Genomic DNA, 144,179 nt, shown 5'->3' with positions numbered 1-144,179 from the left:
TTAAAAAAAATCAAAAGGTGAGGGGAGGTTTGGATTTAAAATGTGATTCCTTATTGCTACAAGTGCCATTTTATAGAAATGAGTGTTTTTTACAGTTTTTCTTGATTGCTTTGACCTGCTTAAAGAAACTGGGATCCACTCGGTTTTCATCATCACTGTCTCAGCAGAGCAGAACACACCTCTTGCAAATGTGTTAACCCTTTCTCATTGTATTGACACATTTTCCCCACCCTTTTGCAGAACAGTTAACATGGATGTCATTCAAGCAGTCCAAACTCCATTGTTTTAGCTATGGTTACCAAACAGAAAGCATCTGTTCCTAAGTATTAGAAACTACCTACATCAGTATGAAATCACTGAAGCACCTGTTTGACGCTCCTTCACACAAATCTTCAATTAGCAATCAGTCTGCAGGGTTAGGCCATGTGGCCCCACCGTCAAGACAGAAGAGATTTCTTATACTCTACAGTAATAGATGTTTATACTTTACTGTAATAGATTTTATTTTAATTTTCTTAATTTCTTATACTCTAATATATTTTATTTTGGTTTGGTTTACATCTATTTTGTGTAATATTTACAGTATTTCAGTTTTCAGCCACAGTTTGAAAATAAGAATCAATGGAATCAAATCTTTTTGCATCAAAGCATTTCTGATTCTGGATCCAATTCTTTGCAAGAAGGCAAATTTGACAACAAATGTCACTGGCATGAAAGCTACGTACAGTAATAGGCTACAATGACAAGCAATGGTGCACTGATTCGCACTGAGTGCTGTATTTTGCATTTTGTTGTCCACTGTGTAATGGTTGATTGGAAGAGCTCATTCACTTGTTTGCAAGTTGTATTGTTTGAAGGCAAAATTAGCTTTTGTTGCATATTTTAAATGTTTTGGCACGGTTAGAGTCTTTTGCAAACAAAATGTGTCATTTTGACCATGAGTGCCACTGTTTCGGCCTGTGTGTTAACTGTTTTGAAAAATGTGGAGTTTGAGTTGACTGCTGCATCAAAGCAATCAAGAAAAACTGTAAACAGTGGAACAGGTAGAGGAATCAAGTGAGTGCCCCATTCAGAACGCCCTGCCACGCACCAGAGTGCGGATTTCAAGTTGTGGCTTTCGTCGCTGTTTGTGACTTTGCCTAAGATTGAGTGACAATTAGTACTCGCCCTGTTGTTTATTTGGTTGCCATCACTTCGCAAGTGATGACGTCCTGTCGCTGTTCCAGTTGAGGGGAGAGAGAGCGGATGACAGTGCGTTTGAGTTCAGTAGAGCATACGGCTCTGTAGAGTCGTGTAATTATGACTTTATAGCCTATACTACATGTGCATAGCGGAAACCCTGTTGTGCGTCTGTCCTATTTCTGATACTGTGGTGGTAGAAAGCAACATAGAGGAAACACTGGGTAGCTTTTGCGCCTATTGTTATTATTATTATTATTAGGTATAGCTACATGTTGAATCGGCTGCATGGATACTCTGACAGTTTTATATTTTTATAAAGATACCCATTTTATAATAGGCCTACCCATAATACTTTTATAACAATACCCATAATAATTTGGAATATTTTTAGTTTTTTTCTTTCCTTTTATTTTTACTGCACAACCTCCCGGCACACATATTGCAAACACACTTTACGCACACACACTACACTACACTTTTACATCACACACACACACACACACACACACACACACACACACACACAGGGCAGACCTGACACATATAAAATAATGCAGCTTCTGTAATTCCATCTGATGTTAGTGTTTTGTATGACATTGTGCTATGATTGACTAAATGTTCCTGTTGGAAGAGAACATGTGTTACTGTTTTGGAAGAATTATTTGATTTTGACACATGTTTGCATTGTTTTAGTGGACATAGTGTATTGTGTTAGAGAATTATTGTATTTTGAAAATTAGTGTTAGAGTTTAGCTTTCAATGTGTGATTTTGAGAATGAAATTAACTGTTTTGTCAATTGTGTGTTGTAGGTGTGTTGGTGCGTTAAGAGTTTAGGAAAGTTGTTAAAAGTATTGAAAAAAATTGTCATAGCGATCGGAAAAAACTGGAACTACCCAGACATGGTGAGTCTTCACCTGGGTAAAATATAACTAAACATCAAATAGATACATCTTGTGTTATTACAGATTCCCTTCATTCAATCGAGGAAGTAAGGCAGAAACAGCATACTGACACACACACTAGTACAACCACAGTCTGATTTGCAGCTGGCTACTGGGCAAAGTCAGGGTATGGGCTTTTCACCAGAGGGGATGCTCTTTTACTTTCCCCACCCAGACCGAACCCATTTTCTGACCTTCAGTCCACTACTGCCCTGATCTTTTAAAGTAAACATTTTCAGAATTAGCAGTATTGTATTTAGATTTGCTTTGAGTTCCTCAAATACATGAAAAGTAAAGAAATAAAGGTTCTTACGTAAACACAGGCAAGTTATGTGATGCAAATGCATACATTTTTTTTTAAATAAATGAGAGTCAGTGATGACACTCAAACACTTGCAAATCTTGCATATTTATTAATTTAGCATATAGTCACATCATATTGCCTATGTAACTTTTTCAGTAGATTATTAAGTTGCAATCATTCTCAAAACCACATACAGGTTAAGACTATGTCAGGATTTTCATATGTACTGGAACACAAGTCAAACAAGTTAAATTCAAACATGTTTTTTTTTTTTCCTCCTTTAAATGGATGGCTAAATGTATACCTCTTTCTCTCTCATTCAACAGCCAATGTACCAGTCCACCAGCTGTCTGAAGGCCTTGTAAATCAAGGGGTTGAAGGTGCAGACCAGCCCCCCACCACGCCACAGTTGGGCACTCTCCCTGTTCAGATCCCCCAGGCAGGTCACCTGGTCCTCGAAGGCCCGCGACACGCACCACTTTGAGTGGTCGTAGTGGGACTGGAACAGGACTGGGCCGGGAAGCCGAATCCTCTTGATGTTCATGGTGTGTTTGGGCAGGGAGCAGTTGGAGGGCAGCTCATGGCCTTGTCTCTGCCAGGACTCCACCAGCAGGTCGGCATCCAGAGCCTGAGCCACCCAGCCCGTGTAGATGTCTGAATGAATGCCAGTGAGGGGGTTAGTTCAGTTGCATTATGATAAGAAATGACATGAAAAAGCAAATAGTAAATAAAGCTAAGCTGACTTATTATAATGCACTAGGATAGGTTTAATGTTTTAAATAACATTCTTACAGTTTTATGTTGTTTATGTTGCATTGGGGATTAATATTATAAATGAGTTCTATAATGTTTTACAGCCCAATATAGGGATGGGCGGCCTCCATGTTGATTTTGCGATGATATTGTAGGGTTAACAATTGGTGCTTTCACAAAATATTGACACAATGAGATTTTTGATCAATATTCATCAGTAATGTAGATATAATGACTAAGTGGTTAAAGGCAAATAATAGAACAGATAGAACAGTCTGTAAGTTCAGAAAATCATTTTACTGTAATGTAGCTTTTAAAACCAGGAAAAGACCATGCCATATTACGATATCCAAAATCTAAGACAATATCTAATCTCATATCATGATATCAATATAATATCGATATATTGCCCAGCCCTAGAACAAATATAACCTTCATGCTCAGAGCTGACACATTATTTTTTCTTTCTTTTAATATACAAGAAAAAACAAGGGCCTCTAAAAATCCTACAAATGAAACAATCTAATAGGGGAAAATGACTCCTCACAACTGTCCACACTAAGGCCCTAAAATGTGAAAAGGTTCACAAGTAGGGCTCTGCCTCATTGTAGGAGGTTACAAGTAAAAAACATTGGGAGCCGAGTACTTCTGAGGCCTTGGGTGGGGTGTGCTCATACACCTCACGGTTCTAAGATGATAGTGTGTCTGCACCTGATAATGAGTGACTGTGGCAGACAAGTGAAATGTGCAAACAAGACAGGTCACGATGTGTAAAAACTGCAGTTTTGCTGTGAGATTTCAAACAGATATTGAGTAAATGGTCAAGTGCCGAGAGTGGTTGTGGAACTCCATCGTCTCTCCAAAATAGTGCTTTTGTTGCAATATATATTTGTATTGTATTTGTATGTATTTATTTATTTATTTTTACAGCAGCAATGGAGCAAATGTAAAAAAAGAAAATATAAATGACCCACAGTATGCGAGGAATACCTTACCATCCACATAGCGTTCAGATTTCACAAAACTGACAAACTTTTCCCCTTGCATTGAGAAAAGCTGCTCCACTCTCTTATCTGAGGCCAGCGGCGGTTTGAAGCCCTCACATAACTGGGCCAACTGCGGCAGGTCGGCCAAGAATGCAGCAGGTACAGAGCAGTTATAGAAGCGTGGGTAAAGGTACACCATCTGCTTTGCTAGAGAGGAAGGAGAATGCCTCACAAAGAAGAGAGAAAATGAGATGTTAGAAAATTCAAGGGTGCACTATAGGATGCTTCAGACAGTATTCCTAAAAGCCAAGAAAAATAGAGCTAATTAAAAAATGCTCATGTTTTCCCTGAAAGTGTTGAACTGAATTATTGTTTTGCTGATATACTGTACAATATCAAACAAATACCAACTTTAATAAATACTGGTTATATCTAACTGTGTCTATAATATCTAAATATGGACGTTCCTAGTGACAACAAAGCTACATAAAACTTCTCTCTTTTCTTTCCATATTCATTTCATTATGCATGCGTGTTGTAGTGGGCCAACTTAAAGGAATCTTCAGAGGTCTGTGTCATTGATACGTAGTATTAAATAGTAAATCTCATCAACAAGAATCATTTAAATGTTCTCGTCTTGCTGTGTGTGTTTCATGGCAAGCAAGTGGATTTCCCAAAATGTAGCCATGTGTCTTTAAAGAGCTGCTAGCCATTAAAATATGTCTTTAGGGACCGTTCGATATTTATGGAATTGACCACCGGAGGAAAATAAGGGAGGGTCATGTCTTTTTATTCTTTGTTAAGGGGAGGGTCACCCAATGTTTTTTAGTTTCAAATTTCAAAGTGGCTTGTTTGGTGCATATTTTTCCATGTAGCTCTCAGTCTCAGCACCCCATCACTAGCAGATGGTTCCCTCCCTGTTTAGTCAGCCAGACAATTTGAGCTATAGCTTTGTAGAGGCTGTGGGATTTTCCCTAAATATCCTAAATCCCGCCCGCACATAAACACAAAACTGCTCATCTAGCTCCACCGTGTTGTAACTAAGACATCTGCTGAAAAAATAATTGTATTCATTAACATGATTGCCGTACTGTTTAGTTCAAAAACATCCAAAACACCAAAGTACGAAAACATAGCAGACCAGACACCTGCTTTTAGTTGGAAAAGTCGAAGCTCGGGATAGCACCAGCTGGGAGGGCATGAGACGGGAGGTCTCCAGGCTGCAGCTCAAATATCCTTTCGGTCCCGGTGATTGTGAAAAACAACAGCCTTTTCAAGGCATTTGAGAAGGAAGGAGTGGTAGCATGCAAGCTCCCAAATTGACGCTTGTCTGAGAAATGGAGTTTTGCATAATGTTCAGCTTCGGCAACTTTACCTATATGCTAAAATATACAATGACTGAGGAAGCCTAGTAACTGGTCTGTTTTATTGTTTTATTTCATGTGAATACTAGTTTACTAGAGGAGTAACTTAGTATTTGAAGTAATGTAGTAATGCAGGAAGTGTGCCTTTAGTTTCCATGCTTATTGTGTTTCCACAACAATGTTAGTGAGTAAATCTACTGAAATGGCCCCCATAACAGAGGAGTGTGATGTATAAGATGAGAAAGCAGAGGTTAAGTCATGTATATCATGGTTCTAAAAAAAATAGTGGTTATCTGTACATCTTTGCCAAGCGCAAACCAGTACAGAAGGCATCAATAAATTGTTGGGGAGGGTCATGCCTTTTTTCCCAATTACTTTGGGGGGTCATAGAAAAATGTATTGCTGGTGAAGGGAGGGTCAGGTCTATTTTGATTAAAGATCCCAAAACTCCTCCGGTAGCCCCTTAAATAAGTAACGAACAGTCCCTTAGTTTGTAAAACTTAAAAAAATATTGATTCATGTCACAAACTATCACAATACAAAACAAATAGCAACACTGTCAACAACATTTATTAACAGCATTGCTCACAATGCTACTATGTTTCTTATTGGTTTACAATATTAAAACTCAGTTAAAGACCCCCACCAGAAATGTTTTATGACAAATAAAAATACATAATAATTTATGTCTCATACGGTTACTCCACACAAAAAAAAGGTTCAATTAACTTGTTCAAAAATTCTAACTACATTTACACCTTCTCCTTCACTGAAAAATCATGTATTTATGAATTTGCAAATATTTTTCTTTTCAAATGTGTAACTGCTGGACACACGATGTCTCCTACTTTATTGTCTATTTTCAGTGTATGTGCTAGAGGTTTCAAGTTTCTGTATGTAAGTTCCATATTGGATTGCAATATTTGAGTGGAGGGGGACTTACATTTATTTTTCTTAATATATAAGAGTAGACCCTCAAAACATCATTTGACAAACACTTTGCAGGTTTGTGTAAATTTATATAATAAATAATGTAAAGTCATATCTGTATGTATTGAAGGCACTGACATAAGACCGGGTCACTGTGTAAATGTTTTCTTGTTTTTAGCAAATAGAGAATTTTGTAAGTTGAAGTCTGGGATGTGTACAGAGCAGGAGTAAGTGAGGCAATGTTGCTTCATGAGCGTTCACTCACCTATTTGGAGGAATTGTTCATAGTGGTAGGTCACGCAGAGAGCAGTCTGGCCATTGATTTTGCCAGAGGAGGGGTAAAGGTAGCCTCTCTCAGGGAACGAGGGGAAATGGGGAATGCTGTGCGAAAGCCAAAAACCTTGAGAGCGGTCAAAGAGCAGTACCCCTGCAGGATGCAGAAAAACAACATATATACATATACAACGTCTCACACATACATTAAACCAGCATGCATGCTTGCAAACATTTCCATTAAAATAATGTCAGGGCAGGCAATAATCCAGAGTCAACAGCAGTTATCAGTTGGATGCTCTTTGCCCATTTCCTCCCCCTGACACAAAAAAAACATATCGATCTAGGTTTTTTGTGCAAACTCATAGCATTGCAAAGCTTGAATAGCAGTCTGCAAATCTATCTGTTATAAGTTATCATAGACACAAATGTACACAGGTCCCGCAGGCAAAGATTGTTATCTTGTAGTCATGATTCATCCTACTAAAACCAATTAAAATCAAAACAAAACTAGTAAGAACACAGCTGAATTTTCATAATGCATTGTACCTTTAGTGTGTCCGTATCCTTGGATGTAATCTAGGATCGGTGGTCCATCATTGTAGAGTGCATAGACTGAACTGTTAGACTGAAGAAAATACTTGTTTTATGCATACAGTATGTGGAGAAGTACACTTTTGGGGATGTGATCTTTCAGTTATTTTGTATATACAGCCCCTGTTGATTTCTTAAAAGAATAGTTTTGAGACATTTTGAGAAACATTATTTGGTTTCTTGTCGAGAGTTAGATGAGAAGATCCAATCTCATATCTGTCCAGTAAATATAAGGCAACAGCCAGCAGACGGCTAGCTTAGTTTAGCACAGTAAATATGAAGCTACAGCCCAGTCAGAAACTGGTTAGCTTAGCTTAGCTTAGCTTAGCTTAAAGACTGGAAACAGATAGTCTGTCTCTGACCAAAGTTAACAAATTCTTGTAACCAGTCTTCACTGGTTCCCTAATGGCAACAACAAGACATGAAGGAAGTTACTGGTCCTGGTTCCACAACACACAACAACGGCACCGCAACTTGTCATTTATTTATTTTTATAAGGGTTAAACAAAAGATATATCACTAGCTATGTTTCCATCCAGACGTTTTTATCTGAATTAAGTGATATCGAATGAAAAATGCCTTATGGAAACAGTAAAATTCGACTGAATTTCATGAATATCGACTCAAAGGAAATACGTTCGGTCTCATCAGATTTAATCTTGATCGATACGGCTTATCCATAAGCGCTGATGGAAACGTTATTTGCCAAATAAATAATGAATTGCGATTAAGTTTTAGGTCATTTTATGGTTGCAACCCGTCACAAAACGAAGAAGAAGAAGTTTTAGTTAATTTCCGCCCAGTATTTCCGCTCTGTTTGCACATATGGCGGGTGTCAACAAAGACAGATGTAAGTGGACAAACAAGGAGACGCACTACCGGGAGTGCCGAGACAAACGTCCCTTATGATGCAACGATTGTCTACCACAGCCTGTAGTACGATTGATTGCCAGCCCTTTCTATTGACAAAATCCCTGCAGCCTTCAGCAGGGGGTCTAATCGGGACGTGAGTCCCGTCTATTGCGCCATAGACCTGTGGCACAAGGTGCGCTCTGGAGTTACGCAGCGAGATATCATGTGCCTCATCCACTCCAGGTAGGTATATATACCTTTGCATCATCCTCGTATGTATGGCATTGCACACGGCGTAAACACACCGGTGCACGGTGGTTTTACTGACTCCAAACGTTTCGCCTACCACTCTGTACTCTGCGCATGTATCCAGTTTGTAGAGCACAATGGCGATACGCTTCTCGGTTGGAACCGGAGGGCGATAGCTTGCAACATCTGGGGAAAGGGACAGGCCAAAAAAATTACACAACAGGTCAAATGTTGTCTTGGTCATCCGAAAATGCTTCAACCAAAGGGTTCTGTGAAGTGTCTCTGAACCACGATCTCCCAGAACTGTTTGGAGCGCTGTCGTTCCCAGACCACAGGCCGCCTCCGTTGTCGTCGGGTATTTACGTGCATCTGCATCATCATAGCAATGTGTTGATAGCGTCGTTGTTTTCTTATTATAGCTTGATATGTCACTCAGTCACTCATATGTCATCAGCTGGCACATTAGCACTATTACAACTTGTGCAATATTGATCATTAGTTGGTAGATGGCACGATCCATTTTGTCTAGCAAAACTTTGTTCGCAAATGTTTGCTTGAATGTTGTGCGATTCAGTGCAAAAATGAATGGAAACATCTTAAGATGTCTAAAATCAATTTGATATACCAATTTGATTGCAAAACCGCATGTGACGTCATTACGCACAGGTTTTTATTCGCTTTAAAGCCGTTGGACGGAAACACTTTCACCAGCTTTATTCGCATGAGAGTTTTTACCGAACTTTAGATAATTCGATTGACAATTGGATGAAAACTTAGCTATAGTCATTAGTGAGCTTTAAAGGCCCTGGTAGGTGGATTTTGGTACCTTTGAACAGAGCATGGTTAGCTTTTTCCAGTCCTTATGCTAAGCTAAGCTAACCAGCTGCTGACTGGGGCTATTGCTTTATATTTACCGTACAGGCATGATAAGGGAATCAATCTCCTTATCTAAGGAGCATACAGTATTTCCTAAGTTGTCTACCTATCTAGCTTTATCAAAGTAACATTTTTCTTTGTTTCTTTTTCTTTGTATTTATTTTGTCTTGATTACTTTCCTAATGCCGCATGGAGAATGTAAACGGAGTGTAAACACAATGTAAATGGAGTGAGGAAGGACTATTTACTTCATCTGGCTCGGGAAGCTTGTTTAATTTCAGTTTCAGCTCAGTTCCTTATAGGAAACAAAAAAGAGTTTACTCAGCAAGCTCACCAACTTGGTTAAGTGTGATTAAACCACAAGGATCTCTATCTTTCTATACCCAGGAATCAGTGTCTAAAACCCACTTGAAGAACAAGGAGATAATCTCACTTTGTAGGCCTTTCCCATGTAAAGCTGGTTCAGTGTGTTCCCTATGGCTCCTTGACTGGTGTTAACCATGAATTTACTCATCTGCCAGCTCCATACTGAGGAGTCCAGGTACATGTAGTCCACCCCACTGCCGACCTCGCCAATCTTATACCTGGGCAGTTTGTAGATGATAAACCTGCAGTGGAAGGAGAGAGAAACATATTTGGGATTTGATGTCAAAATGAATTAAAACATACAAAACAACAACAATATCTGCTTACCCTCCAAAAGACAGGATATTTCAAGCAGTATAACTAAAAACTTTGTGGTTTAATTCTGCTGCAATGTAGCATTTCAACTCACCAATCAACAGACTCACCAGCTTCATTTCTACAGGAAATGTCAGTACTACACTCTGTGCAACACAAAAACAAGATAATAATCTGTAAACATGAACTGAAGTGTGTGGCCATCTTGAACAACTCCTGCAGCTGAAGTGAAGAAAAAGGGAATTTGTTTTGTGCTTCATGATTGAGTAACTTTGAAAGTGAATACAGTACAGCCCTGTAAATGCAAAACAGGAAGTCATAAGAGCTGGTCATGAGACGGGAAAGACAGAGAGTTAATGTTTGGATGTTATCACTGGCTCATCTGTGTAAAATACCTTGAGTCTACATGCTGTACCTCTACTTATCGAGCGATAGATGAGTGATCTTTTTCAGCATTGTTCTTCACATTCAAAGTGTTGCCCCTGTTCACACCTGGGAGTTTCTCAGTCCAACCCCAGTCATATTTTTTTAGCAACAGGGCAGCTAATCATGGAACTGAAAACCATCTGGTCAAATGACTGTTTCACTTTGTAAGAAAGAAGTGAAATAAAAAAACTTTCATTTAACTTGGGTCTGACATTTAACTTCAATTGTGCAGTTAATATGTCTGTTAGTCTGTTTTAATCTGTAGTTTCACATGGGACAGTGACTACAGTGGTAGTCGTAGTAGTTCATGTCATAGCAGGGCACAGCAGGGCGTTGCAGGATGTAGTGTGGCACAGCAGAGCATGGGTGGACGCAATGGACGCAGAAGGATGCAGCCAGACATTGGAGGGAATCGCAGAGCGTAGCAGGGTGTAGCAGGTCCACAGCGACAGCTGCACCCAAGACCCAGATATTGGTGCCACCCTAATCCAAGGCAATATTCTAGGCGAAGAAGAAACATAAGGACTCCGGGGAGTGAACTCCCCAGAGCTAGGTTAGTAACAAGCTTTTCTGGGACAAGAATGCACACAAAAGGAAATAAATGAAAAGAGAGATGAGAGAGCAGCTCAGTGTGTCAAAGGAAGGAAGGAACTTCCCCAGCAGTCTAGAATTATAATAGCATAACTAAGAGAGGCAGGTTAAGGAGAGAAGCCTGGTTGGGCTAGAACTCTCCCCAACCGGATCGGGCTGTACTGGCCTGCCTCCCTCTACTTTTATTATAATATTATTTATATCGTAGATGATTCTGACAGCTATGAAGAGAAGCAGGTGGGCCGGGTTAGGCGGACGCTGCAACTCCTCACTCCCTAACTATAAGCGGATGGTTTTCAGTTTATTCTTAAATGTGGTGACGGTGTCTGCTCCCCGAACCGAAATTGGGAGCTGGTTCCACAGGAGTGGAGCCTGGTAGCTGAAGGCTCTGGCTCCCATTCTACTTTTAGAGACTCTAGGAACCACAAGTAGCTCTGAGTTCTGGGAGCGACATCCCGAAAAATTCGGGACAGTGCCGAAAAACTCGGGACAGTCCCGAAATCCAAGCAGTTGTACTGAATCCTGCCCTAATTGTCCTGAAAATTAGAGCAGTCTCAAGAGCAGACTCTCGAGTAGAGTATAACTACATGTCCAGGGGCGCATTATAGGGGAGAAAAGTTAGGACAATTCCAAGGGCCCATGACTGACAAGGGCCCCAAAAAATAGGTAAAAACTAATATAAAATTATTAAACCATCATCATTCAGTATATATATATTTCAAATATACACTATAATACAATTAATGATCTCTTTGTTTTTGGCAGGAAAGTGAAATATCCCCATTGACCAAAAAGTAAACATCCATATTGACCGACCACCCCACTGTATCTGCATGAAATGGTTTGGTCCTGCCTTAGCGCACTCTGACAGTGTTTAGTTGCAGTCAGTAGATGCCAGAACTACAGTAACCACAATTTTACCAAGTAACGTTAAATCAAAATCTGGTTTTCAAAAACGGAAAGAGAGGAAAGACAAAGGAAAGGGTGTCAAACTGTAACCCAGTTTTTCACCAAGAAAGGTGGGTAGCCTATAGTCTGTGAGTGGTATTAACCTGTTGGCTTAATGTCCATAGTAAAATAAGCTAGCTAGCTACAGACTAGTGTTAGCCTACATGTAATCACCATTTAATCAGTGCAGGGAAACGTTTAGCAAGATATTCATATTAAATCATTGTCCCTGCCCCTTTTAGCAGACTAACAACAGATGAGTCAGAAGCACCCCAGTCTCCCCCTAACTGTGCCCCTCCCTGTCCCAGTGAAGAAGATGAGCAACATTGTGTTCGATGACATGCCAGTTAGCATCATTGCAGGGAGTCTGTGGGGATTTCTCCGTCTCTCTTGCTCTTTTTACCATTATAAAAAAAGAAAATGAAATATTTATTTATGACAGAAATTCAAACACATTAATAACAATTATTTTCTCACATACTGATCATTATGAAATAAAATATAAAAAAACAACAACCTACTGTCTGTTCTGGATGCTGGACAGTTGGAAACAGTGAGTAGCTTACCTGAGCCTGCATGTAAGATACAGACAATATTAAAATAATCCAGTTTGTTACGTTCATTTAGATTGAATTATGGAATGACATCTATAGATACAGACTTTATTATTCCCATCATGAAGGGCAATTTATTTGAGAAGCTTGCACACACACACACACACACACAAAAAAAAATCTATATATTTAAGTTTGTTTGTTTTTCTTTTTTTAAATCTTTCATTAATAATTATAATAATAATTAATAATAATAATAATAATTTTGTTAAGAGAATTTTCCATTTTGTCAAATTTTACAATAAAAATACATTGAGACTGTAAAAGATGGCCTTCAGCACATTTGTTATGGTTGCTTTTAAACTTGCATCAAATAGTGAACTGCATACTAGACTTGCATGCATGTACAAATCACCAGCAGTAAATATTGTGCTAGTACTAGTATTGAACTACAAGAAGCAAGACAGTTGCAAGCCTTTAATTAGAGTTATGTAAAGCTTTTGATGGGACAGTTAGGTCCTAGAGATGTGGTGACAACAGCTGCGCAGAGGGTACCCAATTAGATTTTTTTGTCATGGGGCCCAAAATTCCTGGTGATGCCCCTGTACATGTCCCTCCAGCCACACAGAAATCTAAACCTGTGTTCAGTACTCTCAGACATGAGAGTACTGAACTTTTCATACTAAATTAAGCCTGTGGTCACAAAGGAATATTGTTTTGAGAGAGAGTGAATAAAATATAAAAAAAACCCTGCCCCAGTTAAAATCAATATAATATATTGATTTTAAGTTTTAAGATTTTAAGGATCGTTTTTTTATACTTATCATTTTTGGTACACACACATGGGTGAGACACATCTGTAGAAACTGTATCAGCAGATTCTGGACTATTATTAGTTATTAACTTAGTGAAATCTATTATAAGCTGGAAGTAGTTTCAGTACATTTCCAGATATATTGGTGCCACTTTCTAAAAAGGCACCATTTATAAAGGGTCAGTCATTAGTTTCAAGTTAAATATTAGGATTCGCACAATAACTACAGAGAAGCAGTCGTCAATATATATCTTTGATCTCAGGCTCCCTCCAACAATGCTAATTAAATATGTAGAAAAATGAATTACACAAGTTAAAAACAAAAGGAGAATCTAGGACATAAAATAGTGCATTAAAATATAGGGATAATATTTAAAATAAATGAAATAGATTTTTGGTAGACAGTAATTGAAAATGAATAAGCTGAATGTAAATAGGAATGTAGTAAATGTATATGCATAATGAGAAGCTTATACAATATATATGTATGTGTGTGTAAAGAGTTTGTAAAACAGTACGTAAAAGTATATAAAGGTAAAGTGAGCTCAGTAGCTCAAGAATAATTCCAATAAGAACTTCTGGGTTGCCAGGTTATGGTTGACTGGTCAACATCCTTCTCAAGCCTGACACTTGCTTTATCTTTTTATCGACCTTTTTTTTATCGTTATGAGCTAATGTTCTTCATTAGATTTAGCTATATAAACAGAGATGCCATCTATAAATGCACATGCTGTGGTCACATGATGATCCCGGTGAAACATAAAACCTCACAGGTAACATACAAATGCATGTTAAGAAAAACAAATGTATAAATATTATACACAGAAATATAGGTAAGAGCCTCACAGCACAAATGAATAACATCAAGCCAGTAGCTGTCATACCTTCTATGTGGCTAGATCTAGATAGATGTAGTTCTATATTTAAAATAGAATGTCCCTAAAACCTATAGGAACAGTAATCTACAATTTCCAGCACACGGATATTCACAAAGGAGAGGAACAACATATACATCTAGAGTCAACCAAGTACACAAATCAGAGTTTCAATCACAGTGAGTAGCCCAGATAACATCAACCAACAACACCATAATGATTTAATCAAGTACCTAGATTGTCTTTGTTGCCCGTTAGATATGAACAACATCACAGGAATGGTCTGAAACTAAAATCCTCATTCAGACCTCTTGATGTGAGACCCAGTGTATTTTTCCAACATAGTTCTCTCCTCAGGAAGAGCATTTATATACTGCTTAAAGCCAAACATGGTAGACAATCCAGCTATCAAGAGAAACAATGCAACCTCATCATGTTCCACTATAAACTCAAAACTATTTCTGCGATTACTGATATGCATCAACATCTGTCAAAAAAGTGTAAACCAAAATAAGCTTGCTTCCATTGTTTTTTTTTAACAACCTGGCAACCCAAAAGATGTTCTTATTACTGACTTACAACTTATCAATGGGAAATACAGCATTTATTGCAGGATGTCTCAGCTATTGAGTCTTAATATAACCTGACTGACTGGAACTATGGAAAGTTTTTCCACACCACAGAGTGGAAGTCCAGTGATAAAACAGGCGGTTTAGAATCCAACACAACAAAAAGACTTGTATTTATTTATTATTCAGACATGTACTTTGGGTTCTCTCTGTGATCCTAAATAAAGCAAGAGTGTGTGTTTGTGTGTACATTTGCATGCCTGAAAGTGTAGTGTCACACACACACACACACACACACACACACACACACACACACACACACACACACACACACACACTGTGACAGGTAAAACGGGTTGAGCTTGGCCAAACATGACTTCCAATAGCAAAATAAAGTTCAAAGGTAGCACCATCCTCTCTACAAAATCCTCCTCAATCAGTAGAGACACCTCTAGCTGGAGGAACAAAGCAGACAGACAGCAGGTAAAGGAAAGGAAGATATCATGGCAACTCCTTCAGATCAGGTAACCATTCATTATGTCATACACACCTCCAGTCAGCGATCAGGAAAAATCATCTTCATCCACCTAGTCTGCTTAATCTGGGTGTGAGATTTGATGTTCACGTTATGACGCTGACTCGATCGTGTTTCTTTCACCTCTTCAAACATAGTTTTAATAATCGTCCTTACACCGTTTACAAACTGTCCACAATGCTGCTGCTAGGCTTTTAACACAATCTGACAGATGGTCACATATTACACATATTTTAACCTCTCTGCACTGGCTTGTTCTTTATTTTAGAATTAATTTAAAAATGTTGGTGCTCAGACACATTTAGGTAGCATATGCTTTAAACTTGTGTCTTATGTCTGTTCTCCTTGTATATTTTGTCAGGTGTTTTACCTTTTATTTATTTATTTGACTATATGTGATTTCATTTGATCATTTTTTTTACTGTGAAGTACTTTGTGACTGGTGTCTATATTAATAATCTGTGCTTGCTTACTTGCACATAACAAAAAGTTCTAAAGCACAAAACAAAACATTTAATTTTTTAACTATAAGAGGATGACTTACTGTAAATGAGTCAGCACTGGATTTATCTCATTTCTGAGGTGAATGACCACGGGGCCAACTGTGGTCTGTCAAACAAACTAGTGGTCATTTCTCATACAAATAAAAAAAAAACATTTCTAAATCATGAACTTTTGTCAAACACTGATGCTGTCAACGTACAGTATAGTATAATGATTCTGTCCATGCAGATTGATTTATTGATTTCAAGTTCCTGTACTTGCGGATAACTAGTTATCACATTAAGACTTCTGTTTTGGATCCTTTTGGAGAAATCTAACAACATACATTTGCATATTTTTCATTTCTCCTGCATCAAACCCTAATTAATTAATTTGTGATATCATATTGCCACCTTACTAATACATTACATGCATTAATAAAGCAACCAATCATGGACCAGTTCCACATTAAATGATGTTAGTACATGTAACACTCATAGACAATTCTGCAAACTCTTAATAGTTATCTGTCAAAGGTAACAGATAACCCTAAATGAAGAAAAGTGCTGAACAAATATCCCAGGGCTCATGCACGCAGGTGACTACAAACAGACCGAAGACCAAACTCTAAAAGGAAAGAAAAAAAAGAGAACGCTAAACAATGCATACATCAAATAAAGTCAATGCGCAGTTTAAAATACCAGCAAAATATATACTTATGGCACAAAACACCTGTTTACGTCAATGGCAACTGCTGAACTGCTACATGTCAGTAATGTGTCCCTTCGTGTGTGCAGAATGTGGAGTTTGTGCGAACAGGCTACGGCAAGAACACAGTGAAGGTGCTGGTGATCAGGAGAGAGGGCAGCCACCATTTCATCATCGAGCTGAAAGCTGACGTGGAAATCACACTTAAATCGCGGAAGGATTATCTAACTGGAGACAACTCAGACATCATCCCCACCGACACTATCAAGAACACCGTCCATGCCCTAGCCAAGCTTAAGGGGGTAGGTCACCATCCTCCACGCTGGACCAGAAGGGTGTTAGTCAGAGACCTGACTGTCGACTAAGTCACCATTATGTTTATTAAAAAAAAAGTAACTGATTCAGGATGTAATGCTAATGAGATAGGAATAGGGTTGACTTGCTGTCATAATTTGGATTTTATATACAATATATCAATAGGCTTTTACAGGCCAACAGTTCCTGAGTTCTCTGACAAGTGGGGAAAAAATCTTAGCAGGGTACATTCATTAAGGTCATGTAACATGTTATATGTTACAAGGACCATTTAGGACCATTAAGTAGAGTGGAAGCCTGTGTAGGGAAACTAAAACTGGAGATATATGGTAAACATTCATGGCCCTTCAGAATCAGTGCTGCAGTGTTTTAAACAAGCTGGAGCATTTAAACCACAGAGAAGGATATTACAGTAGTCAGTAGAGTAATGCTTGTTAAGGCGTTAAGACAGAAATAACTGCGCTGCGACCTTTGTTTCACAGGGCCTAAGATTGGCATATTAGCTTTATTTACATTCAGGGGAAGAAAAGTTCTTCGTCATCCAATTATAGAAGTCTGAGGTGAAGAGAAATTCAACAGCATTCATGAAACCATACAGTTCTTTTATATTCCCTTATTGCGCCTTGTAAAGGTTAATTTTTATATACTTTACAATACTAAAGATTTTTTATTTTTTATTTATGATTAACAGTTTTCAGAAAATGTAAACACACACAACATATCCAACAGAAAAATTAAGCAGTACACATACAACAAAATAGAATGAAAGGAAGACATAGTGCGACCATAGACAAAAACTAAACTATAAATACATTTTAGAAATAAATAAAAAAAAGAAAAGAAAAAGAGACAGTGATGCACAGAGCCCTTGAGTTTACAACCTTGCCTATATGTAGGTACAGTATTTTATCAAAATGTATCCATTAGTCATGTTTTCTAGTTAAATGCTGTGTTTATGAGCCAGAACGCCATTAAATGTCCCAAGTGTACGAGTGATACTTCCCCCATTTCAAGTTGTACTCCTCCACTTTGTCAAGCAACCTATAGGACAGTTGTTCAAGGGCAGCCAGCTGACCCAGAGCGGCGCGCAACAAATCCAGTGCTGGTGCAGAGGGGGCTTTCCATTCTTTGACCAGAAGTTTCCAGCCTAACATGAGGACAGTCTGGGTCCAGTGAGAGACTGGGGGGGTCAGGGCACTTAATGCAGAGGGGTCTCCCAAAATAAACAGATTAGGGGTGAACGGGATATTCTGGTCAACAATTTTCTCTACGATTGTATGTAGGGAAGTGCCAAAATGCCTGAATTTTTGGGCAACTCCAGAGCATGTGTACTAGGGTACCATTTTTGTCCCGACACCTCCAGCATTCTGAGTTATCAACCAAACCAACCTTGCGCTCATGTATACGATACGATTTTTAATATTAAAGGGATCCTCCTTTGTTAAACTGGAAGACTCCTATTATGGTCATTCTTTTACCTCACTATACTGACACCAGTGACCCCTGGCAACCTGCAGCCCAAACACTGATCAAATAAAATCACGGGTTAACAAACCCTATTGAAATGTTTGTCCAGTTAGGACTTGTGTTTAAGTCTGCATTTCCTTTATGTAGAGATTTGTTGGAAATGGTTTTACTTACTCTGCTTTTTATGCTCTACTCATCTGTTCAGGTGAAGACCATCGAGCAGTTTTCTCTCGATATCTGTCTTCATTTCCTGACCTCCTTCAACCATGTGCTGAGGGCCAAAGTTTACATGGAGGAGGCCCCATGGAGAAGGTTGGAGAAGGTAAAACACAGGGTTCAGTGATCAGTTTGCCTTTTTGATGGCAGTCATGTTCCTTGACATACTTTGTCATAAATGGGAAAAGCACAAGTGGAACAAATACTAAAGAGTCTTTTGCCCCCCTTTTTCACACTTGTGCTTTTCCTGCTATGACATGTCAGAAAATCTGTCATGTGTGTCCATCATTGAAACTATCTAAGCAACATGAATTAAGTACCACTTAAATTCCAACATGATTATCACCCAGTTTGTCATTGTCATTTGTTTTCTCAGAATGGTGTAGAGCATGCTCATGCATTTATCTATAGCCCAGAAGCATGTCGCTTCTGTGATGTTGAACAGAATCTCAATGGTAAGCAACACACACACCCACACACACACACACACACACACACAAACACACACACACACACACACACACACACACACACACACACACACACACACACACACACACACACACACACACACACATACACACACACACACACACTACACACACACACACACACACACACACACACACACACACACACACACACACACACACACACACACACACACACACAGAGTTCAAACTTCTTATAGCTCCTCTTTGGTTTGGATGTGGTGTCAATACTATTGACTGAGGGATCTAAAACTATAGCCAAGCCCTTGGCGTTGCTGCATATCACTGATGTTGCTGATGACAGGCTTGTCATGGGCTCATGGGTCACTTTGTACTTCATAGTCTAGTGTGAGGCCTATTGTCACGTGTCTGTTCTGTGCAACGGTACAAATTGTCAATGTTTCTGTTTCTGATTACTGCATACTCACCAACTCTGTGCTCCAGGCATCCCGGTGGTTCACAGTGGAGTGAAGAACATGACTGTGCTAAAAACCACCCAGTCTGGTTTTGAGGGTTTCCACCTAGACCGCTTCACAACTCTGCAAGAGACCAAGGACAGGTGTTTCTGCACCTCTGTCTATGCTAGGTGGCGCTACAACAAGAGTCATGATATTGACTTTGATGCTGCATGGTAATTATCTGTGAAAAGACATTGCGTTCACTTAACATCTTAGTCGTAGGTATCCATGATGGAGTCTATAACGTTATCTTCCAGAGGAGGAAAACGTTTTTTGAGTTCTGAACATAAAAAAAAGAAGGAAAATCTCTGTTCAAATGAATGAGACGTATATTTAAAAAACCCGAAAGTGAAATTACACACTTTCTACATCTAATGATCATCACATCACCGTCCTCATAGGAAGTGTGTGAAGGAGACGATTATTGAGAAGTTTGCTGGCCCCTACGACCGTGGAGAGTTCTCACCCTCTGTGCAGAAGACCCTTTATGAAACACAGGTTCTGGCCCTGGACAGAGTTCCTGAGGTAAATCCACGTTTTAGATCATACGATTTATATCACATCTCCAGGTAAAATCTGTTGCAAGGAAATAAAACTGAAACTAAACATGCTTACAGTACATGCACAAACCAACTTGTCAGCCACACACACGTCTTTACAAATACTGTATGGCTGATTACTTTTGCACACGCGTTTACACGTCAACAAAGTCATTGCATGTTACAGATTAGGGAAAGAATTCTTGAGGTGCATTGTTTGTGTACATCTAAAAAAAACAGTTTGAAGTTAAATATTATGCAACATGTAAATTAAGCTCATTCAGAAATACTCAGGCTGTTAAGTATTGTTTTTGTTCTTTTAGGTTGATGAAATAGAGATAGTCATGCCCAACCAGCATTACATCACCATAGACATGACAAAAATGGGCCTCACCAACAAAGATGAAGTAAGTTCTGTTATTACAACTACCAAGTTTTCTAGTCATGAAATATATTTGGTTACTGACCTGTATTTGTCCACTCACAGGTTCTTCTTGCCTTGGATAACCCTTCGGGCAACATCACAGGGACAGTGCGCAGGAAACAGCAAGCCAAGCTGTGAAGGCACCTACATGTCCAGGAAATGCTGCTGCTGTGATCTACATATCAATCTGAATAAGTTACTTAACAGAAAAGTCAATCTAATAACGCGCCAAAAATCTAGAGAACAAAAATTACCTTTAAATATTTTGTCAGAATTACAACAACTCAAGATTTCCTCAAATATGATTCAAGCTTTTGATGTAAGTAAATACAATGAAATAAAACAAATTCATTAATACACTATTACTTTGTGAGAAAAGAGCACCATTTATTGCAAATCTTTGATTCAGATATTCAAACTCCAGTGTTATGTTGCACATATACATTGGTCATACACACTTCAATACAGTTGTCTGTGCGACAATTCTGAAAGCACCACAGGTAGGAACATAAGAATATATACACATAAATATTTTGATATCAAGAGCCTCTGGCCTAGATAACGTAGGTGTGCAGGGACAATGAGGCTTTCGGTTGGCTCTTTGTGTCTGGGATAACAAAATGCTTCATTGTTACATGCTAAGGACGTTTCAGGGAGTCGGCTGCACAGTTTGGAGCATAAAAACTGATTTTAGGGCAAAGCTGTATGCACCAGAATCATTCATTTTCTGCATGTATCAAAGTGTTCAGGTACGACAACATACACTGTTTTAAACTATATATAATCTTATATACAAATGCTTTTTTTTTTTTTAAACCAACATGGGTTAATTCACTCTGCACAAAAACACACATATACGTACACACTTAAATGTGTACACACGCACGCACAGTATTCGCAGACAAATAAAACACAAAAGTAAAATACATATCTCAAGCATAGCTGAAAGGGTAAACAGCTGAGTGAACTCCATGTGCCACCCATTTTTGGGGTCCACACTTATAAAAATATACAGCATTCAAATCCTGTTAAGGTGCCACTGTGGCCAGAGGAGTCTTTGTGAAGTGGCAGCTAACCTGGGGTCTCCTGACACGATGATTGTCATTGTTTGGGAGGGCCTGCAGTGCTACGAGGCGTTGCTCTTCAGGTGTTGAGTTTGCAGCGGCTTCACGTGATACTCATAGATTTTCAGTGCAGGGCCGAGCTTTATTGACAGCCCTGTCAGGACATCGTTACGGGTCATCAGAAGCAGGGACTTGCCATCGATTTCCTGTCAGGTGGAGAGAGAAATATTTGACTAACATCCTAGTTTGTTTTCATCACGTGATGGGAATTTTGAGCAGGTAGAGCACTCCAACCTGATCCTGGAAAGCTGTGGCTTGCTCCTCGAACCCTGTTGCTTTGAAGTAATTGACGACATCGGCGACCCCCCAGTTGGCAGGGTCCGGCAGCTGGCCGTTCTCCACTGGGCTGTGGGGTCACAGTAAATGCATTCATCTTAATGTGCATGCACACTTAACTTCAACAGTTTCATGTTCTTCCAAATCTTTTAATAAACAATGTCCTTCACTTGTTGTAAACGATACCTTTTGGTGTCAACAGAGCCATTTGCCTTGTCTTCCATGCCGGCTGAAAAAAGAAGAAAAAAAGGAGAATAAATAAAAACAATACTTATTATTAAATCAAATTCCACTCATTCTGGAACAAGCTGACAACTCAGCAAACTCTACCTTTTTATTTATTTTTTTTATCAATTTTTTATTGAGAAAGGCACACGACTAACATTACCTTAGCCTTTTCTTTTCTTCAGCCCCCCTATCCCTTCACACACACACACACACACACACACACACACACACACACACACACACACACACACACACACACAATGTAAGACAATCCAAAACTAAAACCAGAAAGTGTCAAACTAAACTACTATTTCCAACCTTCCACGTTCACTGTATATTCTGCAGCTGCTTGTTATGGTTGTTAATTGAAACTATGACATAATTTGAGTTAAATATTCAAATTCAAGATTGATTAAATAGTTTTCAATGATTTGTGTATCATTTTTTACACATATGTCTGTCTTAAGAAACCTTCAAAGAGATGAAACAATTTGGCAATCAACAGAAAATAGATGACAGATAATCGATTAACGGTTTAAGTCAATTAACAAGCAAACATGCAATATATTGTCTGGTTCCAGCTTCTCAAAAGTGAGGATTTGTGGGTTTTCTCTGTTTAATTTCATTGTAAACTGAATATCTTTGGGTTTTGGTCAGACATAACCTTTCACCTTGGACATTTTACGATATTTTCGAATGTTTAAAAGACGATTAAGCATTTTTTTCTTTTTATTACATTTAACCAATGATAAAAACTATTTCTTAGTTGCTGCCCTATAAAACAGACAATACAACATGTAGCAACAAATGGTCTCAATATTCCACACAAACTGTACATAAAATAACTTCATAGACAGGTAAAACTTGTCTTCCATAGGTTTTACACAAGCACGAAATACACTGTGTATGCTGCAGTTGCGTGCTTTAGCAGTTTGAGTAAAATATTCAAATTCAAGATAATTGTTTTACAACTTAAATACATGTAATTTCAATTTTGTGCATCATTTTACACACATTTAGCTGTAATTCAGACTGGCGTGTTCAGTATCTTTAAAAAGTCTGTGAGTTAATTTAGTTTAGTTTAAACGGTGCCTGGTGTCACAAAACACGAGATCATGATGAAGCTATCAACTGAGGGAATACCTTACAGCAGTAATTTAACTTGTCTTATAAGCTTCTTTATAAAACGAACTGTGGTTTATTTCAAACAGAAGCCATGTTGTGGTTGGACTACTGGTGATTAAGAAAGCCTGTGCTGGCATTGAGCTTTAATGTACAAAGTAATTTAGCCATAGTAGGGTAAGTGAGTCTCTTACGATCTGTAACGTTGCAGTAATTTTTCATCAGATGTCTTCTCTCGGAGAACTTAATGAGTTGGAAGCTCAAACACCATTATTGTTTCTCTTTCGCAGTCTGGCATTCACTGGATGTCTTCACTGCAATAACAGTAAAATAGTATAGTTGTTAGAACAGTAAGAAAAAAAAATGTATAACCAAAACATAACTAAAGACCAGATGCAGCGTGAGAAAATGACGACCCAAAACTCACGTTGTTAACGTTAGCTGGACAAAAAATAGCAAAATAACGTTGTTACATACAACATGAAATTGCCTTAATTGACACATACATAAATAACGTTTAAAAGAGCAATTAAGTACGGCACAATATAGAAATAACGGTGCGCGAAATGATGACAGCTAATATTTAATCGCTCCCTCTTCGTATTTCATATTAAGCTAGCTAACGTTAACAGGGATAGTTACATTTTGTATTAGCAAACCCAGCTAACGTAACAGTTACCTTATTAAAGATCAATTCCTGTTTGACAATCACAGTTCGTCCGAGCTGTACGCGTACTTTGGATAACAAAAAGTGTTCTAATCACTGAGATATATTGCACATTAATAAAAGGCGAAATTCATCTAATAAAATCAATATTTAATCAAGTAAAGGCAACTAGCCCTTCTTCATCGGTTTAGCTTCCTTCGCCCACGGCAGCAAAGAATCATGGGAAGTGCAGTTTTTTTTAGTTTTAACGCCAGGGTTTGTAGTATAGCATGATCAACCACCTGCTAAAGTACACCACTGTAATTACTACACATACAGCAATATTTATCCTCACATTGAATACAACCAATTATAGTTTTTTAATAAAAAGAATTTATTATAGTGACATATCTTTTGTTACATAAAATCTGCTACAGCAAAGTATATTCCCCTTGCAAACACAAGTAAATATGGATGGGAAAAAAACGTGTTAGCCTTCTAAATGATGTGCAAAATATCCCACAAACGAAATACAGACACATTTCAGATAATTGATCCCATACTGGCATGTGTGACTAGCTACGAAGAACTCATAAATTGATTAAAAAAGTGCCATCATTTACATCAAATATGACAAACATTACACACATGGGGGATAAATGACACAAGAAGAGCTGCGGATTTCCTACACATTTTTATGGGAAGATTTACACACAGGCAGTTTGGATTGAAACATGCAAAATTCCCAGGTGTTTTTTTTGTCCAAATTAAAAAAAAGTCATAGATTCTGCAATTACATTCTGTTCAACCTTCAACCTGGGAAAATAATGTTGGATCCCCTTAAAGTTAATTTCTTAAGAAAAGAAATCAAACAAAAAAGGTTAAGAGAAAGAAGAAAATAAGTTAAATAAAATGCCCACAACTTTAAATAGGCATTAATGTGTATTAACTGTTGTAAATATTTTCATTTCTATAAATGTTTTATTTCTCAAAAGGGCAAATGAAGAAAAAAAAACTGGTGCAAATAAATAATCCAATATAGTCACTGTTTAACATTTTTGTGAAAAAAAAAAACAAACAACTGTTGGGGTCTCCTTTATATATATATATATATATATATATATATATATATATATATATATATATATATATATATATATATATATATATATATATATATATATATATATATATATATATATATATATATATATATATATATATATATATATATATATATATGAACTATGCAAGTTTAAACATTTAAAATGTAATTTCATTAGACATCTCTAATATAAATAAAAATTGCATAAAAAACACTTGTGCCGTTTGAAATGAAATCAGGGCTAAATAAAATGTCACATTGTGTGCTCATGAAAAAAAAAAAGTTTAAATTCAGGCATAGCCAATATCAATATAGAGTATCAGTACCTTAAAAAAAAGCATTCAGTCACCAAACCTTTTTCACATTTGGTTGTCTAAGATTGTTGAACTTGATTAAATTGCATTGTTCTCATCTACAAACACTTGAGCACCATGTCAAATAATGATCAAAACTTCAGAAGACTTAAGAGGTGTTAAATTGAAATACTGTCAACAATGCATTATTGTTTCCAACAAGATGTGAAATGTAAAACTTTGATTTCCCCACAACCCTGAGTGTCCGACCTACAAAAATGACCTCAAACTCTGACCTCCCCGTGGACGGCAGAGACAAACTTCCCTCGAGGGAATCAAAGGATCACAGAAGCCATCAGGTCTTTTCTGACATCTGGAAGTTCAACAAGTGGACACCTTGGCCTTGTAGGTATTGAACCTTTGACATACAGATTCTATGATCACCTGTTAAATACACGTCGACCTGTCACGCCGGTGAGGAGTTTGCGGAGGCAGGGACTACATTTCAGCAGCAAGGGCAGGCTATGTGTCGGAATTCAAAGGAAATGAATGGCGCTCAGTATAGAAAATCCCTCATAAAACCTATATTTTTCTTGAGGGGAGAAAATATGTATTAAATATGTGTAGACAATAGCTTAACAGGAGTGATTTACAATGACACAAGGAAAATGTTCCTCAGAAGTCAGACTCTTGACCTTATTCCCTTTGAAAATTTGTAACAAGATGCATTTTTTCCGTTCTCTAACTTACCTGACTCAGCCTGAGCAATGTTGCAAGGAAGAATGAGCAAATATTGCTCCATCACAGTGTACAAATTGATTTAAAAATGATTCAAAGAGACTACAAGCTATAGTTGAGGTATATGTTTCAACCAAGTGGTGACCAAGATGAATGAATACTTTAAGGGTATGATATTTCAATTATCTATCATTTCAATGGTTTAGTTTTGCTTTTGTGGGATTATGCAGAGGAATATGTCACTCAGATACAGATTGCTAATCTAATGCATCAATGTACCAGGCAATGAAACAATTTAAAGGTAACAAAACACAACATAAAAATAGGGTTAACACTTAAGGGCACTATTAGCTTGATGTGACACTGCTGTACAAATGTAACAAACATGCAAAAGTAAAAATGAAAATAAAACAAACATGGCAGTTACACAATGCTTCCGAGTGCTCTGCTAAAGCACAATTTAAAAATAAAATTGAAAAGCAACCCCGAATGGACAAAATATGTCTATGTGACCAACACTGCTCTGCATTCACAAAAACATACTCTCAAGAAGATCTAACAGACTGACCTTTCAGCTATTGAAAAATGCCATGTGAATGCACTTCATACATTCCTGGCCCTACCAAAGACGGATGACCTGTTTTGTGGAGTGATGTTCTCAAACCCCTTCAGTTTTCCTTCCTTTTGAAACATTGTTGTACCTGAAAAAAATATATCATCTCATTCCTTTCATTTAATACCACACCTAGTCTGAGGTGTGACCAGATATGGATAAAACAATGCTACAATTGAATGAATACAGCACTGATTGACAAGTTTCTGCTCCATAATAACACCTGTCACCGTTAATCCATCTCTTCAAAAGCTGAAAGCCTAAAACTCAGAAACTTCAAGAAGTCATCAGTGTTGCTTTCCCTTCACTTAACACCAGTTTCTTTGTTTTCGAATTTTGGTCATGCTTTCACAAAAAGTGAAACAAGCGTTTGAAAATCTAATGTCCCATATACGTATATTTCTATATGCACAAATACACGGTTCTAGGTCTTAAGGACAAAAGATTGATGAATAATGGTTTATCGTAAAGTCTTCATGATTTACGAATAATAAACTGAACCCTAAAACACACTCAGGTATGGGACAGACGACAGATAACTGGCAGAACTTATGTTCATGTCATTTTAGAAAATAACACCAAAAAAAATCCCTTCTATTTTCCCAAAGCTTAAATCACAATATGTGCAATGCCAGCTAATACAATCAATCACTCTTTGTGCCATTCGGAAATGGACATAATATCAGTTGTCATGTTGCTTTTCAAATAATTATTTGAATTGAAATGAGGAGGGAGGCTATTTAAAAGTGGAAAAAATAAAAAACAAGATGAGAACGTGGTCTAGTATTTTTGTGTTGCAGCACTAGGAGTGTCTGCATAATGTGCCTGTGTATAGGTTAGTGCTAACTGCACGCAGGATCATGGCAAGAAGGACCTCATTCAGCTGTGTGGAATGAAGGAACGAGGCGTTTGTTTTGAACACGTGATGGCCTCAGTTCCACCTCAACCCTCAGGAGAGTGCAAATATACCAAAACATGTGAGCCCTGATGGGACTCTGGCCCACTCACTAGAAATCAGCAAACTCTTTTGCACATTTTTCCGTTTGTGAGACGTGAATGTCCTCCTCTTCGTAGTCGTCAAAGTTACTCGTGTCTCCTGGGCCTCTGCACTTTGGCAAGAAGGGGGCTTCGACCTAAGAACGCAGAAGAAAATAAGGAATTGTTTTCTGATGTTTACTTTAAATATGCCAAACAAGGTCTGGTGTTTAAAATACTTGTGCTTATTATTATTAATAACCATTCAATAATTTGATAAATGTCTGCGTTCTTTGAATGCGGCAGATATCTAGGAATGCTCTGATCAATTGGTTGCAAATTGATACTATGTCTTAATTGGTGGTATAATTTACTGGCAATTAGGCAAATAGTGTTTGTCACTGTGCAAGCTATCATCGCTGCTAACAGAGAATGTGTTTGTATGCCTGATGACAAATTTACCAAAAAAGGGGAACCTCTCAACCATCACCTCATGACAGAGTCACCTCATGTCTTCATTATTTTGGTAAATTTACTAAGAACTAAATGTCAGTGTCATTGCATGTTTCCAGATGCAGAATTATGTTATGACACAAAGAATACATACCTTTCTCTCGTAGATGGCAATCCAGTCTGTTGTGGAGAACCACTTGTGATTTTTTATGTCATTCACACCATTCTTCAGGTTACCAAATCTCTTTGTTAGGTCTACCTGGAGCAGGTTTCTCAGCAGATCCTTCAGGTCAGAGCTAAAGTGAGAGGGAAATCGTACCTACAAAAGCGAAAAGGAAACTCTGGATTACCAACATACCTGTGCTGTTCACCCATTTAACATAACATGCTTGCTAACAATACATAAATAGCAACAAGAAACACTGGAGAAACAATGGCAAGTTGATGCTTGTGGTTGAAAGGCAAGCAGAGGCATGACAATTAACTCAAATATTTAAACTCTGAGACTTTGCGTGTGACTTTCTCTTCATACCTTGCCAGACACAATTTTTTCGTAGATCTGGATAGGCTGATCAGCAAAAAAGGGAGGGTAACCAGCAGCCATTTCATAGACGAGAACTCCAAGTGCCCACCAATCCACAGCTTTGTTGTAGCCCTGGAAGAGTCAGAAACAGAATATGTAGGTTGGTTTCTTGGCTCAACCTTAAAGGTGCTGTAGGTAGAATTGTGAAGATCCAGGACTTAGCCAAACATTTTGAACATCAACAACTTCTCCCTCCCCCCTTTCTGCTAAAGCCCAAAACTGTCTCCAAAGCCCCTCCCCCCACAAGGGAGAATGAATGCGTTAGACACCCCCCCTGGCCCTGATTGGTGATTCTGAACAGGGAGCTGAGGATTTTTGCAAATCGCACTACAGGCTGTAGGTGGTGCCTTTTTTTAAATTACCTGCTTCATGTAGTTCTACTGGAACATAGGGTCAAATATGACAGAAAGTTAGTTTTATAAGTCTTACCTACTGCACCTTTAACTATGCAAAACTACCTTGGATAATGACTGGTAATAACAGCCAGACAGTCTTGAGACACACAGAGCAGTCAGATATACATACAAGTGACACATTTATTGTGTTGGCTCTGCACTTAACTCTCATTTGTGGGATTTTACATTTAGGTTGCTTTCACATCTGAGCAGTTTGGTCCATTTTAACCGAACCCTGGAGCCTTTCGTGGGATAGTACAGTTCGATAGGGGTGGAGTGAAAGCTCATTCATACTCTGGTCCGCTTGAAAATGGGGGTCTCGGTTTGCCTCCAAGTGCGCTAGAGTTCAGTTCACTTCAGGTGAGAACGCGTCCCGACTCAAATACAGGAAGTGAACCAAAAAACAGTGCATTTACTAGCCTGCAATTTTAACCTTGCACACAATTTACGGACTTTTACATGATTTAAAGGATAACTTTCAGATCCATAACCAATATGACCATACATTGCTCGTCATTTGTGTGACAACACATCATAATCCCTCTCTCATCAGGGTCCGCCCTCTCCTTCGCTCGCTGTCTTGTCAGCTGCTCATATTGTTGTAAAATTTTAGAAACACTAAAGCAAAACCAGAAAACCCAAGACATGATAAATTTGTTGTTGCTCCATTATTTCTGAGACCAGGAAGTGTCGGCGAGTTTCACTCGGATAATAAACAAGCGACTGTTTCGACCTTATGACATTTGTTTACAATATTTGGTGCGTTTGACAAAGTGCGGTCTGAACGCAAACTGGACCAAATGAAAAATGCAACAATGTTGTAACTTCACCCGCGAATCGCACAGTCTACCAAACTATAGGTGTGAAAGTGCCCTTACATCAGGTGTAGTTATTGTATCCCTTTACCCCCCAGTTTAAGGACAAAAAGTATTTGGACAACTTAGCAAGATCCTTTGCATTCAATGACAGCAGACACTTATCTTCTCTGGTGGCGATCTTTCGGGCCTATACTTCAGCCAGCTTCAATTCTTGCTTGTTTCAAAGATTGGTCTATTTGTGAAGTGAAACCCGTTCAGTTGGACTGAACACAAACTTATTGTTTGTCTCGTCAACTCACCATTTGTCTTGTCTATATGTTAAGGATCATTGTACTGCAGCATTGTCATAAAATTTGGGTTACTGTGCATAAAAACGGCTACAATTCCTAAAATTTTTCTTAAAATATGAATGTGAAGACCCTTTAAAAAGGTGAATGGCCGGGTTGACTCAGTGGGTAGAACAGGCGCACATATACTGAGAGGCTTATGCCTCGATGCAGAGGTCCAGGGTTCGAATCCGACCTGTGACGATTTCCTGCATGTCTTCCCCCTCTCTCTCCCCTTTCTTACCTAGCTGTCCTGTCGAATTAAAGGCGGAAAAGCCCAAAAAATAATCTTAACAAGAAAAGGTGAAAGTCAGCACTTACACCTCATTGTCATTGTTACCTCCGCCAAGGAGGTTATGTTTTCGGCTTGGTTTGTTGGTTTGTGGTTTGTTCGGCTGAGAGCAAGAGAATGGAAAAACTACTGGCTATATTTTCATGAAACTTGGTGGAAGGGTATAGTATGGGCCAAAGAAGAACCCATTACATTTTGGAGCAGATCCAAATCACAGGGTAGATACACAAATTATTTTTCACTTTCGTTAACAACGCAAGATAGGGCTTCTTGTTCTGCATTCATGTGGTGTCGGAATAATTGGAAAAATGAGTTCCGGACTGGGAAAATTCACACTGCATTAACAGTGTGAGATAGGGCATGGTCTTGGCTTAGGTCTGCGCTCTGTCCGAGTGCCCTTCTAGTTTCATCTGAAATCCATTGTGCTTGAGTTACTGTTTTAATACGTTCTAACTGTACTGTAATAACAGTGGGCTGTTGAAGGGATTACCTTGCTGAGGATGATCTCTGGAGCCAGGTACTCAGGAGTTCCACACAATGTCCAGGTCCTGCCTTTTACTCTTTTGGCAAAGCCAAAGTCTGTGACCTGAAGAAAGAACAATAGGAGCATGATAAGAAAAGTAACTACATAAAGGGCAAAGTAAACATGTACTACACTTCAGACCCATGGCTATCAACAGAAGCCTACATCTGTTTATCAGGTTGTTGTTGGTTTTTTACTTGGCTCAAACCGACTAAATGTGTTAATTTGATTTTTTGTATTATCTGTCTTTAGACAGAACTTACTTGATGTCGGATACCTTTCCATTCAGTTTACTTTTCTATTATAAACTTTACATAGATTGTGTACCTGGATATACCCATGTTGATCTATGAGCAGGTTTTCAGGCTTCAGGTCTCTGTAGATGAGGTCTAAAGAGTGAAGGTACTCAAAGGTGAGTACTATCTGAGCTGCATAAAATCTTGCATGATTTTCACTGAAAGAAGGGAGGGTGGACAGTCAGACATTGGTGCAATATATGAACACGCGACTCTTCTGAGTGAAGGCGCAAACTCAATTATTCATTGGATAGCCGCCTCAAAATGCTGTCTGTCTCAAACTATTTTATCCATGACATCGTCGGACAACAGTGAGCAAAGTGAAAACTGTACAGCTATTAGTAGATGATACAGCACTCAAAATAAAATAATAAAAATGTACTCTATACCTGAACCTTCCGATACGTCTGAGGTGCGAGAACATCTCTCCACCGGGCACATACTCCATCACCATGTAGAGGTTTGAGTTGTCCTGTTAATCAAAACAAGAAACCTTTAAGCAGGGGCATAACAACTGATCACAATCGTTAGGCTCGTTCGAGATGAACTGTGCCTCGCCTGTAAAATGGAAGAGAGCAGGCGGCAGCAGCAGGGGGCGGTGACAAAAATCCGCTGTTAAGTCGGACAGTTTACAGCCGTTTCTAGCAGCCGTCAGGCTAAACAGGAAGTCACATAAACACTCACATCCTGTTAGGTCTGATTCCAATTTAATAAAATGTTATCAGACCCATATATCAGCTTGTACACAGTCTCCAGTTGTTTTTATTATGACAGAGTAGCTGTTAAAATGCTCTGCATGAGACCTGTTGCTGATTTTAATTAACAGGCTGTAGATGATCTGTAATCTGTTTAGTCTCTAAAACAGATTTAGTCTCGGACTTCTAAACGTAACTATCAGCCACACAACATGTGTTCTGTACAGAATAAGCCTTTAAATCAGACAAATAGCAGTTAAAATCCCTCCAATTCAAAGTCAATAAAAAGTTCATATAAAACGTCAGCATGTTGAGGCGATTCTGAACCAATCAGCTGTTAGATCAGCTGAGAGGCAGGCATTTCCCAGCATGCCCTGGGTCCTGGGGTCTTGCAGTCGGTGAAAAGCAACTGCGCTGCCTGCGTCTCAAACCTGCGGCCGCCTTGATCTCGCAAGGTTATCGTTGCCCGCGTGTGCGTGACGTCAGAGCACGGGATCAAGTCGGACAAAAATCTAACCAGCATGCATTGGGCGGCGATCGCTGGTGATCGATTCTGCGCAGACCTGGCTCATCTCGAACAAGCCTAAAGATAAGTGCTCTTCAGGCAGTGAAATAAAACATCCCAATCAGATTAAATGATGCTACATTACAGGGGGCGTCTACTCTGTTGCTGTTTTTGTTCATAAACATGTAGTTGGCTGGTTATTTTGAGCTTGAACTGTACCAACGGTAGCACTGTGACCGGTGAACACGAAAGGTTGGTTATGTCAGCATTAGGATTCCTTAGTGAAACATATAAAAACACTGATAATGTGGTAACCATGTAGTTGGTTACCAGCAGTTTGTAGTTGGTGCCAACGTTTACCTTGAAAGCGTACTCCAATCTGACGAGGAAGGGGAAAGAGACCGCCTGTAGTATTCTCTTTTCATTTAGTGTGTGTTCTATCTGCTTCAACTTCACCACCTGAAAAAAAAAACAAGGCACAATATTAGTATACTAACATATATATAACGTATATTTAGCATAGCATGTTCTTGATAATTGAGTATGTGTGCCTGTTAGACAATTTCCAGAATTCAACGTAAAGCAAAGCCACAATACCCAAAGCTTTTTTCATGATTTCTGAGAGCTATGCCTGATTAAAATGTTAATGCACACAGATGTTTTAGCCCAATTATGACTGCTCACAAGCATAGCATTATTTTTTACATCTTGGGTCTGTCCTCCTCTCCATTCAGCTGCTGTCTTCCATTCATTTCAGTAAGGTGTAAAAAAGCAACTCGCACAGACTTAAAGCTTAATCCATCCGATTTAACGTCATGTTCTGTTTTATTTTCGTCGGGTGTAGCATGGTTTAAGTGCAGTTTATTTAAAACGTCTACCAGTCTGATGAATTCATGAGTTAGTGGGAAGCTCGGACATACGAGACTTAAAAGTCAAGCGTTCATCGCCAGCATTGCCTCCACAAGCCATATTGTCAAAAAATCTAAGTCAGAAGACGCAACACTAAGCAAATAGCAGTCATCACGAAAAGAAATGCCCTAATTTGCTAGGTCCTTGGTTTAAAAAGACTGTCAGACATAAACTCAATCCACAGTTTCAACTGCATTACCAAACACCTGGCCATGACAGTTACTGTGATCAATTACCTTCTTCTCGCAAGTCTCTGCAAATGAATTTGCGCACTGTACTGAAATATTTAAATGGAAAACAATGGCTACCTCTAAGGCAGTAAAAACACATTCACAAACCTGTAAATGCATGGCATGCTTTGGGAAATGGTTAACAGCAATGTGAAATGTACATTATTAGAAGTAGCGTGTGGGATACAAAAATTGCAAAAACACAGAAAATCCTTTAAGACCCCTGTGATGAACTAACAAAAGGGCAGCATACAAAGTGTGAAGAAGAAAAGTGAGCAGAGATACATGGTAATAAGTAAAGTCGTTCAGCAGTACAGCTTAAAACTGAAAGTCAGACAGATTTGATCTCTTAAGTCAACTGTGTGAAATTCAAGGGAACAGTGCTACATGAGCAATGCACTGAGGACACGCTAACCTCCTCCTACGACTCTCACATCAGTATTTAAAGATCGAAACTCTCATGTGAAGTGTCTCTGAGGTTTTCAACGATAACATGCTGGCAGCGCACGAGAGGAAGCGTTCCATTTCCTTTTACGAGATGCACAGCATTTATGTAGTTACAGCATTTGTCAAGCATGCAGGAGTTTGCTTTTCACAGACTACCCTGACCTACCATGAGTTCTTATGGAGATGGGTAAACATTTTTTTTTTTTAAAAGCATACACTTACTTTTTGTTTGTCCAAGATCTTCATGGCGTAGAACTGATTCGTTTCTTTATGTTTGACAAGCATAACTCGACCGAATGAGCCAGTGCCCAGAGTCTTGAACCTATCAAAGTCATCCAGGCCAGTTGTGCTCTGAGGAAATATTATCATTGATAGTAAAGACAGCAAACTAATGATTGGAGTGCTTACATTTCTGCTTGTAAGTTTGGTGTAATTGCAGCTCTTATAGATGCAACTGGTATGACATTTGCCTCCATTAAGCTCAGAAAAAACACATAAGCTAGGTAGAGATGTTTTTATAATAAAAGCCTCTTAGTGGCACAGTACAATTACGCAATCAGCTAGCTTTCAGGCCAATCAGATCTGAACCAGGAAGTAGCTAGGCACTATCAAACAAAATGGCTATCTATCATTTTGCCTCTTAAAAGCATGTTAAGGTAAAATTAAAGTTTGAATTCTATTCACAGGGAACGACTTACCTGTGGTGGACACTCCCATTTTCTTAAAAAATCTTCTTTGGCTTTAGCTAAGAACTCTTTCACTATAAAGAGAGACAGAAGTGTGATTTTACAATTAGCAATTTGGTACTACTCACACAAAGGTCAGTTAGCATGTTGAGGGAAATAACAAACTGGCGTAGTTTAACGTGTTTCAGGAAAATAAACAAAGGCTGTTCACATGTTTAAGAATAAAAAATGCATGTTTAAGGTCAGGCAAATGTCAAGTACTGGGGATGCAGGACTACAGTACTTGACAAAACAGCAAAAAAAAAAAAAAAACCTCTTTAACAAAACTCAAAACCACACGTCAAAGCAGGAATTTTTAATTAATAAAGTGATGCAAAGAGCTCATGTGGACTTTACAGAATTGGCCAAATCAAAGACAAGGTATTCTGCATCCCTTTCAGGAGTAGGTGGGAGTAAAGGGGGGAGGCAGTAATACTGGGCAGAGAAGAAAGAGAAAATGCACAACATAACTGAGGAGGCTACAGTGCAGGCATTAGAAAGACAGTGCATTGTGAAAGTCACAGCAGACATGAGATGTCCAAAGTCACAGAGTCGTGGCAGGTAACTAATGTCTAGTTGGTGGTGCACTTGGTATGCTGTCGCTGATTGAAATGCATACCTGGCATTGAAGGACTATGTAGAAACTGTATGTTAACAGACCTATCCTAATTAACCTCAATCTTAGTAATATTTAGATGTCGCATAATACAAGCCTGGTAGGCCTAAACTGAAGAATAAACCTCTCTGTGACTTAGGATTGCTCATGGAAAAATGAGCATACCAAAAGTCTCTACAGTTCACCAAGGGTTTGCAGGAACATTCAGCCACATGGATGGAAATGACGGAGAAGAGAAAGAGAGGAAGAAACATTTATGAAGTGCATAAAACAAGAACATTTTGAGATTCAAGTGGTTTAAATGCAACACATAACAAAATGACACTGAAAAAGACAAGGCGAGGCATCCCTATGATCAAAGTTAAACCTGATTCAAATATTCTACATAGAAACAAGACGATTATTTTGGTTGGAAGACGCATTTCTTTAATTATCTATGAAAACTGTAGGTTAAAGCAACAGTCAAGGGATTTTAGTTCTTTACAATTAAGCAATAAGTTGAAATGGGTTTAATTCTTCACAGTAGGTAGTATTTATCTAAGTCTACTATTTAGGAAGGTTTCACTATCCTATACTGAACAAAATACTGTTAAACTATAAACAACTGTCAAAGTGTCAAAGACTATAAAACAACAGTGGTTGAAAAGGCATTATAAAAAGCACACAGTACACAGAAATGACAGGACAGAGATATTACGATGATGCAAGCACCACAAATGCCCCACTCTACAAAGCTGCTTTTACTGTTGTCTCTGGTGGATCAAGAATGTGTGCAAGTTTTAGAAGACCTGACAAAATAATGAACAACCATGTACGTGAAAAAAAACAAAATATAATCAAACTTAAAGGTTGATTTAACCTATTAAAAGACTTGTATGGCATAATACGCCACTTGGTTCATTTTATAAGCTTCGTCTAAATCAGTTTTCTTACAAACATGACTTACAAAACGCAAGCTGAGACTCGTCCTGCTCGAGCTGCAGATGGTGGCAGACATATTTTAAGTGTAAAAGCAACGCCACACTTACTGAATTTATCCCACATGATGGTGAACTCAGAGATAAGAGGCACCTCACTCTCTTGTCCTCTCTGCTCTTGGCTACTCTTACGACATCTATGGAAAAGGCGGCTGGCGAAGGATTGGTCCTTTCCCTGGGCCATTTTGAGACAAATGTCTTGATGTGCGAGTGAAAAGACTCACAGGCAAACTAACTTTTTTCAGACTGAAGACCAACGAGTGATACGAACTTCCTGTATGCAGCCGGGTTTACTGCAATGCTTGGCTAACCACAAAAAAAAAATAAGCTTCCTGTTCAAGTACTCTGCATCAGTTTAACGGCCAACTGCATGTCTACTTTTTCTATGTGGTGTGGAAAACACATATTAGTCTCCAATACAAATGGTAACGTTGTTTTGACAAAAAGATATACACAGTAGGCAAATACACAAAATGGCCAGCCTCTAAAGGTTATGTCAAAAACATTGCCCAGCTGTAGTGCATTCAGAGTGCTGATAAGGAAACTGTAACGCCCACTGACTGACTAAGAGAAAACTTATCTCCAGGTTATCATGCTCTCTGGTGGTGGAACCATGCAGTTCTTCAACTAGCTTTCCCCTATGCTTAAAATCACTCTAAGGAACTGACCCTCATGCTGCATTTTTTTAATGCCAGTGTACTAGAAATGTGGGTTTGTTTTGGAGGTACAGCAGTTTGGTCCCCTCTGGATAATTAAATATCTAGAATGAAAACAAAATCACCAATAACGTTTCCCTGCAGAAACTACAGGTGGCTTAAGTCACTAGGCTGTGAGACTGTAATGGACTACTGCCAATCAGAAAGCAGGTTGAGATCAGTGCTCTCCAGACAGACAGTTTAGTGGATTATTTTGGTCATTACTGATGAATGCACACTTAACACACGAGAGTGCCCTCTGGCTACTGCTTTCAAGTGATTGATGGAGCACTTCAGATTGCAAAATTGTTTTTAACAAATGCAATTTGATTAGGACAGGAGTTACCTTTCCTTGATTTTATAGCATCAACACTGTAAGTGACTTTAACCTGAGGAATAACATTTTAATTTACAATAAACCTGTTGAGAGGTGACTTGACACATCAATGTTAGCCAGGTTGGATAGAAAATGTTGCAGTCCATTTTGCAGCCCCAGACACCAAGACACTTGTTTATCCTAAGCCTGGTTTAACCAAATCAGCAGCCATGGTCAACTTGTCTGTTTTCATGTACCTGTTGTTGGCAGTGACTAGGCCTTGTACTGCAGCTTTAGTAGAAACCAATGTTTGCTGAGGTTATCTGGCTCCAGACAGCTGATATCAGCTGTTTGGAAATTAAATATGGTGCCTTGATGACTTCAGTTAACGTTACACGTTATAGTGTGTAATAAGAAAATCTTTTTCATTTCGTTGAGTCAAGGATCTCTCTTTGTATTCACTGCTGTGGTAAACCTCCAACAGGATGGTGAGGACCTCTGTCATCTGCACAAATGTCACTTTCAGTAATTAGCTGGCTGCATCATCTGTGGCACGGTTTCCAAGTGAGATAAGCAAACAGACACCATTACGAGGAAGGCAGCACACCTTGTAAACTGCCCTACCAAAGATGGTTCTTCTCTGCAGCCCATATTACTGTACTGTCTGCTAACACTAGACAACAACTGCTAAAGGCTGCTCTCCACAGACGTTATGATAAGCAAGCTCACGCTGTACAATTGCTAACATTAGATGGCTAACAGGCTAACTGGATGGTTTTCAGGAACTTACCGCTTTCTTGCTCATTGCCTTTCTTGGCAGTTGCTGTGTTTCCCATCGTAGGAAGACAGGGCGATGCACAGCTGGCTAGGAGCGATGATGGTGGCGGTTAGCTAACAGGGTCCTCCGTTAGCTAGCTAACAAATTTCAGCTTGTGCTAGCTGGTTGGCTAACAACAACATCAATGTCTTATCTTTGTGTACAGAACCTCGACGTGCTCTGCTAACCGCCCTGTTGATCTTTATTTACAATGTCCTTTGTCGTTCAAGTATGCCTCCGCTGGAATGAAAACATGATCCAGACTTTTCACCTCTGCCTGCTGTCGTTTTGTGCTGCGTTCACGTCATATGGGAATACCCACAAAACAGACTTGATGGGTGAAATGCTGCTTTTAAATGCCGATCGGAAATCGTATTTTTCTCTGGCTTTTTAATTTTAATTATGTTTAACCGATTTTCTTTCCTTTTATTTTATGTAGCCTCTACATGTGTGTATATCATGTGTATGTATAGCCTATACATATATATATATATATAAAATAAAACACACACATATATTTGTGTGTTTTATGCTTGTATACATACTGTATGTTTTCGTCTTTGTGAAGCACTTTGGTTTGCTTTTAAAGGGCTATCTAACTGAAAATGAAATGAAATAGTTTCTCATAGATCACATTTATTTGATTGTATTATGTAAAAGTAGTTTGTTATATACATGCAAGTCATATTTAGCAATTATTTACTTAGACATAGACATCATAACTTTGACCGATGATCACTCTGTGCCTAAAATCTGTCCCTCACAATTATTATTATTATTATTATTATTATTATTATTATTATTATTATTATTATTATTATTATTATTGTTGTGGTTGTTGTTGTTGCCATGGTGAGCCAAAGGTCCTTAATCTCCATAAGGCAACACCTATGGGTTTGTTGACAAGGAAATATTTCTAAAAGGTATGCTACACTTAGGATACATTAATCTAGGTTTTTTTCTATTCACATGCTGTTCAGTCAAATATGATGCTTAGTGATGAAACAAAGAAAATGGTTCATACTATTAGAAAATGTTTAACAACACATTTTATTGAGATCTGAGACCATAGGTAGCCTATAGGTGTAAAAGGTGCATGTCTTGTAGTATTACTAGGCTGTTACTATTACACGTAGAGGCACAAAATGCGAGGGAGTCCCGATTTTCACAATATTTCTCATGCTGTTTGGTCATCCATTATGTTAATTCATTATAAATGTTTTCAGACATGCCATGACTGAGATGGTGAACGCAGCAAAAGTGATATCTTTTAACTTGTTCAGCGTCAAAACACCACCACTATTAAAGTTATGGACTTTGTTCATGAGTATTAATATAACAATAAACACCGCATAATCTGCCATAATGGAAATATCCAGCCAATTCTAAGAGTTAATAATTCGGATCACAAAATGAAGTGATGAAATGTATTAATTTTGCAAGCGTGAATTAAGGTAGCTGTATTTCCTATGAGTTTTGAATGCAGCATATTTGACAGAACAGTTATACACAACTTTACAGACATAAAAAGTGATGTTATCCTTCAAAGTCAAGTGTTTTTGGAAGAAAACATGCAGACCTTTGATCACACGCAGTTCTGTGGTTCGATTTGAGGACATAAAAACTCTGTTAGGTGAATTCTTGTGATGAGAGGCATTAGCAGTCACTTGAACTTTTCAATAATATACGTTTTAGTTGACATAGCCTATATGTTGGTTAAATGAATAAATGTGATCTGATCTCATCTTGTGAACAAAGGTTAACTGAATATAACTGCCAGTTATGTATTTATAATACAAATGAAAAACAAAAGCTCTACTTCTTACCTTTTGAACATTAATTGGGATTTAAGTTGCATCTGCAAGGCTGCAGGTTATTGTGGCTCACAAGGCGTGACTACATGCACTATAAAATGTGAAGAATTAATAATTTCACAAGTTAGTTAAGTCAGAATTCAAATGTCTTAAAATTTGTATAGGCTATTGCATGATTGCTGGCCCCCAAATCCCAACGTAATTGTTTTTTTGTTTGTTTTTAAATCAAGTAGGCCTAATTTAGTTGACAAATTGTTCCAGCACATCCATAAGAGGTGAGGCAGGCTACAGTATGGGCCCACTACTTGTAGCATTTTGCACTCCTTCATTCTTCTAATGTTTTTGCTTTTATGTGAAACCATACAATTATTTGTAGTGGAAAGTGCTAGGCCTATATATTGTGTAACTAGTTTTACCCACCGTCTCAGTTTCAGGTCATGTTAGCAAACATTCCTTAGAAATTGCACACCTGTTCTGATCTCCCTGGGGTGATCTTTTGTAGTTGATGTGAGCTCTGACTTCCAAGGAAAGACAGAACAACAGAATTACCTTGCAAGGATCAGGAGTGTTACATAAGAATACCACAATTTTAACAAAGACATACACCTGAGGGACATTTTGTGGTTAACACTTTGTTTCAAAAGCCAGTTGTTCAGAAGTGCCTGTTAGCCAACTTTAGGACATCATTGTCTTTGAGGTGTTGAAATAAAGCATTAGGCTATAAAATGAAATGGTTGAATAAGTCTGAAAAATAAACACATCTAAACAAACTATTCAAACAAGCGAAAGTACTGTAATCTAAGGGAATGCCTTTGATTGCAAAATATAGTCAAAGAATATGGGTGAGGGACTGGGGGAAAATGAGCCTCAGTAGCCTATATAGGGCCCTCATGTGAGGAGGTCCACAAAGATACTAGAGTGAATAGCCGTAGGTGTGTGAGGGGCCATAGAGAATACCTATGTAGACCTACAGGGTCGAGAATTTTGTGCTATGCTCCTGCAAAGAACCAATCACAAAGTTGAAAGAAATATCATGGTGGGAAAATAAATTGAAAAGAAAATTAAGTAAAGAAAAATTTAAACTAATGCTCTGAACTGGTTTAAAACCTTACTTCTGAGTTGACTGAATGTAAACAACAGAATTATTTGCAAGTCACGTCAAAAAAGGATATTTGAAAAATATAGGTAACGTAACGTTAATTCACTTAATATGAGTAGGAAAGCAAAAGTCTTTGACACCGTTTGATGAATATTTCCACATCATTATATATATATATATATACACTACCAGTCAAAAGTTTGGGGTCACTTAGAAATTTCCATTCCACTCCATTATAGACAGAATACCAGCAGAGATCAGTTGCATTGTTTTTTTTTAATCAGGGCAGCAGTTTTCATATTACATTATGTGCTTACATAATTGCAAAAGGGTTCTCAACTGTTGTAGAAAGAAGTGGATGATCTTTAATGCAATATCTACATTGCCCATTATCAGCAACCATTCATCCAATGGTTCAAAGGCACATTCTGTTTACTAATCTGATATCATTTTAAAAGGCTAACTGAGAAAACATTGGAGAACCCTTTTGCAATTATGTAAGCACATAATGTAATAAGAAAACTGCTGCCCTGGTTAAAAAAAACAATGCAACTGATCTCAGCTGGTATTCTGTCTATAATGGAGTGGAATGGACATTTCTAAGTGACCCCAAACTTTTGACCGGTTGTGTGTTTATATAAATATATGGCACGTTAAGGACCTCGAGCGGGACGCACCGAAAATCGTCAGGCTTGATTTTTAGCACCATGGTCAGCGACACAGTTGCTAGGTAGCCTCCTTTGTTTGTATCAGCGAGTTGTGGAGGAAGAGCTGCACCGAAACCTGACGACCTGATGACCTAAAACGTGTACGAAATATACCTCGCAACTTTGGTACGACTTTTATTGTCACTCACAACAAGTTAAAAAAAAATAATGTGCCGACTGAACATGTACGCCCTACAGTACAACAAACGTCACGTTGGTACCAGAATGTAAACTTCAGCACTTCATTCAGGTCCCCCCTCTCACAGAGCGAATGGTTCAGCCCATGGATTCGCTCCAGCACTCACTGCATACAAGAGGAGGACTACAAGATACAGATTTTTTTGTGTCTGTCAACAAGCGTCAGTTCTCAGTAGTAACGCAGTTACACAACATAAACACTGTTATATTCTTAAAAATACTCTCGGGTGGACTGTTTCTTTAAAGAGACCCCAGTGTCTCATTTAACGGCGGCTTTGTCGGTCGGATGAGACCAGCAAAAGAGCTGCACTGACAGTGCCTGGAATAAATAAGGTAACGTTAACGTGCTAGTGCGCTTTCGCCTCTCCATCCCTTCCAAGGTAACGTTAGTGCGGCTAAGCTAACTTTGGAGTAACCCAGGGTCATTATGTTTCCTTTGAATTGTTAGACGGCATCTCATTCAGGAATTTGGTATTTCATTTTGAAGCCACATTAAATGAAAAGGCCCTCATTCACAGGGCAGTTAAACATTAACGCTGCTGTAACGCCACATTTGATGGTAGCAAGTTAACTGGATAGCCACATTGCCAGATTGTTTCCTTGTATGATCCTTCCACCTGACCTATACAAGTGGCTAGCCACCTAACGTTAGCTACCGCTTCCTAGCAACTTATTTATAGCAATACAACACCTGCTTAGGCTTTGTGACATTTAATTTGTGAGCGTCACCATTTTCCTGAAATAACCTATTATCCAATTTATCGTATGCGAGGTTTAAGAAATCCATCTTGCGCTAATCCTGAAATACAGTCAAGATCTGTTAAAGGGGATGGCCTACTAACGTTATCCTTTCAGTGATCTGGAAGATACCATATTGACTGCTATGCTGTGACAAGCATAGGTCCCCTCGCTGCTCTTAGTAGCATAGCTTCTTAGCTCAGGCTAGCTTTGCATGTACCCTAAAGAAATCTGTCCTGGCATGCAAGACTATTACTGACGTTTAGCTGAGGATGCTCAGAGCCTGGCTAAATACAGGAGGGATGTGTTGTTAAAGAGCCATTTTATGTATTCTTGTTTGTTTATATATAGTTCAGTGTGCTACTTAGAGACCACATGCTGAAAGATCACCCTGGAATGACCATTCCTAAAAGAGCAGATGGATTACATAATAATAACAGCATAACATATGAGTTCTGGATGGATATCCTGCCTTCTGGACTCATTCCAGAGATAAGGCTCATAAGAAGGATATGATATGTATAATCTTTTATTTTCGTGCAGGCTACAGTTGGCATCCTGAAGTTTTTGGATTAATACAGGATATTCATTGCAGCATTGTACCTACAATATCCAAGCAATTAGGCATGGTTGCTATCTGATACAGGTTTACATTTTTACTGTAAATTACATGCCATATGCAGTTCACATATTGTTTGTGTAAGCAGCCTTTTTTCGAACCGTAGACTGACATCTTATCTGGCAATAATCAGAGAGAATTAGGTCTGAATTTAGAGCAATGTTTACAATGTACAATGTAACAGTTAAACCTGTATTCATATGTGGTGATGATACACCTGCATACATGTATACATACATACTTTTTTACAATGCTGCAGTGCTTTTGAACAAACAGGCTATGTGCACATTGTTGCAACCATAAGTTATTTGCTCCACTTTGTCTTACAGAAAATAAGGTCAGGCAAGATTGTAGTTTATAAAGGTTTAATAGCATTTTCGAAGTCACTGTCTGAATTTTACATTTAACCATTTTGCCTGCATCACTCTCATCATCATTCTCTCTGATGAAGTTAGGCTTAGCATTCAGCTGTTTGTTGGTGTATTTCAGTACCCCGTGGGCTGACGGCTCCCACACTTGTTCCTACTCATATCTGGAAGAAGGCACGAAGCCAGAGTTGGGTCACTGGTTCGAGCTAATTTTAGATCCACTGGCAATTCTAAACCAACTACTTTCCTGTGAGAGTAGTCCGCAAACTCAGCTATCATTTTTCATGGGAGAACAATGTGGTGGTAGCGACCAAATGGATAATGATAGAAATAGTTTTTACGAAAGGGATCTTGCAAGCATACTGTATTTTTAGACCTTAAAAATAATTTATACTATTTACTGTAAATGACAACAGGAACATTTTGTACTTGAAAATGATTTTGTTTTCATTTGCTTTTCAGTCAAGGATGTGTAATGTCTCCATTCTTAGCCCTTCTGAATGGTTCTACATACCCTAAGGTCCCTGCACTGCTGTAATGGCAAGACTGGGGCGTACTGCATGTAGAGAAAGAACTTGTGTCAGCAAATTCTGCTGACATAAGGCTAAGTAGTGCTTCCTCAAGCACCTCTATTGATTTTGTATTTGACGACTGCTTACAAGCTGCAGCTTCATGTGAGGCAAGGAGAACATAAAACAAACCCTCCAGGGCAATATTACTGGTTGTTCAAGGGACTTGTGTAATAAGTGTGACATTGCTTGTCATGAATAAAGAGTCTACCGCTTTAGTTCAGCTTTTCCTTTGGTACACTTTTTGTGAAGCTATTTGTGCTGTCCTTTTGAATTTGCTTTTGATATAAAAGGGAGTACCATATTTTTTTGAAGTGCTATTGCCTTATGATAGAGTGATAATATCAGAGTTTTTAAAGATTTTTTTTACTGGGATTTAAGCCTTTATTAGATAGGACAGCTTTTAGACATGAAAGGGGAGAGAGAGGGGAAACGACATGCAGCAAAGGGCCGCAGGTCAGAATTGAACCTGTGACCGCTGCGTCAAGGACTAAGCCTCTGTATATGGGCGCACGTTCTACCATGTGAGCTTCCCAGGCGCCCTATTGGTAGTTTTGAACTAGAATTGCTTTACTTCCTGATATTGTTTCAGTAAATGTTTGTGATGAGCCTAAATGCTGCAGACAAATACACACACACACACACACACACACGCGCGCGCGCACACACACACACACACACACACACACACACACACACACACACACACACACACACACACAAATTCTGCATAACAATGCCCTGAAAGACAGACATGCTTTTGTCATGCATTTAGGGCCCGTGAGACAGAGTGATGCAGATGAGCAGCATGAAGAGCTGACTCTCTACAATGAAGCCTTTCTGTGTTGTGTGTGGCAAAGGGGAAGTGCATGAGATCATCATGCATAGGAGTCCTGCCTGTTCAGCTCTGCTCTGCTGTGGTGGCTCTTTGGCTCACTCTGTTGGAGAAAAAGTGTCATTGCGTCAGAGGATTAACGGTAGATACTCAGTGGAAGGGGTTTAGTGAAGATTTAATGCTTCACTGAAGGATTAATTGTGATGATGCTAGCAGCAGTAAAATGTTTGGCAAGTAATTCTTTCCAAGTCCGAACACATTTTGTGGATGTTGTCTTGTATTCCCCACAATCTTACGAAAAATAACCAGAACTTTAATAGAAACTTCAAAAACAAGGAAAAAAGATACCAGCAGCTCACAGATGCTTTAACATAATACAGTATACTATATAGTTTCAAGTTTTATTTGTCATATGTAGGTTAACACAGGGTCAATGGAAATGTATTTGACGAGAGAATGGATCAGCTCAGCAATAAAAGCACTAGTCGCCACAATAAGAGTCCTACTCATATAAAAGACAAAATAAGATCAAATGACAATAATATGATACAATTACAAAATAAGATAAAATGACAATAAGAGGTAAGATAAGACGGGATGAAATAGAATATAGCACTATAAACATATGAACATGAGGATTGTGTGTAAACTGTGACCTTATATTGTAGTCAGGCAAACAAGCCTGGATAGAACTAATGTTAACATTTTACTCTAAAAGGCTCAAGGAAAGAAATGTAATCACATTATCAGAGAAGATATTACTGAATTTCTATTTGCAAATGTGCTCCTCTTTCAGTTTTTGCGTGGTAGCTTAACTTAAATGTTATAAGCACTATGAATTATTATTATTATAATAAGATCTGAAACAATGAGGTTAACACCATTATTAATTCATAATATTACAGAAATATTAAAACATATGTTCAATTTAGAATGTCTACTGTATTTGATATTCGATGTTGATAACACTGTTTCTTAAATTATGAAGATTCATTATCCTACAATAATATGCGGAATAATTAGGATTAACATCAGAGAGCTTGTCTAGGGATTGTGCGTAATTTTTCAGATTATAGATTTCAAAGATTACTTTGCATTAAGAATATGCCTGTGTGGTGGCCGGGTTAGCTTGGTTGGTATAGCGGGCACACATACAGTGGGGCAAAAAAGTATTTAGTCAGCCACCAATTGTGCAAGTTCTCCCACTTAAAAAGATGAGAGAGGCCTGTAATTTTCATCATAGGTACACTTCAACTATGAGAGACAAAATGAGAATATTTTTTTATTTTTTAGGAATTTATTTGCAAATTATGGTGGAAAATAAGTATATTTGGTCAATAACAAAAGTTCATCTCAATACTTTGTTATATACCCTTTGTTGGCAATGACAGAGGTCAAACGTTTGTCAAAAGTCTTCACAAGGTTTTCACACACTGTTGCTGGTATTTTGGCCCATTCCTCCATGCAGATCTCCTCTAGAGCAGTGATGTTTTGGGGCTGTCGCTGGGCAACACAGACTTTCATCTCCCTCCAAAGATTTTCTATGGGGTTGAGATCTGGAGACTGGCTAGGCCACTCCAGGACCTTGAAATGTTTCTTACGAAGCCACTACTTCGTTGCCCGGGTGGTGTGTTTGGGATCATTGTCATGCTGAAAGACCCAGCCACGTTTCATCTTCAATGCCCTTGCTGATGGAAGGAGGTTTTCACTCAAAATCTCACGATACATGGCCCCATTCATTCTTTCCTTTACACGGATCAGTCGTCCCTGGTCCCTTTGCAGAAAAAAACAGCCCCCAAAGCAAGATGTTTCCACCCCCATGCTTCACAGTAGGTATGGTGTTCTTTGGATGCAACTCAGCATTCTTTCCCCTCCAAACACAACGAGTTGAGTTTTTACCAAAAAGTTCTATTTTGGTTTCATCTGACCATATGACATTCTCCCAGTCCTCTTCTGGATCATCCAAATGCTCTCTAGCAAACTCCAGACGGGCCTGGACATGTACTGGCTTAAGCAGGGGGACACGTCTGGCACTGCAGGATTTGAGTCCCTGGCGGCGTAGTGTGTTACTGATGGTAGCCTTTGTTACTTTGGTCCCAGCTCTCTGCAGGTCATTCACTAGGCCCCCCCGTGTGGTTCTGGGATTTTTGCTCACCATTCTTGTGATCATTTTGACCCCACGGGGTGAGAACTTGCGTGGAGCCCCGGATTGAGGGAGATTATTAGTGGTCTTGTATGTCTTCCATTTTCTTATAATTTCTCCCACAGTTGATTTCTTCACACCAAGCTGCTTACCTATTGCAGATTCAGTCTTCCCAGCCTGGTGCAGGTCTACAATTTTGTTTCTGGTGTCCTTTGACAGGTCTTTGGTCTTGGCCATAGTGGAGTTTGGAGTGTGACTGTTTGAGGTTGTGGACAGGTGTCTTTTATACTGATAACAAGTTCAAACAGGTGCCATTAATACAGGTAACGAGTGGAGGACAGAGGAGCCTCTTAAAGAAGAAGTTACAGGTTTGTGAGAGCCAGAAATCTTGCTTGTTTGTAGGTGACCAAATACTTATTTACCCGAGGAATTTGCAAATAAATTCATTAAAAATCCTACAATGTGATTTTCTGGATTTTCTTTTCTAATTTTTTCTCTCATAGTTGAAGTGTACCTATGATGAAAATTACAGGCCTCTCTCATCTTTTTAAGTGGGAGAACTTGCACAATTGGTGGCTGACTAAATACTTTTTTGCCCCACTGTATGTGGAGGTTTACTCCTCGACGCAGCGGCCACGGGTTCGTCTCCGACCTGCAGCCCTTTGCTGCATGTGATTCCCCCTCTCCTATCCTGTGGAATTAAAGGCCTAAAATGCCCCCAAAAAGAATATGCCTGTGTGTTTTAGTGGTATGTGTTTATTTGCTGGTGTTTAATTGCATACTATGTGCCTGTCAGACCCCCACCCCCCTTGTTCTTGAGGGATTACATGACACCAAGGTCCAGTGCTCCTATAGAGACAGTGTTCCCTGCCTTCTGTACAGAGAGCCAGTACACCTCTGGGAGGTGGGGGCAGGTTGTCAAAAGCACAAGCACAGCTTGCCTTACTTTATCATCCTGACTCTTTGTTGTTGCTCTCCCCCTCTGTGCTGATCTCATTCCAGTCTCTGTCCTCTCCAGAATCAATGTCTTGTGCTTACCACAGGCAGACCAAGAGGCTGACAGTGAAGACCACTGAGTTATCAAGTAATGTGATTGGATTGTTTCTCCCGTTCTAATTTGTCCAGAGGATACTGAATCGATAGGGTTACTTTTCAAGTCAGCGCAAGTGCATATCTTCTGTTGTGCATATGTGTACATGTATTAACTACAGGTGTATCTGTGTGTGTATGGACGGTAAACATTGGTAGATAGGAAATGGGCTTGTCAGTATATTTTCACCACTAGAGGTTGCTGTTGATCTCTGTATGAAATGCAGAAGAGGCACAAAAAGCCAGTGTACTGTAGATGTGGCATAACTGGTGTATATTACCTATGATTTATAGTTTATGTAGTGTTACTATGCTTCATGGACTGATACCCTACATCTTTTTAGTCACATTTTTGATAGCGGCTATTTCACCTATGCAAAATTATAACATCTTGATTAGAACCTGTGATTTTCTTTTCAACCATAGGCAGATGCTGAGTAGGAAACTGCCTTGTATGCATTTGATGCAGAATTGTTAATCATCTCAAGACTTTATCTTGCAGCTCCTTGCTGACCCCTCAATTCATTAGAATTGGATCACTGTCGGCTCAAAATTGAGCAGCTACAAGCACTATATCTTTGACTTGCGAGGATCATGAGCAGCTGGATTTGTCCAAGCATGCTGTAAATTTATGGCTTGCCAGTCCATCACTGGACGGAGTTACACAGATTCATACCCTACAGGCAGTTTGGAGTCTGCAGTCCACCTGAATGCTGCTTTGTCTTTGAAAATGTGAGGAATCTAAAGCACTTGGACATGAGAACCCACAGTGACATAAGGAGAACATGCAAACCCCAAACAAAGAAGACTAAGACTCAAACATAGTCCTCTCTTGCGGTGAGGCAACAGCACTAACCACTGAGTCACTATGCTTCCCCCGCCAGCAAAAAAATAAATGTGTTAGGGCATCTCAGCAATGGTTGATTACCCCCAAAAGTGGTTTGAAGACACACTCTCAGACCACAGCCAAACAATAACAGAATTTGGCTGATAACTGGTGTTAATTTCCCACACCACTTCATAGCCTGAAGCATCCTTTTAACAAACCACTGTAAAGCTGCCATCTGTTTGAATGAAATGACCTCTCAGCCGTACAATGAAACCCAGCTGGCACAAGCATCAGACACAATGAGATTCTGAAAACCCTTTACCTGACAATCACATTAATACTGTATTTCACAATGGTTCCACGGAATACCAATTAGTCCAGCGGACATCACACAGCTTTAGATTATTTCATTAGTAGTACTGCAGTGTCAGAGCTGTACAGAGCTCTCACTGAACTGTTACGCTCGGTGTCAGATTGACTGATGTAGCCTGTGATAAGCCTGTGATAGACCTGTGTGCTGCTGTTGCTACTGCGTTACATCAAAAGCATGTCCAATGCACTCCAGTCCAATGAGAACATACACACAGATCCACAGTGTGCACTGTAGTCACCCTCTGAGCAGTCAGCCTACAACTACGGTTCGTCTGCTGTAAAATAATTTTTTTTCTTCTCTTCTACAGGCATTCCTATCCATCCCTCTATCCACCCCTACCTCCCTCTCTCCTCTTGTGGCTGTAAATAAGCTGGGGCTGTGTAGACCCTTGAGAGGCCCTCCCCCTCCCACTCTTCCCCACCACTGTGCCCCCCTTCTAACTCCCCTGCCCACTCAGACTCTGCTGCTGCTGTTTATGTTGCTGTAAGGCGCCAGGGAGATGCTCAGATGATCCATTGGGCCATCCTGAACCACATCGTCCATACAGCCCAAGGCAGGAAAGAATAACTACTGCGAGTGTGAGAGAGCCCTTGGAGGGTGCTGTGAGTACCCTGTGAGGCCCGCCCTCCCGCCAAGCCTGGCAGAAAGCTTGGCTTGCCCCTTCACTTCTCCAGCCCCTGAGATGCCCTCCCCTCCCAATGAAGGAGGTGAGTAAGAGAGGTCCAACTCTCTCAGAACTGACAGGGGTATTCTGTTAGATGGTTAGTTGGCTTGCATATTCTTTACAGGTACCTGCCTGCCATAATCCATACTATTCTGAAACACATACACACAGACACACACACACGCACATGCATGCACGCACACACACACACACACACACACACTACACATTATGACGGATCATGATGCATGTAGCTATAGCAAACTAGATGCCTAATTCAGTTACCCCCTAGCCCCATAAACAGGCCCCACTAAATTCCCTGCAGATGTGAGTAAAAATATATTACAAAACTCCAGCAACTACTGCTCCCCTCCCAGTCTGGAGCACAAGCTGTGACTGTATCTAGTGTTGTTGTACAGTATGCTGTCTCTTCCTCCAGAGGATCAAGGAGCGTCCCCCGTGAATGGGCCATCTGTGGGCTCGTACCGGAGCAGTGGGAAGAGAAAAGTGCGCACCAAAAAGAAGAAAGGCACTATCACCGCCAATGTCACTGCCACCAAATATGAGATTGGTACGGTAACCTATTTCAAATGATATTAACGCTTTTGAAATCACAGTAACCACAACAAACAATACAATACATCAAAATGTTCAATGAAGATTTTAGAATTAAAACAGGTTTAAAAAAGGAGGCAAAACAGACATGTACACTACAGAAATGACAGTCTACACAGATATATTTTGATCACAGAGTTCGTCTTAAAGGTCCCATGGCATGACAATTTCACTTTATGAGGTTTTTTAACATTAATGTGAGTTCTCCCAGCCTGCTTATGGTCCCCCAGTGGCTAGAAATGGCAATAGATGTAAACCAAGCCCTGGGTATCCTGCTCTGCCTTTGAGAAAATGAAAGCTCAGATAGGCCGATCTGGAATCTGCTCCTTATGATGTCATAAGGAGGAAGGTTACCTCCTCTTTCTCTGCTTTGCCTGCCCAGAGAATTTGGCCCACCCATGAGAAAGAGAGAGACATCATGGCTTGAAAACAAGAGAAGCATGGCAGTTGGTCAAGGCCACACCCCCACTCTCCACCGTGCCCCCCCTCTCTACTCCTCAATAGCATTTAAAGCTACAGACACAGAAATGGCACATCCTAAGTAAAGCTCATTGTGGGACTGGCTCTAGTGTGTGTAATTCTGCACCAAGGCTGAATTTCGGGAAAGAGACTTCAGATACAGTATTAGGGGACCACTAAGGTCTATATAAAAGCATCCAAAAAGCAGCATGTCATAGGACCTTTAATGATGAAGCTAGTGTAGGATTAAAAGAGGCTTTCTTTGAGATGGGTGATGAAACCCTTTCATTGATGTACATTATCCTAGTGTTGATGTTTTCTGTCAGAAAACAAAACGCGTTGCCTAAAATGTCTTAGCAGTTGTGTTTGTGGTTGTAGCTGCAGTTGTAGGATTAGTATAACTTTAGTTATTCTTTTTTCAGGTTATTACTTAGATAGACATGTTGAATATGCTATTAATATTGATGAACACACAGTACATTATTATTTTACTGGTAAGCTAATTTTATGTCAGTTCTAGCTACATTGTGTATACTAAGCCTTTACTACAGAGCCTCAGGTTTCAAGCATCTGAATTTATATTTATATTTTCCTCATTTAAATTTCACGAGGGAGAAAAACCAACATTTGGGTGGTCCTGCAGACAGGATTAATGTACTATGACACAGTGAACTGTATATTAACTTTGGAAACAGCCCTCAGTATGGCTCAGTCAGTCCCTCAAAACAGCAAAATGAAATCACCATGTTTTTGAATGTCTAATACATCTAAAACAATACACTGCAGATTTTACTCCCAACAATAAAATCTAATTTTCTGTGGTGGGAATGTTTGAAGGAGGCCATTGTTATTTAATGTCTTAAATTAAACCTAATAGAGTTGCAGCAACAGTTCACACAGAGACAGCTCAGCCTTACATACATACATAAATCTTTATTGAGGTAATTTAGCTTGGCAGTACGTTTTTTTTTGAGAAGGGCAAACAGAAGCATAGTAAGCACTCCTCACATGGTCAGTATATGCCAGTGTGGCAGCACAGCTCTCAGGGGTGAACTACAACCTATGAAACTAAGGAGTCAGCAGCAGCAAGTAGAAGTTGGGGGCTGCCCGGATCCTGTAGGTAGATGAGATTCTAGCTGTGAGTCAGTTTGCTTGCTGTGACGAGACCCTCACAGTGGCCATTCTGAGAGTAGTGCAGGGCTATTTTGAAGGAAAATTAACACTAAGGGCCAGATGGATGGCTCATTTTTGCTGTTACCTGTCTTTTTTTGTTTTAGAATTGATAGTATTACAGGTAAAGGTTAAAGGTCAGGGAATATGGTGCTGGAAATTTGCTTTACACCCACTGAGAAGGGATTGTACACTCTGGCCCTTAGGATGCCTGTTTCGTGAGATGTGTAAGAAAGGATTGATTATAGTTTTGTACTCAAAAGCCCTACTGGTAGCTGTAAGCATAGGCCTGCTGTGATGTAAACCCTCCCTGTTCCAGTTAGCTAAACACTGTTAGCCTCTACTAACGTTAACAGATGGATGAAGTTACATCAGAAACACCTTTTTCCCATTCATGTGCCATCATGCAACATTAGGCAAGCCTTCTCCAGGTTTGTGAAGGCTTTCAAGAAATTAATTAATACCTTGTTTCGTTAGGGCAAATGAATTTTTCATTACTAACTGAATAATGAATAGTTGTCAGATTAATGTCCAAATGGGCTTGCCACCTATCTCTCATACTATGGGGTTTCCATTGGGATTTAAATGCATTACAGACAATTAATTTATCTTATTGAAGAGAGGTATTACGATTGGCTGCTCTGCAACCATTCCATGAATGGCAAATATTGCTGTGAGCTTTTTTGATATATCATCTCCCGGACTAATTTTTCTCTTAATATATGCAGAAACAGAAATGAAGCCCAGCAACATGTTTGAGTGAAATATTGATCTATAAAGTAAAAAAAAATATTTAATTTGTGGGTCCAAGTCACATCTTGCTCTCATTTTTCATCTATAATAGTTACTTTGTGATCATGAAAATGTATTTAAACACCTGCATAGTTAATTTTAATAATGGAATACAATCTAATGTGAGTTTTTTCCCCCAGTTCGTATAGTCATCAAAGAGGTGGACTACATCAAGACCCGGGAAGATGACGAGACCGCCAACCTCATCTGGAATGACTCGGCCGTGCAACACGAGAAAATCGCTGAGCTCAGGAATTATCAGGTACACTGCATCGCTACCATGTCAAGTCAGCACACCTTGTTCAGAGGCTCCGTAGCCTAGAGGTTAGACAAGAGAGCTTAAGAATAAGGTCTTCAGAGCCAATTGCTGCCCTGAAAAGGAAAAAAATGGATCTTAAAGGTGCAGTAGGTAAGACTTATAAAACTAACCTTCTGTCATATTTGCTGAAACTGACCCTATGTTTGAGTAGAACTACATGAAAGAGGTAATTTAGAAAAGAATCCAGCTCCTCTGGCACCACCTACAGCCTGTAGTGTGATTTGCAAAAATCCACAGCTCCCTGTTCAGATCCTCTAATCAGGGCCAGAGGGGGTGTCTAACTGCGTGTCAATCACTGCTCATGCACACTCATTCATTCTCCCTTGTGGGGGGAAGGGTTTAGGAGACTGTTTGGGCTTTAGCAGAAAGGGGGGGAGGGACTGAGAAGTTGTCGATGTTCAAATTCTTTGGCTAAGTCCTGGATTTTCACAATCCTACCTACAGCACCTTTAACCTTTACAGTATGCTCCAATAAAGCTGCTCAGTGGCTAGCAGCCAAAGACCATGATACTGATCAGCTCCCAGTGGATGTACAGTATGTAACTTTGCAAGGGAAAAGTCTCGAGCAGCAGTTGAAAAAAGATCATGTGTGTTCAACTGACTTTAAAGGCAAACCAAATGTTAGAAACAAAATAACCTGCCTCTAATGTCTGTATCACTGGTAAGGTAAGGGAGGATTTTCCCCAAGGATTCTTGAGATGCCTCTGAAATGAAACAGTGCAGTGCACCAGAAGAAATGGATAAAAAGGATGAAACTAAACTATGACAGCAACTGTAACCCTCCCATGCTTAGAGAATTTTATCTAAATTATTTTCATACAAAGAAAACCAAATCCCTTCCTTTAAAACCTCTTTTAGTTAGAGTTAGATAAACATGAAATGATTTTCTGCAGATTCTTCGAACTTATTACAGCACAAAGCATTCCTAGGTATGTTTTTTAAACTATACAAACCACTAAACCAGTGGGACTAAAGGCCTTCTTCCAAGCCTTTAAATATTTTGCACTAAAATCTTAAAAATTTTAATCTGACCTGAAGCCTAATCTTCACCAAATAACTGACCTCGTGAGTTTCAGTTTTCCTGCCATGAAAATGCTGTGTTTGCACACCACCCTGCCTTAAAATAAAATTGTCTGTTTCTCCAGTAGAGATAAAAGAGTAGGTAAAAAAAATACAAGGAAAAAAGAGATTAGAGCAGATGGAAAGGTGATGGTATACAGAGACATTTGGGACAGATGGAGCAGGGAAAAGAAGATTAGATTTAAAGTAGTAATAGTAAATGTCAGAATGAAATAAAATATAATAGAAAGAAATGAAAAAGGTGAAGATGGAAGGAAGACCCTGAACATGCCCATCTGCTTTTACTCAGACCCTGGGAGGTAAGATGGAGACAGCAAATAGGAAAGAAGGGTGGACAGAGTGAGAGGGAACAACAGATGAGAAGATTGACAGGTAGACTGACAAGTTGTGAGCAACAGGGGGTGGAGAGCAGGTTTCAGCTCAGGTTTCTTGTCAACAGTGATGTTGACAAGACGGGCCTAAACAATAAGGGTTGCTTTGAGTTCTGTGTACTAGTCTGAAAGTGATCTTACCTCTGTTTGACCTCCCTGTCCTGCTGACTGTACTTACTGCTCCCCCTCAGCCACGAACGTTAGCCATCCATCTTCCTGAGTGCTTATTTGATTAGACTGGGCACTAATGATCGATTAAATCACAGGCTAAAAAGAGTTAGGACAGGGGCAGCAAGAGTTCAGCTAAGTAGATTGAATATTACAAATACTGTAACAGCTTAACGTGTAGCAATGTGGCTAATGTTTTGACATAGAACTGGTGATTTGCTGCCAATTGTTTTCACTTGCTCTATCGCACTGCTATGGTGTTTCATGAGATAATTTCTCAGTAGAAAAGTAGAAGTCCCTCAACAATTGGTTTTGATTTCCCATCACAAGCTACGTCGTCTCGCGGCATTGGCATAATTGTGCAATCTCTTCCGAATCCCTAATTACGTCTGTCTCGTTTGGATAATAATCACGGGATCCTTTTTCACTCTGCGTTCTTGTTTTATTTTTTTTTCCTCCGCTTTCTCTCTCTCCCTCTTTTAATTCTTTCCTTTCGCCATTTAGTGATGTACTGTGAGAGTTTGCTGTCAAGTTTCAGTTCATATGAGCCTAATTAACGCCCCTGTTCAGGCTCATTTGGTCAAAGAATACAGAAAACCCAGAGTTTTTCCTTTACCCCCCCACCCCCCTTTCGGCGCATTCAAAGCAATTCATTCAACTGTCACTGCAGGAGCTTGCGATGCAGAACCAATTACCTCGGCCCCTCGGAGTTGAGATTGATCGGTTTTTTTTCTCGCCTCTTCCCTCCCCAACCTTTTAAAGTATAAAAAAAACACGGTAAACTAAATAAGGGTTGAGAAAGGTCTCAGCGACACCTTTTTGTTTTGAGTCCGTAATTGGGCATAAATGTCAGAACATTGTAAGCTCACTTCAGGTTGCTGCCTTTAATGTGCTCATTTTTATGAAGGGGTGGGGGTGGAATTGAGTGGCATAATGGCCCTAACAACATTATTATGTCTTCCTGTCCCTCTGCAGAGAATTAACCATTTCCCTGGCATGGGCGAAATCTGCCGAAAGGACTGCCTAGCAAGAAACATGTCCAAGTAAGTTTTCAAATGAGATTAATTTGGTTCAGTTGAGTTCAGTTCAATAACAAGAGCATTTCAAAGCTCAGTGTTTAGCCAGCTGGCACTCTAAGATGTCACAACTGGGTACTTGTAGCACTCCAACATTACAAACCAAATAAGTGAAAGACAGTGCTGTAAAAGCACAAATTTCATTTTTACTGATAGGAAAATGCTAAATGTAACTTTTAATTTTAAAAAGTACAAATACATGACTTTTCCAATAGTATAAAATGTGGCTTTACTGCCACGCACACACCCTTTCTTTGTTCTCCAGAATGATCAAGTGCCAGCCTCAAGAGTACAGCTTCATTCCCAAAACCTGGATCTTCCCAGCCGAGTACACTCAGTTCCAGAACTATGTCAAGGAGCTCCGCAGGAAACGCAAGCAGAAGACCTTTATCGTCAAACCCGCCAATGGAGCCATGGGTCACGGGTAGGTCAGAGGCTAGAAAGTGCCCCAATCTAACAAACTGACTATAAGACTGACAGGGGAAGCCAGTGCACGAAAGAGAAGGAGAGAGTGACAGAAGCAGAGGATAGAAAGCCAGATAGTGAGTGAGTGGAGGAGAATTTTTTTTGCTCCAGAGCAAATAGAGGACAAACACAACAAAACGAGGCAATAAGAGGTTTGTGACCCTGACATGGGTGTCTATGGAAATAACATTACCTAGAGCCAGGACCAGATTGAGTATTTGAGCTGAGAGGGTGTGGTGAATGTCATTGTTGGCCTCATTGTCCTCGATGGTCACACTCATACACACACATAAATCAGGACACACGCGCACACACACACACACACACACACACACACACACACACACACACACATACACACACACACACACACACACACACACACACACACACACACACACATACACACACAGTCCCTGGCAGTTACTGTAGTTCCTTCCCTGAAGGTCTCTGCATGTGATTATTGGATTCCTTTATGAGGTACCATCAGCAGAGACCAGTCAGACTAGAAAATGGACCAAGATGGCTGCTGCAGGGGACTCTGTCTCACAATAGCATCTCTTTATCAAAAGATGAGCGGGCTGTGGTACCTGAATGCATATTTCATACTTGCAATCCCATGGGCTGAGAGCCTATCTCAGGTTGTGATGTTACACATTTCTATGGTATGTTACCACTATCCTGATTGTGGTATCCAGTTGAAATCGTGAAGCATTTAGAAAATCAGTAAAGAGGCATGGTGACAAGGCCGCTTACATTGACCAGGTACACCTGTACACTCTAAATCAATCAAATGTGAAGTTTCAGCAATCAACACACCTGTGGTGAAGCTTCTGTCCCCCTAAAGTTGCCTGATGATTAGCGGTAAGACTGCTTTGCTCTGGCTGTGCCACTTTGTTTTTGTATGGGGTGAGCGTCAGTGGCAACCAAGCGGTAGTGCTGCCCTTGACACTGCCCACCGCTCCAAAATTGCCACGAGTGTTGCGCTCAAAGTTCATATTATTTAAACTTTAACCTTGTTGCTGCTGAACTTTCAAAGTTCAATCTATGAGATAACAGCTGTATGTGAGATAGCCAGAAGCGATGATGTATACCTCTGAAGTGTCTGCACTATGCTCTGCGCCCTACCTCACGGTTTTACAGCTGATCATGTGTAGGCGGCTTAATAAGTAAAGTAAATAGGGGTGGACAAAACATTACAAACCAATGTTTACCAAAGAGTTGAATTAACTGCCCTCACAGGCATTGACAAAGTGTCAACAACACTGAACATTATAAGCATGGGTGACCGTGGGGGTGGTGTTGATTTTTAAGCTCCTTTGCTTTGAGAAGTTGGTTTTGTTCATCTAGTATGAAAGCTCTCTGGCTTCTGGAAGGTTTCCAGGTACCACTGACTGGGAGATCTGGTGATGAATAACGAGGAAGCTACCTGGGGAAAGGGACATTTAGGCTTCTCTGCTCAGTCCTTTACCATCACAAACCAATTCAATTCAATTCAATTCAGTTTTATTTATAGTATCAAATCATAACAAGAGTTATCTCGAGACACTTTACAGACAGAGTAAGACAAAGCCCCAACAATTACAATAATTCCCTCAAGAGCAAGCATTAGTGGTAGCTATTGCGACAGTGGCGAGGAAAAACTCCCTTTCGGGAAGAAACCTCGGACAGACCCAGACTCTTGGTAGGCGGTGTCTGACGATGCCGGTTGGGGGTGTGATGAACAGTGGCAGAAATAGTCACAATAAAGATAATGGAACAGTGACTACAATGGTAGTCGTAGTAGTTCATGTCATAGTAGGGCACACTGGACACAACCACTGGATGGATGCAACAGAAGTGGTCAACAACACAAGTATCCTAAATTGTCTCTAAAATAAACCCAGTAACTGATTCTAATGTTTTATGTATGAGCCATAACCAACTCATTTGACAGTCCAAACAGAATTCTACTATGATTTGACCTGCGCAGATGTCAAGCCTGGATAGATTAAAATAAAGTGGAAGTGCCAAGTGTTTTCAAGTTCAAAGATTCAAGTGTGATGGGTTTTACAAATAATTCTGTTTGATAAAATAAAACATAAAGTAAAAGGCAGGCCAGACTGTGAATATTATGATTTGGCTAAAATACAGGGTCCTTTAAAAATAATTAGTTTTTGCTTTGCACATTGCACACAGCTCTCTTGAACACTTCAGAATACGTTGAAACGGCTCAGATTGCGAAACATTTATCTAGTATTCTTTTTGACTTCTAATTCTCTGAAAATGTGATCCCTGAAGTGAATGTGTGAAGAAATACTTTGGAGTGCATTCATTACTGGCACCAATAGGTGGGGATATTGAAGTACAAATAGCTCAGTATGCTTCATCTCTCCCTCTAATTCTCTTTGAAGTTGTCCTTTCTGGTATAATGTGAGCATTACTTATAACTCCATGCTGCACTAAGCCCTTATTTATTAAAGAATAAAAGGCAGCAAAGGCTGAATAATAGCAATACATTAAGAATATGAAAGATGATAAGTTTAGCTCGACCACTCAATGGCGGGCGGATCACAAGATTAGATTTTTCTAAATTTTTTTTGCATGGTGTGACGCGGCAGGAAATTAAGTTATATCTACCCCCTGTAATTTTTTTTTCGTCGGCCAACTAAATTAAGTTATTGTTTGTGTCTGAAGCACAGCTTGTTATAAGGGAAACAAAATAAAAGCGTGTGCAGGGCTTAAAAAATGCGAGATCCCCTCCGGTGCCAAATTAAATAGGCAGGGGAGAGTGGGCCGTGATTATCTGACACCCCAGCTCATCAATCATGTCGTCTTCTCCTCAGCTACTCCTCCTTGACTAACTCACACCGTTAACCCTGTCCTCATCATTCAACTTGCTGTCTGCCTGTTAGGCATCGTCGGTCAGCCTACCATCAACTTGTACCTGTTCTTTTCTGTTCAAGCACTGTGATAAGCAGGTCAATGAAGTGTTTGTCTATAATAGGGCAGTATTTTAGTTGGCAGGAGTAAGTGGTGATGAGGAGTGATTGATAAACCTGACAGTACCAACAACATTAAACTAAGGCAGATATACAAGCTGGAAAGGTTTTATCAAACCTCTGAAGAGACAACTGCTGAACTAAGATCATAACCTGAAAGGCAATACCTGATCCCAGTCTAGGTTTACACAGGGTACGGCGTAGGGTACGGCGTAACCATAAATCAAGCTTTAGAAGCTCATTAACAATGCAGTGTTTTTGCTTCATTAGAGTTAACCGAGCAGGTGAATTCTTTGGTTACATTACAACAACATAGGTTGCATTGTTCCCAGGTTACTGTATGTTCTGGCTGTGATTACAGAGCAGAACAATGTTTGCACTCGGGTGGCTTGGTGCCACAATATCTTGATACCTCAAACTGTACTTTTTGAACAATAAAATCTTTACATCTTGGCCAAATATGTGTATAGCTTCCAGGCTGTGCATGTAACCAATTTAGGCCAAGTCGGCCTTAACTATGAGAGATGGTAATATAGGTCAGTCACAATGCTTGTACATAGTGGGAGATTGTTTAGGAACGACCCCTCACCCTCCCTGCACGCATGCATACACCTACACACATACGGACAGACATACAGTACACACTTTCACATTCACAAAGTTTTGAAAATATTGCCCCTCACCCTCGCGTGCACAGCCACATGGATGCACACAAACTAACACAACTCATTCTAGAGTCCAGCTAGCAATGGCCTGCATACTATAAGGCCTGAGTGCCAGTGACATGAGACTAAAGCAAAGGAATTAGAGTGGAGGTCGAAACCGAGCGCAACGTCTGCTCCTATTAACCTACACACAGCTAAAAGACCCTGCTACAGCATTTGATGCACTGTGCCATTCAGACATTGCAGAGTTTGGCTTCAGAAAATCACAATGTTCTCCAGATGCTCGCAGAGTATTTCTCAGACAAACCAGCATTTGTGTTGTACCAGTCTGTTTTTTGTACATTTATTTTTTAACAGTTTTATTTAGATGACCAGGTAATAAGTAACACAGGTTTTGGAACATTCAATGCCCCTCAGAGCCAAACAGCTTGTCCTGCCCAAGCCAGCCCTGAGGCATGCTGAGCGCACTCCTTTACATATGTTTTCATTGAAGGTTCTGTAGCAGTGGAAGGTCACATGAATACCATTAGGGCACAATGGCTCTGACCCTTTCACTCCTAAAGGCTGAACGTCTTCAGTGTAAATGTAAGAGTCATTCCATGCTCAAGGACACATCTTCTCCCTCTGATTGCATCTATTGCTCTTCATACTAGTACTTTTTATCCAGTGCTTTGAAAGACAAAAGCAGGCCAAAGTTCATCTTATGATTTGAAGATTGAAAGTATCAAGGCAGATGTGGCACCCCAGTAATATGTCCCCAACTTTTCATGATGATTTAAAATGAAATATTTTGTTAAACCCATACAATCTGTACACTATTTGGATAAAAATTTGTGTTGCTTCAACAGATATATAAGACGGTGCCATTGTCATCAGTCATGTTCACGGTCCCTGCTATACTGCCATCTATCATTTTTTTAATTATCTTTTTTGTCTTCACTATGCCATATTTTATTATGCTGCTGACGACACCCCAATTTCCCCCCCGAGGATTAATAAAGTTTCCGTCTATCCAGGATCTCGCTTATCCGTAACTGTGAGAAGCTGCCAGCCCAGGAACACTTTATCGTTCAGGAGTACCTGGACAAGCCCTTCCTGATGGAGGGCTACAAGTTTGACCTGCGCATCTACATCCTCGTCACTTCCTGTGACCCACTTCGCATTTTTCTCTACAATGACGGACTGGTCCGCATGGGCACAGAGAAGTACCATGCACCCAGTGAGGCCAATCTGGTGAGTCACAGACAATACTAGTACTAATAATAAAGATAATTTATGTGTTTTGGATTTTTCAAAGTAAAGATACAAAGTGCTTCACAAAGCTGCACATAGACTTGGAAATGCACAAATGGTCGTAGACACACACCTTGTAACTTATACCAGGACATGCATCTTTATCTGTGTGCCATCTGTGCACAAGGCCAGTTTGATGAGTTGTAGACATACACACAACTGTTCATGGATTTTGATTAGAAAGTACATACAGTTACCTAGTGTGGGGCGAGTCAATCAGGCGAGTCAGAAATGCACTACAGACAGATAGTAGAAGTAGATTCACAGAACAGTGTATTTGCCATGCAGTGTCATGAATTGGAGCCGTGGGCTTGTGCAACTCAACAAAATCAAATTAGACACACAAACACAGGGGGACAGACGTTGGGAAACGTGTAATCTCCTTAAGATCACAAAAAAAATGCATGTACTCATATACACAGTCAACAGTGCACGAATGCCAACTGACAACTGTAGGGCTGATATTGTTCACACACACACACACACACACACACACACACACACACACACACACACACACACACAGAATGGACAGGCATACTGTATGCACACAGCTGAGCATAAATGTCCACATGCCAGATGTCTCCTGTAATATCAGGCCGCTCATATTTGCTTTGAGGTTCTGCACCTGCTGAAGCACAGTCTGTTGCTGATGATGGGATGCGCACACACAGACATGCACACACGCATGCACGCACGCACGCACGCACGCACACACACACACACACACACACACACACACACACACACACACACACACACACACACATACACGCAGAGCTTCATATCAAGCGTGATGCTTATCTACAATATGAACACACGCTCAGATAGGCATGCTGGACCCCTCCTGTGACACAAATGTGTATTGTCTTACCCAATCTTTGACACATGATGGAGTGAGTCATGCCAGGGAGATGGATGTTCAATCCCACAGAGAGTGGCTCCCAGACAGCCATCATGGGCTGGAATGGCCTCCGGTCACAGCGTTATTATCTTGTAGGCTAAGGACAAGGATGTATTGTCTTCAACTGTGAGGGATAGTGTTTAGAGAGGAATACTACAAGGATTACACAATGGCTTGTTATAATCAAGTATATGAACCATTTTCAGAATAGAGCAAATTTTCATATAGCACAGCGTACTGTTCTTTACTTTTCTTACGGCAACATTTCTTAGTCATTTAGTTGTTGCCAAGGGACACATTTGTGATGTTTTTGCTTTTCCCTTTATTCTTGTCTACCCATATTACTTAGGAGAACGTGGGTATGTGCACTGTGGGGATAAAAGCATTAACACCATTGAGGATGTTGTTGGCTGTGATGATTATCGTCACTGACAAAGGTATAATTACACTAAAGAGCACTAGCACAGGTACCACAGCTACTAAAGTACAATCAGTGTATATCTCTATCTATTATTGCACTTGCTTCAGTTATTTTCTAGCCATAAGTATTAGATTGTGGTTGTCCTGTACAACGTTCAGCTATGAATGCATCTAACTGGAAGCAGGAAGCAGGTAAACAAAAGCTACATTTCTTCATCAGCTCAGTAAATAAAGGAATTCAAGAAGACTAGAACGATTTTTATCCAACAACAAACAAAACATGCCATCTGGTGCAAAGATGATCTGCTGTTGCTATGACATTTGATTTTGAATGTTGTCAGAGCTTGAAGAAGACGTTTACTTGTTTTAGTACACCACAGACCTTTGACTCAGCAATCTACCACATCTGGTCAAATTGTTATTAGATACGCTGTATTTTTCAATTTAAAGAAAAGGACCAGGGCTTTTTTTGTTTAATAATTTAGATGATGGTATATTCAAGCTCTAAAATCAGACCTATTTCTCTCAGATCTGTTTTTCCATGTAAGAGCAATCCCATGTAGTTGATGCACTGCTAGTTTGTTAAATAAAGCTAGAAATTGTGAGCCAGAGACAGGTATGAACATGCTCATTGATAATGTTTAACACCTCCTAACTCCCCTTTGTCTCCACAGAGCCAGCTCTACATGCATCTGACCAACTACTCAGTCAACAAACACAATGAGAACTTTGAGCGAGACGAGACAGTGGACAAAGGCAGTAAGAGGTCCATCAGTTGGTTCACAGAGTTCCTGCGCACCAACGACTACGATGTGGCCAAATTCTGGGGAGACGTCTCTGTACGTGGGTAGTCCACCCAAACAGACACAAACACAGAAACACAGTTACATGCAGACATTGTGGCAGATGTGTACTTCCACAAAGGATGTGCGGAATGATAACAAAACACCACAAATGCAAACAACACATGCGTGCATCCGTAAGTGTAATCTGTAAGCTTAGACTCATACTGCATATACAGATGCTCTTGCTACTAACCAACACACCTTGCACAAAGAAGACAAGCTGACCCACGAAAGGTTTGATATGATTTGTTATGACAGTAATTCAGTGAGCTTCAGAGCTTTGTTTAACTCCAGGAAGAGCTCAGTGAAAACATCATTCCAGGAGGGTGAGCTCTTCCTATCTGCCACTACTCTCAACTCCAAACACCTTTAACTCATTCTCGGTTTTTCATCAAAGTCTTTTACCTCCTGTTCCTGATTCATTTGATTTTTTAATTTATACCCATGCATCACATCATATTCCCCCTGTCTTTATGTTACTACTCTTTTAGTCACTCCTTTCTTTTCTTTAGCCCCTGTTCTGTTTATGTTCTTTTCTATTTCATTCTTGTTGACCTTGACTTTTTGTCCTGCTGTCCGATGTCATTTGGGTTGTATGGCCCCTCAGTGCTTGTTCTCTGTTTCACTGTCTGTTCTCATGATACAAGCGTTCAACCTCAAACTCAAATTCCATTGGTTATTATACCAAGGCAAGGCAATCTTTTCTTTTTTCTTTTCATCAGCTTTCACTTTTCTTAATGTTCATGTTGAACAAAGTGACGTTTAAGACGGTTGTAAGTCTGTTGTCCTTTAAGTTCTTGTTTCAGGATAGTTTCCATTTCTTTATTCTCCCCTCTTTTCCATCTTGTGTAATTTCTCTATGGGCTCCATTTTGTCAAGGCATTTTAGTTATATTGTTTTCTTCCACTTCTCTTTACTTCAGTTCCTTTTCATCTCATTTTTCTTGTCTCTCAGTGGCATACCAGAGTGTCAACCAGACCGTCCTACTCCTCTCTCACCATTTTTGTCTGAGGTCTTTCCTCAGAAGTTGCACTACTTTGGTGTTAGTGCTGTTCGTTCGCACTTGCACACTGTGTTTTGTTTCAACTCCGTATTTATGCTCTCGGCTCACTCTCCTCTCTCCTTCTCTTTTCATCTCTCCTCTTACATTTTGTTCCCGTACTGCCCTGACTCTTCCTGCCAACGGTCACGGTCAGAGAGTCAGAGAGTTTGTTTGCCAAAAGATTGTCTGTGGGGGTTAAGAATATCGTGTATGTGTTTTTCCCCCCATGTTTTACTGACATCTCTTTCATATTAAGGCAACATTGATGTGCAGTATGGGGCAGAGTGTCCATGGTTTGACCAACAAAGCCGCAGCTTTTGTACGTGGGTGTAATTTTGAGAGAGATGTCTGGCTATGGGCTAGCTATAGAGGCCATACCGCTTTCTCTGTACCCAGCAGTCAGACTGGACAGAGAAAACTGCAGGCCAGCAGCACTGCGTGCAGTTTGACTGGTGAAGGGAAGCGTAGTGCACATGGTGTGTGCGTCAGAGTGGGCATGTAGTAGTCAGTACAATGCAATAGTGACACGTCCACTCGGATGGTACCATTAGAGTGACATTAATCCATCTCATGTATTGATTTTTTTGGTGGACATTCAGAAACAATAAAAGTTGTACTTTTTTTATTCAACTTGAAAAAAAAATGTGATCATCTTTGTCCTACAGGGCTTCAGAAAATAATTTTTATGAGATTTTTTTATTCTTTTGTGTTGACATATCTCACTTTAGTGAATGACAATAACATTTAGCACATATTATTCCAACCAGTTGAAGCCTTTCAACCGTTTTTTTTTTTTTTTTTATCAGTTAGTTAGTTTGATGTACTTTTATTCCTACTAAAAGTATGTAAATTTACTTACGAACTTTGCTTAATCCTGCCCATTGTTTAAATATCAGCCATCCTGCTGTCTCTACTACACTGAGAGAGAAAGAGAAGTGATGCTATTAAAACAGAGATGAGATAAATTAATCAAACACGCATACATAAAGTAGCTAAAATAATATACGAATGTATGCAGGGAAAAATAAAAAGATTATAATATATAATAATTCAAAGAGGCTTATTAAAAAACATTTCAGCCCAAAGCTAACAAAACACAGGCACACATGCACAGTGCTAGGCAGTTGCCTGTGCTGCTGGGGGCTCAGGATAAGGAGGGAGGTAATGGGGGCAGGGACAAAGACACGCACACACACACACACACACACACACACACACACACACACACACACACACACATACACACACACACACACACACACACACACACACACACACACACACACACACACACACACACACAAGCCAGTACTGGGGACTTCAGGCATAAACAACAGTAGTGGGAGCAGGTGTTTGTGCTGGGCAGCCTGTGGGTCAGAAGGGTGGATGGATGGACAGATGGATAGAGGTGTGTGAGCGACAGACAGATATAAAAGGGAGGGGGGCTGCCGCCTTATCAGGCCAGGGCCAGACCTCCATACCCCTCTTCTGCACCCAGCAGTCAGACTGGAGTGGGCAAACTCTAGGCTAGCAGCACTGCGTGGGACTTGATTGGTGAGGGGAAGCTTTGTGCAGTTTTTGTGTGTGTCAGAGTGAGCATGTTTACCCCAGCTGCACAGTGGGAGTAAGCAGGTAGGTAGCAGCCAGCAAACATACGTGCAAACACACACATGAACACAGGTTGGGAGCCACACAGATGGACCAGCACCAACATTGGTGAAAGTCTGTGTGTGAGTGAAATTTAAAATGTTCTGTGCCTGTAACACTTTCTGTTTCTCCCAGGCTTTTATACTGAAAACATAGTTTGAGACACAGAAGAATTGGATGTAGTCCTACCTCTTTAAAGCAGGTCTGTAGGTTACAGGTCTAGTATGTGTCATGATTACTCCATTGTCACAATTTAGACCTAAATCTTAAGGTTGAAGCATTTGTCTGAAGTCGCAACCTGCAATTAAAGCCGAACTCCTAATTGCACCATTTTCAGACCTTTAATTAGCTGCTATAAAGATTTGCAGCTACTGTATGTTTTTTTTAGGATGAATGCAACTGACGAAAAGAAAAAGTAAGATTTGTGCTCTCTTTGTCAGCTTGGTAAGTCTCTCTCTTTGTGTTTGTGTCCTGCCAGGAGCTGGTGGTGAAGACTATAATAGTGGCTGAGCCCCACGTGCTGCACGCCTATCGCATGTGTCGCCCCGGCCAGCCACCAGGGAGCGACAGCGTCTGCTTTGAGGTCCTGGGCTTTGACATCATCTTGGACCGCAAACTCAAACCCTGGCTACTGGAGGTACAACTCCGTATGTGTGTGTGTTTATGTGTGTGCCGTGTGTAAAACTGCGGCGTAAGTGTGTTTCTCGTTTTTTCCTAGTGATTTCTACTCGGCCATTGCTGACAAAAACTGTGTTTTCAATTGAATTTCTTGCCATACGAAATAGAAGTGTATTTTAAAGGGAGTGTAAAGGGACAGTATCATTTATTAATTGGGATTTTAAAATGTTATTCATTTTGTGAAGTATATTATGTCATTCTTGATAACATTTTTTAACTTAAAAAAATATTTAAAAATAACTAAAGTGCATTAAATTCTGAGATTTATGAAATTTCATTCGAGGGAGTATATGTGTTTGTCAGTCAGAAAGAAGAGGGCTGCAATCTGTGCAGTCTCACCTGTCTATGCTGCTACTAAAGTGACAGCGGCTCCTAAACTGAAGTAATGTGGCATCAGCAGGAGAGAGGGAGACGTTGCCCCGCACTGACAGAAAGCATAAACACACACTGATTTTGCTTACAATTCTCGTCCTTGGTGCGCAGAAAACACACAGAAACACCCACACAGTCTCAAGTATGTATTTTTCTCCCCCGAACACAAGCAGAGACACATTCCCATGTAAAATGAAAGGAACGTACACAACCACAAACTTGCACACACAATTACATGCATGTGTGCATCCATACACACCTACGTATACAAATAGAAATGCATACACAGCTGTATTTTAGATAAGACCAAGACCCCTCTTCCTCATACAAAGGCGTACACACACACACACACACACACACACACACACACACACACACACACACACACACACACACACACACACACACACACACACACACAAACGCAGGGTAAAAAAATATAGGTCAGGATGGCAGGTTGACTAGCAACACAAGTCATTCAGGAGATGTATTCAAGTTCAGCATCCACTCCAGGATTTCTGTCTCACCGTTCTGATGTCAGTCAGTCAGTTAAAGTGTGACCTAAATCCTTTAACCCAAAGTGGCTGCACGCCTTTCCCCCCCTTTCCCACAAATTGACTCAAGGATGGGAAATGCCTCTGGGATAATTGTTTGTTTTTCCCCATCATGACAACCCAAAATAAATCTTGTGATTTCCAAAGCTTCTGATTTAGAGAAAAGCGGCATTTGATAGTTGGTTGGTGTTTTCAGAAGAGTCATCGTGGAATTAGGGTGTTATAATTACCTGACTCTTTTTGTGTGGTTGAGCAATTGTACTATGACAAAAGGATGTACAAGAGAGAGCAAGAGGATGGTGTTACTTTTGACTGCTGGTGCACTGTGACAGTATGTATGTGTGTGTGTGTGTGTGTGTGTGTGTGTGTGTGTGTGTGTGTGTGTGTGTGTGTGTGTGTGTGTGTGTGTGTGTGTATGAGACATGGCAAACAGCCGTGAATGCAGTTGTTCCACTCCAGCAGTAATGATCCCCCCTGTGCTACTAGCAGCTCTCTATAACTCTCATCAATTAACATCCCACACACACACACACACACACACACACACACACACACACACACACACACACACACACACACACACACACACACACAACCCTGGTTCTCTTTCACGCAACATTTACAGCAACAATCATTTATTTCCAAAATTCATCTGATTAGTCAGGGGATAGTTGCAAGCATAGAGACCTCTTCTCAAATCCTCACTGCGTACGCTGTCAAGCCTAAAAATAACTTCATTACCACTTTTTAACCTGTCGACATTAATTCCTATTCTGCAGGGACGCTGCATGCAGCCTGGCGCATAGGCTGGTTGCCACAAACAGTACCCTATGGCAAGCCCTCAGGTCCAAATTAAATTTTTAAACAAATCACTTTCCAGCATTTTGTGGTAAATTGAATGTATTTCACTGCATTTCACCATTTTTTATTTGTTATTTCTGTCTACCCCTGGAGTCCCAAAACACTAAAAATTGTGTCAGGATTTGCAACACAATCTCGACCTTACAGGTTCGTTTTGAATTTGTGGACTTCAGCTCTCAGGTTTCTTTATTGGTGTCACTGTGAATTATGTATGCCACGCCTCGTTGGGGCTTTACCCAAGCTGCTGTTTCGACAATGTCTTCCTCTCTTACTCTTAAAACGTCAAAGCTGGTTGTTGGACATGCAACCTCGCAGCCAGGAAATGAAAGTTCAACCAGTGTAAACTCAAAGCCAGTCGGATACCTGAAAGCTAGATGGTATCATGTATAAGAGACCCTGCCCTTTGTTTTTATATTTTTGGCTGCCATTTTGTGCCAGTGTATGTAGGAGGCTGGTGAAGGAAAAGAAACATGATTGCTTCTTACATCCTCCAATTACACATTCAGAAAATAGCCACTGTTTTTTTTTTTTAGAAAAGGTATTCAAAATAGTGAAACGCCAAACTCCGGTGATTAGAGGACAAACTTGCCTCTATCTTGCCATTGCAAGAAAACCTCTGTGATACAAGATACAAGACACCGGGTCTTTGTAATCCGACAAGCACAAAGAGAAATCACAGCAAATATACTGATAACGAATAGGTATACTCAAGAGGAACGACCCACAGACCAGCACACACCTGCTAAGTAGCTTGTCACAGGGGTGAAAACAGAGTTGGCAAGAGTGATGCTTCTCAAACCAAGGCCAGGCATCAAACAGGCACATTGTGCTCAGAGCAAGTATAGAAGGGGGAGAAGAGAAGGTAAAAAGAGAGAGACAGGCTTTTGTGTGATCCTTATCTTAATTCAGCAGGGTTTTCAACACAAGTTTTACCTCCTATTGACATTCATAACATCAGCACAACATAGGCGCTCACACATACACACACACACACACACACACACTTGCCCAAATGGCGTAACTCGAGACGTTCGCTTTTATTAAACCAACCCAGACAGCATCTGTGTCTCGTATAGTAAAGTCGTTTCATTGAGCCGTGATCTTCAATCCACACAGACACACACACTCACGCACAGTCTGCTTAGTGCCAAGGCCTTTTCTTTTTGGGTTTTATTGAGTTTTTTCTTTGTCTTTTAACAGCTTTTCAGTCGTTTAATAATAAAAATAGCTAGACAAAAACACCATTGAAAACATAATCGATGCAGAAATAAACATACATTTACTTTAGTTCAGGAACCGTGTTATGATACAGGCTTTACTCAGAAATTCTGCTCGTACATGGTGGTGTCTTAAAAATGACAGGGGGGGGGGGGCAGTCCCCCCTGTCAGGGGGGGGCAGTCTCCAAATCCATAGTGAGTCATAAGGAGTGCATTTACTCGATCCCAAAATATAGCAATGGGACAGCATTATTACCCCTGCACCCCCCTCCTCTCTTAAGTTTATCCAGGGCCCATGTGCTGTAAGCCGGCATGACAAATAACGTCAAATGGAGTAAGGAAAATGGGAAACAGAATTACTAGAGGTTTGGTGGGTGATGGGCGAGGAAAGAGGAATATATACACACATAAAATAACTATTCCTTTAAATGCTCTACCCCTTGTATCTGAAACAGAACCCAACAAAGAGCACAACTCATTGTTCTCATGGGGTCCTGATTGGTGTCCATAGACCACAACACAAGGACGGGTGGATTGAGGCCCAGGCTCTGGCTCACTTAATATTTTTGTTTGCTAACAAAACAAAAACTAAAAGCTTAAGCTGGTCAACTCTAAATAGGAAAAAAAGAGTTAGAAATCTTCCTGGTCTATGAGAATCTGTTTCTATAGTGTCAGGCTCCAGGCAGCTCAAAGGCAGGTCGGTCTGCTTGTTAGGGCCACAGTCAGTGTGTGAGGGTACACATGTAGGTAAAATTAAATCAGTGTGTGTGAATCTATGTCTACATCTGTGTGTGTGTGTGTGTGTGTGTGTGTGTGTGTGTGTGTGTGTGTTTGCCTGCACTATAAACACATAACTGTATGCACTTTGAAAGCCACCATGTGCAACTGAGGGTGTTTCTGTGTCTCTTGTGTATGTGTCTACTAGCTATCTGTGTGTGTGTGTGTGTGTGTGTGTGCGAGTGCATCTGGATGTCTGGGAATAGTGGTCTGTGGTGTGTGTGTGCGTGTGTGTGTGTGTGTGTGTGTGTGTGTGTGTGTGTGTGGGTGTGTGTGTGTGTGTGTGTGTGTGTGTGTGTGTGTGTGTGTGTGTGTGTGTGTGGTTGGCCATTCTGATCTGCAAAACAACTCCAGCCCACAGCCCGTCTTTTTATCCAGGCAGAGAGGCATGGAGGAACCCTGCTTAAAACACAAAAACAGACCAATTCAGTATGTAACGGAATAAAGAGAGGAGGAAGAAACCTTGTTTGCTAACTTTCATGGCATTTTATCTGTAACTGTTCAGTATTGAGATGCCATCGGACACAGGAGCTTAGGCAGCTTAATTATTGATGGCTACAACTTAACTACCATCTTCTCATCCATCTCTTTTCCTTTCTTCCCCTCTTGCCCCCCGTTCAGGGCGGCTTGTGCAGAGTGATTGGCAGCTAATGAGGCGGGCATGGTTAGGTCAACCGTAGCACTGGTTTGTTTGTGTCTCAGTGTGTTTGTGTGTGTGAATGGGCATTATGACAACAGACCAACAGACTGCAGCTGGACTGCTCCCCTAAGGGTGGTGATTCTTCACCCCTCCTCTACCTCCCTTCACCACTTCCTGTTGCTTTCCTTTCTTTCTGTGCTCTGTCCCCGATTGTTTCAAGATGAGTTTGGTTTACCTATCCATCCCTCAGAGTCAACATAATCCAGACTTCCTTTTCTTTTGAGTGCAAGTGTGTGTCTGTGTGTGTGTGCATGTATGAGTGTGCACGTGTGTGTGTGTGTGTGTGTGTGTGTGTGTTTGTGTTGGGGGTGTGTTTGTGAGGAGCAATCTGCGCTGGCAAGTGTAAACAGATGCCACAATACACACATACACATAGAAACAAACACATACACCTATTTAAGGACAAATAAAGGATATTTTTTCTCTCTCACATCCCTAACACATACAGAGACTGCAAATGAATTACAACTACTGAAAATACTGTAAATTTCTTGTGTGGAAAAAAATAGTGCCTGAAAACTCTTAATTTAAATTCTATTTCATATGTGCAAATTTTACATTCTTATTATAGCTTTCCATAAAAGTGTGAAAAGCCTTTCAAAGCGTAGCTGTTTTCTTCTGAGTTTTAGAAGAAGGATTTTGAGGTTAGCCTGCCTTTCAGAAATTTGAGAAGTGTTTTCTAACCCCTACAACAGCCGAGTCAAACATTATTGTGTATTCAGGGTGATTAAGGAGGAATTTTCTTGCTGCCTGTGCTCTCCAAATAATTTTCATCCCCTTATGATTGAATTTTCTAGGGTGAAAAATGATGAATGAGAAGAATACATACAATTTGATATACTCAATTATCTTGCAGAGTCTCTTGCACCCTTCCACCTTTCATTCTCCTTTTGCCTTTGATTAATCTTTGGCACTTAGTGGGATTCATTCTTATTTAAATGTCCATGGATGTCTTCCTTAGTTCTGTGGGGGCGCCTTTCTCCCTGTGAACTCTAGGGGGCAGTAGTTACCTACGAGCCACTCTTTGGCTTATAAGAGGTTTATTAAAGAATAATTAGAATGATTTATGGGACTGTCTGTCTCTATCCACATCCATTTTCCCCCAACATGACTATTTCATGGAATAAGTATCAAATTAGAAGCGCACAGGCCTCGTATGTGGGGCAGTTGAAAACACCCAACAACATTTAGTCATTTATCATCAGGCATGTATGGCAGCATCAGCGACTGTGTGTGTGTCTCTGTTTTTGTGTGCATGCATGTGATTGAGAGGAAAATATATATATTGCATGTTTATGAGTGACATATGGAACTGTAGTGTGTGTGGTTGAGTGTGTCTGAGACTGTAAAGGAAGAAATATATACTCTTGCATATTTATGACAATCTCAGACCTGAGGTTGTTTTGTTGATATATTCACGCATGTTTGTGTGTGCTGCTGCATAACTATGTCCACTTCTACCTTTTTGTGCACTCGGAGCACCTTTTGCTTTTTTGTGGCTGTGTCAGATTGTATCTCTGTGTGTCTTCAAAAAAAACAAAAAAAAAAAACAAGGAGAAAAGCAACACTCCCACACCCTGCCAACCAGCCAGCCAGGCAGGTCAGGCTGACTGGTGGCTAAGCTAAGCGTTGGCCCGCTCACTCCCAGGACCTTTACCAGCAGCTCAGTTTGCTCAGCTAGAATTTCCCTGTGTCTGACTGGACCACTAAAAACACCACAAAAAGAACAAAACAGTGATTGATAAAACGGCTGAAACAAGAGAGCGACTTAACATGGCGGCCAGCTGTCTGTCTTTCTGTCGCTCTGCTACTCATGCTCTCCCTCTCCGCCTCGCTTTCTCATTCCACCATTGTGCAGCAACAAACACTCCATTCTGACAGCGGTTGAACTGTGCCGATACCCTTGAGTGTGCGGGGCAGAATGGGAGGCTTGTCAAAGCAAGGGTTGTTTACACTTTGCCAGGAATAATAAGAAGGGGTCGTTTTTCTGAACTGATTAATCACGATGCAGCCCTTGCACTTGTTTGACGAGTATTCCAGACACAGAATAGATGTGGTAGAGGGGAAGCAATTTGTTGTGGAAAGAAAGCAGCTGATTGTTGTTGATCCATTGGTGTTGCTATGTTATTAGGGTCGGTGTGACACATCAGAAGCCACAGGCACAAACTGTTTGATGCCACAACATTTTCAACAATGTGAGTCATATGATAATATGTTAACATTGTAAGGATTTTGTTTGGACTGGGTTTATTCATAATTGAAATGATAACAACACATTGTTAGACAGAGACTTTTTCATTCTATAGTATGAACTGGGATTGAGTTAATATCTCTAGTTGTGCAGAATGAACCATGGCTATGTTAATTATAATGTTATTGTTAGGGTATGATTTTGCTTATCCTTGAGCAATACATCCCACAGGGGCCAGACATTATGAGACTGACCCTGCATCCAAACCAGAGGTTAAAGACAATTCCCCACTTGGAAATTAATAAACTATATGAAATCAAATAAGAAATATTACATTCGCTAGTTGCACTTCTACCTCTCTGGTTGTACTTTAGGGCCTGCAATAAAGATCAGTAGAGAGGCTTGCAGTTCGTAGACAATTCAAACTACATGGATAGTTGAAAAAAAAATGATACTGACCCCCCCCCCTTCCACATGCTTTATTTGCCTTTATAAACACTGGCAGGTTACTTATGTGTCTCAGACCCACACCTTCAGGTGCAGAAAATAAAAGAGTTACATGTCCTGTAAAGGGTATGTTAATAATTTACAGCTCACCCTCGATCTTTGTATCATTAACTGGGTGATCAGATGAAAATAAACCTGTCCTGTGAAACATTACAGACCGTTATGTTCTTTTCCTACATGCACATTCAGGCTACATTGATACAATGCTGATGCAGAACCAAATCAGAACATAAGTAAAAAGGAGTTTCTTATCTTTTCATCTGACATTTTTATTGAATGCATCTTGGAGCAACCGAAGGCTCCTTTAAGACCCTGCCAGAGTCACTTAAGGAAATCAGAGTGGGGGTTTTGGGAGTCTGCAGGGGTTCATTAGGACCAGACTGGTCCAACTTCCTCTGCCAGAGAGGGAAAGGAGAACACAGAAACACAGAGAAAGAAATGAATAAGAGAGGTAATGACCAGAGAGTGAGGGCTAGCAAGTGGAAGGGGGGGGGAGATGGGTTGAGAGACAGAAATAGTGGGGAGAGAAACTAACCAGAAGAAGAGGCAGGCGAAGACGGAGAGAAGAAGGGGAGAGACGAAAGATTGAGGGAGAGCAAAGAGAGACAGCGAGTGCTACAATGCCAGTCTACTCTGTGACAGCTTGACACCAAAAATCAAACTAAGAAATGAAGACAAGTAACAAGACAACCGTCGCCAGGATCACTGCCAGTCTGGCTGTTACCTATAGGCTACGGCGCTCTAAAGCCATACTCTTTTCATTGTGGCTGTCATATCAGGGAGTGCTTTAAATGAAAACAGACCTCGTCCCTCTTTTTCTTTTGTGCTGTTTCCTTAGGTAAGGTACTGTAGGTTGAAGTGGAGCTCTGTCCTTCTCAGCACACAGAGGAATGTATTGTAGACTTCAATCTATTGAGTGAAAGAGTTGGATCGGGTCCCTGTTCCTTTTTTCCTCTTTGCACTGGAAGACATTCATCACCCACCCCCCTCCTTCTGAGAAATGGCTGCTGTGTAGAAAAACGCACATGTGAGTGCGAGCACACAAAGGCACGCCTATACAAACTTATGTCATGTTGAAACAGATTTAGTAGCTCACTTTGATTGATTGATTTATTTCTGGACCAAGACAATAAAACAGTAATCCAAAGGATGACATGCTAAAGTAAAATACTTATTTTCAGCACTTGTGGTATTTGTGCATCTATCCTCTTAACTAGTGGAAGAGACTTGGGCAGTGATCGAACAAGCTCAGAAAAGGTTATACATTTGCTTCAGGTTAACATAGACAGCTACAGTTTGGGATATTTTTTCATATCCTTGCATGCCCTTATTCACCTTTGATCAGCTCCTCCTTGTAAAACCATTTTCATATCAAGGGAGTTTTGGGTTTAGGTGTCTGACTGAGGGACAATTTAGGAGTAGCCGTTAATATAATATAATAATATTTAATAAAATTAAAATATATTAATATTAATATAAAATATAAAAAAGGAGCACAAAATGACAGTTGGCGACATTAAAGAACGGCTTGTTTATTGCTAAGGCCATATGGTCAAAATTAAATGATTGATTAATAATGTAATAACTTACAATGACTTATTTCATCAGTAAATTGCTGGTAAACGACAAAAAAAAGCACCAGATGGGAAAAGGGCATTCTACAATAACTTTGAATGAACCACAGGGCTGGCGAGTTTCAAGTAAACGCACCAGCTGCGGACTGTTACGTCCTGGTGTTGGAATCCTCTACAGGGAAATACAGTCACACTTTACACCGCTTAACGTAAACTGTCAGCATTTTAACCATTGTGTTTAATCCAGCTACTAGCTAACAGTAACGTAGCGTAGGGATGCTTCTGAAAAAAAAAAAAAGTCTGGCTCCGAAATGAGGCACCGAAATTTTTGTTCCTATTCGGTCTCGTTACTATCGTTTACGTTGGAACCGGTGCCCTATTGGCACAGCGTTTCGGTACCCAACCCTAAGCTTTATGGATTCACTTAAGTCTGCCCAGATTTATGTTTGCTTTTTTTTAGAGCTGGCTCGTGATCCAAATGGACAATCTTTCAGTAGTTACCAATCTTTTTTGGGCTACCTGCCCCACCGCTGGCAACACAGTCAATGCTGGAGCCTAGTTGTGATGTAAATATTATCTTACAACACTGCTCCCAAACCTGCCACACAGCAGAAAGTATCTTTGTGTCAGGATTAGTAATGGCTAGTTTAGAAGAAGGGAAGAGAAAGAGGTACGGAGTTTCTGAGTGCTACCCCCGTAACCTTTAAGACGCTTCGCACATCTTTGTAAAGAGCTTTCAGGTTTTGTTGCTGATTTTCAGCCCAAATATCTTTATGGTTTGAAATGGCATAATGTTGCACACCAACATGTTTTCTCATTGGTCACTTAACTATTTTTAACCCAAGATTCTAAATGGTGGATAGAATGGATCCATAATGTGCTCTAAAACCTCTGATTGGCTCAGTGTTGCTCCATTACTGAAATCTTGATTTGTAATTGGCTGCCGTGCTGCTTTGATGAATTCAAGGGTATCCAACTGCTTAAAGGAAGATAGGAAGAGGACAAATGTTTCTGACACAAATACTCACTCCGACTGCAGATTAAGGCTACTGGGAAGAATGCATTTCCAGCTACACTTCCAGCACCGTTAGCAGTGATTTTTATATTAGTTGAAAATAATCATTGATTTTCACCAACGGATACAGCCATGTTGGGTCATAGTATGTGAATAGTCAGCTCCACAGACTAAAAAGTGAGAGACGGCATGTTTCATTCAGTGTGGCTAAGTTAACAATGGTTCGTTCCCACCTGGTAATAAGCCCTATGTCTTTGTAGACTGTACAGTATACATTTCTATACATCTTTTTAACAATAATAATAATAATAACACACATTCTAATTAAAAAGAATACATATTTATTGATGGTATGGCAAATCTAATGACATCAAACGTTACCAAACATACTGGTGTTCCCATATGAAAAAATGACAATAGGAGTAGACCTGAATTATCTCAACAATCAAGGTATATTCATCGAGCCAGCCTTTCGGTGGGCATGTGTTGCATTGTCACTTGAAGTCACCTCATAGGAAGACACCATTCCAATCACAATTGCCAGTTCATTCACCCTCCCTCTGCACCTCTCTCCTTTTGTTGGTCCTTTTGTTGTCTCTCACAATCTCTTTTTTTCTTTCTTTTTTTTGCCTTGGCAGAGAGACAGAGGGAACATAACAAAGAGTTAAAGGGTAGAAATGATTTGTTGTGTCAGGTATAATAACTGATATCTGAATAACTTGTACTGGTGCTGGAAATTGTTCTGTTAAGAAAGGTAAGCTGCTCTTGAATTTTTCCCTGGGTGATACTGGCTGTTGTACCTCAAATCACAGGTGGCTTATTCTGTTCTCGCTCAGTTGACTCTCTGTGAGCGCACTTGATTGTATATGATGGGATTGAGCTGAGTGCTGGTTATTCATTGACAAGAGATTATTGGTGGCAGTGGTACAGATATACAGGTATTGCAGTGCCTGGCATACTTAAGTTACAGAGTCATGGACTGCTTGCTGTGGTTGGCTGAAAAAGGCAGGGTCACTAATCTAGTGACAGTTTAACCTACACAATCTGTTCCTGCCCTCAAACACACATAGGCTCTTCTTATGCACAAGCATACACACATCAGTGTCAGACAGGATTTATGCCCAGGCAAAGGCTAAATTCCAAAGTGTCCTTCAAAGTGAAAAAATTATCACTTTCCATCTCTTTCTCCCCTCTTCTCTACTTCTTGTGGAAACCGATCTCTTTTTTCCAAAGATGTTCTAAATCCACTCCTGTAATTGCATAGCATTTATGTCTGCTGAATTGAGAAGAAAATAAATAAATAGATGAAGTAGGAAAAAAACCCAGACTATTCTTTGAATGTTTCTCTTCTCTTCCTCTTCTCCCTTCTCTGGCAGATCAATCGAGCGCCGAGCTTTGGGACCGATCAGAAGATTGATTACGACGTGAAGAAAGGGGTGCTGCTCAATGCTCTTAAACTCCTCAACATTCGGTACTGTTCTCCACCACAGACATACACACACGCACGCACACACGCTCACAGAAAGACACACATAAAATGCATCTAGGGGCCCATTAAGCTTCATGAACAAAGGCAAGCAAAGCTCACGTCAAATTTTGCTTTACAGGGCTCTGAATGTTTAAAGATTTCGATCAATTCTTTCAGTTTCTTTATTTGGCAACTTTGGAATTACTTTGATGCATGGCACAATTCAGCCCTCATCTTGTTTTGTCGTGACATTAGTCTAAAACTAAAAGGTTTGCGCTGCGGACAAAGAAATTGCTATTCTCGTAAATTTGTGTGTTGGTGCTGTGGTGGAAATAAAGACAGATAATGGCCAATGTATGCTTCTACTGTGCGCTTTGCGCACCCTTCAATTAGAGCAACTGTGTGTGTGTGTGTGTGTGTGTGTGTGTGTGTGTGTGTGTGATAGGAACAGGATAACAGTATGTTCTGCTATCTGTATTTCAGAGTCTACATTGTTTACCCTGCTCTGTATATTTACATTAGCTTCCTGTGTCGCGTTTTGAATTTGCTTTGCAGTTGTATTTGTTTGCCTGTCTAGGTTACACATACTGTCATTCTTGTTGTGTAATGTATTTTTTGTATATGTAGTGTGTGTGTGTGTGTGTGTGTGTGTGTGTGCGTGTGTGCGTGTGTTTTTGCTGGCATGCTTTTCTGTCCCCTGGCTACAGTGAGCCTGTCCACTGATTGATCATCGTACACCAGACCTCTGGATCTCTGCTCTCTTTTTCTCTTTCTCTCTTTGTGCTTGCCCTCCTCTAAATATAGTCTCAACTCTACTAGGCACACGCATGCACAACTGCAACACACACACACACACACACACACACACACACACACACACACACACACACACACACACACACACACACACCAATCAAAGGATCAATTACATGCAGCACTATAGATCTAGTTTGGGCAAGTGTGGTGAATGGTGCAGCTATCCCACATAAAAACTCATTCCATCCTCCCGCTCAGCTTCAGTCGACACAAGCAAATCTCTTATCAAAATGATTTGTTTCATGGCTGTTGTTTGCTGTGTTCCCACAGATTAAAAGGGGAGATTTGATTACTTCATGACAAATAAATCGTAAGAGCCTTGAAAGGCGGCGGGGAGTTCTTCCCACTGGACAAACTGCTTATGTTCATGCTGGAGTGAATGAGGGCTTTGTTCTACTTCGCTCACTTTTTCCTTATATAGTAATGGCTTTGCCTCCCAAAAGGGAGGGGTTGGTGGTGTGTAGAGGTAGGGTCGGCTCTCAACTCTGCTCACAACACCAACTGTATCAACGTGGGATCAATTCAGACCCGGCCGGGCATGGACATTGATAAACCTCAGCCCCCCAACAGCACTCAATATCCAATTTAAAGGGCCAGCGATTGACTAAAATGAATTGCCCTTTCTCCAGACCGCAATGGACCACTTGTTCAGAAATAACTGTCTGGTCCTGTTCATCCTGTGGTTGTCACTTTGTTTGTGTCTCGGCTGTATCTTTATTACTGTATTGTTGAATGTTTTGTGAGGGATTTTTTTAACTACCACAATGATGTGAAAAGGCAAATTCAGGTCAGTCCATCAGACTTGCATGCTGTCAATATTTCATCATTGTTTACAGCATTCGTGAAAACCTTTTTCTGCAGATAACATCTGTTCTTAACTGAGATGTATGTAGTGATAAAACAAGTCTTGTGTATTCTGAAAGAACTATTACAGTATGCGGCTACGAAATTGAAATGAGAAAGGAGCGCTTGGATGGTTTAAAGTGCTCATATTATGCTCATTTTCAGGTTCATAATTTTATTTAGAGGTTGTACCAGAATAGGTTTACATGGTTTAATTTTCAAAAAACACCATATTGTTGTTGTACTGCACATTGCTGCAGCTCCTCTTTTCACCCTGTGTGTTGAGCTCTCTGTTTTAGCTACAGAGTGAGACATCACACTTCTGTTCCATTTTTGTTGGGAGTCGCACATGCGCAGTAGCTAGGTAAGGACTACTAGCTAGTCAGAAGCAGAGTATGAGGGCGTGCCACAATAGCAACTAGGCGAGCATTATAACGTGTGTTACAAAGTGACGCACGTTCGTCACGGAAGTAAAGGCTGGACTACAATAGAGCTGTTTGGAGCAGTTTGTGAACAGTGTTTTCTGTTGGAGATGGTAAGTCCCTTTGGGGTGGGCTTTGTAAACCTATAACATGCACAAAAAAGATATATAACACAATACAGGAAAGGGGAAACAGGACTTCAGCAACAGGATTTCAGTCATAGTGCATTTATTTGTCAACAGCAGCTAATCCTGTGACAGAAAGATAATCGAAGATGCAAAGTAAAACAAACAGTTGTTAGAGCTTCTGTGGGAAAACCCCCAAATTGCACTGCAACACTTTGTATTCTTTGATAATGTACTTGAATGGTGCTGTACTCTTTCCTTTCCTTTTGACTCTACTTGTTCTATGTTGATCCAGAGCCAGTGATAAGAAACGCAACCTGGCCCAGCAAAAGGCAGAGGCTCAGCGACGGCTCTATGGACACGGCTCCATGAAGAAGCTCGCAGCTGCTTCCTCAGACTGGGAGAAACAACGTCACACACTGGAGCGTAGGAGGGAAGAGCTGGTAAGGCACAAACAAAATAATAAACTATACCATTTGCTTTAAACCTTATCATTAACTACGAAAAGTGTGCTGCGCAAGACTGTGCTTCACATTTATACAGTTACACATATTCCCACCTGCAATCAGCAGAGCAAAACCACAATTCTCTGGCAACTGACCAACTGCAGTGGAGCACCTGGGATGCTAAGCACTTGCGCAAGGTGATGCATCTTGACTATGGTCAATTGAGTTTGGAGCGAAACTCATTAATTTCCCTACCCAGACTTTCAAAACAAGCCTAGGAACTAAAACAATGGCTGTACAGTCATAAGTCCTGATCGTAACTTACGAGATACATTTTACATACATACATTTACATCTTACGAGATACATTTTAAGCTCTTTAGGCCACGCCAAAATGAGCACAAAAGGTGGCTTTGCTTCAGCTATTTAGGGACAGGTGCACAGCAGAGACATTTGAAAAACACATCAAAGGTGTCAGTAAAAAACAAAAACGTGTGCACTTCAGTAAACAAACAAACAAACAATACATATGTGTGTTTGTGCTATGCACTTTCCTTGGATTGAAACGAGAAGAAAAGCCTAAGCAGTAACTCAAGTTTCACTTACTACTTACTTTACGTCAAAGTCAAAGTTTTCTGAGACAAGCATACCATTTAATTATTTTCTCCTTGAAATGAAGGAGTCGGGGGAGCTTTTCTCATATATATATATATATATATATATATATATATATATATATATATATATATATGGGAAAAAGTGGCAGCTACTAGTACTTTACGCCTCCCGTCCTCTTTGATTAGCGTTTTGATCAGCCACGGCAGTAATCAGTGGGAATAAGGAAAGATGGAGCAGAGGCAGAGATTTCAAAAAGGGGACTACCTCATGTTTGAGTGCTGTTATGGCTGAAGTGCAAGACCAGGTTCAGGTCTATTGAAAGCACATATCGCTCAGAGCTTAATGATACTGCAGTGCCAGTAGTGGAGCGAACCCCTCCTCTCTGCTTTATGCTATATTGGCCAACTTAGCTCCACAATTATACCTTCTTCATATATCAATAAGAGGGTAGATGGAAAAAATGCCTTTTAATTATGAGGCATTGTTGGGTGAAACTACATTTTCCTCATCTTTCTCCCCTCGTGCCTTCTCGTTTTGAAGACTTTATTCTTTCTCCATTCTTAATAGAAGATAAGGTGAGGGTGGCAGTGACTTTCACCTGAGAGATTTAGTCATTTTTCTCATTTTCTCCCCTTTCTAGAAAGAACGACTGGCACAGGTCCGCAAGCAGATCTCCAGGGATGAGCATGAAAAGCAACATCTGGGGAACTACAGGTAAGGAAAAGCCAAACAGCCGGGGAGATGGGGCTCTCTTTCCAGGAACTCCACCCACTATACCAATACCAATACCAGCTCCGCTTACATTTTTGGGGTCATCTGCAGAGCGCTACACTCTCAGGAGAGTAAATAATGCTTCTGCAGAAAGAACAAACAAAAGAGAACACCTTATGTTTAAAGAGCGTGAGGTGGAAAAATTAAGACTGAGAGAATATGTAAAATAGAAAGGGAGAAAGGAAATCCGAGGTAGTGCGTAATGTCGAGGTTCAAATTGTTATTCTCCTCTATTCACAATGCATTTTGGAAAATTAGCATGTATACTTTACTTTACCCAGCCATTCTCCACCTCCTTCCCCCCACACCTCTACTCTTTTCTCCTCTAGCACCAGCTGGGACTTGAGCGTGTCAATTTTTAATAGTCACCTCACGGATGGAGCAGATCCACTTTAGAGCATGACTCAGCAACACCAAGTTTTGATTTGCCACTTATCCCTTGCAAATTGTTAACGCTCCTTCACTCCCTCAGTTTCTCTCCCTGCCTATATCTCTTTATCCATGTACACACATACACATTTCCAGGTCTTGATTTTCTTTCTCTCTCTTTAATTTCTGGCACACAGATACACACGCACCCACGCACGCACACACAATCTCACACACACACACACACACACACACACACACACACACACACACACACACACACACACACACACACACACTCACACACACCCTCTCTTCTTGCTGTCTTCCCAAGTGTAAGTGACTTCTTGACTCATCACTTGACTGAATGACTAGACAGAATACTGATCCCAGCCTGCATGAAGTGCTGTCACCTCCTTCCTCTTTTCAGACACGCACCCAGACAGTCAATCAATCAGGCTGAGGTCTGTCTGGAGCACCCCTAATAAAGACCTCTTAGCATTCAAATGGTGTCCCGGCGCAGCACTGGAGTCTGATTAACACACTGCTTCTCATTATGAGTTTGGGTAATGAACTTACTTACATTTGGTTATTAGATGAAACTTGCATCACTTACAGACAAGCGAGGACCCTGTGGCATCAGAGGGAAACCCAGCTGGTTGATGCCATTGTTGTTGTTCATTTAACATTGTTTACACAGTTGGAATCAGGAAGCTTGAGAGAAACTGTTGACCAAAACAAAGGTAGTTTAAACTGATGTAAATGAAACATGAATATTAAGTTTTTTCCATAGCCCAATTGAGAACATGTGGGAGGAAAATAAGCCTCAGCATTAAAATTATATTTAAAGAATATTGCAGGGTCACCCTCAAATAAAATGTCCATATGTTCAGAGATGGAAAGTGCCAAAAAGAGGGAACAGTTAACACCCACTATTAAAGTGTTGACCTTTTGCTTTTCAGTCAAGTGCTTTATGTTGCTCTTTGGGGATTGACAAGTTCTGGCTCTTTTCATATATCATCAGTTAAATTCAGTTTATCCCCCTGTTTTATCCCCCACGTTTTTCCACATTTCTCAGAGTGTCTCTCAAGAGGAAGAAAATAATCTGATCCATGTACCTTGAAGGTGGTTAAAAAGTATGGCAGTTATGAAATCTCATATAGGATAGTGCCAAGGGAAGGTAATACAGTGATTGATTCATCTCAGGCCACTCAACCTTAAGTAGATGCTTGATTTGAACTGCAGTAACTAAAGAAATGCATAGAATTGGGTCAACTTCTCAACTATATGGAAATGATGTACCCAGAACAGCATCTCTGCATAAAGTTGTTAAATAGCAGATGGGGTGCAGTAAAAGTTTTAATGGTAATGGTTGTTAAACTTTACTTGGCATTGTACTTTCACTAAAATCTACAACTCAGAAGCTGATATGTGTGAATAGCTCAGTAGTAACCAATATTTAGAAGCTGATAGAAAATGTAATGCTGCTGCATAAACATTCATTATATCTTTGTGTTTAAAAAAGGAGGTCTGTACTTTAACTCCCTGTTGATTCAAAAAGCCAAGTCGGAGATGTATTATGAGGCAGAGGTTTATACATTTCCCTAATCCCTTTAGGCCTAACATAAACACTGAGCACTGTTAAAACTAAGCAGAAGTATGCAGAAGGTGTAAATAGGCACATTAGTGAAGACAGCGACAAATGTTTAAGTGCACATCTCAATGAGGGTGTGTGTGTGTGTGTCTGTGTGTGTGTGTGTGTGTGTGTGTGGGAAGCAGTTGTGCATTACTGTAATGTATAGTTTCTTGACTCAAGGTCTCCATTAATACTGCTTTCTTTCTTTCTGTCTGTCTTTTCTCCTTGCTCCCTCGATCCTGCCACTCGCCTTTCTTTTGTCTCTCCATCATTTTACACCTCTCATTGAAATACTTATAATTCTCCCCGCCTGTGTTTCCTCTCGTGTGTGCTCTCTTTTCCAACCATCTACCACTCTCACCTGCTGTGCCTCGACCTCTCTGTGTCTCACTCCATCCTCTCCTCCCTCTTCTTTCAACAATCTCTCCGTCTCTCAATCTTTGTATTTCTTTTCTATTTCTTTCTTGCTCCTGTTCTTTATCTTTATATCTTTTTAACAACCCTCTTGCTCCACACTTTTCTTACCTTTCGTCTTTTTTCTGGCTTTTATCTGTTACGGATCCCTCCCTCCCAATTCTGTCACTGCTCCTCCTCTCACTTTGTTTCCCTCTTTTGCTGAACCCCAATCCCCCGCTTCTCTTTCTTTCTTTCCACCCCATCACTCCCACCCGCTTTCTTGTGAACCCAACCTCTGTTTTTCCTTTTTCCTCTATTTCATAATTTCTTCCCTCACCCTTCTCACCCCTTTCTCCCTGCACTGATGACCCTCCTTCGCCTTTCTTTCTCCACTCCTCACTCTCCTTCTCTTGGTGTCTTTGCGGCCTACAGGCGTATTTACCCCCCAGACGACAAGCTGCTGTTGGAGAAGTATGAAAGCCTGCTCTCAGCCGCCTTTCAGACCTTCCTCGCCGGGCGAGCTGCCTCACTTCAAAAGGAAATGAATAATCCTCTGAAACGAATGAAGGCACGTACGTCAGTGGCAGACTGTCTCACACACACACACACACACACACACACACACACACACACACACACACACACACACACACACGGAAACCTGCAGAGACCCACAATATACAGACACTTGTGGACAAGCAAATGCCAAATAAAAGAAACACACACACATTTTTATCAAGATTCAGCCCACAGAGACAAGAATGGATGTGCAAATAATGCGGAAAGTGTGCCGCAGTCCTGCAGATTTGTTAGAACGTCTGACAGAATGTCCTTCTTCTTCTCTATCTGCCTCGCTTTTCCACTGTCATTCACTTCGGCTCTCTACACATATTTGTTATACAGTGTGCATGAGTTTCTAAAAGCAAATCAAATCCCTCAAAACAATTTCATTTTTGTTTCTTTACAGTTAGACACTCTTTTCAGTTTCCCCTGTCCTCGTTCTGTATCTGTATTCTGTCTTATTTCTTTCTTTCTGTCAAAGTTAGTTTGAAGTTGATTACAGTTACTGCCCACGTATTTGAGTGTACTTCCCTACAGGTTAATTATTTATTCATTAAGATTAAGGAATACACATTTTAAATATATATGCGGATACATGCCCACATGCACACACAAACTTGCATACGCATGTTTGTGCAGGGGTGGAAGTCATTACAATATATAAATGCCAAGGCCTCTCTGTTACCAGGAGGAATGTAGCTTCAGCTAAACCTTGAAGGTAAAGTTATGTAGAGACTTTGCAAAGAAGAGAAGTTGATGTCCATACCACACAACTATACTGGAGACAGGAGGAGAGAGGGAATGTGTAGTGTTTAAATGGTGACGAGAAGGATGAGAAATATAGTCATAGTAAAGTAAAAAGATGGTGAGATGCTGTTAGTCTTTTTGTCACTTTTGTTTTTTTGTGAAATACTTGTCACAGACTTTTTTTAATTATAAACACACTTTGGATGATTTGAGTCATGTACAAAAAAATAAGCAACAGAGGACATTTTCTGTTTTCAATTCTGGTTATGTATTCAGAAAGAACTAATCAATTCATCAAAAAGACAGAGCAAGGCATTGTGGGACACACAGAAAATGTACTGCTTTTGGCAACTGAATAATAACAGTACTGAATATGGATATTTTTGACAGTAGTATTGCCATTACAAATTCATATGAAAGCATTGGGAGGAGATGTCATATGCAACTATTGCAGCTTTTGAAGAAACTAACCTACCTCGCAGTATGTTTTTCAGAAAGTTATTGTGTCCTTTCAAGAGGGAAATCTGCAGATATTTTTAATAGAGATGTCAATCAAAGATCAAACAGAGTCGTACAGCAGGCCAAGGTTAGTTTAATTTAGTAAACACAAAGCGATACGGCTCTCGTTCAAAGTAGGAAGGGGGATGAGATAATACGAACAAAGGACGCTATAGAGTTTGCTATCTAATAACACGATCATGAGTGACAACTGGACTGTCCTCATTAAGGGACATACTATAATAATTACTTCTGAGAGATCTCGGAAACGTATGGTAAAGTAAGGATGTTTCTGAATTTGAATATGATTTATTTAGCATACCAGGGAAGAATAAAACGTGATTTGAGTTACATTTCTTGATTTCATCAGGTGGTTTGTTTGTGGCCCTCAGTTTTGCTTTTGTGTCGTCATTGTCATTGACCTCAAACACTGACACAGCGTTTATCTTATTTTTAGCCTGCATGAGTTTGAGTGCTATTGTTGCCAATTCAAGTAGTTCAAGTTGCCTGTTCAAGTACCAGTACTTGTTTTGCATTTAACTTTTATCTGCTCACAAAGCACAGCTTCTTTTAACTTGTTAGGAAATTAGCTAATGTTAGCATTAGCGCTAAACTTTTAATACCAGACATCTCTAATCTTTACCTAAACCTAACCGTTTTAAACTGTAGCTAAAGGTTTCGACCTAAACATAACTATTGATGCTCTTATGATTAACCAAAGCCTTTAATGTTGTGCTCCAGTCACAGTGCTTTGGTCTATAACCCTGTTGGGATCTATAAGTCGTCGTCTGACGTGCGTTGCCTGTTTGGCTAGTTTTACCCATTGCAAGAAGCCAAAGGTCATTTGCCAGCATGCCTTTAACATATCTGTCAAGTCTGACGGACATTGTACCTGACTCGTGTTTGCTGCCTTTGTGGGCTTCTCTGGGCCATGAATTGAAAAATGTCATGGATTGTCACACTATCAAAATGTTGTAATCCTAGCGATAACATGGTGATGCATTACAGAGCCTGGCTTCATTGCTGTGCGACAGACAACACACCCACAGGTTACACTGGTTTCTACAGGGTTTGCATCACCCTTCTCCCCACTTCCATTATAGTTAGGATGACAGGTATGCATCAAATTGTTAGTTCTGTTGTTAGCTATCTATGTTATCTCGCTGTTTTCAGCTGATGTATTCCCATTCCTCCATTTTTGTCACATGGATACTGAAAAGAAATAAATACTGTTGAGCAGGTGCATGCTCAGCCAGCCTGTAGCGCTCTGCCAGTATAATAAAACAGCAGAAGTACACAAGTGTGTGGGAGCACTTCACAGTCAGTGCAGTTCCTATCAAAGTGGTCTGCAAGCTCTGGACATATATATGAAGTAGTCTGTTTTAAAAACAGTAAATAGCTTTAAATTGATTTTCAGCTGGAGTTTATGGTGGAGATAAAACAACACATTACTGATGTGAAGCGTCTGAAACCAGGACCAGCCAGTATCATCCAATACACTGCATTTGAAGCTGACGTTCCAGTCCAACCATCGCCACCTACAGGCAAGAAAAGTAACAGCAGCAATTTAGAACTGAAGATGTGCACCATCTACAGCAGGGGTGTCAAACTCACCTTTACTAAGGGCCACACTGGAAAAGGAGAATCGCATCAAGGGCCAGACATGTAGAGTTTATTTTCATGCTTTTATTTTAAAAAAAGTCAAATATCTTTGACTGTATTATTCCATGTGTCATATAGTCTTTTCACTTACAGTTTGGTCCACATAAAGCCCTAAAAAGGCAGCAAATAGTTCCTTAGAAATCTTAGAATTTAGCAAATCAAGCAAAACAAAGATTACATTTTAAAAGTCGACTCACAGCAACCTGTTTCCCAGCTTTAATTTTCGAAAACTCTCTGCTTCTGTGGGAATTTCTGGGAGTCTCAAAGTCGGCAAATCTACCAAATTCTACTCTAAGTGTCGTGTAGTTACCGTTTGAAAAACAGTTTCCTGTCTTTTTGTTTTGGTGCACAACTAGGCGGGCCAATATTTATTGTGAACCTAAATTGATATGCGGGCCGGATCAAAACCTGCCAGCGGGCCTTGAGTTTGACACATGTGATCTACAGGCAACCAAAGTAATAGTGCCTGCTCTTGTAACCCATGCCACCTACGTAATTAGTGTAGGAAACTGCTTTTTTTTTTTTTTTTACAGCTGCAGTTTGTTATGTAAGAATCTTTTTAAAATTGGAATATATTTTTATGCTGAACAGTGGGAGTAGAAGTGTCACTGTCTATCCTCTCTCCACAAAGCCAATCCTTGCTTTGAAGGAGAAATTAGAGTCTTGAGGGTTTTTTTTCCATCTAAAGAATAAGCCCAGTTTTACCTACAGTACAGAACTTTTCTTCTGGCTTAGGGGTATATGTGGGTTTTTTTGGGTTTTTTTTACGATGTAGGAAGTAAATTCCTAACCACAGAAATGGACGAGACAGCGTCATCTGTCAAACAGCCAAGAAATATGAGAGAGTCAGAGAATGTCAAGGTAGAAGCTGCCAGCAATAGAAATAAATTACTGCTGTTTTAACATAAATGGATAAAAATACAAAAGTTTGCTGGACAGGACACACTTGGTCCTCTGGTGCCAAAAAAGTACTTTGTTTTGACAATATAGTTTATGAGCTGACATGTGCAGAGATCATTGGCAATAGCAAGGTACTGTAACAGGCAGCTCCATATTATGTGGGCCTAGTAAAAATGCCTGTCATTTCTAAATACATTCTTTAAAGTAAGGCAAAGTACTTCATTATCAGGTTTAATAATCAACATAAACATTTCAAAGTTTGGTTATTAGCTCTTATACAATCAATTTGGTGCATACTATGTTACAGCAGCCTATCCTATAATGAATAATAAATGGCTGGGCACAATATGGTTTTTTGTAACACTTTTTTTCTTATACCTGCTGGGGTTCTCTCGAGACCTATTAGCAGCTGCAATCTTGGGGCCGAATATTGCAGGACACAGCTGACATACATATTTTTCAACACAGGCCACATTACTTAATACTGCCTGAACTGTTTGATCAGGCTACAACAAGGCAAAGTTCTTCCCAACCCTGTTCAGGCTGACACATATACAAGTTCCCACCCCATCACACACATAAACGATTGCATAGTCACATAAACAGGTATGTATAAACTAAAAAGACACAAAACAGAAAAGCATTATTTAGAAAAAGGCAAAAGCTAATAAAAAATGTTTCTGAGCCCATGTACGTGTACTGTAAGACTTTTAGACATGGAAGTATGCCACTGTACACATATGTATACACATACACATGTTCATGCACAACACAGAGAGCCAGGGACACTCTGTCCTTTTCACGGACCCCAGAAAGCAGCTTGATGGCTAATCTGAGAGAAAACAATTACTTTTTATCTGTATTTGAGCGTCAAGTGGGAGCTTTTCATGTCCCGGCCGTGAAGCAACATTAATCACCTTTGCTTGCATTTCAGCTACAGCCAAATGGACAAGGCCCCAGTATATTGGCCATGGCCGTGACTCTGCCTTTTCCAAATTCAGCCTCTATGAGCGCTGCCAAATAGCAATGCATGTTCAGCCAGGGTCTTTTTTGTAATCCCTAGATAAGGCGCATATGCCTGTGAAGTCAAACATTTTCATCCTTCCCCCCTCACCCCCCCCCCCCCCGTTTTAATAATTGAAGTTTCTTATTTTCTTACACCTCGTTTTGACTTCAAAGTAATTACAGATATGACAAATTTAATTATTCCTTATCAGTATATCATCAAGATTCAATTACTCTTTTAGTCTTAGCTGATGCTTGATACTGAATGATTCCTGATGTAACATAAATCATCACCTTTAGCATTTTCTAATTTATCTTTTGTTTTCGGTATGTGTTGGGGTGTAGGAGGAGGACATCTTGGATCTGCTGGAGCAATGTGAACTGGACGACGAGAAGCTGATGGGCAAATCCTCCAGGCAACGAGGCCCTAAGGTGGGTGATAGTGAGAAAGCGGTAGGGAGAATAAGGGCCATAGCCTCTAGGGAACTAAGAAGAAGTGCAAAGAAGAGTGTCAGGGAGAAAGAAAAAGAGAGGGAGGGGAGAGGCAGGTAGGCAGATGCCCACAAAAAGCATATAGGACGTGATTCAGAAAAATAAAGAGGGGGGTAGTGGGTTTAGGCGAGAAAGAAAGGAATCAGAAAAAGGCCCAAAGAAAAGACCTAACTCCCCTAGGGGACAGCTGTCAGGCTGTCTCTGTCGCTCTCTCCGTGCTATCTTTCTTTCTGTCCATCTCCCTCTCTTTCGCTCTCTCCCTCTGTCACATACACCTATACGCCCCCTCAATTTCCCACGACAGTACATTACTCCCTCCATCACCTTGCTTCACTCCCCTCCCTTCACCTCCATCCCTTTTCTCTCTCTCTCCGCACATCTACAGCCATCCCTCACTCGAGGGCTAAATTGGCTAGAACACTCAAAGAGTGAGTTAGGGACTCGACAGGGCAGTTCAGTGCTGCATTAGAGAGGCCTTAGCTGGAATAAGGACTTGTTCAGACGCAATCACTGTTGTCCAAATTAATTTGGACCCCATCAGTTTCGATGCCGAGTGTGCTGAGAAAGACATTGAGAGCGGTGGAAAAAAGAGCTGTGACGGATAGATTCACTCCTTTGGGTGTAGCGCTCGCAAGCCATCTGGTGAAACTGAACCAGTGAGTGTGCGAAAGCTAGAATAGAGGACTGAGACAGGATTTTAAGGAAGGAAGGGCCGCTGTGGTTTATTATCGCTGAGGAAATGTTCAGATGCAGAGGACGAGTAGTAGAGAGCAAGGAAGGCAGGAAGTAAAAAGGGGGGAGAGCTAGCAAGTGCCTTTAGGTTTCCTTCCTCTTTTTCCTCTTATTTAGTCTTTTTTATTGTGTTTTTCACTCCTACCTTTCTGACTATATGGACCTGATTACATTTGTTCCTTGTGGTGTTGGCCTCTGCCTGCACCTTTCTCCTCAGCTCACCATTTAGTGTGATTTTAGCCAGCCACTCTCACTCCGTCATCCAAACTTTCTCCCTCTCTCGCTCTCTTCATCTGTTCAGTGTCTGGTCCTCTCTTTGTCTTGCTCTCCAGTGTTTATCTGCCGTCTGTTCCTGTCTCCTTTTCTCTTTCTCTGTGCTCATTTCCGTTGGCCCCGTCTATTCAAAGCCTCCTCTCTGTTTCTCTCCACTCCCATACTAAGATTCACCTTGTCCTCCTCTTTATTTCTCTCCCCATCAATCTGATGTTCCCATCTTCCCTTTTATTCTCCTCTCATGTATTTAATCTCTCTCTGTCTCTATCCTCCTCTATCACTCACCCACACAGCTACCCAGCGGTGACTGTGTAAGCCTTGTGATCACTTCCTGCCCATAAATTTGGGTGGCGTGACAGCACTGCCCGAGCTAACCGCTGAATAACAGATGTATAAATGCTATATTAATGCTAAGCGTGTCCCTTCCAGGATGTGAAATAGACAAGACTCAACTTAATGAACTCTTTGCTAAAAAAAAGTAAAAAAGTTTGTGTTTTAGGGCTGACACAGATCATGATTTCACATGTGCAGAAGTTAGCCACTTGTAGTTTTGGTTATCATCAAAATAAATATTAAAGACAAGATGAAACCAGTTTCAGAATTAAAGCATCACAGTTGCACTTAAACATTTAATACTGAAAGAAACTTTGAAACTTATACTTATACTTAACTTAAACTTTTTCATATCAACCAATCAGGTCAAATTTGTTTAATGTACAATGGCTCGTGTTCCTGTTCATAGTTACAGCCAGGCTTATAAAGTAGTGCATGTATAATTGTATATCTGTGCATAATGAGCCTTCAAGCAAACATACACACGTGGGCTAGCCGTGCCACCAGCAGGTCTCCCAGTGACAGATGGTAATGGGCTGAGGGTGAGAAGAGGCTGAGGGAGGTTGACAACATTTCAAGGTTTTTATATATATGTGTGTGTGTGTGTGTGTGTGTGTGTGTGTGTGTGTGTGTTTACTCACGTACTTATGTCCTTGTGAGATGCTGTTTGAGTTTAGACCTTTGGAAGGATGACATTTTATAAAAAAATAGGTCATTTTGGATTGTGTAGGGCCTGAAGGAAGTGAATGCAGTTAGTAAAAGATCCCATGAAGATAAAAGTATATGTGTGTGTGAGAGAAAGAGCATGATGTGTACGATCATGCCTGTTTCATCTGTGTATGTGTGCACAAATCCATCTAATATATGGATATACTGTATAAAATATGGATCTATGTGTGCACATTCTGCTGTATGTCTCATGCATATCTATGTGTCTGTGTTTGTCCCCGCCAGCCCATGACCGCCATGCCAGAATCCAGTCAGACACCAAGGCGTCAACGACCGGACTACCTGGCCGACTTCACCAGTGGCAGCAGCGGTGATGACTCCTGCTCCTCCTCAGACGAAGAAGTAGAGGAGGAGAGGAGGAGAGCCGGAGGAGGAGGAAGAGGAGGAGAGAAGAGGGAGAAGAAAGTTTCCTACGACCTTGGGGAGAGCAAGGAGAAGAACTTGGCTGAGCGCTCAGGTAAAGCAGCCGGAAGTTCAAAAGTGTCTTCATAAGGAAGCCAGGGCATGGGCGATTGACAGGGACCTTGTCATCTCTTTTTCTTGCTTTGTTTGCTTTCTTGTTTACTTTGTTTTTATTTTTTGCTTGCTTTCTCCTCATTTTGATTGTTCTCTTTCCTCCTACCCTGTTTGTCAATTTCTTTGTTTTTTAGCTGAAACCTTCCATCTGATTACAGCGGTTAGCTAATTTGCTAACATTTGTTTTTCAGATTATGTAAATGTGCACAGTCAGACACCTACACATATACACATTTTTTATATTTCTGTCTCAGCATTTGTGTCCATTTCAATCTTATCTGACTATGATAGAACAAACAAAAAGTGCAGGCAGCAGAGATAGCGAGTGTGGAATGTACTGTATATAATGATGCATAAGGAAATTGTTATTGATGCTGTGATGCTACAAGCACATGACATACGCTCCAGCCTGGTACTCTTTTCACGGTTATAGTTTGAAAAATATTCATAGTTGTACAGAACACATTTCCATATACATGCACACACATTTAAATACATATGCTGAGAGTTTTGCTTTGATCAGTACCTACTGCGCACGCACACACACACACACACACACACACACACACACACACACACACACACAGTCTACAGTAGTAGTGTGGTGCAGGTTGTGATGGTGTGAGACAGCAGGGGGTACATTACAGATGTTCATCAGCCCGCTAGTATTAATGTGCCTAATTGATGTGATAAAGTGGTAGTAGGTACTTGGATTTTAATTAAAGTGTAAGTAGGGTGATACTAGTCTGTGATGCGTGAAAAGTGGCTCTTTATTGTAAGTAAAGGAGTGTTCTAGGTTCATACTGCTGGACACACACAAGCACACAAAAGCGCCTGGGCGGACACACACACACACACACAGCACTGAAAAGCACTTAAGAAAAGGAAAGTATCTTGAACAGGGCAGTTCCAGACGACAAAGAAGAAAGAATTTGATTGAAAGAAAAAGGGAGAAAGAAACACCTTTACCTTGAAAACACCTTGAGCTTAATGCTGAAATATTCCCCACTTTATAGTGAGTGATAAGTCTTAAGCATTCCCACCATTTCGCATAAGTCACATACATCAACTCACTTTCAGCTCTCTGAAGAGAGCACCTTTCACAGCAGTCTATGTGCCGACCTTGGAAAGAAAAAATTCTCCAGTTGCATTGTGGGCTGCCAGTTTTAACTGTCACAAAATAAGGGACAAAGCCATCAAAAAGCCCAACTTTTGGATGTGTGTGTGTGTGTGTGTGTGTGTGTGTGTGTGTGTGTGTGTATGTGCTTGTGCAGAGAGAGACAGCAACCCTGCCAAGCCCTACTCTATACCAAGCCACAAAGGGCTTCTAAGACTAAGCCCCATAATGCTCTCATTTGGCAAAATATCCAGACCTCGGAAGGTTCGGAAGCGACATGCACACACAAAAAAGAGACACTTACGATCACTTGTGTGCAAACTTGGTGTCAGACACACACACACGCTGCACAAATAGAAAACACACACTAATACACTGGCTGGTAGACAATCTGGGGGAGTTTCAAGCGTGACGGAGAGTGTTAGTATGGGTTTTCAGCTTTATTCCTGTGTGTGTGCGTGTGTGTGTGTGTGTCTGAGAGAAAGCTGCTCTTTAATCCATCCCCAAACCAGACAGGACTACTGTTTAATTTTTGGTTTCGACTACACATGCTGTGGTCATAATAACACACACACACTGGGCCAGTCTTGCCAGAGCGGGAATTTTAAAGTCACACTTCATCTCCAAAGCCACCCGGCAATGGAAGGAAACCAGAGAGGAGAGCTTGACAGTGACTGGGGCTCTGAGACAGGATCAGGGAAGAAAAGAAATTGAATTTTGACCGTGAGTCAGTGTTCCTCCCCCCTCCCTTTCTCTCTCTGTTTCCCTGCAGGTCGCATGCACTGGAAACCTCCAGTCAAGTCACTCAAACCCAGCCCCGCTCCCTCTGCTTCCCCAACACTTTCTGGTCCAATCAGGCGCTCCATCTCCTGCCCTCGCTCCATTGCCTCCCTCTCGTCGCCCAATGAGGTGCGAGCATTTTCCACCAGGCCTTCGCCCACAGTTCCTATCGCCACTCCCCTCGTCAGGCCGAGCTCCGCCACGCTGCGCTCTCATTCGCTAAGCCGCAGTGGCTCTGCCCACCGTGTGCCCCACAGCAACAGCCTGGGGACCATCCACTCCAACATAGTAAGATACTCATCAGACACACAAAGTGGGGTTTACCTTTTACATTCAGAATGTGTCATATAAGTTTTCAGTCACAAAAAAGTATACAGAATTATATTTAGTAAAGCTGTCACATTGCTCATTGTGGCAATCCTCTGCTGACCCACTATTCTGAGTAGGTTTAAAGTAAACAATTAAGAATCACTTTTCAATTCTATTTCACCAAAGTCTGATGCACAAATTTACTTCTGCCATCGTTGCTTTTCTCCTCCTGTGGCATGTATTGTATCCTGGCCCACTAGGAATCTCTTAAGCAGCTCTTTCAATACTGTATAGGCCTACTGTAGTCTTCTATTATGTTGCCATCTGTTGCTTTCCGCCTGCCTCCTCCATTCCCCTTCCTTCTTTACAAGTATGCTGGTAGGCTTCAGATACAGTGGAACAAAATGAAATGCAGCAGAACTTTTTAACACTGAGAATAGAACTAAGTGGAAAACCTTTGCACAGAAAAGGCCATAGAGTGCATCATTCGTAATCTTGTATCCTGACACACAAAATGACAGGAGAATTTCCCTATTTTTTTCCATTTTATTTTTTTAGTGTCTTGCACACTTGACTTTCCCGTGGGAATCACACACATGGTGACAATTACATTCTGGTACAGCATTAAATAAGGAGGTTATTTTCATATATAGCATGACGCATGTTACTGATACTGCTCTGTTTTAACTGCTATGTAAAGAAAATGTATAAATGAATTACCACTCGGGACAACAATGCCTGTTCATAAAATGCCAGTGAAATGTTAAATGCCCCCTGATAATAATGACTAATATACATAATACAGTAGTAACACCGTACACCCTGCTTACATTGTTTTGACATGTTAACAAACACTGTGCAGTGCGAATGCACCTTAAGCCCCCTACATAAATTAGGATTAATCAAATGTTCTCTGACACAAAAAAATCAATTTGCCTTTATTGCCAGTAGAAAATACCATTCATTGATAAGTAATTAATAATGAAAACAATCATTCATTGCAGCCCTTTTAGTAATTACATCTACTTTGCTCCAAAAAACATTGTTAAATGAAACCTTTTTGCTTAATATTGCTTAGTATCTGTATTCTCATTTGGTTTCGCTCTACCTGTGTGTGTGCGTAGGGCGATCCGCTGATAAACCTAAGGAGTAAAGAGCAGGAGGCCGAACTGGTGCGTCAGACTCTGGCCGTACTCACTGCCATGAGGATCAGGTTTCCAGGCAAAACCGAGGAGGAGGCAGAGGCTGTGCTGGATGAGGTTGGTGCACTATTTCTATTGTATTTGTGTGTGGATTACGTTATTTTGGCCTCCGTTAAGGCCAAAATACACCAAATAGTAACCTAAGAAAAAGACTGAAATTAACAAGGAGAAAGAAAGTGGGAGTGAACCAGTATTGACCAGAAATCCGGGCCCACTTTATTCCCAGAGCCCCCTCTGTGGCCAGGTGCGGTCACTCTGCAGCCTAACTAAAAGTGACCTCCTTGCCTCTCTCCACAATAGCCTCTCCGCTCTGGCTTGGCTCCCATTGTCTTTCAAACGACCCCAGTGACAACCTGTCGGTCAGTTTGCAGCAGCGCGCTATTCCCCACTGCTCCTTTGTATTAATCAGTGCCTCCTCTATTTCTGGTCAGATCTTTGTGTCCTTCCATTTGTATGCATCTTTGCACTTGTGTTTGTGCTAGTGCTAAAGCTCTTGCTTAAATTGATGTTTCTGTAAAATACTACTATATAAAAGAATTGGTTCATATGGCTGACAGTATTATCCTGGGTTAATGGATGTAAATTACATTTATTATGCATGCACTGCTGCATGGATGCAGGCTGCCCAAGAATTCAATAATAGATATTAGTTAACTAACTACTATTATATACTGCTACTAGCAGATATAACACCCACTTTAAGGAACCAAAACTCTGTGTGTGCAGTTTAATACATTCATTTTCATTTCAACGTCTTTTTTAGTTTATGGAAGGTTTTTCAATAACAAAAGCTGAAATGGATATTGCATTTTGTCAACACAATAAGAAAGAAGTCTAAAGAGAGGCACCTTCAACTCACACCAGAAGCAAAACACATCAGCGGCACAAAAGCACTATGAAAGCGTTCATCCGTCCACTTCACACTGACTCGTTATGGCCGTCACTGTTCTCAGAACCAGCCGGCTGTTCAGCACCACAGCTCCCGCGGTGCTGAAAAAACAGCAAACAGCCAGACTGTCTTCACCAGGCTTACTAATGATAGAAATACCACCAAAACTACATGTTTAATGGAGAGAAAAAAGTTCTTAGTTGGCTACATGAGAAGTATACATGAAGAAAATGGCTACTAGCCAATTAAAGTAGCTGGGTGGCAAAAAGCCTTGCAATCCTGCGTAGCTCTGTGTACAATGATGTCTCCAAAGAAAAAAAAGAGAGGCAGTTATTCAACTGACAAAATGATTTGGCAGCTTCTCGACTGATGATTAGCATCACTGATGTTTTGGAGGCAGCCCTAAAATCTTAACATGCAAAATCTTGCACTGAACCATTATAACCTTTCAAACATAATTTGGAATTGTCAAAATGACACATGATAACATGTTAATACATTGTTGTTGTAATGCACATAAGATCCTTAATATTAATATTGATGTAATTATAAAAATGTATTGCTAATATTCAGTTAAGTTCATAGTTATGTAAGGGTGAGGGTAAAGCATGTAGTTGTTATGATCAAGGTTAAGTAAGGGCAAGCCACCAAGTAATTCATGTGAGCCCATACAATGTCCTCACAAGAACAGCAAAAACAGTTTATGTATTTGCGTGACATCTTGGTGTTTCAGGGTCGTGAGAGACAATTACCAGCACACCTGTACTGTTAACAAACCCTAATGAGAGCACCATGGAAACGCAGCTGAGCAACTGCACCTGCACTGTTCACTCTTTGCCTCAAGAGAGAAAGGAGTGTTCACTTAGCATGAAAACAATTTATGTTTTCTACGTTAAAGTTTAGGTCTAATTGGGCTAATCGTGTGTTTCTATCCCACTAATTGGCTCTTTTATCTTTCTATCAAAACCTGCCTTTTTGGAACCACTAAAAGGTGAAATGTAAGGAGTATGTTTTGTTGTGCTTTAATTGAGGGTAATCTGTGCACGTAAAAAAAAAACAATTGTGACAAATGGGCATACATCTTACCACACAAGGTTCATAAGGTTCTTATTGAGGAAGAATGCTAAACAAGCAAACAAGAAACTTTGTGGAAAGCGAACACAAGTGTTCACTGTAAACCTCAGCTCTGTATCTGTGAATCCTTGTGGATTGTGTTTTGTGTGTGCGTGCCTGTGTGTGAGTAAACATAAAGTTTACACTGGAGCCTCCCAATGGGAGCACTGTTTGCAAGGGAATTTAAAATGCTACGTGAGAGGTTCATGTGCACCAGTGGGGAGAAGTAGACTAAGTCAACAGAGCAACAATAACTGTAGGTACACAATAATGTTGGCACTAGCAGCAAGTGCATGGGAATATCCAGCACAGCTTTTGAGCATAATGACACATGCCCCAAGGATTTTTGACACACCTGCAAAACATAGTTTTTCTGCTTATGTACCAAAGATCATGACTTGATTTTTTATCCCTGTTATCCCTGAGTTGTGCTACGAAAAAATACCAGACAAGCACTGTATTCTGTAAAAGCTCGCCACATTTTACACATCATTTCGAAAATTACCTCAAGTCATTTTTCCACAGAGCTCAACATTTACATAGTTGTTTTGGCTCAAATATAAACAAAAGTACTCATGTTCCAGTAAAAGTACAAAACAAGGTTTTGCGTATAGCATCCAAACTAGTCATGAGAAATTAAATTAAAGCGATACTTTAATAGCCTAGAAATCTAGATGCACCCTAGCGGCAGCAAATGTAATTTTCAGCCAGGGGGTCTAGCAACTCTCCGTTGGCTTGCGAGCTAGAAAAACCAAACTCTGGCCGAGCCAATCACATTGTGTATAGAGTCGGTGGGCGGGCTTATGGCTGCTGCTGCTGCTGGGAACAGGGGTCTTTCAAATCGGCTTTGGCCGCGACTCTGGAAGACTTGGAGTTAAGCTTTTCTTTGAGAAAAGAACAAAGAACGGCACTGAAGTCATTCTTAAAAAAGGAAGATGTGTTCGGAGTTTTGCTAACCGGATACGGCAAAAGTTTAATCTATCAACTAGCTCTGCTACCTTCTTCGTTGCTTATACTTTTACTTTTAAAAAACTGTTCCCGCTTTGGCCCCACTACAGGTTGTCTCATTGGAACTACAGGCTAAAAGTTACATAGTGTTGCTTTAAATTCTCTGCCTCATCATTGTGAAGCGGGAGATTTAACAGACTTTGCAAGATAAGATCGACAGTAGTTTTGTAAAACTGGCTGGCAATTGGTCTGATTGCAGAACTACTCTCCCTACACACTAAAGGCAAAATGACAAGACACCGAACGGATGTGCTGCAGTAAACAATCTCTCCCCTCTTACACTATATTTCCTGTGTTGCCAAGTATCACGTGCCAGATGCCAAAATTCGAACAAGCATTGCAGCTCTATCCTTAGTGGTCCTGTTATGCTCGAACATGGAACTTTTCTATAATGGAGACCTATGTGTGAAAGCCAAAATCAATGACTTAAACAGATGAACCCAGCAGTGTTACAGAATCCATGTCTGGGCCGAGGTGTGAACAAATGTCTGACAGTTTGAATGTGATACATGGGAATGAGCTCTAGACTTTGTCCGTACATTCTTATAGTTTTAAAATATAAATATAAAGTACTAGAGTTTAACTGTGCTCCAAATGAACATCTTTCTAGTCTTATTTTTTTTATTGTTGTTGTTACCCTGGGTTTTGACAGAGGACTGCTGGGAAACAGTAGATGTAATAAAATTACAGAGGAGTAGACCTGCAGTGTTTTTTATTTGTTCAAAATGAAAGATCTTGAATATACTCTGAGGGTGTTTTTAAATGTGTTGCTTGATTGTTGTTCTACTTTTTAAGGACGTCTGTATTAAAAACATGTTTTATGCATGTTTTCCCTTTTTTAACCCTGACTTTTCTTCCACAGATCCTAGACAACTGGAAATACCACAAATCAAAGGTGGCCTCCTATTGGCTAGTGAAGCTGGACTCTACCAAACAGCGGAAGGTAAGTCCTATGCTGGAATCAGATCGCAAGATATCTGAGCCAATTTACCTCTGACTTGCCCCTCAAGAGAATTAGAGGACAGTTTGGCTTAATTTCTTCGGTAGCTACCGATGCTCAGCAAGATCATCAGTGTAAACTTTTTAACTCCTGAACTGCTTCATGAGACGTTTAGGGCCACCTGATTATTTCAAACCTGTTACCACCACATTTGCTAGAATCTGGATAAGCGGTCACTGCTTCCTAACTAGATCATAACCCCAACAGACAAGGATAAACAATTCAACAAAGAAGAGAAAAATTAGAGGACTTTCGTAATAGAAAACGCAAAGTTGTAGCCTATTGGTTTGAAGAAAAGACTGCTGGAAATGTGGCATTGAGCTGTAGAGATTAACATGCCCCCAACTGTACAAATCTGGCAGGTATGTGTGTTTGCCAAAGATAAAGAGCTAACGTGTAAGTGAGAAAACCTGAGCTGCATCTAGTTATATTATTTTTAATAAATCTTAAAAATGGGTCACATTTATCTTTTGACGCCTGTATAAATGTCCTGCCTTCGCCCATGACCCACACAGTCTATACTGCCACCCTGTATAGAGTGGACGTTGTTAAAACTGATGAAATGACAAAATGTCACCGCTCCTACCTATTCCTTTGAATGCTTTCGAACAACTTTTAAAATCCGAAAATAATCCCCAAATCAAACTTTAGAGAGAGAAAAAAGACACGATGCATGTAGATCATTATCATGTCAGACAGCGAGAGGAACAGACACCAAATAGGATGTAAACAAAACAGAAGAGGGGACAAGACGTGAAATGGCATCCAGTAGGCGTGTCAATAATGATGTGATCTCTCAGCTGCTGCTTTCTGCTGTGTTGTGGGCTGTGGCGTAGCGAGCCAATGTTTTTTATTTGGAGTGGAGCAGCCTAATGAGCAGCAGGCAGAGGTCAGGAATGTAGCACCCACTGCTCTGCCATCTGATTACCATACCAAAACATATCTGTGTGTGTGTTTACTCATCCGTTTGTCTGAGTGTGTATGCGTGTCACGCTCGCCTTATATTGCTGTAGGGAAATCTTGCCTCTACGCATCGCAAACACACATGCACGCACACACAGTCAGACGGGCACGTCAGTAATGAGGAGCGCGGAATCAAAGTCAAAAGAGCCACAGCACTGCACTCTGAGCGGGGTGAAAAGAGAAAGAAAATGGGAGGAGGAGAAGGCAGTGAGGTGGGTAGGGAGGAGGAAAACTAAGAAGGGAAGATGGAAGGCTGGCGTAGGTGTCCTCAGACCGCCTGGGAACTTCTGACACCTTCTCTCCAAGACTGACGTCGGTGCAGCAATTAGTCCTCCCCCATGCTCTCCACTGTCTGCCCCAGCATTTTTTGTGTTTCCCCCACAGGCTGTATGTCTGTGCATGCTTTAACATGAATGCAGAGATAAACCTGCTGAAATCCTCACTACATGTGTGTATGGTCTGATTAAATTAGGATCAGGATTTGTTTGTGCATATACTATATATGTACTGTATGTGTTCTTACTGAGTGAATGCATTAGCCTCTGTGATTGCTAGACAAAAACATCTTACAGTTGAAACAAATGCCAACCCATGCATATCAATAAAAAAATGCTGTTGCCTTATGTCTTGGAGCATTCATTCCCTTTATTATCACATGCTTGGTTTAAAACATGCTTGTTTTTTTTCCCTCTGTTTTCCCCCCATTTCCTTCTCACTTCCTCTGTCACTCAGGTGTTGGACATTGTACGTACCAATGTACGCTCAGCACTGCAACGGATCTGGAGGGAGCCGGACGTAGAAAGTCTCCACCTCTACCGGCTCTTTAACCGCGTCTTCAACCGGCTGCTCTGGAGTCATGGCCAGGGCCTGTGGAACTGCTTCTTGAACACCGGGTAGGCCAGTCTGAGCCAGGTTGTTGGGTTAGGGTGAGGATGAAATGGCTGGGATATACTTGAAACAAACTAGTTCGTAAGCGTCATTTGACCACATCACAATCCAAGGTGGGGCGAGAAGCCTGCCAACATGGAGAGAGGAAAGCAAAGAAATTTAAATATGTTATTGGTGACTTAAATCAAGACCAACCTACCAAGACAAAAAAAGGACAAAAGTTAGAAAATTAGAGTCAGAAAGCCTTGGATGAACAGAGACGTTCATGGACACTTTAAATCAACACAAACAAGTGATCACACTGCAGGCAAATTACCGCCACTATTTCGTCACCATAACTAGAAGTTCATGCACCACGCAATCTCCCCGTGTCCTTAAGCCCAGTGTTCGTCAATATATCATTTTCAGTGACAGCACGGACAATTTGCGTTTTTTATTCAGTATGACGAGGGAAGCAGCTGCAGCTGAATGACAGAGAATGAGTGACAGACCAACCAGACCCTGCTGCACTTTCCAGAAACATGTTACTCTTCAGAGACGGGGTGTAAATTAAGGTCACAAATCTAGGCTGTTAATCAGGGCTTTTTCACAGGTGAGAGCAAGTAAAGGAGAGGGGAGGAATGGAAGCAGGATGGAGGTGAATGAAGGCCTCTTAGTACTTGTACTATAGTTTCTTTCAGATACTTTGAGGTTTTCATTTGGCTTTCATATTTTTCTACTTTTTTGATTTGACAGTAAGTGGCTTCCTACAAGATGAGTCACAGCAGTGACAGCCAAGTTGATCATGCTTATATAGAAACCCCAAAACAGCAGACACACATACAAAACTACTGTTTGCCATCAGTAGTTCACATTGGCTTTCACATATTTTGCTTCCCTTAAAGGCACACATTAGCAGTCTCAGTGTTACAAATGCAGCAACACACACACACACACACACACACACACACACACACACACACACACACACACACACACACACACACACACACACACACACACACACACACACAGCTGACATGCAGACAGCTGCTGTGCTGGTAGCTTTTCATTTCGTCTGTGATGAAGGTGTGACCTTTTTGCATCTCTTCCTCTCCATATTCTTTACAATTCAGTTGTTCAGTGGCCGTGTTTCCCTCGACACAGAGGGCTCAGAGGGTGTAACTGAAGTCGCTGCCCACAGCTCTCCATTTTCTTCCTCCCTTACTTCCTTGGCAGTCGTAATTAAGGGAGAGTGGGGAAGAGATTGAGTGGGTGATAGAGATGAAGGAGATGATAAGCAGAAGCCGAGATGGGGAGAGACCCGGTGACAGAGAAAAAGCGGAGAGGAGTGATTGAAAATGAGACATTGTAAAAACAAATGGTAGAGAAAAGATTTGGTGGAGGGGTAGAGGCCTGGGAGGATTAGCCTAGTCTCAGCTACCCCTTGCACGCTGCGCCCCATGCAGCTTTTGTCTGACTACGGCTTGCCTGGATGATCCAACTAGCTTGCTAGCCTATCGTCCGACCCCTCCCTACAACAGGCCACGGCCCAAACACGGATAAACCCAATAGGAGGCCCCGATGTCACGCAGCAACAGAGAAGCGGTGCACCTCGAAAGCACACTCCAACTCCTCTCTGTCTCTTGTTTGATATTTTATCTAAGGGACTTAACAACAATCAAATGGTCTAGCAGCTATTGTGGCCAATGAATTCAACAGGCTTTGAAAACGACTTAGAGAGAGAATGGAAACACACACAGTTTTGAAGTCTTTCAGAGGAAGCACCCCCACCTCCCAAAGAGTGAAAGGGGGTAGACATCAAACGTATCCCCCTGGGTTGTGTGTCTCAGTTGTTGAAGCTCTCTCACAGTGAGGGGTATGTCCGGGGTTGTAAAGGGGGTTAACTGTACTCGGATTTGCTTCATCCTTCCTCCCTGTGTGTCTTCCTGCATGTCTGCGTGTGTGTATGCAAGTGTGTACACACATGAACTGAACAGTATAGGCCACACATCAGAGAACATATTTCCATATATATGAATGGATATGACTTAAGCTGTGTGTCTGCATCATGCATACACATGATGTACTGTATACTTGTGTATATTGATTATTTTATGTTGATGCTAATATTTTACTGCTAATTGCATTTCACTGTGTGTGTGTGTGTGTGTGTGTGTGTGTGTGTGTGTGTGTGTGTGTGTGTGTGTGTGTGCCCTCTCGTTTGGTCTCCAGTTCATCGTGGGAGACCATCTTCAGTAAGAGCAGCGAGGTGGTGTCACCCCAGGAGCTGCAGTGCTGCCGCCGGCTAGTCCAGCTGTGCCGAGACTGCCTGTTGGTCGTCTACAAGTTTGTCTCAGAGTCCCGTGGCTCTTTGACCGGACTCAGCCCTGAATGGGACGACACCAGGTGAGGAGGACACCAAACTCTTTAATGTCTTCCCACTGAGCTCTTTATTTTTCGAAAGATTCTTATAGCTTTCCTGCTGTATGCAGTAGGGTGGCTCTACAAGATTCAAGGATACAATGGGATTCAAGAGTCTATTGGTAGGTCTCAGGTTAAAGCTGTACTCAGTGTCCTTGTGCAAGATGTTGAGCTCTTGCTCTGGAAAGGGCATTGATCTAAATGCCCGAAAAGTCTTCAGACCCATAAATAATTATTTTCATATCGACCTAGTTTATAGATTAAACTAGTACATGTCTATATGGTCATAATAACGGTATCAAAACACTATAAAACGACCCAACACACACACTACACATCACGGGCAGGAAAGTAAGCCTACTAGGATACTGAACCTGCGTTAAGATTAACAGCAGACATCCTTGGTGTTGGGAATAATAATGATGGTGTCTTCCTCTGGTTGATATTTAAGTCCAAATGGAAACTGGTTAAAGTTGAGTTTGTTAAAGCAGTATGAACCACAGAGATGCCTAGTTATAAACTTTGTTAAAACTTCCTTTAAAAGGCACTAGAAAAACTAAATGAATTAATTTTGACATACAGACAAGAAAACTTTGATTTCAACAGCTATCATCATTTAACCTTTCTCAGGAAACATTTCCCCTCTCCTCTCCATGGAGACTTAGAGCAATCATCTTCATCACATAACCCCGATAAAACAAACAAAAAAAATAAGCCTCATTCTATTTTTAAGGTTGATCCCCGCAGGAGACAGCAGCTCAGGTTTGGAGTGAGCGAACTTTTAAAGCACATATGCTTTGGGCTGGCAGACAGGGAGGGAGGGTGGGGAGAGGGAGAGCGCTGTTAACAGGAAATAATGGCCCACAGATTAGCGCTCAGGTTAGCCCAGGGCCCCCCGAGGCCTGCTTAATTCAATTAGAGCACAGATGAGCCTGTGCAGCAAATGACCTTATGAGAGAGAGAGCTCCTTTTTTCCTGGGGCCTTGCGTTGCATGATTCATAACTGTAGCGCATATTTTAACAGGCTATCACTTTGCGCCCACAGTATAAAAACCTCAGCTGTTAAAAAAAGAAATAAGTATGTGGGGTTTGTGTACAGTCGTAAAGATAGTTATGTTTGACTAATCTGACATCGTTGCTGTTGATTGTTTTATCTTGAGCAAATTTGTTACGAGGATAGATTCAAGAATATAAATTAATCAGTGGACTATGTGAGGACTTTAAGATAAAACTGTAATTGGATTTAATAACTCGAACATGCACAAAATGACACACTGGTGTAAAATGTTTGCAGCAGTTATCCTTGAGAGTCCATGTAAGCATGCATTGGTCTGTCTCTCCTTATTTCTTCTGTGTATATATTTGTCTGTGTAAAAAAGCTTACCATTTGCTGCTGGACCAGCCTCTACCCATGGCTCCACCCCTGCTGCTGTCGCTGCCGCTTCTTCCTCCTCTTCCTCCGTCTCTTCGCCCCTTGACGCAGGTCTCTGCTTGGTTTAGTTCTGCTAAACCCCCCCATCTTCCAGCACCGTCCCTGTTCCCTGCTTTCTGCTGCTCCCCACCACCTCACAGCTGTAACAAAGGCTTGGTCCCACCTGCCCAATGAGGGTTGCATTGGCTGCACAACAAACAGTCTAGCATGTTCTCCTCTCCTTTCCCTCACTAATATTCAAATAAGTCATGTTTGGAATGACTCATACAGCATGGGAATCAGATATGTTTCAAATGATCTGATGCCCAAAACTATAAACACTGTATTTGAAATGAAGGAGATAGGAGAAGGAAGCATATTAAGACTGTTTGGAGCACCGTTTGTCCACACCGCAATCATTCGGCCAGCTTGCTGTACTTCACCAGCCAATCACCCTGCTGCCACATGCTTAACTATGCCTTTCACTTAACTCTTTTATCAAGAGCAAATTATCCTGAGAGCATTTTCAGTACGAGTAGCCTCATTAGGAACTGAGCGCCTCACCTGCACCGCATCAGTGCCATGATCAACCTAAGCTATACTCTCTTCTTGTCACAAGAAGACCGAAAATTGCTCAGCTTGCATCGTGTGTTTTGCAGTTTCACATCTCTCCATCAGGCATGCAGGGAACAGTCGCAACCCACCGCCACTTCAGATAGATGAGAAGCAATTAGGATTATTTTCTTATTGATGCAAAAGCTTTCTATGAGGGTAAATTGTGTGTGTGTGTGTGTGTGTGTGTGTGTGTGTGTGTGTGTGTGTGTGTGTGTGTGTGTGCATGTCATGTGACTGCTACGCAACAATCATTCTTCCCTTCTCAATGTTTCACACCCGAACTAACCTCAAACTATTTCTCTTGAGCTGTGTCCACATCCACCTGGCATGTACATTTAAAGGATAGGTTCTGTTTGAAACAATACTCACAAGGCCCATCCACTTTGTACATTGAAACTGTTTTCTGGTTGTCTATACTTCCAGTCCCCCAGATGGGGGACAAAATCCACAGTCCTTGTTACCTAAAAATATATTCTTAATGCTGTCTTCCCATTCACAAGAGAAACACAAAGAGGGAATTTCGTACTAAACAGTCTAACTTTGGAAGAAGATACCCACTTGATTTGTCTAACTCAGACTGCTGAAGCCACATATCAGCTTCAGCTGAACTTCATAATGTATTTTTGCACGGACAGAGGATTGTGGATTTTGTCCTCCATGTCTTACATTAGAGTCACAATAGTAAGGACACCAGTAATAATTACTGCAACCAGTAACTTTCAATGTACTGTACATATGTGAGTATTGTTTTAAACATGCTTGAAGAAATTTGGCCCTATTCTTTAATGCAAACTTGTAAATAAATAATTTATTATTACAAAATAATTAGGTTTATTTTATCAGGGTAACTTCACAACTTCACTGAACGTAATGCCAGAAAAAAACTGGAAAAATAGTGGGGCAAGTTCCGTTTCCTTTAAGAGGAGTTGTTTTGATCCAAATATCAAAAATAAGAAGTATGAAATAAATATATATGCATCAGCTGTGTTTGAGAACACATTTTTGACACCTGTTTAATGTGTATGACATTTCTCGAAGGCTGAAGTGGACAGATAGTTCAATATGTGATCATACACAGAAAATTGCTTTTTTGGAAGACCAGTTTGGCAAACCTCCACATTCCGACTACTTGAACTATTTTACGCATTCAAATTAAACATCATATATTCAGGCCAATTTGGCTCCTTTGAACTAATTACCTAAATATCTGCACCGTCTCTTGTGCATGTACACACACACATGCATAACGCGTACAATGGCAGAGCTCTTGGCAGCCTTTGGCACACGTCAAAGTGGGTCTGTTGGCCGGGGTCTTTGCGGTCTCCATTGTTGACCACACCTGCCCGCTCTTGTTGAAGTATCCTTCCTCTGTTGAGTGCCCTCATCAGGTGTGTCAACAGCCACATGGGTCTTAGCAAAGTCCTTCAGTCTGTGTGGGCAGATGAGAGGAAGTAGCCAAATAGCTTCACTAATGACTTTCTTGTTAAGCCTGGAATTACTGTCACTACCCAAAGACAATTTTCCCATGATGACAAAAGTTTCAGATTCTATTAACTTTCATCTGTCTGAAAAGTGTGGCAGTAATTAGGGTTAATAGGGGTGTTGAGCTGAATGTGGGCTGCAGATAACCTTCAAGCCTCTTTGTACCTCTGGGTTTATGATTGTGTCAGCTATCGCGGCAGTCTTCCTATCCGTCCTTAGTCATGGCATTTTGTTTTGTCTGGCCTCCTAATTCGCTGTGGCAGTTGCATCTCGATAGAGGACTTAGGAGAAGCATGGAAGGCATGTCAGTAAAAACAGTGGTAGATTGTAGCTGTGCACGTAAGGAGTCACAGGAGAGTATCTTTCTGTCTCCCTGTCAACTGATGGATTGAAGCAAAGCACAAGTGCATGGACAAGACTCCCACTGGCTTTCAAGCATGCACGCTGTTGCCAAAATCTTCATGATCAAAAGGAGGACGAACCTGGAAGATACCGAATGAGAGTCCAATTAAATATAGCCTGCAGAGACAACAGCCGCTTGGACGTGAGAAGCCCTCCCACCCCACCCCTTGCCACTACCAGCATCGTGATGCTTTCTCATAGCAGAATATTCTCAAAGTGAATAGCAGAGGATCTCTGAAGAACATACACTCTGGCCCCCGATGAATGTTCAATATTTGATTTTCTTTCTTTTTTTGACTGCCATTTCCATGCCTGGGCTTGGGGGTTTCAGTGAAAGCCTTATGGAAATGAACGGGCGAAAGAAAGAAAAAAATCTATGGTGATGGAATAAGGTGCTGAGCAGGGGGAAAACATAAGAAATGTAGAAGAAATGAATCCAAGGGTGACACAAAATCGTGGTATGGAATCACTAAATGTAACTTTGAAGACTGTGCTTGTGAAGCAAATGTGAACGGCTTAGAGCAAAGCATATCCTGCCCTCCTGTTCTCTTGGGTTTGAGTGGAGTTTAAGAAGAAAGGCCGGACTGAGCCCTTGTTCACCAAGTCCAGTCAGAGCTGAAGAAGATATGCTGGAGGGATACCTACGGCCCACTTGAAGCTGCTTCAAACGCACTTTACTTGGACTAAATGAAGTTAATTTGAATCCCTTCTAACTCTCCTGAGTCGGGGGCTGTGCTGAAGCAGATGCTCTCAGCGACATGTGCATTTTTTATTTTCCTCTTTCCGGTCGCCTTTAGAAGAAACTGTTCGGCTAATTTGTCCAAGAGCTACTTCACAAGCAGAGAGAGCTGTCAGAGAAAAAGTATGCTATCTCTGCACCAGCTCAAAAGAAGATATTATTTCTTCACTCTGTAATCTTCAGCCCCAGTGGCTCCCTTTTGATTAGATTGTCACATCTTAAACACTTCCACAAGGACTATTTCTTTTGTCCATTGTACTCGTTTAACTAAACGGGAACTAGATGTACTTTTTATTAGCTAACAACTTTCTGAGTCTCATAATGTATAACCACAATATAAGAAGTGTGCTGCAAAAGCCCCTAAATGTAAGTCATTCTTCTAACTGATCAGTCTGGAAGAACTCAAACCTTCCCATGTCTCATGTTTTCTGAAGAGTACACCAACTTTTGCATAACCTTTAGTTAACCATGTCCAGGATTTGATCATATCATCTGACATTCCCCTGACAACCATATCTGACTCATTTCCAGTAGCTAAGGAAGATGGGAGCAGTGTTCAGCTCCTCCTGACTCTATCTCAACCTGACGCTGGTCTCATTCTCAGGTACTGGAACGCTGTTAGCAGGAGCTGCCTCACTGCTCTGTCTCGGTGGAAGGTGTCATAGAAAAGTCTTAGAAAGGTACTGACGACTATGCCTCGGAATGATAGGTGAGGATTTTCTGTTCATGATACCAACAATTTAAAAGGATCAAAGTTGAAAAATCTGAAAGATCTGCTTCTGTCCGTATAAGGTCAATAATTTATTACTCTACGAGAACATACATAATTACGGCATATAACCTAATTAAACAGGACTGTAACTGAGAGCACGATGTGTATTGAATTTTAGATTTGGTACATTACGTAAAATTAGAGCTGTAATGATAATCGATTATTTAATCAAATTAATCGTAAACTATAAATAGTTGATAATTAGCACTGATAATTCTTCTAAGCAAAAAGCCAAAATATTGCTGTTTCCACATTTCAAATATGAGGATTTGATGCTTTTTTTGTCATACATGATAGTACACTAAATATACTGTATTTGGGTTTTGGACTGTTGGCCAGACAAAACAGGACATCTTGTCACCTTGGTGTGTGGGGAATTATAACCGTCATTATTTTCTGGCATTTTATAGACAAAATGATTGATTAATTGAAAAATCGTTAGTTGCAGCCCTACACAAAATACCCCCGATCATATGGCTCTCACAATTTATTTCTTTTTTCTTGTTTTCAAAGTGAGGGTGGTCACAATATCTTGAAATCACCAGGCTATTATTAAAGTGGAAATGTGCAAATGGAGACGGCCATAAAATGGTAGAATCAATATATGAAAAGTGTGCAGTGTGTGGTCTCAGTGCAGAGCACTAATGCGCCCTGACCTCTAAATTGTGACCTTTGCATATCTAATCCTCTCATTATGTTCATCCTCTCCCCTAATCCCTCCGTCCCTCGCTCCTGTCCGTCTGTCCAGGTATCTGCTGCCAGTGACCTCCCAGTTCATCATGAAGTGGCCTTCGTCCAGCTTTGGCCGCATCTCCTCGGCCGTTCCACACTCACGCAGCCTTTTCGCCGCCAGGATGGGCCACTTCTGAGGTCACCGTGGCAACCCTGGCTTTAGACACCTCGCCTTTTGACCTCAACCTCCCTCCCTTGACTCTCACACAGCCAAACTCTGATCTCAGCAAGTCCAGTACGGATCTGATCTCTAGGTAGCTCTGGACACCTGACAGAGCCTCAACAGGGGCCAAATCCCCCTGTGGAAGACTAACAAAGAAAGGCCGGATGATTTGGGATTGCTAAAGGGCCTTGTTCAGTTTAGATTAGTTTGGACTGGCCTGAACCAGCAAACCACAGGTACCCTCGACCGCTATAGCCCCAGTAACACCAGACAATGGGTTTACCCCTCTCTTCTCATTGTAATTGCCGTATTATACCTGCTCAATGTACAGTTATAAGTCATGGTACTGTAAAAGGAAAGAATAATGAATACTAAACAATGCAAGGATTATTTATTTATGTACTTACTTATTTTGTAAGGTATTCCATGAATGCAGTGAATGCTGATGCAGAATGCAGATATGGAATAATATCAACAAAGCTGTCCCTTGTTTGAGAAAGTGGATGTAAAAAAAAACAACAAAAAGCTTTTTTTGCTGCCTGTAATCAGTTATTTTATGTCTGAATTTCATTTATTTCATAACTTATATCAGAGGCTTTATGTTTATAAATGTTTCAACAGTCACTTTATGTTAAAGTTTTTACAGTGGAGAGGTGGTGCTCAGAGAACTCAAAATGTTTAACTTTTGAATGCTAATGCTTCATGTTTTACCTGTGTGATATTAAGTGCAGCACTATTAAGCAACATCATGTTTAGAATGTCGATGTAGTAAAGCCAAGCCTCTTTCCCTCTTAGAGAGAGAACGAGCTGACTTTGACGCCACAGCTCAAAGAGCCAAACTTAAGTCTTAAGAGAGCACCCAGTTCCTAATATACACTTTGCAGTATGTCACAGAAAGAGAAAGTGGGTGCACATTACAGTAGTGTTTGCATGCCTAGATTTTAGTCCCTCACCCAGATGTAGTGGTTAGACAGAGGAGCTGTGTTTGGAATATACTTGAAGTTTTGTGTTGTCATTAATTATTGTGTCTTTGTATGGGATTCACTCAGAAAGAGACACTTCAAATTATAGATTTGTCGTCTGGAGTACAGATGTATTAAAGATAATAAGGATGTGTTGCATCACTTACAGATTGTGCAGCACGTTGAATGACTCTGCTCATCAGCCCAAATGTTCTGTACTGTAACAGCGGCAATTTGCCTGGGACGGGCAGCTACAGCCTTTTTCCCCCCACCACACTGTAGATACAAGTGCCAGGGAGATCATGGATGTGCCAATAATAAGCACATCTACTTCATGTGTTCAGTTGGGTATAATTTAAGCTTAATATATCATGAAACTACTGTAGGACCTCAGTTAAATACGGTATTAAACATTTGTAGATAGATGATATGTTTAGTAGTTTACTTGGCTCTGTGTACTACCCCATGAGATGATACTAGACTTTTAAAGATGGTAGTCTGTCAGCAGAGTGTGAATTGTATAACATCAATCCTGACTTACAAGTGTAGCAGCAATGCTGTGCTAAATCTGTTCAAATTTAATTCTCCCCCATACACTGAACTTCACTTCACAATGCCAAATATTTTTATTTTGCCTGATTTTATTTATTTAAGAGTAGTACTTTTTCATTGGAGGTACGAGATTTTTAATTTTACATAGCAATAAAAGATTTAAACAAAAACGCATTTCCTCTTTTTGTCATTTGTTTTCTCAAGGTAGACAATAATAATAATCCCCAGTGTCTTTGTTACACTGTGTTCAAATTAACTATTTTGTTGCGCTCTATTTATCCTCTAACACACAAATGAACCGTAACTCGGAGTACGAAAATTACAAAGAGAGACAAAGAAGAGAAAATGTATTATTATATTCATATATTAGTATTATCTTATTTTTTTAATAATTTGGTTTTTTTTGCCTGCAATGGACAGCTGACAGTGTATAGACAGACAGGAAATGAAGACAAAGGGAGAGGTATGATATGCAACAAAGGTCCCTGGCTGGAATTGAACCAGGGACGGTTTGGTAATTATATGGTATTTTCCTTAAGCATTCAGCCCGTTATTAAAATATGAACTCATTTTTATTAAGAATCACTGTGTTGTTGCGTAAAAGGTAATAAGGAAAAATGCAGCACAAACTGAGCCAAGTTCAAGGTAATTATTGTAAACCTATAGAATTATTATTCATCAGCTCATTAGCAAATGTTCTGTTAGAATACAGCAAGGAGTAGGAGCTGTGAAACAAACAAATAGGCAAAATCAAGAGGAACTAATTAGAAACATTGAACTTAAGCGCTGTCGATCTCTAATGGGTTTTAAAACTTCCTGTCCACCTGATGTCCGTTACTTGAGCAGCTCTCAGGCTATCTGGGTCAGTCTCTGACTGAAATTGCATTTCACACCAGAGGCCCCTGTGGACAGGTGACACTCCTGAACTGTCACCTCTGAAATGAGTGTACCCAGCAGCCCTTTCTTGTTCCATCTTGACCTAAAAGCCGCTCTGCACGGAAGAAGAACGAAGTCTGTTTTATTTAGACCTCTAACAGCAGCATGGCGTCCATGTTCTTGTGACCTTTCCACCCCTCCATCCCTCGCTCCTTCCCTCTTTCTGTCAGCAGAAGAGGTGCAGGGCGGGACCTTCAGGCTACCTGGCCTCCACCTTGGCCGCGGCCCCTGCAACCAGACGAGAGGCTGACAGTCTGGCGCTGCGACCCTGGCGTGCTGTCCAAAAATATCTCCCTCAGCAGCGGGGCTGCGCTGTTCTTATCTGTCCTGACCTTTCCACTCGTCACTCTCCTCGGCCCCATCCCATCAATTGCTCCATCCCTCTCTCCCCTACCTGCGCGTGGTCCAGGCAGCTTTGCAGCCAGCCTTTTCTTTTTTAAATCAACACCCAGATGACCCAGTTTCAGGGCCCTGAGCCGACCTCTCTGGCTTGGAGAGTAACAAAAGCGACTGGGAGCTGTGTGAGAGAGGTGGATGGTTCAGATGAGATAAGGAAGCACACACACACACACACACACACACACACGGCCAGGCTTAAAAAAAAAATGCTTTTTTTTTTTCTTCTTCTCTTAATCCACTATTTCAAATGGCATGGAGGAAAAGAGCAGTGTGGTTTCTTCTGTAATTATGACTGGCTGAGTGAGGTGTCCAGAGGCACGGCTGCCCTCCTTTCCCTCTCTAGCGAAGCTTTAAAAGTAGAGCCTGTAGTGGTTTGTGTGCTGTCAAATGACAAAAGTGACCTTTCTTATCCGACAAATATTGCCTGTGTACAGCCTGTGTATGAAAAAAGTGTGTGTGTGTGTGTGTGTGTGTGTGTAGGATTATGTATCTCTCCTAACCACTGTGTGTAATGGCAGCATGTTCACATGCTGTATGTTCACTGCTGTGTTTTATTAGTTTTTCAGGCCTCACACCTGCCTGTGTGTCCTGACATTTGTGTGTTTTATGTATATTCTCAAAGGGACACATCCAATGACATGCTGCAGTACATTATCTGTGGTGCCTCGTTTACAACATCTTTGCTCTCAGCATGGGTCCTGCCTGTAACTGACACATAAACAAACAGATAAACACATGCAAACTGAGGAGCCTGGATGGTCTTCACTCAGCTTGTCCCAGTGGCTTGGGTTATTTACCGCACACACATTTCTGTTCACTCTACAACGCATTTTCATTTCCCAAGCTTTTAGTCAGTAGTTAGTAACTCAAATATATTTTGCTAGTGAGTGGACAGTTCAGGCAGGGTGTAAAATGATTCAAATGTAATTTCTGGTTCTTTATTTGCCTAATTCACATGGTGGCTGTATTTGATTTAAAAACTCATAAGAGAGTAACATAATTACAGGATAAGGTTTTATTTAAATTATGTTTTCTTGTAGGCCTGAATTTGGACTAATGTCAAAATGATGAGTCCACTAATTCATTAGTAGATCATCTTTAAATTAATAAAGATGTTTATAATCAGTTGTTTAAATCATTTATCAAGCAAAACTGATATCTGATTTCAGCTTCTCAAACATGGACTGTTAGTTAGATCAGTGGATCCCACAGTGGGAGCACATGGAGGGTTGCCATAAAAAACAATTGTTTAGGAGCATGTTATCTTTTACATGCTCCTAAACTAAAACAGATAGAGCAGAATACTTGTTAATTATAACCCATTTTTGGTACTTCCAGCATAATTTGGCCTCTGACCCTGCTCATCTTTCAGTTTAGAGCTGAAACAATTGGTCGATGAATAGACTGACTAATCAATCTGAAGCTATTTCGATAATCAATTAAGTGTTTCAGTTGTTGAATGATTTGGAAGATATTTGCTGGTTCTCAAACGTGAGGATTTGAAGTTTTTCTTTGTCATATATGATAGTAAACTGAATCTCTGTGGCTTTTGGAGTGTTTCTCGGACCAAACAAGACTTTTGGAATGTCTCCTTGAGCTCTCGGAAATTATGAGCTTTTCAATATTATCTGAAATTTTACGATTGTGAATTAAACGATTGTGAAAATAATTGGCAGATTATTCAATGACAATAATCGTTTGTTGCAGCTCTATTCTGATTTGTGTTTCTATTGTACCAGTTGAGGTCATCTCTCCAAGATTTAAATAAATTATTTATTTATATTTGTGGTATTAAATTATATATACACACACACACACACACACACACACACACACACACACCTGGATAGGGAGCTAATTCAAGGTGATATGTGTTTATTTCTGCAGAGGTCGTCACGTTTCTGTCTTTCTTCAACAAGCACAAAAGGCTACATTAATCAACAAACTTCCTATAAAATGTTGCATCCTGTGTAATGGAAAATAATAATCGTACATTATTTTGTTTAATGGCCAAACACACACAAAATCACGTGTATCAGTCTCCATACCCTTGGTTTGCCCTGTTGGAATTTTACTGCTAAGCCGGTGTTGGTCTGGTTTGCCAGAGTGCGAGTCCTTACAGTGTTTCTTCTTTGATCCAGCCATCAGCTCTCTTGTTTGATTTATTATTATTATTATTATTATTATTATTATTATTAACCATAATATATATATATATATTTGTTTCACATTCACATGTTTTTGTTTCAAACACTTTCACACCTGGGAGCTGTGCAGTGACTGCTGGCTGCACAGCGTCTTACAGTGGTTGCTTGAAGAGGACACTGAGTTCCTTGTTCACCTTCCCTGCCAGATTCTTTATACACATTCACACACATAAATTTAAACCAGTGACTTTCTACCTATAAACCAACTTCACTAACCTTTATGGACCCGTCAACCCCGGCTGGGCGTACTTCTACGCAGAGCCGCTGAATTAGACTGCACTGCACCACTTCCAAATGTTAACCTTGGTTTCAACACTCAAGGAGTCTACTGTACTTTGTTCTAGCCACAGGGGGTTATTGATGAGCACAGTTCTGCATATGGCCATCATTCACAGCCCCGGGCTCCCCCTGAGTGTGTCTTGAGTGTGTGTAACAAATGGAGCCGAGCAGTAAAGGTATAAATATGAAGGAATGAGCCCTGTGGTGGAAGTACAGCAGGAAGTCACTTTCTCTCCCATCTGGCCCCTAACAAGATGGAGAGGAGCAAGCAGGTGTGAGCGGTGGTCTGCACCTCCGCTGGCTGGATTAGCACTTCTGATGGGAGAGAAGAGAGGAGGACGATCGTCTGCGTAAGGCTGTCATTCTCTCTCCATCCCCTCCCTTGTACATCTCCTTGCCTCCTCTGTGATCACTGCTCTCTGCCCCTCACTCTGCAGCAAGCCTGAGAGGGGAGACTCAAAATGAGAATAAATGAGGTGTGGGGAAGCCGTTCGGTTTGTGTGTGTGTGTGTGTGTGTGCGCGTGCATGTACCTGCCTTCTATCATGTTCAGATCTCTTCCTCTAGCTGCAGTGTCTAGCTGTGGAGCCAAAAGACCGTCCGGGGACTCTTCATCCACTTGCTGCTGAGCGCCCCAGGGGATGGATTGAGCCTTGCAGGCTGGGATATTATCAATACAGCCCCTCCAGGCAGCCTGGGAGACAGGAGACGGAGCCACTGACTCACTCTGCCTATTAGTCTACTGCTGAGCATCAGTGTTGGGGAGGGGGGGTTTGAGAACAGCTGGTTTGACTGGAGCCTCTGCCAACCAGTCCTCCATCTTTGTCTCATCCAACTCAAAGTATTCCTGTCTCACCTCGTCTTTTTTTGTTTCCTTCTTCCTCATCCTCCAATTTACTGTCCCTTCTCTGGCCTTGCTCCTTCTCTCACAGATCTCTTTATGATCTTCACATTATTCCGCTCTTTTCTTGCTCCAACGTGGTATCGTGAATTTGCGTAAACATACACGCCGACTTTCTTAAGCCAAGTGGCGTATATGCATTTTGAGCTATCCGCGTGTATGTCTACGCTGTATACAGCGGACGTAAACATACATGCCACGTGGCGTGTTATCGACGTCTTGCCGTGTTATCGCAAGAAGAAAGCTACGATTGGGTTTAGGAAAAGAAGAACAGGGTTGGCTTTAGTAAAAGAAGAAAGCGACGGTTGAGTTTAGGAAAAGAACAACGGGGTTGGCTTTACACAAACAAGAGAGCGAGGAAACGCCACACGCGATCCCTGCTCTCCTGGGTGAAAGTCCTGTGTTTTACTCCCTCCCCAACCAACCTCCGTACGCGGATTTTCGCCATTTCATACTACTCCCTATGGCATAAATTCACACGTAATCGCAAGGTAATGTAAGTCAATGGAGGCCAAACGGCGCTGATAAACACGCTAAAAAGCGAGGATGCGTCTTTATAACACGCCAATAATGGCATACGAATTGGCGTGTCATACATACAACACTTCACTTTTGCCCTTTTGTCTTGTTTCAGTGTCACTCCTCTGTATTTTAAATCTCCATCTCTACTTTGTTTCGCAGTTGTTTGATATTCCATTTGTGTAATGAGGAGGCTGACCTTGTATTTGCATTTCTGAAAATTGCTAATAGTTGAAGCCATCCACGTGCTCAAGAAAGTAAAAAATTTGCTGTGATTTTCTTTTTTTAATACTCATCTGATACAAAATCTTGTAAAATGTAAATGGATGAAAATACTTATTTCAGCTGGCATTAATATATAAAATAGACCCAATGAAGATTTGAGGGTAATAGTTGTATCACTCACTGAGATAATGTCAAATGTTGGTCATTTTTTTGTAGATTTCCCCTCTCGTTGCTGCCAACAACACAAATGCTAAATCATTCCCAATCTTCACTTGAACCTTGATGATTCACAGGGACAGATGTCTGGCCCATCGGCTCTCAGCGCCTGCACAAAAGAAACTGGAGAAACCCTCAACAAAAAACCACAGCACAGTCTCTGGAGCCAGCAGCCATTTTGAATCCCTCTCAGATGGCTTAAACAGCCATAACTGTGACCTCATCCTCTTCAAAAACAAGAGGAATTTAAAAATGGTGACCTTGCGAACCCTCTTAAAACTGCAAGTTTTTTCCCCTTCTACGTCTGCAATCCCGTTTGCCTTTCTGACTCCACTTCACTTGTCTGACTGTCTCTGTTACGGCTCCCCAGTTCCATTTTGTCCAAGCCATTATCCTGCAACAATAAGCCGGACACAGGTCACTGGTGTTAATGACCTCTCTGGTGATACCTTGGGTGTCAGTCCACTCTAGTAAAGTGAAGACAAACATGTCTGGTGTGGTAAATATCCCTGAGTGACTCACAAAAAGAGTTTTTCTCCGATAGCTCATGAGTGCCAGAGTATGATAAAAAAAAAAAAATCTCGTATATATGTCTGCAGTCACATTCTGAACCTGATTTGTTAGCTTGAGTAACTCCAGCATCATTTTGCTCACGTAGACTAAATGCAGGACTTGTTTTTAAACTGGAGAGGCTAAATAGCATAGTTTTGCGAGATTAGACTTCCCAGATTCAGTGAGAGATTTGTGTATCAGATGTGGTGTGTGTGCATTTATGTTTTGGAGTGTTTATATACGTGTGTGTGTGTGTGTGTGTGTGCTCACTGTGTGTATTGTGTATTTAGGGAAATCAGTGTTTGTGTTTCACTGGCAGTGTGGTAATTTTGCATTAAATCACTTTAGTAAATATAGCGGTTATCTTGCTCCCATTATGTCTCAGAAAGCCAGTCTTTGAAGCTGACATTTTAAAAATACATACCCACAGGAAGATGCACAACACTCAAGGTCCCTCAAACTTCTGTTTCCATTCAGCGGTGGTAAAACTTGTGTCGCAGCTGCTCAAATTACTTTTGAAGTTAAGGTTGTGCATCAAAGTAGCTTACATAAACTGATGACTAAAAAACAAACTTTCTTTCAAATGTAAGGCTGACGTTAATTAGCCTAGGTACTCAATGAGTGCAAATTGTTCTAGAGTATCTGCAGTGCAGCTTTTCAGCAACTGAACAAGCTCCGTCGACAATTAGTGGAGCATTCTCACAGCGTTCGAAACTGAAAATAATTGGCTTCTCAGACTGCTGGTGTGTCTGCAGCTCACAGCTTGTAACAGCTTCAACCTTGAACCTGATGCCGTGCTTACAACATGTCACGCCGATAATTGACATTATTACCATCAAACAGCATGCATGTCAAATACCTATAAAGAAGAAATCTTCAATATTAAGCTTTCTTATAATGTCAATCACTAACAGGTACAAAATCTTAGCCAGTAGCCAGTAGTGGAAAGTAACAAAATAAATGTACTCAAATTCTGTACTAAAGTACAATTATGAGGTACCTGTACTTAAGTTTTTTTATTTATGTTGGGACTGTGTTTTTTAATCCACTACTAGATGGAGTAAAAATATTTTAAATACACAATATATGATCAGCTTGTAAAATACACTGCTACATTTAGATCAAAATACCCAGTAGCCTATATAAAGTAGTTCAAATGTCTCCACCTCGACCAGATACATACAGTAAAGTACTGCATACTGGACAAATCAAATTCTGCTGACTGACAGCAGGTCATGTAGCTCTTTAATGCTTCTTACATTTATATGTATGTTATCTGGTGTGACAAAGAGCTGACAAAGAAATAACTGATTATAAGAATTATTAGACTAAACATTGACTACCTGTTATGAATTATGACTAAAAGGTAAACACAGGGCAAGAAAGAAGCGTCTTGTACAGCAATATTATGGGGTTATTACTGTGGGATCCCTATGTCACACACATGGGCAAATTGAGTAGGATAACAAGCACAAGACACACAGTTTTATCTCCTGTTCACGAGTAAACGTGAAAATCCTACCATGGTTACCACATGATTTTCATAAATAGGTACATTGCTTATACAGATAGATTATAAGATCGCATCCTGAACAGTACAAGACCAGCAAATAGATTTGTTAGCAGTTTAGCTTTTGAATCACGCTTAAAAATCACATAGACTATCAAAAAATAGTCCACTTGAAATCAGACAGAGAGCCTCCTTTTCATTGGTCTGAGTCCAGTTGTTTGGTCTGCAGCGGGGTTCAATGGACAGCTTTCACACCAACAAACTGCACCAGCCGAGTAAACACACCAGGGTTTGTTTAAGACAAACCAAACAGGTTAGGGGTGAAAGCACACCTACATGACAATACTAATACTTCTGTACTTTTACTTAAAGTAAGACTGTGTATTCTTTTAATTGTATTTGTTGAATACATTACACTACAGGGGTTTTGCTGCTACAGCCTTGCTTGCTTTGGTATGACCACCAATAGCTTATGTTGGCTAATGTTAGAGAAATATTGCTGTAGTAGATATTATAGTAGATGTTATAGTATCTGATATTACAGTGAAAAGACTTCTCTCAACTTCTACTCATGTAGCATTTACCATTACACTGCAATTGTGACTTGACAGCTTAAACCTTTTTAGACCGCTGTTCAGAAAATATATTTAAAAAAAAATTATCGTTATATATTATTCACAATGTGGTCTTGCAACTATTACTTAAAGTGACTATATGTAACGTTTAAATGTTTGTGAAGCTCATACAATAGTCTTAAATGACCTGTAACAGGAAACAAGATTAACAGTGAAAAGAACGCCATTTTTATATAGATTTTAGTAAGGCCTCTGCCCGGGTTCAATTTTTCCCGTGCAGTCACAGAATGATTTGCAGCAGGTAGACGGCGCTACAGTCACACAATCTGATGGGTCACAGAGTTCTTTGTAACACCGGAAAGCCTGTGTTAGCGTATCCAGCCTTTTGAGCCAGGTAAAATGAAGCAGGATATTTCTTTATATTGGCCTAATTGTATTTTAATGTTATTTGAGAAGTTATCTGCTGTAGTTATGACTGATACTGGGGCAGGACCATCACAGAAAAGAACGAAATTAAACAAAGAACAACTAAAAGCTAAACGGGAAAGTGACAGACGACGGGCGATAATGCGAGTCACACTCAGTCGGGCTATCAACAGATAGAGACAATTACGGGATTGTAAATGATTCAACCCAAATTGGGCCTCAGGTATGTAATATGTCTATTTCATTCATAAAATAACTTTACAATGCGCAATGTGGTTGTAGGCTGTACGTCAGTAGCCTACATTAAAGGTGCACTTTGTAATACTGACAGCTAGTGTTGTAAAATAGTTACTGCAGTACAAATTCAAAATACTAGAGAGAGTCGTCTCCCTCGCCCCCTCCTCCCCAGACTCAAAGTTCACGTTGGTTGCCAGGCTGAGACCGCAACATCCACAACAATGTTGCTAGACGCTTGCCTCACATAGCCAGACATTACTTCACAGCACAGCGGAGTAGCTAACGTTAGATGCTGGCTCTATTGACAGTCATAAAAGCCTGTGCTCACGCGGAGCTCTATACCCAACTGACAGGCACACTTTTTTCAGCTTAGAATTACGGTAGGAACCGCTAAAAACTAGGGGTGCACGATTCAGAAAATGTCACGATTCGATATTGATTTTTAGGCTCAAGATTCGATTCAAAATCAATTTTCGATTCAAAAACGATTCGATTAAAAAAATTATTCACAGTATGCGATTGCAGTAGACATACAATTTAAAAGAAAAGAAACACAACAAATTAAATGTAGTTTGATATTACTTTATATGTCTTCATACAAAAATAAAAACTTTTGCAACTAAAAACTGCAAAGTACCAAGCTTTGGCCAACTTTCAAATACATTTAATTCAAGTATAAAATAAAACTGTTAAATAAAAAGAGCTTTTTGTTCAGAGTTCGGTGGGAGTTTAGAGCATTGAAAGAGGTTGTTGTTCGTCCACGGCTTTAATACTAATCTCTGGGTGATGACGTACCATGTGAGTTCTCAAGTTTGTAGTGTTTCCAAAATACTTAACAGTCGCTTGATATAGCATGATTCCTATCAAGTTCCGTCTTCCCCTCGAGGTTATAAAAGCCGAAATATGCCCAAACTCTCGCCTTCAATGAGGATGGAGCAGGTTGAATAATTCTGTGAGGTTTGCCATTGTTTGTGCCGACTAAACTATTCTGCTGCACTCGTTCTTCTTTTGATTATAACAAGAGTGCCCAGGCGTCAGTGTGAATTTGACGCTGTGCCATCTATGGGTATGGCGAGCTAAACTAATTTCAGGACAATAGTATACCCGCCATTTAAAAAAAAAAAAAGAATCAATTTTTGTAATTCTATGAATCGATTTTGAATCAGTAGAGCTTGAATCGCGATACAAATGTGAATCGATTTTTTTTGCACACCCCTACTAAAAACACAACCTCGCCGTCCTCTCCACCTGACGGACAGACACTTCCTAGGCTTAGAATTACGGTAGGAACCGCTAAAAATAACACTACCTTGCCGTCCTCTCCACCCGACTGAACACACTTTATTGGCTTAGAATTACGGAAACAATCGCTTCCCGATTTATAGCCCCCCTCTCTTGGCTTAAAATAACTCCCTGTTGTCAGCTACGGCCGCTGAACGTTGTAAACAGCCGTGGCCCGCTTGCCTGGTCCTCCGATAACGTTAGCTAGCAATTAGCAGGGTTAGCATGGCTGCGTTAGCCAGGACCAGTCGGGATCACTTTACTGGCTGTGTCTCAATTGTTTTTGCAAGTAACCAACTTGGGTACTCTAGCTATATAATTCAATGTGAGGACACAAATGTTGAAATGACATAAAATGCCCATCCCTTGTAGCCATGATAAATTAGCCTGAAGCTAATGCTTACCTGTTCAGGAGGAAATTAGACAACTCGGTGTCCTTTAGGACTCCAAGCTGTCTCCATCTTTCAAATACATCTCCAATATTTACCCGGGGTTTGTTACGTCTCTGGTCACGCAACTGTTAGAAACATGCTGTTTTTTTTAGGTCGGGTAGAATCTATCTCCGTTGATCCTGTTTGTTTGTTTGCTACTTTCATGGCTGTACTAACGTTACAGCTGTAGCGCGCTGGGTTTACGTTTTTACAGGTATATCTGGCAACCGGGGGCCTGTTTCACAAAACCAAGATAAGGGATTAAGCCGGGATTTCCCCGTTATCCTGGATGAATTTAGCCTTGACTCGGTTTCACGAAAGCGGAGGCACATACATCACCATGGAGATTTATTCTGTGCAGCTAGCCTGCCCCTGACCAGGCTAACAGCCAGGTTTTATTTAACCCTGGAGCCTTTTCTGATCACCCAGCAGTGGTTTTACCCTATTGTTATCAGCCTGGATTAAAATACAACAGGTGCATATTGCTGTTCATTTAAGTACTGTTATTAGCCTATTTAAAGTTGTGACCATTATTTTTTTTTAATAATTACTCATTTAATAATTAGTCATTGTTACTGTTATATTGCTGTATGAAGACTGCTGTTCATATTGTTGTTAGAAGTTTGCTGAATATATTATGACAGTTGTTGAGATAATTAGAAAAGGCTGATAACATTTCAAATGTGTTTTAAATGAAGTCTGTTACTAAGGGCAATACATACAATGCTGTACATTTCTATAGTTAACCAATGCACCTTGAATTATTTTAGTTGATTCATTTTTTTTTTTTTTTTTTAACAATAAGGATCATGTTTGTTCAGCTTCCATGTGCATTGTATTTGGCATTCTTAGCACACAATTTGTGTTGTCCAGTAAACTGGGACTATAATTTGGGAGGACTGTACAATTTAAAGAACATATCCTAATTGTACAATCCTCCCAAATTATAGTCTTAGTTTACTGGACCAGTAACTATCTAGTGATGTAGGATACTGTACATTCATGTAACAACATGGGGAGGACACCCCAATGGTTTTTGACCTTATATTTTGCTGGGGGGGAAATAACTGATGAATATACTCTGTTCCATTCATGTCTATGTCCATATATACAAGGGGGCAAGGCATATAATATGTAGAGAAGGAAACTCGTCCTCTATAAAAAAAATAAAAAATGCGAGAAAAAGCGTGGCACATAATAGGCTAGCGGACAGACTGAATGATAGTCTAAAAATATACATTTATGAACTACTGCTCTTAACTGAAACCATTCAATGAGTCACTTGTCATTTGCAAAAAACGAACAGTTGTACACTTTGCACTAAAAGTGAGCAGTGGAAGTTAATATGACTTAGGAAATTTATATTTTAGCCCATGAGAGAGAGGGAGGAACAGAGTGAAAGAAATATTTACGCATCATATTCTAGCATTGTAGAAAATTGATCTTCATGGTACATTTCCTGAGTAACATTATCTTCTGCTTACTTTTAAGGCAAAGAGTACAACTGTGCAAATGATTAGTAGCCTAATCCTTGAATGTAATGATTATGACGGTTTCAATTCAAAGCAGTGGTCAGTTAATGTATATATTTAGGCTACTTACGCAGACGGTCCGTGATCGTCTGCTACGCATTCTCTTGCTGTTTCATTACAGTGGCTGTTTCTTTTTTTTTTATACAAATAAAGTGTTTCACGTCATCATACTTCCACAAGAAGCTGCTGCTCACTCTGTATAAAGTATGTACAATGCGTATTCTCCATTTTGACATCAGTAAATCTGTGATCGACCTCGCGGTCTTTTGAGGAAAGCTGTGGACGCGCATCTATCTGAATTACTTCAGCCTGGCTCAACCTAGTCGGTCCTCCTCAGCCTGGCTTGGCCTTTGAGAAACGCACCAAGCCAGGCTGCACAGATTAGACTAGGTCAAGCCTTGCTTTATCAGTTATGGATTTATATATTCTGCTTTTGTGAAACAGGCCCCTGGCCTGGCTGTCAAACTGGGCAGTTGATAACAACACACAGGCCAAAACACAAACAGAAATTCCGTCACGGAACGGAAATTTCAAAAGGAGAAAATACTGGTATTAGCATTGTTGTCAGAAAAGATAGTATTTCAACTTAACATGTTTCCTTAATATCTGATGACGCATTGGGGTCATTTTTGGATTTATTACAGTAAATATATTACATGTTGGACCTTTAAATGATGTATTCATTCCATTTAGCGCAGACGTTTTATTCCTTTTACTCCCTGTTTGTGTTGGCTTACTATTTTCTGTTCCCTTGTCCCCCTGTAACATTACTTATGTAAAGCGTCCGTGGGTATCATGAAATGCGTTGGTTGCTTCAACAAACTCTTAATGCTTTGGCTCGTGATAGTGACAGTGATACCCGGTTTAGCTCACGAAACATATAAAGTAGGCTAAGTTACCGTAAGCAACACTGGAAATGCAACGATGCATCTGTAACTTATTCTTTTATTGTAAATTAATGATTTTCTGTCTAAGGTAAACATTCATCGCAACTGTATGACCTCCCCGTAACGCTAACTCGGTAATCTACAGTGGGTAATATAGCACCATAAAGAAAAGAGCTTTACGACAGCAGGAGTGGTAAGAACACTACCGCTTTTGTCCAAAGGGGTCGCTAGAATCAACACAAACTGAAAATTACATATAGGCACTTTAATTAACTTCCACTGTCAATACCAATACTGTAATAGTCCTTTGTTCTGTTTACTTCAAATCTACTCAAAATAAATTTAAGTCGTGGACTGTACTTTCAAATACTTTCATCTCCACATTTAGGGTGCTCACTATAGCTATCAGTATAATTACTTTAATTACTGATCTTTTAAAACAACAAAAAACAACTACACTGGAGCAGTGTTACTCTGCTAATTACAGACATAATGGACACAGCCTATATTTCAGCCTTCAAATGACCTGTCTCACACACACACACACACACACACACACACACACACACACACACACACACACACACACACACACACACACACAAACTTATAATTAAGATGATAAAATAAAAACATTGCTGTTTTGGTAGACGCTGAATATTTTACACTACTAATGTAGTGACACTACAGCTAAGTAAGAGCTAGGGCAGATGCAACACGTGAGAAAGTATTATAGGATAAATTTGGTGATTCTACTGCACATCTTTCTTATTGTCAACTAACCATGAGAAGACCCAAACCAACAATAATTTGATTCTACTATTAAGTATTTTCGATAGTCCAAGCCTGGGGTAGCTTATTCCTCTTTGCTATAGAGCTTAAAAACACACAAATAAGTTGCTCTGGATGACATGTTCCCTCATTACCATGAATATTTTGTGTAAATCCCAGACACACTGTCCTGCTGCCTTAAATACTCAAAATACTCGAATGTGTATTAATCCACGGTTAAAAAAAAGCCCAACAAATGCACAATTGACTCATGTTGGAGTTATGTTTGCTAGAAACTACAGTGCCCAGCTGTTTTAGGAAATTAATTAGCTTTTTATAAAAATTCAAAGATATATTCATGACCTGTTTTTAGAAGAATTATGTCTTCAGTTGGAACCCGTCATACAGTATTGTGTGACACATTGTTGGTTTTGGTCTTTTCATTTGGTGGGTTGACAACAGAAAAATATATAAATGAAAACTAAGCCTATCCTTGAAGGAAAATTGCCCTCAAAGCACTGTCAAGCATTTCTCTTGACAACCGTACACTGTTGTTTTAATGAAAAATACAAATAATGTATACTACATACTGAACCCGTACATTTTGAGGGACACTGGAGATGAGTAGGCGTGGATACGATGCCAGGCTAATGGGTAAGAGTGTCAGAACAACTATAGCCCGGGGCTTCTGGAGCAAGCCTCTATCAGCTGTAGGTGCAGATTTCTTGCGTGAGTCTGTCACTGGAGGATGAATGACCGGATTAATAACCTATTTCTGTTCTCTTTAGTCATTGAGGAATATATGCACTTGGGCTATAGGCTCTGCAGCTCCAGGAAGTAATAGTCCTGGTTTGTGGAGTTTGCTGCATCAGAGAGACGACAAGCATTTCACCTTGGCTTTTAAAATGAGCATTCATTTGCTGGGCAACAATTTCAAAGATTTAAACATTACAGATCACCAGAGGTTTTCAGGGGCTTCAAACTCCCTTAATGGCAGAAAGCATTGAACCGCGCTCTTCAAATGTATGCAATGATGGATAATTAATCCCAATCCTCTTCTTTCTTTTTATCCTTGTGAATAACCAACTGCAGTCGGCAGTTTCCCTATTTAAGTAGGAAAAAGAAAAGTCTCCGAGATAGACACAGAGAAAAATAGTTGGCTTTTTCTGACAGACAGACCGAGAGACAGATGGGAAGTAAAAGATTTTTTTGGGGGGGGGGAAGTAAGCACGCCAATACACAAGTAATAAGCATGACAAGTACCCCAATGATGATGCCAGCCCCAGACTATGAGCAGATAACCCCACTTTGGTGTGTCATGTTTAAAATTCAAGATGTGTGAATACTTCCATCCTCAAAATCAGAGCGAATTACTCCAACCCAGAAAACTTCCAACGACAGCTCCAACAGACCAAATGTTAGCTGCTGCCATGGCAACGTCCAAACGCGCTGCATCTACTTTCTTCGAGGTGACAGGATTGTGTATTTCTGACAGCTGGAGGACCGCTGTGACATGCCATGTTGTTTGTGTGTTGACGTATGGCAGTACGTCGCTGACCTTCCAGAGTGTCAGTCAAGCTGGGAAACACGGAGGGAGTAGACAAAGATGGTTTGAAAAGCTGTAGTTAGAGTCATTAGAAGTCATTGGGAAGGTACAGCAGAGTGTTTGCTACATTAATGACAAACTTTGGCCTTGTCAGATTTCAAAACCTCTACAAATAATTTAGTTTAAGTGAATTCTTTTTTAAATCTCTCATCTGTTATTGTGCCATAAGATAGGATTGTGTTTTTACTAAGGACAAATTACTGGACAATAGAGTTGCACAGTGGGAGCACCTTCTACTGTCGTTTTAGAAGTATTATTCCTCACTGTAAATTTTCATTTCAAACTTTTCTTTTTGATAATATCTTCAGTATTTCACTACATTGAAAAACACTATAACTTGATACTTTAGGGTTGTTATGGGCATCAGTTTTAGATATGTGATGACCCCCTCCCAATCTGCCTGCCTGTCATGTTCTGCTTCTTTGCCTGCAGGTACTGGGAGTAGGCGGGTAGGTGGCGCTGGGAGGGTCGTCTGTACCTGGCCATCTGGGCGTGGTTTACAGAAGGCATAAAAGACTGCCCTCCTGGGAGTCTCACTCTCTCTCAGCTGGTCCTACTGCATCCATCCACCATTTTGTTTGTTTAGTTTGTTGCACCTTACAACACACATCACACCACTCATTCATTCATCCACACGTGGCAAACACGACTGATGTCTTCTACATTTACACACCCCACTATTGCATTTATCTTGAGTTAATTTGTGTTATTAGTCTATTTAGTTAAATAAACTACTTTCTGACTAATTTATCTGTGTGTGACCTCCCTTTTGTTGCCGGCCTTGAGCCAGACGGTAACAGATGGGGGTTGATCCGGGATTGTTAGTACTTGGAAACTGGTAAATGTTAAAAAAAAATGTGGGGAGTGTGTTTCACACAGATTTTTGACTCACTCTGGTAATTGTTAATGTTAACATGTTTTCCTGTACTGCTAGGCAGAGTTGAGAGCTGGTAAGTCTTTTGGAACCTTTATTCCTGACAGGCATAAGCAATGAGGGACACCCGTTGTCCCCATTGACCTTTTTTTTGTTTTAGTCTGTTATGTTTGTGCAGCAGTGGTTAGAGCAGTTCCAGGAGCTGCTCGGGTGCACTCCATGGCTGTCTAGGTGATTTTTCAGCATGCTGAAAGTTAACCGGGTTACTGGGCTTGTGCTTAATTTATCCCGCCGCTAGCCTGCATGAAGACTAGGGTTGAGTAGGAGAGGTAGTATTGGTTAGGCAGTTAGCCAGAGGAATAGGGTTCCATAATTAAAGCAGCCTGTCATCCTTGTCTGGTGGTAGTGAAAACTTGTTTCTGGTGGTGTTCTTGCCTACCTGTAGAGTGTTGGTACAATATTTGTTGCTGAGAGAAGGTTCTGTCTGGAAAAATGGCTTCAATTGAGGAATTTGTTCAGTGTCCAAGTGAAGGATTACTTAATTCTTACAAAAAAGAACAGCTCTCTAGAGTGGCTGACCATTACAGCATAGATCTCTCCAAAAAGTTAAACAAAGATGAGTTGTTGGACACCTTAAAGGCCAAATTAGTGGAGCAGGAGGTTTTGCCTGTCCTAGTGGAGACTGCTAGTGTGCCTGTGGTAGTGACTAGTTTGTCTGATGTAAATGGGGAAATTAAAGTGTCTAACATGGCTCCTGTTCTGGCTGGTTCTGGGGCTGGGTTGTCATTTGAGGAGCAGAAACAGATATTCTTGCTACAATTGCAGCATGGACACAAGAACGCTATGGAGTTAGAAAAGGCACGACACGATGTTCGTCTTCGGAAAGCTGTACTAGCCCATGATCAGGCAAGACAACAGGTAGAGTTTGAGCGCTATAGGTTGGACCTTTATAAGTAAGGGAAAGCTTCAGTCTGAGCCAGAAGGCTGCAGAGTCATTATGGCTTGCTCCTCATACTCCATCATTTGATGTTTCTGTAAATTTGCGGTTAGTTCCAAAATTTAACGAAAGGGACCCTGATATGTGTGTTTGAACATTTAGCAGAGGCCCGAAGTTGGTATGACACCGACAGCACTGTACTGCTTCGGTGTGTGCTCATGAAAACCAAAAACTTTGTTAAAGCTGCTGTACTTAGGGCCTATGAATTGGTGCCGGAAGCATATCGTCAGCGGTTCAGATCAGACAAAAAAGAGAAGCGGTCTCACACTGAATTTGCTCGTGATTTAGCCACATATTTTAATTGATGGTGTGCTGCGTCTCAGGTAAAAACCTTGGAGGATTTGCAGGAACTAATTTAGCTTGAACAGTTTAAAAATACTCTGCCTGACCGTGTGGTAACTTATATAAATGAACAGAAAGTAAGCAAGGTTACAGATGCTGCTAAATTGGCAGATGAGTTTGTCTTGACCCATAAAGAACCGTGGTTGTGGAGATGATGCCCACTCTAACAGGAGTTTGTCAGAAGGGACAGAAAGGTTTTCAGTTGACGCAGACAGGGGTTTCCAGGGAAAGCTGGACCCATATCGTGTCTGTAAGTACTGTTTGGGTAAGGGTCACTGGAGAAATGAGTGCCCGGTGTTGAAGAAAAAGTTGAAGCCTGGGTATTCACCAGCAAAATCATCTGCTGCTGCTGCTGCTGCGTCTTTGCGTGCAGAGCGAAGTTGTGTCATTGCTGCTGTGCGGGATCAAACAAAACCTTCAGAGTCGGGGACTGAGGTTCCTGTGATGGAGCAACAGCAGACTGTTTCCTCAGCTAATGAGGAGATTGATCCCGGTTATGCTGCGTTTGTAGCTGATGGTTATGTTTCACTGGTTAGGAGTGGCAGGAAAGTTCCTGTAAAGATATTAAGAGATTCAGGGGTGCTTGACTCATTTATTGTGGACTCTGTGCTATCTTTCTCCTCTGAGACAGAAACCGGTTCCAGTGTTGCTGTCCGGGGGATGGGTTTGACTGTTTTTTCTGCCCCACAGCATAAATTGACACTCTTCTCAGATCTGGTGCAAGGTGAAGTGACCATGGGGGTGCGCCCTTCCTTGCCTATGGGGGGAGTACACATCATTCTGGTAAATGACCTGGCAGGAAATAATATGTGGCCTGTTTCATCTGTTGCGGTGCATACTCCAAATCACCAGGTAGAAGCTTCTGAGTTACCAAAAACATGTCTGTGGTGCTTTCAAATTGTGCAATGACACAAGCTAGGAGCCGAGCCAGTGGGGGTTCCTGTCTTGATAGCCCAGTTGAAAAAAAGAGTCTGTATTTCCTGTGCATGCTTTTCCCTTGGCTTCCCTTGTGTCTTGCAGTAATCTTGTAAAAGAGCAGAAGGAGAAAAAGGAGAAGGTCAGCCTACTGGAACATGTGACAGGAAAGAAGGAAGGCCGCAAGACCAACAATGTTGGGCGTTTGGGCAGTTCTGGAGATCGACGTTCCACCAACCCCTTTAGTGGAGACTTGCAAGCAGACGACCCCCTCCCAATCTGCCTGCCTGTCATGTTCTGCTTCTTTGTCTGCAGGTACTGGGAGTGGGTGGGTAGGTGGAGCTGGGAGGGTCGTCTGTACCTGGCCATCTGGGCATGGCTTACAGAGTCTCCCTCTCTCTCTCTCTCTCTCTCTCTCTCTCTCTCTCTCTCTCAGCTGGTCCTACTGCATGCATCCACCATTTTGTTTGTTTGGTTTGTTGCACCTTACAACACACATCACACCACTCATTCATTCATCCACACATGGCAAACACACCCCACTATTGCATTTATGTTGAGTTAATTTGTGTTATTAGTCTATTTAGTCTAGACTAATAGTAGTCTATTCATAAACTACTTTTTGACTCATTTATCTGTGTGTGTGACCTTCCTTTTGTTGCCGGCCTTCATGTTTTAGTTTGGTATGGCTAATGGCTTTAAATAATACAATACCCATGAACCTCAGCTACAGTTGCTATGGAGAAGAAGCAAGTCAAAGGCATGGATTTAATGCATCCAAAACTGATCACATATCTGTAATTGAACTGATTTACACTACTAAATCTATATCGGGTTTCTACAAAGCATACACTTTAGCTTCAGCTTACGCGCACACAACAGAAATGTAAGCTTGGTGATTGTTTCAGACTTACTGTTTTTATGTGCAGTATACAGGACTTTATATTTGTAAAACAATGTCCTGTGACTTTTTTAAGGGATGTTTTGGGCATTGTATGCCTTTATTAGATGGACGTCATTAGACGCCAGCAGGGCACTCCTGCTTGCTACCTACTGTACATTTAAGCCTTGAAAGTCACCCAACTACCTACGCCAGATACACCCAAAACAATTCCACCTACTTTGCAACACTATGAAATCTTCTGAATCTGAAATCTATACATCACATGTATTACTGCATTCAATTGTGGGAATATTCAACATTGTCTCTTTTGAGAATTTTTTCAGTGTCTCGAGAGAAGTTAAATCCTTTACTACTCAGAAAAAACTTTAAACCACAACCAAAACCTCTAAGAGGTCCGACACAGTGAAGGCATGTGACTACTGTCTTGCCTGTGGCTTCATATTAGATGTGAAAGTGTGTCTCAATGTGTGTGTGTGTGTGTGTGTGTGTGTGTGTGTACTGAATTTGCAAGTACATGAGTGTGTGCTGTGTCACTGTGTTTCCGTGTGTGTTTCAGTGAGAACAACGTGCCCTCTCAGAGCAACTCAAAGTGGATGAGCCCGAGGGGCCCGTAGGGGTTGGTAAAAATAGCCCCGAGGCTGATTAGGAGCGAGGCGGCAGGGGGATTTTAAAAACCTGCTCATTACAGCACCTGTAAGGCCTCTTTAAGTAGCCCTTCTGCAGAGCCCAGCTGCTCACATCTGCCAAGAGCTGTTCGCCATGCCCGTAAACTCCTCTCACGCATCCTCCAGGGGCGGGACATCACAATTTAAGACGACGACAATGGTGGGTAAAAACACTGGCCTCAATACATCCCAACACAAAAAAAAGTATCATGTGTGCATGCTGCTTGAATTTTTAATAACATCCTCATCTTGCTATTACCATGCTCCATATGGAACAGGAAAAGTTTCACGTTTAACCTTCAAATTAAAAACTAGCTTGATCAAATTGTCCTTAATTTCCCGTATGGAGGCCATACATGGTGCAAAGCTGAGTTAAGTTTTATGATGACTGCTTTCCCTGCACACGTAATGAAAAACTGACAGTCCAGAAAAAAATATATGACTTACTACTCCTTTAAAACAATAACACAAACAGCTCAACCATGGTTGATTAAAGTTGTCCTCTATAAAGGGTATACGAACTCCCCGAGAGCGGTGCTTGGCGCCGTTATTGAACCAGCAATCTGTGGGGTCTGAAGAGGCTACGCCCCTCTGTCAAAGTACTGCTATGAAGTCTCAGCCTGCCCTGACCCCGGTTGACTCCCATCAGCCCTCCTGCTGGGACAGTAAAACAAACGAACCCCCCCATAGACAGGCTGTTTAGAAATGCGCTGTACTGAAGCCTGTCCCTGGATGCCTCATGGAGGGAGAGACAGAGGACAAGACAGATACAGTAAGAAAACAGACCAGCACTGTAATAGCAGTGAGAAAATGCAAAACAGCTTTAATCAGTGATTACAAATGTGATCAAACAATTTTTGTTAGTTAAGTAAACTATCAAATGTTTTCATAAAACTGCGTTATGATGCCAGGCGAGAAAAACACAGAGCAGTGTTTTTCTTGTGCATGAATTATACCACTTTGTAGCAACAATTCATCAGTGCTTCTGCTTCTGATGATTGGACGTCGGTTGATGTCAGCTCTGTAAGTGAAATAGCTGGATATTTGGTTCCTGGCGTGAGTTTTGGCAAACAGCTGTGTTTGGATTCAGTTCATGGATGTGGTGGACTATTTGACGCTGCTGCCATGTTTTCTGCTGCCTGACGATTTTCCCATGCATTTTAATTTTTCTTTTAATTATTCCAATCCATGCGCTATCTGCATGTAGACACACAACTCTATGAAAGTACGGCTGAAGTGGTATTTTAGCTTGCAGAACATACTTGATGAAAACAGCAATTTTTTTGCAAAATCCAACATATATTAAGTATTTGACGAGGACCTATACTGCCCATTTTTGGTTTCATACTAAAAAAAAACACTATTTTTCTCATGCTGCCCATGGCTGCTGCACCTGTATTTACCCTCTGTCTGAGGCGCTCTGTTAGAGCACCTGTCTCCTTAACCCCCGTGTGGGTTTGTACACAAGTGTAAATCCACACATGCATGTACATTTTCTATGATTTTAAATAGTTTAGATGTTTACAAATATCTGTATTCATCCAGTGAAGGTGACCTGAGCCTAATCACCCTCATTCAACACACCAGAACTTCCACACATTCATGACTAAAACCTGCCCAGTAAATTACAGTCATCTTCCGTTTGCAGGCGACTAACCTGTCGCCCCTCCGTATGTACCTGCACATATTTAAGGGTACGATAAACCTCCGTGCATACAATGTCGTGTCAAAAACAATCTTTCCATCCTTCAATCTACCACACATCCTGTAATCTTTTGTATCCTTTCGTTCTCACTCACACACACTCCAGTCACAGCTGTAGTTTTTTCGCCTAATCCCGCTGTCCTCTCATGTTATAACAGCTCTGAACTCGAGCCCTAGGAGAGAGGGGGCTCGCCCACACTGTGTTTTCACAGACCACAGCATCTGGGCCTGTAGCCGTCCTGTTTGGGGTCATGGAAACATTTGGAGGATCAAAAAAGAATCGACATATATCACTTGTAAAAGATAATATACTTTGGGAGAAGTGGATGAATGAGTGATAATGTAATAAGATGTTGTGGGGAATGTTTCAAGCTCTGTGAGGCATCTTATAGATTTCCTTTAGAGTTTTAGAAATCACGCCTTTGTTTCTACTTCCTGAATATTAGTTTTTTTTGTTCAGTTCCACACAAAAAACTAAACATATACAAAACAGAAAGTGTATATTGCAGAAATGATGGATCTTAGTTGCTTACGCGCCATTTCAAGTCCCCCTTCTTTTGCCTTTCTCTCTAGTTTATTTTCCTTTCTATCTCCTTATTTTATTGCCTCCTCCATCTCTCTCTCTCTCTCTCCCTCCTGGATCTCAGCCCTCCTGACCTGCTGTGTCCAGAGCACACAAACATATTTTCTGTGATATCTGCCAGCTGCCTGGCTGAGCTTGGCTCACCCCAGCTCAACTAAGGCTCCAGCTTTTCTGTTGGCCACTGCTGAATCGTACGGCCCCATTGAAACAATCATATGGTCCCCAGCCTTTTGCAGGCATTTCCTGGGTCACCTGAGCAGTGTACAAACCTCCCTCCCCTACATCCTCCTGCTCCCTGCCCCTCGCTGGCTCTTCCTGCCTGGTTCGGAAGGTCCTGAGAGGGGTCAGAGTGGCCTAGCGCGCAAGTGGGAGCCATACTGCGGATATTTATTATTTCATTTAAGTCCTCCCTTTGCTCTGGAGAGTAGAGGGACCACTGATGTCTAACGGAGGTTGAAGGATAGTTCACAAGGTGACCATGTGAACTGTTGAACCCCAGAAGCAGGACTGTGTGTGTGTGTGTGTGTGTGTGTGTACACAGAGTGTACAGCTCTTAAAAAGGCCCCCTGAAGAGTTTAACTACTATGAGTTTATGCGACATGATAAATTCAGAGGAGAGCAAGAGAAGAGCGGCCACACACAAACACAGACAAAACATGGTCACAGCTGTGCAATTTTGGAGAGAGATGTGCAGTACCTTTTAAGTAATTGCATCATTTATTTTATGTTGTTTGGCAAAAGTACACCTTTGCACCCCACTCTGTCCTCACAATGTTATTGAAATGAAATTCCGGAGTTTTGGACATCATTCCTATCTGTAATAATACGTTTGCAGTCACAAAGTTAATTGCTGAGATCTGGGAACATGGTGACATAATTAAAAACAAGTTTGACAGGGCAAGAACACGAGCAGTCAGATGATCAGACAGGGTTTAAATAAGCTCCCTGGATAAACAAACATAAATGGAAGAGAAAATGAAGGTAAACTGTAAAGTTTTAAGGGGAATTGTAGCTTGCTTGGTTACAACCTGTCTGATCATCAGCAATTACTTTGGTACAGTGCAGTGTTGTCGTAACCTCTGGAAACAATGGCCACAGAAATACAGAAAGAAAATTAAGACCAAAGTTACAAACCAAAGTTATAGTTTCCTCCTCCTTTAATCTCAACTCAGTGAGTGGGCCAGTCAACTCATGCTGTGCAGCCAAAAACGGTTCAAACCCACAGAACTCTGGTAGAGTTACTAAGTTTCCAGAGATACCGACTATGTCAGGCTGGATGTGTATTAAATGTAGCGAGAAAAACGAAAACAATCGGTGCTGCCTACACCGTGTTATCCTCCTGCTAATGTTAGCACCCAGGAGACTGAAACAGGGCACATTTTAAAACGTGCTTTTAGCCTCTTAACATGTTTGAAATGTCATTAAAAGTGCCTACCCATGTGAAGTGATTCCTTCTGACTGCAGTAGATGTGAAAGAAATGCATGAAAGTCGTGCTAATTCAGCTCTGGTTAGTTCCGGTGTTGAGACGGCAAGACAGTGCTTAGGGGCTGTCTACAAACTACAACACAGAAAAGAGATACAACAAAAATATTTATTAATTTAATGATTAAATAAGGTAGTGTCTCCAAACGTATCTCACTTATAAATTGTCTCCAGCTAGTTGTACTACAGCACTTTTAAAAAATAAGCATATCCCTATTTTTGAAAATATTTTTGTATCTCTTTTGGGTGTTGTAGTTTGTAGACGGTCCTGAAGCACTCTCTTGCAGTATCAACACCAGAACTAAACAGAGTTGAATTAGGACAACTTTCATGCATTTCTTTCACATCTACTGCCGTCAGATTCACTGTGTTCACTCGGAAGGAATCACTTCACATGGGTAGGCACCCATTAATGACATTTCGAACATGTTAAGAGGCTAAAAGCACGTTTTAAAATTTGCCCTGTTTCAGTCTCCTGGATGCTAACACTAGCAGGAGGATAACTCGGTGTAGGCAGCACCGATTGTTTTCGTTTTTCTCACTACTGACAGCACTCCAAATTTACAAACAACAGAGCTACGTGTTGAAATCAACCAGAATTCTCCTTTAACATTTGTGTAAATGCCTGTATACATAATACATACATACATACATACATACATACATACATACATACATACATACATACATAATATATAACTTGTGAATGTGTGGGGGAAGAAATACGTCTTGAGTGTACATCTCATTGTGTGTGTTTGTACTTGCATATTTTGTGTGTGTCTGCAGTATAAACTGAGGTTTAACCTGTTAGGGGAAGTTTCACTGCAGTCTAGCCAATATAAGCTTCTTCCCCAAAGCCAAATGGAGGCTGATTGGGGAGCTGGAGCGCAACAAACCAAAGCAGCCCAGAGTGCTAACATCATTATAAGGCTGAGAGAGGCAATAAAGCCAAGTCTTTGGAGATTACCTCTGCTGCAGCCAGTGTACAAACCCATTGCTTTCTGCTTTGTGCGAGTGATCTTTTTGTCTGATCTTGTAAGACAACATGATAGATGATTTAGTCTTGAGGGTGCGTGTGAACTCATCCTGGTTTTCATCACCTGGAGAACCCTCCGATACATTTATGTGTCACTGCTTATTGCCAGTGCATGCTACAACCTAAGGACAAAAGAGAGAAGTTTTTACAAGAGTGACTACAGGCTTTAATTTCAGATTGTAACTTGTCAGCATGGATGTAAGCTGCCTCAGTACCAAGATGCAACAGATGAAGGTATCGCTTAGCAGAACAAGACAGAGATGGATCCCATCTGCAACCAGTTGCTGCTGGGGAGGAATGAGATTAATGATTTTGCAAACCTGATGAATGGCTGAGATCGGTGATGACAGGCTTTGAGTAACGGGTTACAGGTGTAGACTCTCCTAATTCCCAAAACTCTTAAACTCAAACTCTAGTCACTCCCCTCCTTTCTTCTTCTGAGGAAACAAGTGTGACAGCCGCTCTTGTCCTCCACCGCCTTTTCTCTGCAGCCAGCCGCGACGGCGTGCCCTGCCTGAGGTTATTAGGCAATGCGTAACCTCTGACCCCTTGTAATAAACACGGTTAGCCACATCTATGAAGTCTGGCTGTCAGAAGTCACCAGCTGAATCCCTGGGACTTTGCTGCTTGTTTTCTGCACTCAGTCTTTGCCAAGCAGAGAAACAGTTAAGCTGTCACACATCAGAGAAGACAAGTAGCAGCCTTTTGTGCAACCCACTACCAGTTGGCCTGATTGTTGGGAAGAAAAAGAAAAATCAAAGGGCTGCAAAAACAGCTGCAGATGGGGTTAGAGTTACAAAATAAAGATGACGAGGGCCAGGCCAGACTGTGGTCATTTGTGGGAGACTGACTGTCGAAGTTTACAGCCATTACAGACGGGTGTGTATTCAAGTTTTGACAAGACGTCACTTTCTGATCCGGAGTGGCATCAAAACTGGATCGACGACTGAGAACACTCTGAAACCCTATTAATGCACCCTGTCCTTTCATTTATCGTCGTTCCTCAATGCAAACACTACCGGTGTTTTGCCACCAAGTGTAACATTTCTTTATGGTCAGTGTGGAGACTAATTAACTGACTGTTTGATGGGTTGCTTTCAGGAACGGCTGAAACTAATCATTTTCTATCCAGTGATCTGCCAATTCGTTGCTTGATTAATCGTGTGGGCTATAAAATATCACAAAATGGTGGGGGGGAAAAAACATCACAATTTTCTGAAATATAAGTTATATACTTGTTTTGTCCAACTGTCAGTCCAAAATCCAAAAACACTCAAAAGAAGTAAATCCTTATTACTAAGAAGATGAAACTAGTACAAAATAATTAAAATAGTTGCAGGTTAAATTTTCCGTTTATTAACTAACTGATTAGTCGTCATTCATGTCCAATTTATTAATATTAATTTCATAATTACTTCAACTTAGCACAGACTTATGTGTTACGCAAAAAGCTTAATTTGTAAATGCTTGAAAAGGTGACATTGTACTGTGCATTATATCCAAAACTTTAATGAACACTGGGAAGACTGTATTTAACAAAACTGCAGTACAAATCTGTCTAAGCTCCTGTTGGTTGGGCAACAATAAATAAACCAACACATTGATTGAAACTTACTCAGTGACAGCGATTATCATATTTATTTATTAATGAGAAAACACTTCATTCTAAAAGGACAGCAGATGGTTTTAGACAGTCCTGTGGCATATGTGTGGTGTGTGCCATCAGCCCGCCACATACAGTATTATTTGTATGGATAAAAGTCAGGAAGAGCTCGAGGTTAAAAAGAGAAGAGGAAAGTCTGGGCACTGGACAGATGAAGGGATTAGGTCAAAGTGAAAAAGCTGTTCTTCTCTTATAAGTTCCTCTGCAATGATCCTCTACACATGGTGCACTTTTTCCTCAGAGTCAAAATGAAAGACAGCAGCAGGGAGCACACAGGCCTGAATCCAACCACTCTGTAAACGGACCTGACAACCTCTGATATCTGACGCCCTGCAGCGAGCAGAGGCTGCTCAGTAGCAACTCTTTTATAGAGTTTCTGTCTAACAATCAAATATGCAGGACGCTCATACTATCAAACACACCCAAAATCACATTAGACACTAAAAAACAAGTTATAAGAGTAAGTTATTTATAATGGCCGAAGGTTGTTGAACAAGAAACCCTGCTCTTTTTTCTAACTTCATCTCCTCATTTTCTTTCTATCTCCATATGTAATGACCAGCGGACAGTGAGTAATATGGCAGGGAATTACAAAGAAATGTCCATTTCTCTTGTGTGAAGATAAACTTTTGGAAAGTAGGACGCTGGTGATCAGAAATGCCCCCACCCACTCTCAGAAAAAAGAAGCAGCGGTCACCTTGGATACAGCGAATCTTACCCTCCAATTTTCTTTAGCAATCACACAAACACGTACAGACACAGGCACACACACCTGCAAACACAAACACACTCACTCAAGCACAAAGACTTGCCTCAACTTAAATATACTTTCTTTCCCTCTTCTGCACACACAAACACACACACACAAATGCGTGCACACACCCGCTGGGAGGCTTTACAGAGTGCCTGCCTCGATGTCCAACCTCGCTGTTGCGCAGAGCTCATGAAATCTGGCTGTCATGCGTCCGCTTGACAGGTATCCTTGACAAAGCAAATCCCAATCTATATGCAGCGTGGCAGGCAGAGACCTTGTCAAATGCTAATGCCAGGGACACTTTAGAGGTTGTTGCCCTTTGTGGCTATTTTTACAAACAGTATTATCTCCCTGGTATTTATGTTTGTGGAGCAGTACTGGAGCAAGCCAGTTGGTGGTGGTGTCTGCACTTGCTTCATCAATCACTCCCTTGCGCTTTCTCTCCCTCTGCCTTCTCTTCTTGTTATTCATTAAAGCGCCTCGGAATAATAAGTCCCCAAGAAACTGGGAACATGTGATGATGTCGTAGTTAATAATGTATATGCCACCCCCCCCCCCAATTCCATCTTTTTATCCCCACTTCTCCCTCTGCCTCAACTCTCTCCCCATTCAGCCCCCTTCCAACACAACTGCGTGCTCCACCACACTCAATGCACCCATGCCCTTGCGGTGAATGGGGGTAAACACAAATTAACATATTTATATCTTAAGCCCCCATTCCAAAAAAATTGTGACAACAACGGCGATGTGAATGGGCTCATTTGAAAGCCTTGAGAACACAACTCCTTTCACACTTCAACGCCACTCTTTAATTATGCTGTCTTAATGTGTCTGTGAACCGTAACGTGCCAAAGTCTGCTCCAGAAATGGTCACTTGGATGTTTGGGCTGTTGTGGATGTCATATAGAGAGGTCCTACACACACAGAAAATTAGCACGTGCACACACTCTCTCTTGCTCAGTCTCTCCTGGTGTTGTATGTGTCTGTTGAGAGACATTTAGGTGCTGTGATCTGTCTGAAAGGTCCTGCTGCGCTTCTCTATGATGCTCCCAGTGATATAGCGAGCAGTGCACTCCACCTCATATTGACCACTGCACACTTTGAGCCTCATGCAGATCACATCCCATTTCCACATGCAACTTCAAAAAGAGCAAACAAACACTGGGGCGGAAAATGTGTTTAAAGCATCAAGGCGGCTTTATTTATTTATTTCGCTTTTCCACATTTTCTCTGCAAGAAATCGAACCTGAATCCTAAAAATATTCAGGTTTTATTCAGCATTCGGGCCCTGTGGTTTACAGGGGCAGACTAGGGCTGTCAGAATTGTCCATAGAATTTCATTTGAATATTCCTTATGTAAAAACAAACAGGTTTGAGTATATTCGAATATCTATTTTTGCAAAGAGGGCAAACCAATACAACAAGAGACATAACTACTTGTCAAATGTGTGTGTGTGTATATATATATATATATATATATATATATATATATATATATATAGATAGATAGCTAGATTAGGGCTGTCAAAATAACGCGTTAATTTCGATTAATTAATCTGAAAAAAAATAACGCAGATTAATCTATTCCACATTGACGTTTGACCCAGAGCCGTTCTAGCCACCATTGTACTGTAAAATGAAGGAGGGAGACGAGAATGTTCTGCCTGGATTATTAATTGGAACATTTACTTGTAAAAATCTTCTTCCTGCCAACCCTGGCTACCGAAATCTGGTGCCACTGATATTTCTGCGCTTCTCTCTGATGCTCTGAAACACAAACACTGCTGCAAATGACGCTACTTAACACTATACTTGACAGCCGCTAACGTTAGCCTACCGCTAGCTAGTAGCTGGATTAAACACGGTTACAATGCTGACAGCTAACGCTAAACGGTGTAAAGTTTGACTGTTTTACTGTAGAGGATTCAACACCGGGATGTAACAATCTGCAGCTGCCGTCGGAGAAACAACACAGACGGTGCGTTCAATGAAACTGGTAAACTACAGCCTCGTGGTGCATTTGAAGTTATTGTAAATGTCTTTTCCCATCTGGTGGTTGTTTTTGTCGTTCAACAGCAATTTACTAGTGAAATAAGTTATTGTTATTGTTATACATTATTATTAAACCATTTAATTTTGACCATGTGGCCTTAGCAATAAACAAGCCATTCTTTAATGTCACCCGACTGTTGTTTAGTACCCTTTGTTTTTCTTTTCTTTTTTTACTTTCTTAAAAAGTATCGGTTCAGGCATTGTTAATTATGTATGCGATTAATTTCGATTAATTAATCACAGAGTATGTAATTAATTAGATTAAATTTTTTAATCGATTGAAGCCCTAGTATAGATATGTGTGTGTGTGTGTGTGTGTGTGTGTGTGTGTGTGTGTGTGTGTGTGTGTGTATATGTATATATATATATATAGGGATGTGTGTCATTAAGATTTGGGTTAAGATTTTAACGGTATTACTACTACTACGGTATAACGATACTGCTTATCGATACGGTACTTTAACGGTATTCTTATTGGTACTTTAAGGAAATAAAACAAATTAACAACAGAACTGACGCTGGTTTATTTTCTCATATGTAGTGTATATCAATTAACATTCTTGAGTAGCAAACTACAAAAGCATTGTTTTGAGCAGATTATAGAAATGTAAAATAAATAAAATAAAAAAATTTACAGCAAAGGAAACAGCATTTTTTTTTTTAAACATATCTTTATTTGACTCGGGTGAGACATGGAGATAGGCTGCAAAAGGCCTAACAGTTCTTAGCTGTTCTTCTGGAGAAAGGATCAACATGTTTGCCTTCTCTGGCAGAAGTCGGGACCTCTCCTGGCTTATAGTGTTCCCTGCAGCTTACTGCCATTACACTTTCTGACCATTTCAGATTTAATTTATGAACGTGCCCACAGCAATCAGCTGGCTAATAGTTACTGGTAATCATTAACTCATGTTGTCGTATAATTTACTTAACTCCGTGTGTGGGCTCCATGCTGCTAACATACAACATACCTGGGGCAACGATAGATGAACTAGCTAGATGGTCGAAAACTGGGGATTTCTCCGTCTGTATATGATGGACTTTACTTAAATGATTTGAAAGATTACTCGTGTTTCCGCCCTTACATGCAAAATCATACCTGCAAACTCTGAAGGGCTGAAAAAGGTGACACATTTTATATACAGGTTTTGCGCCAGCTCTCTGAGCATTCTCCGGCAGAGCTCTCAATTGGACGTAACACAGACTTTGTAGGGAGCTGAACATCGTTTAGAGAGCAGCACCCCAGGCCCACGCAAGAACACGTGGGGCAGACAGCCGCGGTAGTGCTTTATGTACAATTTGAATATGTATTCGTATTTAGAATAGTCAATCACGTCTTGTCAGCTGGAGTAAGAAACCGTACACATTGGGCTGATCCCATGGTGAACGCCACTCATTCACTCTGTACAGTACCTACTTTTTCCCAATGAGCAGGCCTTAAGGGAAACACACTTTCGACGGCACAAATGGGAACAATGAGGACGTCATCGTTCTGCATTGGCGGCTCAATTATTGAAGCGCAAGAATCGATAGCGGAGCTCCGGAGTATTTTTTATAAGGAGCTGAGTAATGCATATTACTCATGACACTGTCACAGGAAATGGAGGAAAATACTGTATACACTGTGGAAAAAGCAGCCTCAGGAGAATCCAAATCGATTTAATTCAATTTGGGTCAGCCCGTCTTATTTCAAGATGGGTTTTTTCACTCATGGGCAAGAAAAAGAGAATTTGGACAAAGTCTCTCTTACACTCCTGCCTGCTTCCCCCCTTTTTTCTTCCCTTTCTTCCTTTATTTGTCCTGGAAATAAATGACTTGGGTTACAGGATAAATTATTTATTTCAAAAATGTACTGTATCCTTCATGCTTCTTTCTCAGTCTCTTATAAGCTCCAGATGCAAATGTTACTGTGTCCCATCC

General features: G+C 40.6%; 5 protein-coding genes across 7 annotated transcripts; 2 read left to right on the top strand and 3 right to left on the bottom strand.

Moving 5' to 3' along the window:
- Window positions 1-2,514: 2,514 nt before the first annotated feature.
- Window positions 2,515-10,232, bottom strand: dnase2b (deoxyribonuclease II beta). The gene is made up of 6 exons (XM_078258867.1): window positions 10,081-10,232; window positions 9,739-9,913; window positions 7,284-7,362; window positions 6,727-6,888; window positions 4,177-4,374; window positions 2,515-3,082 (listed from the first exon to the last, which is right to left on the bottom strand). Exons 1-6 carry the CDS (start codon window positions 10,188-10,190, stop codon window positions 2,748-2,750), a joined length of 1,059 nt encoding a protein of 352 aa, XP_078114993.1. The 5' UTR covers window positions 10,191-10,232; the 3' UTR covers window positions 2,515-2,747.
- A 4,926-nt stretch (window positions 10,233-15,158) lies between these two features.
- On the top strand, window positions 15,159-21,246 carry uox (urate oxidase). Its single transcript, XM_078258864.1, has 8 exons — window positions 15,159-15,287; window positions 16,579-16,791; window positions 18,477-18,593; window positions 18,864-18,942; window positions 19,423-19,609; window positions 19,838-19,961; window positions 20,299-20,382; window positions 20,463-21,246. The coding sequence occupies exons 1-8, from the start codon at window positions 15,267-15,269 to the stop codon at window positions 20,535-20,537; spliced, it is 900 nt and encodes a 299-aa protein (XP_078114990.1). The 5' UTR covers window positions 15,159-15,266; the 3' UTR covers window positions 20,538-21,246.
- On the bottom strand, window positions 20,762-23,463 carry samd13 (sterile alpha motif domain containing 13). Of its 2 annotated transcripts, XM_078258866.1 has the most exons (5): window positions 23,344-23,463; window positions 22,188-22,220; window positions 21,986-22,028; window positions 21,758-21,869; window positions 20,762-21,669 (listed from the first exon to the last, which is right to left on the bottom strand). In XM_078258866.1, the coding sequence occupies exons 3-5, from the start codon at window positions 22,021-22,023 to the stop codon at window positions 21,526-21,528; spliced, it is 294 nt and encodes a 97-aa protein (XP_078114992.1). In that variant the 5' UTR covers window positions 22,024-22,028; window positions 22,188-22,220; window positions 23,344-23,463; the 3' UTR covers window positions 20,762-21,525. The 2 variants fall into 2 exon arrangements, with proteins under 2 accessions (XP_078114992.1, XP_078114991.1); XM_078258865.1 differs by lacking the exon at window positions 22,188-22,220.
- A 2,639-nt stretch (window positions 23,464-26,102) lies between these two features.
- On the bottom strand, window positions 26,103-38,440 carry prkacba (protein kinase, cAMP-dependent, catalytic, beta a). Of its 2 annotated transcripts, none has more exons than XM_078258863.1 (10): window positions 38,111-38,440; window positions 34,690-34,751; window positions 34,214-34,342; window positions 32,766-32,864; window positions 31,595-31,677; window positions 31,237-31,363; window positions 30,877-30,972; window positions 28,505-28,627; window positions 28,127-28,291; window positions 26,103-27,677 (listed from the first exon to the last, which is right to left on the bottom strand). In XM_078258863.1, the coding sequence occupies exons 1-10, from the start codon at window positions 38,154-38,156 to the stop codon at window positions 27,552-27,554; spliced, it is 1,056 nt and encodes a 351-aa protein (XP_078114989.1). In that variant the 5' UTR covers window positions 38,157-38,440; the 3' UTR covers window positions 26,103-27,551. The 2 variants fall into 2 exon arrangements, with proteins under 2 accessions (XP_078114989.1, XP_078114988.1); XM_078258862.1 differs by lacking the exon at window positions 38,111-38,440 and adding an exon at window positions 36,361-36,788.
- Window positions 38,441-42,091: 3,651 nt separating this feature from the next.
- ttll7 (tubulin tyrosine ligase-like family, member 7) lies at window positions 42,092-112,975 on the top strand. Its single transcript, XM_078258861.1, has 21 exons — window positions 42,092-42,288; window positions 49,826-50,225; window positions 50,622-50,753; window positions 53,359-53,480; window positions 56,132-56,199; window positions 56,498-56,656; window positions 61,360-61,576; window positions 63,635-63,799; window positions 66,973-67,131; window positions 78,318-78,412; window positions 80,911-81,058; window positions 82,320-82,393; window positions 85,284-85,419; window positions 90,570-90,656; window positions 93,009-93,240; window positions 95,189-95,484; window positions 96,630-96,764; window positions 100,580-100,660; window positions 102,413-102,573; window positions 104,783-104,956; window positions 111,141-112,975. The coding sequence occupies exons 2-21, from the start codon at window positions 50,201-50,203 to the stop codon at window positions 111,259-111,261; spliced, it is 2,787 nt and encodes a 928-aa protein (XP_078114987.1). The 5' UTR covers window positions 42,092-42,288; window positions 49,826-50,200; the 3' UTR covers window positions 111,262-112,975.
- The last annotated feature ends 31,204 nt before the right edge of the window (window positions 112,976-144,179 follow it).

This window comes from Sander vitreus, chromosome 9 (genome assembly GCF_031162955.1).
Source record: "Sander vitreus isolate 19-12246 chromosome 9, sanVit1, whole genome shotgun sequence".
Lineage (NCBI taxonomy): Eukaryota > Metazoa > Chordata > Actinopteri > Perciformes > Percidae > Sander > Sander vitreus.
The sequence above is the reverse complement of the archived record's forward strand: the minus strand, read 5'-3'. Positions and strand labels throughout refer to the sequence as shown.

Bases quoted from the DNA above. Each gene is read 5' to 3' on its own strand.
- dnase2b (XM_078258867.1), bottom strand. From the start codon at position 10,190: ATGGCCACACACTTCAGTTCATGTTTACAGATTATTATCTTGTTTTTG. The intron at 6,889-7,283 runs GTACAATGCATT...TGCATCCTGCAG, and splicing joins AGGATACGGACACACTAAAG to GGGTACTGCTCTTTGACCGC. The intron at 3,083-4,176 runs GTAAGGTATTCC...GCATTCATTCAG, and splicing joins ATCTGAACGCTATGTGGATG to ACATCTACACGGGCTGGGTG.
- uox (XM_078258864.1), top strand. From the start codon at position 15,267: ATGGCAACTCCTTCAGATCAG. The intron at 19,962-20,298 runs GTAAATCCACGT...TTGTTCTTTTAG, and splicing joins CCCTGGACAGAGTTCCTGAG to GTTGATGAAATAGAGATAGT. The intron at 20,383-20,462 runs GTAAGTTCTGTT...GTCCACTCACAG, and splicing joins GCCTCACCAACAAAGATGAA to GTTCTTCTTGCCTTGGATAA.
- samd13 (XM_078258865.1), bottom strand. From the start codon at position 23,371: ATGAAAAATTACTGCAACGTTACAGATC. The intron at 22,029-23,343 runs GTAAGAGACTCA...TTCTTTTTTCAG, and splicing joins TTACTGCAACGTTACAGATC to CCGGCATGGAAGACAAGGCA. The intron at 21,670-21,757 runs GTTGGAGTGCTC...TCCACCTGACAG, and splicing joins CCACAGCTTTCCAGGATCAG to GAAATCGATGGCAAGTCCCT.
- prkacba (XM_078258862.1), bottom strand. From the start codon at position 36,493: ATGGCCCAGGGAAAGGACCAATCCTTCGCCAGCCGCCTTTTCCATAGA. The intron at 28,292-28,504 runs GTATGAAGAGAA...TCGCTTTTGTAG, and splicing joins AAAAAATTGTGTCTGGCAAG to GTACGATTTCCCTCTCACTT. The intron at 27,678-28,126 runs GTATGTATTCTT...CTGCGTTCTTAG, and splicing joins TTGCCATCTACGAGAGAAAG to GTCGAAGCCCCCTTCTTGCC.
- ttll7 (XM_078258861.1), top strand. From the start codon at position 50,201: ATGCCCTCCCCTCCCAATGAAGGAG. The intron at 85,420-90,569 runs GCACGTACGTCA...GTTGGGGTGTAG, and splicing joins ATCCTCTGAAACGAATGAAG to GAGGAGGACATCTTGGATCT. The intron at 90,657-93,008 runs GTGGGTGATAGT...TGTCCCCGCCAG, and splicing joins CCAGGCAACGAGGCCCTAAG to CCCATGACCGCCATGCCAGA.